The sequence below is a fragment of the Pinus tabuliformis genome, chromosome 9, assembly GCF_031772625.1.
Source record: "Pinus tabuliformis cultivar Carrire ecotype Pingquan chromosome 9, CPIR1, whole genome shotgun sequence".
NCBI lineage: Eukaryota > Viridiplantae > Streptophyta > Pinopsida > Pinales > Pinaceae > Pinus > Pinus tabuliformis.
This window is the reverse complement of record NC_142307.1, coordinates 1,078,478,908-1,078,623,086: the sequence shown is the minus strand read 5'-3', so window position 1 is coordinate 1,078,623,086 and position 144,179 is coordinate 1,078,478,908.

Below are 144,179 nucleotides of genomic sequence, written 5' to 3'. Positions count from 1 at the left end.
TCAATATAAAGAAGAAAAATATATTTGTAAGGCTTAGGGTGCTCGTATAAGTCATGTAATTGTATTGTATCTATATAATATATATCATGAGTTGTTGATGGACCAACAATAATGTTACATATGTTGTTCAACATAAAGATAGTCAAATTGCCCCAAGTTGTAGGTAGTTCTTGAAATCCTACTCTTTACATTTACTACACATTCCTCTAAGACATTACCATGGCTTCATGCCTAAGTCATACATAGTTATGGGGATAACATATTCCCACAAAACAATAGGGGAATTCATTACTAAGGTGATGATGGTGGTGGATCCCATTGTTGTTGGGGATCTAGTGCGGCCTAACACGAGGTCATTAAATTATGTGGTAATAGGACTAACTAAAGATGATTGATGTGACAATATTTTCCCTTCATGCTACATACTATACATGTATCTCTATTCATCTGCATGTGCATTGACCGATAGACTCATTCAAGATGACATGTACAAAATAGTCGATGACATTATTTACTATGTGCTAAAGGAGAATATTTCAAAGGTTATGAATGCCACGCCATCAACTAGACATCAAGGTTTCTTCAAAAACTACCAACAGATTAGGAACTATTTTCATGGAAAGGTCTCAAGGAATATGTGATAAAATACATCAAGGAATGCATGACATGCCAATAGAACAAGGTCGAGCACACACATCTTGTAGGGCTTCTCCAACCTCTACCAATTCTAGAACAAAAATGGGAGAGCATCTCAATGGACTTCATCACAGGGCTACCCAAGATATAAGGCAAATATTGTATCTATACCATGGTGGGAAAATTGACTAAATTTTCATACTTCTTTCCAATCGCAACTGACTATTTTTCCAATGAAGTAACAAAAATCTTCTCAAATAAGTCTTTAGGCTCCATAGACTACCTAAAAATATAGTTAGTGACAGGGAAAACATGTTTATGGGTGCATTCTAGAAGGAGCTCTTCAGGCTAGTGGGAACAAAATTAACCCATAGCACTAGTTATCGCCCACAAACAAATGGGTAGACAGAAAATGTGAATAAGTGGATTAAGGGATACTTACCTAATTATGTGATGGGTCAACAAAAACCATGGATCAAGTGGTTGTACCTTCAGGATAATTTCTACAATAAAACCTACCATTTATCCATTGGGATGACACCCTTCAGAGCAGTATATGGATATGAAGCACCCTCCTTTGTTGATAAGATCCTTCGAGATAGAAAAGCACCCATTGCTAAACATTGGATATAATAGAGTGAGGATATCCTCAGGGTACTTAATGAAAACATGTAGGCTAATCAAAATCGGTAGAACATGTACACATACCAACATCAAACATAACAAAAGTTTGAGGTAGGAGACCTCATTTTCTTAAGATTGTAGCCCTATAGACAATTCACACTCAAGAAAAGTGACGTAGAAAAGTTGAAGCCTCGGTTTTATAGACTTTATAAAGTTCTCCAAATGATTGGTGAAGTGGCATGTGAAATAGAACTGTGGAGAGACAACAAAATCTATAATGTATTTCATGTATCATGCCTTATGAAGGTTGTGGGGCAGCAGGTCACCACCTCTATCAAATTTCCACCATTAGATGAAGAAGGAAAACTAGAACTAATTGTGGAGATGATCATGGTCATGCGAGAAAAGAAGTTAAGAGTGAGAGTCATTCCAGAATACCTTATCAGATAGAAGAATCTACCATAGGAGGATGCGACATGGGAAGGAGAACGAATTTTGTAGCACGTGAATCTACAATTGCTTGAGGCCAAGAAATTTTAGGCATGGGGTCTATAATGTCCTCTACAAATTGAGAATTAATGAAGGACTAAAGAGGAGATCTATCCTTATAGGCTACAATCCTAAATAAAGGAGAAAAACCAAAATTACCCAATTCTCGGCAAGTTTTGGTGCAGTTAGGCAAGGAAACCCAAAAATGGGGTTTGGAGTAAAATTTACTCAATTAACTAAGAAGAAGAGACCCCTATAGGAAATATATAAATATAATAGGGTTGAATTCATTTTGGATCATCAAATGTGGATCATCTCATTTGTTTCTTGAGCATTAGCTCTAAGGGTTTTAAGACCCCTTTTCTCTTGTCAATTTTGGTGGTGAAAGATTCCACTCTAGTTGACATCCTCTTATTACTTCTCTCTTTTTTTGGGCAAAGTTTATATCTGAGGCAGCAAAGTTTTTGTGGATAATGATGTTATGTTCTATCTAAGTGAGCAAGGTTCTGTGGAATTGAGTGTCTGTTCCATTTAATTCCAATGAAAGACTGTGGAGTTGATGTTTTGTCCTATCTAAGAGAAGCGAAGCTCTCTGGAATTTCTTGTCCAAAAAAATATAATTTTTGTTCTAGCTCAAGTAACGAATTCTGGATTCGATGTTGGAGAGCAAGCTCTGTTACCTCTTCTTGCTCACTTTTAACTTTTCACTTTGTTTGTTCTTCTTCTGTCGACTATAGTTTGTGGTCAGAAGTTGGCTTCCTGTATCTCTAATCTATTTGGATATGGACATACTAGTTTTGAATTTGAAATTTTGAGGATTGGACATTTGAGTTTAAATATTTGTACTTTACTCTCTAGAAGTGGGCTTATATGTTTATTTGGCCTTTGCAACCAACCTTGATTCTGATAAAGGTAATTGTTTTTAACTTCTAATTAACATTCAATTCATGCTCTGCCTATTGATTTTGGTTTTTAGTCAGATAATGCATGCTTTCCCAATGTTTATACTCTATTTCTAGGAGTTTGGATTTGTTTATAAGCCCTGGGAAGTGGTACAAAGAGAGTTTTAATCAACCTATTTGCAAGTTGTGGTTTTGAGTCATGCCTAATCACTAATAGAGGAAAATCTATTTGGAGCCTTTTCAATCTCTCTCTATACAATCTTCACCAAGATATGGAGGATTGTCATTTATATCTCAAGCAGGTCAAATTTATTAGAATTAAGGAGGATTTTATGGAAACATGAAGACATGGTATATGGTACCAAATCTTCTGTAAATAATTATGTTTGTAAATATAATAGAGCTTGGAAGAGGTAATTGAGCTTATAGAAATATAACCTCTTCCTACTCTTGGTAACTCTTTGAAAACATTTGGAGTTCTTTGTCTCGTACCTTGTCCCAATCTCCTCTTTGACCACTTTATGTACATTTCCTTTACTTATTATTATATAACCGGGCACCAAAGCCACCATTCTTCAACTACGAATTGTTTGAAGCCTGATTGTAGCTAATCTTAGCATAGAAAAATTAATAAAGCTTGAGATAAATACAATGCCTTAGGTAGACCTGTGTCATTCTAGTATCTGATGATTTGGTGTATTTAACTTGGAAGGATACACCTTCAAAACAAATAGTTACAAATTCCATCATATGTATCTATACCGTTGCCTTCATGTGATAACTTATTGATCTACATTTCCTGTACATGATTCTAAATATCTTCTTTTCCACATCAAAGCCACATGAGACTATGAACTACATTATGGTTACTCTTGATATCGCTTTTCACACCTTTTAACTAGTCATCTAGTAGTGATTCACAACCATTCATTTTAACTATTTTCAGGAGCTTACTTCTCATTGAATTAAAATGTACAGTTTGGGAATAGTCTTGTACTATACGCCTTGATCATTGTAAAAGAGGCATCTTTGTTTAGCTGGGAATTTTTCTATTATAGTCAAAAGAGGAGAGTTATGTTCTCCTTTCCATTTCAACCCCTCAAAGTGCTTACTATCACTAACTTAATTATGTGCATACATCAAATCCAAATGACATAATTCATACCACAACTATAATTAATAGACTATTGTTCTTCAACATCACAAGTTCGTTGGAATTCACATCAAGTACGGGCTTTGAATTGGATATTTCCATATATTATTGACAACTCTTATTTACTTTGACTGCTAATTCTATTTCTCTATTGATTTTTTCAACTTCACTTAAAAGTGTTAGAGATGAACTTGGTTTGTGCTCCTGCTTCAGTGTTAGAACAAAGAATTTAACACTTGATGTAATTAGAAAATATTTTTTTGTTACGCAACTTTGATATTTTCCTTATAAATCAATTTTTTATGAAATCTGTTCTTACTAATTTTCATGCATATAAATTGTTCAACACTGTCATCTCACACCATGTACTTGATCGAACCATGCAACCAACAATGAATCCATCAATAAGAACTTTTCTTGCAAGGTGTGCTTCTAGTTAATATAACTCGAATCCCCTATTGTCAATTAATTTGTTGATTCATTATGGAATCTATCCAACAAATAATTTAAAGGTAAAGGCCTCCAGTAAAATTTCCAAACTTATTGGATTGGTTCAATATCGACTAGTCCTCTGTGCTCCCAAATAAATCTTAAGAAGAATGACTTTACGAAAATATATTCTCAGACATTCCAACATATCAATTGCATGAATTTTGCAATTCTTCATGATGAAACCCTTACCAATGACATTGTGGTAGGTTGGACTTGTAGCAATAAGGGTAATGTTGAATGATATGCATAATTTGAAAAAGGCTTACAAGGGAACATTCTCCCATTTTCTTTTGAAATCATGGTACATATTATGAAATTTGGAGGAGACATTTACCTTAGGCATTGTGACTGTTTGTGTTCTTAGTGTCACTGCTAATCTGGATAGTATCATAAGGAGAATCCTCACAAGTGCATTCAAGAGAGCCATCTTGTTGTCCATCATATAGAATTATGTTGGCTTCTTGGAGGTAGTCTTCAATAATTAACGCGGAGAGCACCATTTGAGGAATTGAAAACATATTTTCAAGCCATCAACATCTTCTAGAGGATCTCTCTATATCCTTTGTGTCATTCAAACTTACAAGCCTCAAGGCCTCATTATTCACATTTCCATTTGTCAATTCTTTTTTTCTTGCTTGTAATAATGAGACCAGCCTTTCCATTTTGATCGTCTCCAGACATATAATTTGTAGATGCATGTATGTACTCTACCTATTTGATTTTTTCCTTGAGGAGGTCTAGGCCATCTTAAGCGAATAATTCAAAAAGAGGCTCCAATTATTCCAAAATGGTCCTGAACATGTAGTTTCAATTGCATTGATAGCAGTATTTGCAGCTGCTAGCAGTTCTTCATGATCATCATTTAACTCCAAAAATTCATGTATGTTTTATAGAACTTATGAAACTTTATCTACTTCCCCCTTCATTTTCAGATATTTTTATTATATCAAAATTAATGTTGACAACTCCACAAAGAATAATTCTAATTCTAGCTTCTAGTACAAGCTTCAAAAAAAAAAATTCCTTCGGATTTAACTTGCCAAATGAAAATATCTCAGTGGTTTTTGCTACTTATTCCCACAATGTGTATAATTTTCTATAGATAATTAGTGATTGATGACAAATGAAATGTAATCAAGTCATTTCTTTAGTGTAGAGATTATTGCTGCTACAATCATTTTTTTTACAAATGTAACACAACAAATCTCTTCACCATTTCTCTACAGTAAAATAAGATGCACCTTTGGAGTTAAAATATCCATTTTATTTTCATCTAAAATGTCCTCATTTGTTCTAAATAAATTTCCCACATATTATAAGCATAAAATAAACCAAGTCCTTAAGACAGTTGAGGGTTGTTAAATTTTCATCTTTACTGATGCAGACATTACTGCCACCTAGAAAATTTTCAAACAAGCCTACGAATCTAAGTGATGTTGTTGATTTTAATGTTACAAGGCCAGTCGTTATATTAGTTTTAAATATAAACATCGGAATGGTGGAAAGAAGTCTACATAAGACATTTCAAATTAGGGACAAATGTCTATCAAATCTCTCAACAATTATTAATTGTTTGATCTTGTAGATCCTACCGACAATCTATACCATATCATGCATGCCTCGAACCATTCGAAATTTCCTTATGAAATCCTTCCAAAGGACCTTTTTCAGTGTTATATTTTCCTTTCTTGGTTATCCTCCCTTCAAATAACAATATAAAGACGTTTGCGATAAAAAAGAGTGCCTATCAATAGTTTTAGATCTCTTCTTCCCAATCGGTTTAGGTTCCTTTTCCCTAGTGGTAAACATGCTCTTGCTTGGTGGAACACCACACAAGATTGGTAGTTCTGGATTGAAAAGAAAATGCTATGGGTGTTCTTTAGTTGATTGATGCGAATATCTGTCTTCTTTGCTTGCCTAGAGGCTATAAAATATGAATGTGCCATTGTTGTAAGATACATTGTGAGTTTCATGTTTCCTTGACATTGATCTTGAAAACTAAGACTAAATTAAAATTATTGTGTTGGAAAGGACCCTTTTTCACTATGGGCTCTAGTTTATTTCAATAATCGAGAGAGAGCTTAGCAGTTCACTCACAAATTCATTGCAAATTGAATGCAGGTATATTCTGATGGAAAGTGTCACTGGGGTGTAGCTCAATTTTTCTATTATGTAAATAAAGAGACTTGAAATTCAAATCCTTGGAGGAGACAAATTTACTAAGACGAGAAGATAGGTCCCATAAGTATAATAAAAGGGACAATTAAAATTAATGAAATAAATAAATATTTAAACAAAAACATTCAATTTATACACCCATTTCTTTATTCTTTAAGATGTTTGCAGCTTGCCAACCAAAATGAAAGAGGAAGAGCACATGCATCCAACTACCTAGAGATGTCAAGCATATAAGTATCAACTATTTCCTTAGGATTCAATTTCACCATCACTTAGTTCTAGTTATGTTAATATGATTTTTCTTGAGTTATGTAGTACAATGAACAAGGTTTTTGCACTGCAACATCCTTGTTGTATGAAGTCCAATGTGTATGTGCATTTGTAAATGGTAACCAAGAGTTATGTTAGAATTTTTTCATATGGCTACTAAAGTAGATATACCCATAAGGAACTTTGTTGATATTCTTGGCAAATTATTTGCTTGCAGTCATCGAAGCCATTTGAGCACTGCACAAGAATAACAATACCCTCCAGCTGGAAATGGTGAAATAGTTGAGTAGGAGGGACTTAGAGATATTTTTATAGGGAATTTCTTTCAACATGAACTTGCAATTGGGCTTATTTTTTTTCTTTCTTGTTTCTATCATCCTTGAACTATGTTGGACGTGGTGTAAATTTCAGACACCTTGACCACATATACCTCTTGTTCCATTTGAAAACTTTTCTAGAAAGTTTAAATTGGGGACCATGCAAAAGCTAGTTGTAGGTGGTTGCATTTTCTTGTCTATATGATACAATGTTCTTGGGATATGGATCCCTATGTATTGGTGGTTGAAGGAGAAACATGGAGGTTTTGCAAATGTGGGCAAGTATATTTTCTAGGCTCTGAATTGGTCTACAATGTCAACTTATGTTTCGTCACTCCATCACAAAAGAAGGTAAAGACAAGTTCCCACTTCTGTTATAGTTGTGGTGGAGCTATCATTCATTCTATGTACTTTCTTCATCTTCCTCAATATTCAACAATTGATAGAACAAAGAATTGTGGATGTTGATATCTTTGTTGAAATTATGGTTCTTCTCAGTTTGGCTTTCTTGTGTTATACTAGTTGTTGTGCTAGAAGTGGTGAAGATTACTTCTCACAGACCATTCAAGAACCTCTCTTGAAAGAAAATACCCCAAAATGTGGAAAAATAAGGCATTCACTACTTATGAAAGAGCTAACCTTCTCAGTTGGCTATCATTTTCTTGGATGAGTGCTTTGCTTATTGTTGGTTATAAGAGCCCTTTTCACATTGATGATGTACCCGAAGTTACAGATGTGGAGCCGGCAGGCCAAATATACCATAAATTAAGAGATTAGCTAGAGGCCAAAGGTCATACTAGGTCATTAGCAAAACGCTTATTCCTATCTCTCCAGAAGGAAGTAATTTTACTGCATCCTTAGTAGCATTGGAAACGTGTGCATCATATGTAGGTCCATATTTTATAGGTGTCTTTGTTCTATTTCTAGATGGAAATAAACAGTTTGAACATCAAGGCTATGTGCTAGTTTATGCATTTCTTGTGGCAAAGGTATTAGGATCCTTGTCACAATGATAATGGAATTTCAAAAAACATCAGTTAGCTTCATGGGATAAAGAAGCATTAACAACTATGATATACAAGAAGGGATTGTTGCTTTTCATATGCATGGTATCTAAATTTTACTTCTTCAAGTTGTTCTAGCCTTTAATATTATATATCGGAACTTGGGCTTGGCAGCCTCATTAGCAGTTATGTTGCCAAATTTCCGAGTTGCAAAATTACAAAAATAATTTCAGAAGAGAATCATGGAATAAAAAGACAAAATGATGAAGGCCTCAGAGACATTAAAAATTATGATAATGTTAAAATTGCAGGATTGGCAGACAAGATTTCTTTGAAAGATAGAAATTTTGAGGTAGGCAGAATGTAGTTGGCTAGAATAATATGTTTACGCATCATCTATCACAACATTTTTTTCTCCGTTTCACCCACATTTATCTCTGTTGCAAATTTTGGTACATGTATTCTTAAAGGAGTTCCTTTGATAGTAGGGAGAATTGTTCCTACACTTTCAACCTTTGAGATAATTCAAGGAGCTATAAAAAATCTTCCTGATTTAATATTTGTGACAACTAAACTAAAGTGTCAATAAATCACATTATGGCCTTTTTGCAGGAGGAAGAGCTGCAACATGATGTGATAGAAAAGGTATCGGAAGTAGTCAACAAACTTAGCTATTCAAATCCACGGAGGGATATTTTCTTGAAACCTGGATTACTCTAGTCCAACTATAAGAGGTTTATATGTTCAAATACAGAGATGCATGAGGGTTTCAGTATGTGGAATTGTTGGTTCAAAGAATCAAGCCTTTTATCCTACATATTAGGTGAAATACCAAAAATATCAGATTATGTTAGACTAAGTGGTACCAAAGCATATGTCCCTCAACTGCCTTAGATACAAAGTGGGAAAATTAAAGACACTATTCTCTTTAGAAAGTTAATAGATAATATTAGATGCAATAGTGTACTTTAGGTTTATACATTAAGGAAATATCTTGAACTTCTTCCCTATGGGGACGAGACAGTCATTGGATAAAGAGGGTTAAATTTGAGTGGGGGGGGGAGGATGGATAGAGAATGCAGATTGCCTATGCTTTCTACCAAGATGTATAGGTTTATATTGTTGATGACACTTTTAGTCTATGGATGAACATACTAAAAAACATATTTTCGAAGTATGCTTCTCTTATTCTTTATATACTGTAGGTTTCCTGAATTAATTAGTTTTAATGTTTTTTTATGGAATATTAAAGCTCTACAATAGCACTCTACAATTAATTGTTCAATATAGATAATATACATTGCTAGTTGTGCTGTAAATTCATGTCCATAAACATATAAGAAATTGGACTTGCTTGTTATAAGAATGCATACTTGGTATTCTGGCTTCAAAGACTGTAGTCTATGTAACTCATCAAGTGGAGATTTTACCCACAACTCGCATCATTCTGGTAGGTTTGAATTTCTTTCATCCTCTTCAAGTGATATTAAAATTTTCAATGTAATTGGTAAAGAGACAGTGGATTTAGTGATCATTTATTGAGTAGAGGAGATAAGGGATCTAGATTTTGTTGATGTACATGATATTCTTCACAGGTAATGTGAGATGGCGAAATTACCCAAGTCGATAGATATGATGGCATCTTACAATCATGCACATATTTTGTTGAATTGGTTGTTGCACATTGGAAGTCTATGAAAGTTATTTCTTCTATGGAGAAATATGAAGATGTTGACAGTGTTGGGCCCACCAACATGTCAAGGGGATCACCCTAGTAAGAAGTCCCAACTAGACCTCAAACTGTTTGGAGAAGGAGTCCCAACAATAGGTAGTAAAGTAGTGCCTTGACCATGGTAACGCACAAAGTTATGTATGATAGCTTTGGTCGGAAGCAAGTGTGTCACCTTGCAGCGAGTCAAGTGAGATGCATGGGGGTTCTAAAACATGGAGGGGAAAACGAAGTGTGTCCCTTAGAAGCATGTAATAGTACGTAGCGTGAAAGGAACACGTGAGTGTAATGACATCACAAGCTGCAAAGAAGATTATTCCACAAATCAAAGTGACAAGTTAATCCAATAACACATTTTCAACAAGATTCATACAATTGCATACAAAATAGTTCATATATAGATGCAGAAGTTAAATAACATACATTTATAAAGAAACCAGAATATTCCAACTACAATAACAACATATGCATTAAAACGTGTTGGCTCAGTTACATTATTAAGTGAAAGTTCCATCCATACATACACCATTGACAACCACTAGCTCCAATAGTGGAACCTTATAGTCAACACCACCTACTCCTCCAAAGAGATTTACTTTCTCTACACTATGGAGAAACCAAGGCTCATAAGAATACTCTCCAAGCCTTCTCTAAGCAATGCCTAGCCAAAATCTTGGCTCCCAAAATCCTCTTCTATGAGTTATAAGGTTCTATTTATAACAGAGGGTGGGTTGACCCTTACCATTTCCCTTTATGAATCTTCGACTACCCTCATGACTCTTCAACTTCTTTAGAAATAATGACTCTTGGAATTTCACTTACAATATATTTAAAAATAATATACATTTTCCACATGTACCCATCTGAGGCAAAATAGGCTAGAGACAGCCTAACAAGACACAACATTATCACTTTGAAGTTTGGGGAAAGACCAACTCGACAACCTTCACTTGATGATTCTTTGTCAAGTACTCATTCCAAGATTGGTACTATGCTATGATGTCCCCAAGCTGCTTGATGGTATATTCCTGATAGCAGACTCTTTCCTCCATAGTCGTTGGGTATATGGTCTTGGAACATTTTTCCATATCATCCTGAAGCATGTGCAACATGGTGGAGACCATGACAAGACCACCAGTGTGCTTCTGCTTTTTTGGTGCACTCATCTCCAAGTCACCCCTCGTGGCATCTCGCCTTCATTGCTCCATGTACCTGTCAACCTCTAACCAGACTTGGTTCTTGTGCTTAGCTTTGGCGAGGGAACCTACATCTTTTCACTCTCTTCCTCAGCTGCTGGATTTTCAACTCATCAACATCTATTGGTGTTGTTTGCTATGTCATTGTGCCTTGCCTTTGTTATTCTTCTTGTTTCTCTTTATTTTCTTGTTCTTTCCTTCTTGACTCCCATTCTGCCTTTGGTTCTTGTTATGCTTGTTGCAATCTCAGTTCTTCTACCTGCAAGATCTACTCTTCTCTCTTCCTCCTCTACTGTCTATGTCCTATGCTTCCTTTTTCTTATGTTTTCAAAGATTCTTACAAGAAGAGAATGTGATTTCACTCTACAGCTTTTTTCGCTTTATTATGTCAGAAATTTCCTCTTTCCCTAATCTTGTACTAGATTGCTACCTTCTACCACTACTATTGGTCTTGCTACCATGTTAATCTTGACTCATTTCCTATAAATAGTTGGGCATATGCGTATATTGACAAGTAAATTGGTGTTTTCTCAATCTCTTCCCAAGTACTACTTTAAGTGGTCTCTCTTGAAACAACTATCTTTGGTGCCATGGCACAATCATTGTTGGAGAGAAGTGCTTCACGAGTTTGGTACTTGTGGGACAAAAAGGACACACATGGCAAGAAAATATTAGCTCTTACAAATCTAACTTCACACCATGATCAAGCAAAAATGAGGGCATATAATGAGAGGAATTGCACAATTTTGACTGTTAGGGGTGACTGACTAACTATGGGAACTGCGCACTATGCAGTCCTAACAATCAATGTGGAAGCTTGATGATTGGAATTGTGCAATGTGAAGTTCAAGCTGGGTCAGGGCCTAGGAGAGACTACGCATTCACAGTATTAGTGACCAAGCTAGGAGAATGGCTCCTAGAACTACTTAGTAGATAGTTGGAGCCCACCAAGGACAAGCTTTGAGAAATTCTTGAAGCTAAGGCATAGTCCTTGAGCTCCTAGATTGCACAGTGCATGCATTGAAGTGTGAGATCTAGGTAGGGGGAACCCATATCCATCCCTGGTGAGTGTGAAAACAAGAGGCTATGAAGGATGATGTAAGGATGAGTGCAGATCTTGCTAAGCGTATATTTATGCATGTAAAACAAGTGCAACAATGGATCAAACTAAAGGAACAAGAGGCATGTGAAGGGGGTCACCGCACGGTGACTGTTGGTGCAAAAATGGGAAAACTCATGCGACACTTGGGGAAGACAATGTATAACTTGAAACAACACTTCTACAAGCTAAAAAAAGTCAAAATACTAGTGGTAATTCAACAAAATGAGTGAAACAACACTCTCACAAGCTAAACAAACAAAAGAGAAAAGAAAGGCAATAAAAAGGCAACAAAAGAAAAAGTCACCCTGAAAAGTGATGACAATACTCTGAAGGCTCCTTGATATCCTAGGGAAGCTAGAGCTTGATGATCGAATATATAAGTGAGCTCTAGAGGCGTTCATTACATATATTTTAGAAAAATGGATTTCATGACGCGTGTGTTTGAGATCAAGGACAACAACAACACTTCGTAGAAACTTCTAAAGATGGCAATGTGTCACCTTCGGGAAACTAATAATAGATCCCTACCTCCTAGGGATGCTTTTCCTATTAGCTTCTTACTTTTCAGGAAAACTGACATGTACTACCTTGAAAGATTGTGTAGTTCTAGGAAGGACCTAACAACTCTTTGGTTCATGCACTAAGCAATTTCCAAGCAGCATAGGTTCTGTGTAATTTCTGGGTTGAGTGGCTCTTGGTTGCCTCTTGGGTTCTACACAATTTCCCAGCTGAAGGAAGTCTATCAGCTAGCTCTACACAGTTTTGGATTTGAAGGATCACTTGCTCGCTTGGACTGTTATGCATAGTTTCCCAGTTGAAGACAGGCTCCTAGCTAGGTCTACACAATTTTGGAGCCGAAGCTCACTATGGGCTTGAACTATGCATTTCCTTAGAGCTAGGGTAGTTGCCCTCTCAGATTGTGCATATCACCAAGGCAAGCTTAGAACCAGATTGAAACCAAGTGAAGAGGTCAACTTGTGGTTAGACGTAAAAGTAAGCAAACACAAGCTACAAAGAAAAAGATAAAACTCAATCAAAGAACAAGTACCTGGGTTAGTGTAAGATGAGTAATTGTGATTTGAGGAGGGAGGCTCCAAAACGAAGCATAGGAAAAAAATTTGAGGGTGGTTGTAGCCGATAAAACATAAGCGTACAAATCAGTGATATTCATTGAAATCTCATGTCCTGGAAATACAACTGCACTGAAAAATGTTATCATGAGTGAGAAATTGAAGCAGTGTGGTGTTCAAAACTCAATAGATGCAGAGGAAAAGGTCGAACCAAAAAACCACAAAGAACTATTAGATAAATAGAATAAATATTCACAGCTTGTACAAGAAGAGGAAAGAGAGAGAATTCGGATAAACATGTCAGTATACTCATCTTACATTACTGCTGCATACAAGGGTACTTTTATACCTATAATACCAATGACCCATATAATATTTCAGCTACTTCAAATAAGTAGTAACAACTAGATGGCATGGGAAACCTCTACAAAAGAAAATGAGAGTTCCCTTGTTACAAACACCCTTCTCATTTTGGTCTGTATTTCTCTGACATTAGCAATTCCTTGTGGATTCTTTTAAGGCACATGATTTTTTCACTAGTTGGACTTAAAACTACCAAGCATCTTTTCAAGAATCTACACAGCTATATGTCATGAAATATTGTTCTTCTTTGATAAAACTCCATCTGGGCGAATATTGAATCGAGTCAATTGAAATTTATTGTTTTAATATGTTGTTGATGGTGCTAGACCTGTCAACATTCAAGGGATCTCCTCAGTATGAAGTCCCAACTAGACCTCACACTATTTGGTGTAGGAGTCCCATCCGGTATGATGGCTTGGTTGTCATTATCTTAAATTTTTTCCTTCACTTTTCATCATGAGAGAGTGGTCTTATCTGTCTTCAAACAATGAGGTTCGCGTGCCTGGTGAGTGCTAGTGTTACTTGTGTCAAGGTTATTTCACAGCAGAGAGAGAGGGTGGGAGTGAGTCTCGAATCAGAAGGAAGGAAGTCTCAACTTTCTCAGAGACACACAATGTAACAAGACATGCACAACTTCCAGAAGATAAATCCACACAGATGTGATAGTCACAATACACAAAGGAAGATAACACGCACAACATCGAGCAAGATAGTGTGCATGAGTGCAATGGACGTTATAATAAGTTTACATGAAAGTTTCGGTCTGATGTCCAAGGAGATAACCAACATGGGTAGGAGAGCGTTAACAACTTATATAACACATTTTCATTAATATATGTATTAAAACAACTAAATGAGTTCAATTGTTTAACACAAGTTAAGGCAACATGATTACAAGTGTTCAAGATTGATTCTTACAAACAGTTACAACACATGTGTGAAAACGTGATGGCCTGTGAGTAGGCTTCTGAATTAATCGAATGTTCCAAGACACATCGATACACCATACATCACTAACCCCATAGGTGGGGCGTTGGATCCACTAACTCCTCAAAGAAGAGATTATAGACTCTCAAGGCTATGTGAGAGGAGCCAAGGTGAAAAGTCCTTTTCATGTACAAATGAGGGGTTATTTATAGCCAAGGGTAAAACTGGCCCCTGTGACTATTCGACTTCCATCACGATTGTTTGACTTATCAACTCTAGATGACTCTTCAGATTAAAAGTGGGTATCTTGGACTTCCATGTTACATTACATTGATTGACATAGTGTGCTCCATAGTAGTGATCTGACCAACATGAATCATGACATCACTCAACATGGAAGTGTTGGTATGTTCATGGTTCTGGTGGTGTGCATTCCGAACTGCAGTGCTGCTGAGTGATGTATGTCCTCTTGGTGTATCACAGCTTTCCCTTTGCATGGCAAGGTGTGTGGAGTCCTTGATGGTCATTGGGTTCGCTTGATGTTGCATGTGCACGTTGCTCCTTTGCTTGTACTTTGGCATACTTGACATGTTCGTCCGTTCATGAAAATATCTCCTTGCATGTTCGCTCATCCATCTGTCTGCGAACACATCCTTTCATGTTCGTTCATTTGTCTATCCACAAAACATCTTCGTATGGTCGTTGGTTCACGAACACATCTCCTCGCATGCATCATTAGTTCGTTTGTTTGAGGACACATCCTTTTGCATATACTCTCCTTGTTCATCCCATCTGTCATCATGTCATGTCTATTCATATACCTGTATCTATAGTTTCTCATGATGAGATGACAACAAATCCATAAACCTCCTAGTCTACCATGATGCATGGTCATTCAATATTGGGTGCAGGTGATTGGGAGAGAGGGTAAGATTGCGAAACTACACGAGGAAAGTTTTGAGATGGGATGCGAGCTCCGGGATCTCCGTGTGAAAATTGCGTAGAGTTCACTGGGAGACTGAGATGGAAAATCCGGATTAGCAGTGACTATCCGTGGGATCTGGCTTGGCTGGAGGGAAGATCTATGCAATTTCTATATGGAAGCAGTTTGGGCAGCAGAGTGCTTTGGCAACAAAAATTGTGCAATTCCTAGAGGGAGCATGCTATGAGCTCCATGAGGCTTGGTATAAAAAACTACATAATTCCCTGATGGGCCTGGCAGTGGGTTGCGGGATGGTTTGGCAACAAAAAATGCGCAATTCCTGGAGGGAGCTAACAACGGGTTGCGGAGTTGCTGGAGACAAAAAATTTGCAATTGCTGGGAGGCTAACCTGTTGAACACCTCTGTTGGCTTAGGGGGTCCTGAACCAGGTTCAAAGTTAGATGTGCCAACCGACAAATCCCTACACTACTAGCCCTTTCAGCAACAACCTGCGTAGCACAGGCTGCCGTCTCACCTGAAGTAGTATGGGTGTTATAGACATTTTTGTGCCTTACAACTATAAGCATGAAATGTCCATAATCTAAGGGATCCAAAGTCCCTAAACATGTTGTTCCTACCCCTAGAGGAACAAGGCTAACAAACCACAGCAATTCACAGAAGTTCTCCACCAGAAACTGCTCAAAAACAAGTCAATTCAGGATCAATTCAGAGGCTCCACTAGCTATCTGTGCTGAAATGCAAAGTCTGCACTGGCTACCTGCACTGCAACACAGGTAGAAGCACTACCAGGGTGCGCTGAGCGGGAATTTACAAATGGCAAGTTCATTCAACAAGGTGTCAAGACCCTGGAAGCTTCCAGAATCTTCCTCAATGACACTTGCCTCAGTGAATTCGACTAGTGATGAGTAAGAGGTTCTCAATCTCCAAGTGGAAGCAAGAAATGACAGAGGGAGAGGACACTAGTCAGATCTCAAGCTGACTCATCCTCTCTCCAGACATCTATATATGGATCTCTCCTCCATGAGATCTAGAGGCTGGAATTTTGTTATTGCAAAGAATTGCTGTTGGTTTGAGGTTGGAATCATTCGGTGCTTAATGCTTTGAAGGGAGGTGAAGATAGGAATTCCATTTGCTGGGAAGGAGATGCTGGATTGGAGCCTTCTTGGTTGTATCTCTTCCTGAACCTTGTTATTCATCAATAAAGATATCTTGGTTTCTCCTATATGCTGATGTATCTTTGATGTATGATTGCATTAGTATGTTTAGTTTATTTCTAATCCTGAACTAGTTATGAATATGAATCTATGTCTTTGTGTAGTGTTCTCTTCTTGTGATCTTGCAGGAACCTGTTGAAGCTGGGCGAGCGAGAAGGCAAGTAGCTGGGAACTCTCAAAGAGAAGAGAAACCGGATCGAGGGACAAACGGAAGACACCGGTTAGTCCATCCATCTCTCTTCATTCTTAATTCATAAAGGAAGAATACTAGAATAGCTGTCTCTGTTTGTTGCTAAGGAACTGTCACACCTTAGGTGGATAGGATCGTCCTGCATAGGCATTTTTCCCCACAACAAATTGGAGACTCCACTGGGGAGATCTGTTTAGTCATTTTGTTTGTGTCTCTATCATTGTTTGTTTCATAGACTCAACAGCAACAATCGAACTGCATCTACTATTCTCAGATGCAAAGTAGACAGCTGTTGCTTTGATCCAATCACTGGATTTGTCTATGATCTGAACAATGGACTCAAAAATGATTTGATGATCCTTTGTGATAGATCTTAGCCCTCCCTCAAAGCATCCCTTTGATTGTACCTTTCTTGTTGCTTTGATTTGGCCTGAAACTCTAGATTAAATAGAAAACTGTGACCTAGAACCCAGTGAGGAACTCTCGTTTCTCCTTTAGCGTAGACCCTGTGAAGAGGTTCTTCATTTCAACGCAGGTCCCGTGAAGGCTACCTGCGCTGAATGTCGAAACCTCTGTGTTGAGGGTGCATTGATCCAGTTAGCCCTTGTGCAGCTAGGGTTCTCTGCTCTGTTTTGCCCTGTTTTGATCTCTGATTTTTGTAGCCTGTAACCAACATAGGTACCTGTCTAATAACTTCTTTTCTCTACTTAGATTCTGCCTCCTTTTGTACAAAACGACTGTGAATGTTTTTATGTGTTTGTGGCATCATTTACAGTTGTCCATTGCAAGAGTGAAATAGTCATCCTGTAGCCCTTGATTCAGATCTGTTGATTGTGATCTTAGGAGAGAGTTCATTGGCTGTTTACAGTTGATTATACATTTACTTTTGCTTTTGGTTTGAGTTTGTCTCTTTTAAGTGTCGAAACAAGTGTTCATTTTGAAAGTCGTAAAGTGTTGTATTCTCTTCTACCCTTTCTGATTTCGAAAAAAGTAAACTTGTTTGTATTTGTCATTTAAAAGCAAATTCAAATTTGTACAAAAAGCTTTCTTTTTAGGCATCAATATTAAGAAAGCGGAAAACAAACACCTGCATTGTGCATTTGCATCTTGATAGTTTGCATGCTTGATTTAGGAAAAGTGCATTAGAGTGTGCTGATTGCTCTTTGAGAAAAGATGGTGTCTTTCTTTTCCCTTTGTAGCTAGGATTTGCATGGTTGAAAAGATATAAAAAGCTTGCTTATCATCTTTAGACTGCATTTAGGAATTGTATCATACATCTCGTGGTGAACCTCAAAAGGCAAACTTCTAAAAATATCAACCTAAAATAAATTGAATGAACTTAACAACGCTTTGTAACTTAACGTACAACATAGAGGTCTAGGCTAGAGACGTGTTCCGGCGTCGTAAAGCCTGGTGACTGTCGATCTCGTTGATGGTGGGTGATTCCTCCTGAGGGACGATAGCGCCAGTACGGATTGTGCTCCCATGTACCGTTGAGTATATATTGGGAGACCCCTATAGGCATAAAACCTTTATCCTTAGGAAGCCGTGTCGGCCGACCTACTAATCGCAATGCACTGAACACAGCATTCAAGAAGATCGACCGCCCGTACCTTAAAAAGTATTCTGCGGTTTTGCGAAAAGTTTGGCACACCCTCTACCTAGAACTCCAGAGCAGTTCCTTTTGGCCTTTTTCAGACTCTATAACGGAAAAAGTCCATCCGAGCATTTGTCACTTCGGGCTCGTTAAAACATCGAAGGAGACTAGAGTCATCTTTAGCTTTTTCTCGACTCTTTAAAATTGAAAAAGCAAGTTGTGTCTAAAGCGTCGTTAAAATTTATTTTAAACGGAACAATCACCCCTATTCCTGCGTTGATCTTTAGGTTCCGAAAATGGAGCACACCAACCAAGGAATTCCCCTTGGTGGAAATCCTAGTCCCTTCTCCTCTTGGGGAGATGTTGGTGCGCCCCATATGGCCACATTGTCGCTTCCAGGAGTGAAAATTGGCCTGCCAGTCTGGCTCTTCTCAACCAATGTCGTTCAGAACACCACTATTTCTGAACAGTCGAATCAACAGTTAGACCAGACCAGAGTTGCCCACCAGCCTTCTACTTCATCTAATTCTTCCTCTCCTCCTTCCTCTTCGCTTGACGGAACTGGTAAAAAAAAAACTAAGTTCCTAAGGAGAAGAAGGAAAAGAAGAAGAAAGAGAAGAAGAAGAAAGAGCCAAAAGCGACTGGGGGCAAACAAGTGTCGTCTGACAGAAATCCACACACAGCACTGACTAGGCCTAAATCGCCATGTGTCATATGCAAGGGAGACCACTTCCACAGAGATTGTCCCTGCATCCCTCAGATACTAAGGGACTGGTCTCCCCGTTTGCACAATTCGGTGGCGTCAACCTCTGATAGCCATGTTGACAGCTCACCGTCAACTAGTGAAAGTGAAGTCACAGGACAGAGAGGGAAAGCTAGATTTCCCTGCAAACTATGTGAAGGTGACCATGCCATCCACCATTGTCCCTTCTTAGATGAGGCTAAAAGAGTTTTGGAAGATCGCCCGGTTTTACCAGTGCAACTTCCTCCTGGATATCAAAAACTCCTGCCAAGTCCTTCACCAGTTGAGAACCTCGCTGGCCCGCTCAGGTGGTCAGCCGAAGCACCTATCATTGAGGATGAACCGTCTGAATCCATACCTGACGAAAGTCAAAAGGTTGAGGCGGCAGTTGACCCGGTTTTGCCTTCGGAGGCTCTATCTTCAAATGATACCATCACAGAGGAGAATAAAGACGACACCGTCCAAATTCTCTTCATCAACACAGACTCTGACGAACAAGGGGGCAATTTTCCCATTCCTTTATCGCAGGAAGGAACTTCGTCAGAGTCATACCCAGCCGTCTATTCGGTCCCACCACCAAGCAACCTAGTTGTCTCGTTCGACTGGAACCAACTAGGCAGACCCCGTTTGCCAGCTAGCATACCATTCAGAATTATCGTCCAAATATATAGAATGGTAATGGCTGGCACCATCATTGATGAGGGGGCATCTGTGAGTATCCTTTCCTCTATTTCTTGGAATGCGCTTGGTTCGCCAGCGCTTTTGCCTAAAATGAGAAATCTGACAGGGTTTGATAAAGGAACCAGTCGACCTTTAGGGATCCTCCCCAATGTGCCTATCACATTGAAAGGGAAGACCGTTCAAATGAACGTGATGGTCGTTCAAGGACCCTTGGATTATAACCTACTCCTTGGACGAGACTATATATATTGCATGGGAGCCATCGTCTCCTCACTCTTTAGAGTAATGTGTTTTCCACACAAAGGAAAAGTGGTCAAGCTCGTGGACCAGCTTTCATTTCCCGGATCACGCATCGCAAATAGTCATATACCATCCCTAAATGGTCTCTTCACGCAAGAAATGTCTCAACCCATGGTCCGTCCTCCTGATGAGCGTGAGTAATCTGGGAGGATATGACTAGACCCCAGGGGGCATGCGTCCTGGTCTGCTTCGGCAAGAAAACCTTGGGTATAGGGTAGGTTTCCACGGGAGAATATGACTAGTCTGTACCCCGCCCATGCTGGAAGAGGGTTATTCTAGAATAAGATTCTTTTGTTAAAGTTATGTGAGTTGACAGACGGAGTCTCTCACCTTTGTCTATTTCGGTAGATATCGCCGAAGAAGTGTTTTGTTTGAAATATTAACGGAACAATCTTTGGGTAGCCTGAAAGAGGTAGGCCTTTCCTGCTTAAACAAATGTTTTGGCGGACAAAGTAAGGGTAACCTTGAAATCATATTTTATACCTGGGGGCATGCAAACCTTTTGGAGTGCAAGCAAGGGGCGGCTATTTATTTTTTAAATTTTTAGGTCCTCCCTTTAAACCTGTAGGTCTAACCCTTTAAACTCGTAGGATTAGTCGTTTCCAAACTTGCATAACAAAAGGATCCGGAGCAAAGCTTTGTAAGATGAAGCTCCATAAAAAATAAAATCTTAATGAGACATTCTTATCATATGACTGGGTAATCGAGCAGTTTTAGCACACAGTTCATGCTCATTAAAAAATAAACGTAAGATTCGAGCAGTTTTAGCACATAGTTCATGCTCGTTAAAAAATAAACACAAGATTCAAGCAGTTTTAGCACACAGTTCATGCTCGTTAAAAAATAAACGCAAGATCTGAGCAGTTTTAGCACATAGTTCATGCTCGTTAAAAAATAAACATAAGGCTGAGCAGTGTTTTTCCGCGTTTAAGCTCATTAAAAAATGAACTACCCTCCGGTAAATAACCACCGTGAATGTAACATTATCAGCCATTAAAGCCTTGGTCGTGTTTGCCCGTCACCTCCACTTTTCCATTGGCCGATCGTTCACATCCATATGATTGTTTACCCATTTTGAGGAACAGCTGCGAAGAGTGATTTCACTAGCCATCCTTGTGATACTGCCGTGATTGGAAAATTCCAACCCGTACCTGGAATCAGCTGCTAACCCGTTTTATCACTCGTTCCTCAAAAGACGAGTCTTCTTTAAGCTCTTTTCATCTGACTCGTAAAATATGAAAAGATTGTCGAGTTTTGGCCTTCCAGCTCGTTAAAGCGACCGGAAGAGCTATCCCTCCTCTAGATTTTAATCTTTTTGGACCTGAGGGATTATTGCACAAAACGATCAAGCGCTTGTTTTGTTCGGCTCGTTAAAACTATCGAAAACTCATCCCTTCTGTATTGTTTTATACTTTTTCGGACTTAAGGGATTAGATGACGAAAAAGGACTTCCGGAGTTGACTTTACGTACCTTTTCAGACTCTCTAAAAATGAAAAGGACCGAGTTATCTTTGTCGCTAGACTCGTTAAAATCATTAAATAGCGACAAACTTGTCTTTAGACGAGAACGAGTTTCACTATCACTAGGCTCGTTAAAACATAGCGATGGACTTGCCCGAAGGGCAAGTTATAGAACAATCATATGTTATCCTCCTCAAGCTTGACAAAAATAAAGAGGTACTGGTCAGCAATGACTGGGGAAAATTGGGAGAAACTCGAGAAAACTTTGATGGTAGCAAGTCGCTCTTGAACATGACATTTTTCCTCCGTACCACAAACGGGTTGGGTTGTTTCATTCACCGGTCACATCACCATGGTCTCGCCATACCATCCATATTTGGGGTAATGCTACCGATCCATCACATAAGTGTCGCCATATGTTCAAGAGAAGTCGTTCAGAGAAGTCAACCATGTCCCATCCACTACCGTACATTATCCTTCATCCTTTCATGACCGCCACCCTGAATCATATGTCATCAGATCGTTTTCACCTCCATCAAAATCATTAGCTCCGTTCCGTGTCATTGATGTGGGATTCATTAAGGCCCTCCTTTGACGGATCGCTTCTTGTCGACATCAGCTCATTATCCAAGAAGTTGATCTAGGAACAACCCCTTCAGTACTTTGAAGCTTGCATGCCTCAATGGCAAGTTTCTCACTTCCGGCGATAGGTATACATCAATGACCTTCGAACGAAAGATTTTGCATGGTGTTCGACGCCAAGTCCTTTATTCACACCATGTGAATTGTACTGCAGTACCTTGAGGGTCATCATCATTATCGGTGATTCCTCTCGCGCTTGTTAACGGTTTACCTCATTGACCGGTAATCAAGCTATGTCTTTCCATGTTCGACTTCAAAACATTTCTCACATGGATCGACTTGTACTTAGAGTGAAGATCGAACGAGTTTGAAGACCCCGGATCTAGTTTCATCCATCCGGGCTGCGATATATATTCAGGAAAGATAAAGACATTGACATGTACATCATTGCAGCAGATAATCATCCTACCCAAGGGATGATAATTTCATCAAAATTATCAGTCTACCATCAGACGATTGTCTGTTCTATGTACAGAAAAATGAATTTATAAAGCTGAGCATGGGAATGCCCACCTTAGCTAGATCATGAAAGCAGTATGAAAAATAATGTATTGTATTGTATCTGTTGGCATTATGGCTAAAGTGTTGTCCTTGATGGCAACCCATTCAGGTGATAGATCACTGTACTTCAAGTCAGCAGCAGAGCTTGATGATCAGCTATCAAATTTTGAAGGAAATAAGGGGTACGCAGGTACACCTTACAGAAAGTGCGTACCTGCAGGTAAGCCATGCAGCAACCGCGTCCAGAGACGCAGTCCAGCCGTTCAGGAGGTGCGTCCACCCAGTGCACACATTTCAAGGCAGAGAAAAGCACACGTGGGGGTTTCTTGTGTTTTACTCCTGGTATCTAGCCGACGGTATTGTGTTATTATGGTGTCGGCTCATGTTATTGTTCCATGATTTGAGGAGGAGCTTGCCTATATAAAGCAAAGGATATCACTTGGCTAAGCATCTTTTGCAATTGAATATCTTTAGATCTGAAATATTGGGTTATGGTCTTAAAAGCTTGATCTATATGAAAAGGAAGTTGAAGGCGAATCTGTGAAGGGTGATCCTTCGAGCGCATGATCAGATCTGAGTATCTGTGCCTCTCTAGTGAACTGTCTATTCAGCCCTAATCAAAAGGTCGTAGGTGTTTATCAGAAAAGCTGCGTGGGGATGCAGCGCAGTAACAGGAGACCTGCGTGGGGACGCAGGGCAGACCAAGTTCAGGTGCGTCCGGGACACAGTGCAGTAACTGGAGATCTGCGTGGGGACGCAGAGCGACTAAGATTCAGGTGCGTCCCTGGAACAAAAGGACGCGGCGCGATAGCATTTCTGGGTGTGTCCCTGAAGCAAAAGGACGCGGCACGATAGCATTTCTGGGTGCGTCCCTGCAGCAACAGGACGCAGTGCAGTTCAAGGAACAGTGCGTGGGCACGCAGTGCATCAGAAGGATACCTGCGGATGAACGCAGGAAAATATAAGGTGAATTGCGTCGCGACGCAGGCCACAGAAGGGAAAACTGCGTCTCTGTCTTAAGATGTTCTGTTGATTGAATTTCTCTATTGATAAGGTGTTCTGGGTTAGTTCTGTGATTGCTGATCTGATAACTGTAGTGGACTGTAACTGTTATATACTTGATGATCATTTGATGCTTTATGAAAAGAAGTAGGGGGTTGTAGCTCCCTTCCAGGAGAAGACTGGAAAACGAGAGAGATTTGTAGCTCTCTGCAGGTTGCAGCCTGCGTACTGGTAAAGGACTGCACCAGTACAAAATCATTGTAAAAGGAGTCTCTAATTTGAAAGAAGATAGAGACATATTGTAGCAGGTGGTTTTCACCCACATTGGTTTTCCACCTTACACCTTGTGTTCTTTGGTGTGACTATCTGTTTTCTTTGTTAATGCTCATTATTTTATGGTACTGACATGCAAAAATAATTCAAAGATCAAATAAGGAAGATTTATTAAATTGCTAGATAATACTGATTCACCCCCCCTCTCAGTATTATTTCCAACAATTGGTATCAGAGCAGGTCCTTCAGAGAAGCTTGATCGCTTGAAGGTAGATCGTACATCATGAGCAACTACGAGAGAGAAGCATCAATCAGGCCACTGGTTTTTGATGGGACAAACTTCAATTATTGGAAGGTAAGAGTTACTGCATATCTTCAATCTCTTGGTACAGAAGTTTGGGACATTGTAGAAACAGGCTACGCTTTTCCTTCAGCTACTCCTACAGATGCAGCTGAGAAGAAGAAGTATGAAACAAATGCGAAAGCAGTCAGTACTCTATTAGGATGTATATCCCAAATGGAATTCATGAAGGTAATGCACTACAAATCCGCAAAAGAGATATGGGACAAAATTGTCACGAGCTATGAAGGAGATGAACAGGTAAAGCGTGCTAAACTTCAAACTCTCAGGATTCAGTATGAGACTCTCAAGATGTATAATGATGAAAGTGTGGCTAATTATTTTCTTCGGGTAGATGAGATTGTTAATTGTATGAAAAATTTGGGTGAAGAAATAAAAGAGGCTATAGTGGTTGAAAAGGTTCTAAGATCATTGTCCCCCAAGTTTGAATCTAAAGTATCTGCAATAGAAGAAAAGGAAAATCTACGAATTCTCACTATGTCTCAGCTACATGGAATTCTAACGGCTTATGAAATGAGAAAGGGAGGTCCATCAGACAGAAGAGAAGCTGCCTTCAAGGCATCAGGTAAAGAAGATTATTATGAAGCAAGCCACGTCCCAGAAGAAGAGGAAGAAGAATCAAATTTTGTCAGAAATCTTCAAAGGGGTTCTGGAAGATTCAGAGGTAAGTTACCTTTTAAATGCTTTGCTTGTGGAAGAGTAGGTCATTATGCTGCAAAATGTCCTTATAAGGATAAAGGAAAGGAACCTGCTAGATGGAACAAGAAACAAAGTGCAAATAAGAAAAGCTACTACACCCATGAAGATAGTGATGGTCTATCGAACAGTGATGAAGATGAACGAGGTAATGAATATAAGTTGTTAATGGCATTTGAAGATGATGATTATATGGATGCTGTAGATGTGGATAACCTTTATGAGGAAATTACTAGACTCAAGAGATGTATAGAAGAAAAGAATGTGATCATTGATACTCTACAATTTCAAATTGATGAAAAAGAAAAACATCTTGAAAAACTAGAAGGTGAAATTGTTGGTCTTAGAAAAGAGATTGAGAAAACAAAAGCTATTAATCTTAAGTTTGTCAAAGGATCTGAAACTTTGGATGAGATTATCAATGTGCAGCGGTCTCCTCTAAACAAGACAGGTCTAGGCTATAATGGAGAAACCTCTCAAGCATCTACCTCAAAGAGTTATCTTGATGCAGCAAGAAGAAATGGGCAAAAGAACAATGAAGATCATCAGGTAAAGCAGGGATGAATTACAAACAGAAACTATCAGGGGCAATCCATCTTAAGGGTGAACAAAAGCTACAACCAGCCACAGGTAAAATCTTCCTCAATTTGGTTCAAGAATAGATGAAAATCGAAACTACAATCAGTTGGCTGGTAGATTCGATAACTGCAGAGGTTTCTTCAATGGACAATGCTTTTCTTGCCATAACTTTGGTCACAAAGCAGCTCAATGTGTTGCATATAAAACGGTCATGACTAGGGAAGCTCAAAAACAAAGAAGTATGACAGGGATTACAAAAAGGACCTATAACAACTTTTCGGTTCTTGAAAATGAAGTTGAATGTTCTATTTGCAATAATTTTGGTCATGAAGACTCTGAATGCAGGAGCAGGTTTCAGCAGAAAAAGGAACAAGCCTCAAGCACCAAAACATGGAGAATAAAGGAACCTCAAATAGAAAGATGCGGGATAGCTTTTTATGCAGAGGGACAGGAAAATCTATGGTACATTGACAGTGGATGTTCGAAGCATATGACAGGTGATAAAGAAAAACTTGAATCTTATTCTGCTCTAGAAAAGGGAAAGAAAGTCTCTTTTGGAAATGATACTCCTGCAACTATAAAAGGAAAAGGCATTGCTCAGTTAAAAGAAAAGGTCAAGGCTGGAAATGTTTTGTATGTTGATGGATTGAAGCATAATCTTCTAAGTGTCAGTCAGATGTGTGATCAAAGAACCGAGGTTATATTCAGATCGAATGGATGTCTTGTTCGTGATCTTGATACAGGTAAAACAGTGCTCAAAGGCAAAAGAACTCCAAATAATATGTACATATTTGAAGAAGGACAACAACAATGCTATCTGAGCAAGGATGAAGAGCACTGGTTATGGCATCGAAGGTTGGGACATCTAAGCTTCTCACAAATAAGGAAAGCATGCAAATATCAGGCAGTTCGCGATCTTCCAGATATCAAAATTCCTGACAACACCATATGCAAATCATGTCAGTTTGGAAAACAAACCAGAACTAACTTTCCAGAGAAAGAAGGATCAGCTAGCATGCCTCTTGAGCTAGTACATACAGATACATGTGGTCCCTTTAGAAAAAGAACACCTCGAGGAGAAGAATACTTGATATTATTCATTGACGATTTCTCCAGGTTTGTCTGGTTAGGACTTATGAAGCACAAAGATGAAGCATTCGAAAAATTCAAATCCTTCAAAGCCTTGGTTGAAAATGAATCAGGTCACAAAATTAAGTGCCTCAGATCCGACAGAGGTGGGGAATTTACTTCAAATGAATTTTTCGATTTCTGTGAAGAACATGGGATAAGAAGAGAATTCTCTATAGCAAGAACTCCCCAGCAAAATGGAGTTGTGGAAAGAATGAACATAACAATCCAACAAATGGCTCGTGCTATGCTTGATATATCAGGAACTCCCGCAACTTTCTGGGGTGAAGCTGCACATGCTGCGGTTGTTATTCTCAACAAAACAAATGTCCGGGTGAACAGCACTCAAACTCCTCATGAGCTTTGGAGTGGTAGGACTCCTTCGGTAAAGCACTTCAAAATCTTTGGGAGCAAATGCTATATCAAGAATACTGATGAGCAGCTTGGAAAACTTGAACCTAGAGCAGATGAAGGCATTCTTCTTGGTTATTCTCCATATAGCAAAGCATACAAATGCTACAATAAAAGACTTGGCAGAATTGTTGACAGCATTGATGTAGTGGTTGATGAGAAGGGATACATTCCTAGGCAAGTATATCGTGAAGACATCGAAGAAGATGAAGGCTACCCTCAAAGACAGAATGATGAAGAAGAAGAATCTCAAGAAGAACCTCAAGAAGAACCAGAGGAGCAAACAAGAATAGAAGAAAAGACTCCATCCAGATATGTTCAGAAGAACCATCCAGAATCTCAGATTATGGGACAGAAAGAAGCAGGTGTACAAACTCGAAGAACAGTTGCAGAAGCTTCAAGCTATTTGGCATTACTCTCCTCAACTGAACCACAAAATGTGAAAGAGGCATGCAAAGATGAATGTTGGGTGAAAGCAATGGATGAAGAACTTGAGAAGATCGAAAAGAACAACACTTGGGAGCTGGTTCCTAGACCAAAAGATAAGAATGTTATCGGGACAAAATGGGTCTTCAAAAACAAATTGAATGAAAATGGAGAAGTAATTAGAAACAAAGCCAGACTTGTTTGTAAAGGGTATGCGCAGCAAGAAGGAATAGACTTTGAAGAAACCTTTGCTCCTGTTGCAAGACTTGAGGCCATCCGAATGTTTCTTGCTCTCTCAAGTTTTCAAAACTTCAAAGTATTTCAAATGGACGTGAAATCAGCCTTTCTGAATGGAGACTTGGAAGAAGAAGTATACATTGAACAGCCAGATGGGTTCATTCTTGGAAATGATCCAAACATTGTATGCAGATTGAAAAAGGCCCTCTATGGTCTCAAACAAGCTCCAAGGGCTTGGTACTACCACTTGGACAAATATCTTCATCAACAAGGTTTTTCAAAAGGTTCAGCAGATAGCAATCTTTATATAAAAGTTGAAAATGACAAATTGCTAATACTTGTTGTGTATGTAGATGACATTATTTTGGCAGCAATGAAGAAGCTATGAGTCAAAGCTTTGCCTTGGTCATGCAGAAAGAATTTGAAATGTCCTTGCTAGGAGAACTGACATATTTCCTTGGTTTGCAAATCCAACAAAAGGAAGGAGGAATCTTTTTATCTCAAACCAAGTATCTCAAACAGATTTTGAAGAAATATGGCATGGAAGATGCAAAACCAGTATGTACAACCATGGTCACAGGATGTAGTCTCAGTGCAAATGATGAATCTGCAGCAGTACATCAACCAACCTACAGATCTATGATTGGAAGTTTACTTTATTTGACAGGTACCCGACCGGACATCATGCATGCAGTTGGAATAGTTGGAAGATTTCAGGCAAATCCGAAGGAGACTCATCTTTAGGCAGTGAAGAGAATTTTCAAATATCTTTAAGGGACTCAAAATTATGGCTTATGGTATCCTAGAGATACAGATCTTACTCTTCATGCTTATACAGATGCAGATTGGGCCGGAAGCGTGGATGACAGGAAAAGCACAAGTGGTGGTGCGTTCTTTATGGGTTCCAGACTGGTATCTTGGTTCAGCAAGAAACAGAGTTCAATTGCCTTGTCTACAGCTGAAGCGGAATATGTTGCTGCTGCATCTTGTTGCACCCAACTCCTTTGGATGATGCAGACTTTGCAGGATTTTCAAATCACTTGTACACCACCAATACCCATCTTATGTGATAACACAAGTGCAATCAGCATCTCCAAGAATCCTGTTATGCATTCAAAAACCAAGCACATACCAATCAAGTACCATTTTCTCCGGGAACAAGTACTTGAACAGAAGGTCAAGTTGGAGTATGTTCCTTCTAAGGAACAAGTTGCGGATATTCTCACCAAACCATTGCCCAGGGACACTTTTGAGTACCTCAGGAAAAAGCTGGGGGTTGTTGATGCATCATCTTATTGTTGAACCTTTTCTGATTGATGGTACAGGTTCATGGGGAGCATATAATGCATTGTTGGCATTATGGAGGATGGTCAGAAGGAGATCTTGGAAATAGCTGCAATATGTCTCTATCTCTTTCTTGGTGGATTATGGTTCTTTGTTGCAGATCTGGGGGAGCATGAGCTTAGGGGGAGCATACCCCTTTGCCCTTGATGTCAAAGGGGGAGAATGAAGCTGAAGAGCTGAAGTTTGTGAGGTTTCCATCAAGTCCAAATGGGGAGATTGTTGGCATTATGGCTAAAGTGTTGTCCTTGATGGCAACCCATTCAGGTGATAGATCACTGTACTTCAAGTCAGGAGCAGAGCTTGATGATCAGCTATCAAATTTTGAAGGAAATAAGGGGTACGCAGGTACACCTTACAGAAAGTGCGTACCCGCAGGTAAGCCATGCAGTAACCGCGTCCAGAGATGCAGTCCAGCCGTTCAGGAGGTGCGTCCACCCAGTGCACACATTTCAAGGCAGAGAAAAGCACACGTGGGGGTTTCTTGTGTTTTACTCCTGGTATCTAGTCGACGGTATTGTGTTATTATGGTGTCGGCTCGTGGTATTGTTCCATGATTTGAGGAGGAGCTTGCCTATATAAAGCAAAGGAGATCACTTGGCTAAGCATCTTTTGCAATTGAATATCTTTAGATCTGAAATATTGGGTTATGGTCTTAAAAGCTTGATCTATATGAAAAGGAAGTTGAAGGCGAATCTGTGAAGGGTGATCCTTCGAGCGCATGATCAGATCTGAGTATCTGTGCCTCTCTAGTGAACTGTCTATTCAGCCCTAATCAGAAGGTCGCAGGTGTTTATCAGAAAAGCTGTGTGGGGATGCAGCGCAGTAACAGGAGACCTGCGTGGGGACGCAGGGCAGACCAAGTTCAGGTGCGTCTGGGATGCAGTGCAGTAACTGGAGATCTGCGTGGGGATGCAGAGCGACTAAGATTCAGGTGCATCCCTGGAGCAAAAGGACGCGGCGCGATAGCATTTCTGGGTGCGTCCCTGAAGCAAAAGGATGCGGCGCGATAGCATTTCTGGGTCCGTCCCTGCAGCAACAGGACGCAGTGCAGTTCAAGGAACAGTGCGTGGGCACGCAGTGCATCAGAAGGATACCTGCGGGTGAACACAGGAAAACAGAAGGTGAATTGCGTCGCGACGCAGGCCACAGAAGGGAAAACTGCGTCTCTGTCTTAAGATGTTCTGTTGATTGAATTTCTCTGTTGATAAGGTGTTCTGGACTAGTTCTGTGATTGCTGATCTGATAACTGTAGTGGACTGTAACTGTTATATACTTGATGATCATTTGATGCTTTATGAAAAGAAGTAGGGGGTTGTAGCTCCCTTCCAGGAGAAGACTGGAAAATGAGAGAGAGTTGTAGCTCTCTACAGGTTGCAGCCTGCGTACTGCTAAAGGACTGCACCAGTACAAAATCATTGTAAAAGGAGTTTCTAATTTGAAAGAAGATAGAGACATATTGCAGCAGGTGGTTTTCACCCACATTGGGTTTCCACCTTACATCTTGTGTTCTTTGGTGTGACTATCTGTTTTCTTTGTTCATGCTCATTATTTTATGGTACTGACATGCAAAAATAATTCAAAGATCAAATAAGGAAGATTTATTAAATTGCTAGATAATACTGATTCACCCCCCCTCTCAGTATTATTTCCAATAGTATCTTATTACAGGTCTCCTCCCAGCATTGGATGAACTTCGGATCCTCCTAATAAAGCATTTCACCCGATAAATGACCTCATACTTTAGGGGGCAACTGTTATAGACATTTTTGTGCCTTACAGCTATAAGCATGAAATGTCCATAATCTAAGGGATCCAAAGTCCCTAAACATGTTGTTCCTACCCCTAGAGGAACAAGGCTAACAAACCACAGCAATTCATAGAAGTTCTCCACCAGAAACTGCTCAAAAACAAGTCAATTCAGGATCAACTCAGAGGCTCCACTAGCTATCTGCGCTGAAATGCAAAGTCTACACTGGCTACCTACACTGCAACACAGGTAGAAGCACTACCAGGGTGCGCTGAGCGGGAATTGATAAATGGCAAGTTCATTCAACAAGGTGTCAAGACCCTGGAAGCTTCCAGAATCTTCCTCAATGACACTTGCCTCAGTGAATTCGACTAGTGATGAGTAAGAGGTTCTCAATCTCCAAGTGGAAGCAAGAACCTCCAAGTGGAAGCAAGAACTGACAGAGGGAGAGGACACTAGTCAGATCTCAAGTTGACTCATCCTCTCTCCAAACATCTATATATGGATCTCTCCTCCACGAGATCTAGAGGCTGGAATTTTGTTATTGCAAAGAATTTCTGTTGGTTTGAGGTTGGAATCATTGGGTGCTTAATGCATTGAAGGGAGGTGAAGATAGGAATTCCATTTGCTGGGAAGGAGATGTTGGATTGGAGCCTTCTTGGTTGTATCTCTTCCTGAACCTTGTTATTCATCAATAAAGCTATCTTGGTTTCTCCTATATGCTGATGTATCTTTGATGTATGATTGCATTAGTATGTTTAGTTTATTTCTAATCCTGAACTAGTTATGAATATGAATATATGTCTTTGTGTAGTGTTCTCTTCTTGTGATCTTGTAGGAACCTGTTGAAGCTGGGCGAGCGAGAAGGAAAGTAGCTGGGAACTCTCAAAGAGAAGAGAAACCAGATCGAGGGACAAACGGAAGACACTGGTTAGTCCATCCATCTCTCTTCATTCTTAATTCATAAAGGAAGAATACTAGAATAGTTGTCTCTATTTGTTGCTAAGGCACTGTCACACCTTAGGTGTATAGGATCGTCCTGCATAGGCATTTTTCCCCACAACAATGGGGGGATGCAAGAACCAAGTTTCTGCATCTAGAGATGAGTGTGATGTCTTTTAGTGCCTGAGATATGCCTTCGCGCAGATCGATAATCCCTTAGGGATCAATTTCGTAACTCTGTTAATACAGCCTCCAGACCTTCATGAAGGTCTACGATTGGTCTTTGCAAACCTGTAGTAGTCAGTTTATCCACTTACGTGCATGAGAGAATACTTCTAAAAAAGGGTTCACACAGATAAGCTTACATTATTAATAAACATTAGATAACTCATCAGAGTCTTCACAAAATTACATAAAAATGATTACATACATCATCTAATAGATATTCAATAGAATCACACATTTTTAGATCAATCTTCCATAAACACATTATTCATCCACAACATATATTGTAAATAAAAGTAAACATAGATAAACAGATATACATAGTAATTCTTCAATAATATTCTTTATTTATCTCCAATTTAGCTTTACAGACTCAAAACTAACCTGCACACTTAGCTACAATGGTCTGCGCACTTAGCTACAGACTCTACCTAGGCATCCGCACACTCAGCTGCAGAGTCTTTCTCTCCTATCTAACCCACTTCTCTGTGCTAACACTTTCCTCTTACTGAACCATTACATCCATGATCTCTTAGATATCTTCCTTAGACTCTCTAAGACACACCTATTTATACAATCCCATGGTTCGCAGACCATGGGTGGATCTCAAAGCTGACTCAAACTTTACATAAACAAGGGGCTAAAACCCCTTTAACTCCTAAACATCTATGCACTCTGCATCCACAAATCACGGAGAATTTACATTAGCTACAAAGCATACATAAAAACTTGGGTTATTTTAACCCAAAAACTGACCCAGGGGACCCCGTCCCAACAGGCCCCCAACACAAATATCATTACTCAGCCTCAAGTCACTTTGCTAGCATTGCGATCTTGCTATGAATATCCCCCAGCTCCACCTGAACTAATGCAACCTCGGCAGCGCTCTGCGTCGCTACCTACCTGACTTCTTCGACTAATTTCTCTATAGTTGGTCCTTCTATCACCATCCTCATTGTCTGTTGCATCTGCTACAAGCCCTTCATCTTATCCTGGAAGGTTGTCGTGCTCTGTTAAGCTTCTTCCAACCATGGTTGTAGCCTAGCCTTTAGCAAGGTCTCCTCCTTCTTTTCCGCCTCTACCTGCGTGAGGAGCTGCTTCCCCTACTATATTCTGGGTAGGTGTTGTGACGGTGTAATGGAGCGAGTTTTTTCCCTAACCTCGTCATATTGCCGCTGCAGCTCCCTGATCACTATATTCAGTGTCTAAGGTTTGGATCTTCCTACAGATTGATGACCAACTCTATGGCTTGCTCGAATAATGCCGACTGTCAATGATTGTGGCATCCAAGGTGGTCATTCCTCCTTCGATTGCGACTCCATGTTGCTCCCAGACCTCAGGTGGAGTCATGGGCTACAACATTAACCGCAGCTCAGTAATTTTCATATTGAGTTCAAATTGAACTCAGCTAACCTCTTCCTTGGCTTCATGCACGTCAGTGGCTAACTTCTTGATCTTCACTTCTAGTTGTGCATCTTCAGGGATGTGAAGCTCAGGCACTGTTCTGCATGCCTCTGCGACTGCATACTCCAATTGGAAACTTTGTGCCTACAGTGTCTCCTTTTCTTTTAAGGACTACATCTTCTCAACGAACATTTGCTCATTGTTCATTCTATATTCACTGATAAGGTTGAGAGCACGTTGCTCTCGAGCTCTCAATTGCTCTATCACCCTTGCATGCAGGGTGTGAAGAATTACATTGAGGAGTGATGCTATTTATGATAGATTTTTCGGTGAAAATCACATGAGAAACCATTTGTCGACGCGTTTCGAACCAACTAGTGTGGTTCATCGTCAGGACAAGTTGAAAAAACAGATCCAGCTTAGCATGTTAAATAGTTAGAGCAGAGCCACCAACGGTTAGCTGGGCCAAAAAATTGATATAGGACCACGGTCAAATTTAGTTATATTAGGTGTAAAATTATATATATATATATATATATATATATATATATATGAGAATATATAAAACAATTATAATTGTTATTTTTATTTAGTAATTAAAACTAAAAGGAAAGTAGTTATCTAATGGACCATCCCTTATATTATAAATATATTAAGGGTTATGAAAGTATATTAAAGGGATATTTAGTTAGAAAAAAAAAAAAAAAATCAAATAGATAAATAATAAAGATAAAAACAAAAAAATAAATAAATAAAAATTAAGATTAAAAACGAATAAAATAATTATAATTGGTATCATTATTTAATACTTAAAACTAAAAGAAGTTATATACCTTACCATCCCTTATAGTGTAAAAATATTAATGGGTTATGTAAAATATTAATGGGTTATTTAGTTAGTATTAATAAATAAATAGTTTAGAACAAGAGAAAACAAATTAAGTTAGTAAATAAATAAATCAAAAAAAAATTAATTAATTAATTAATTAATTAAATCAATAGAAAAATATGTAAAAAATTGCAGTAAATAAAAAGTATAAAAAGAAAAGGATTAAAAATAAAAATAACAATACAAATAATAAAAATAACATCAAACTATAAATATATAAAATAATTAAAACAGGTATTATTAGTTAGATGAAAGGTATTATATAATAATAACGGACCTTACCTTATAATGTAAGAATATATTAACGGGTTATTAAGATGAAAGTAAGTTAGAATTGATAAATAAACTAGAACGGGAAAACAAAAATTAAGTAACATTAAAAAAAAAAAAAATCAATAAAATAAATAAATAAAAAGATAATATATATATATATATATATATATATATATATATATATATATATATATATATATAATAAACATAAAAATAGTAATAAAAATAAGAGACAAGAAAAACCACTAAGAAGAGAGTGTTGGGACCCAGCACCTACTAATTTTCCAGCCATCATCTCTATTGAGATTGCTTGGTCTCTTTTCAATCTCAAGAGCTTCCCTAAATTTCCGATGATAGAAATGCGAAACCTTAGCAATAACACTAGCCTCCTCAATGCAAACATGATGGTTGGTTTTTACTACATGCTCAACTAAAGCGGAAGACTTAGCTCTTCTATGCTTAAGGTCAGCAGCATGCTCACTTATCCTTTGATTAATGGAGCGACCGGTCTCACCAATATAGGGGGTCCCACAGGAGCAAGGGATAATATAAACCCCTTTCATATCTTTGGGGTCAATAGGATCCTTTACTGATTTGAGGGACGAACAAATGGTGTTAAGGGGCCTAAAGGTCACTGGGACACTATGCATCGTGAGAATCCTAGCAACCTTATCAGTGGTCCCCTGAGCATAAGGAAGATGGACACCTGGAATTTGTTCCTTCGGTTCCCTTTTGGTCAGAGAATTCTTGGCGGCTTTACAGAAAGCCTTCTGACCCAAGGATCTACTATAACCATTCTCAACAAAGACATCAAGGAGATGGGATTTTTCCTTCTCAAAACTCTTCTTATCCGAGTAGCAAGGGTATTGAGAACACCCATCTTTTGAGCTGGGAAATGGTGGGAACTGGCATGAAGATGGGTGTTCTCAATACCCTTGCTACTCGGGGCCTAAGGATCTCGGATAAGAAGAGTTTTGAGAAGGAAAAATCCCATCTCCTTGATGTCTTTGTTGAGAATGGTTATAGTAGATTCTTGGGTCAGAAGGCTTTCTGTAAAGCCGCCAAGAATTCTCTGACCAAAAGGGAACCGAAGGAATGGATTCCAGGTGTCCATCTTCCGTATGTTCAGGGGACCACTGATAGGGTTGCTAGGATTCTCAGGATGCATAGTCTCCCAATGACCTTTAGGCCCCTTAACACCATTCGTTCGTCCCTTAGATTAATAAAGGATCCTATTGACTGCAAAGATATGAAAGGGGTTTATATTATCCCTTGCGCTTGTGGGACCCCCTATATTTGTGAGACCGGTCACTCCATTAATCAAAGGATAAGTGAGCATGCTGCTGACCTTAAGCATAGAAGAGCTAAGTCTTCCGCTTTAGCTGAGCATGTAGAAAAAACCAATCATCATGTTTGCATTGAGGAGGCTAGTGTTATTGCTAAGGTTTCGCATTTCCATCATCGGAAATTTAGGGAAGCTCTTGAGATTGAAAAGAGACCAAGCAATCTCAATAGAGATGATGACTGGAAAATTAGTAGGTGCTGGGTCCCAGCACTCTCTTCTTAGTGGTTTTTCTTGTCTCTTATTTTTATTACTATTTTTATGTTTATTATATATATATATATATATATATATATATATATATATAAAGCTACAACACCAATCTCGCCAAGAAAGACGAGGAGCCAGACAATTAAAAACTAAAAATATTATAGGTCCGATAGACCAATTTGGTCTCAGTGGACGGTAACCACTATCAAAAAATCATATATATATATATAATTTATTTCTTTTTATTTATTTATTTTATTGATTTTTATTTTTTTTATCAATTAAATTTTTTTTTTAATGTTACTTAATTTTTATTTTCCCGTTCTAGTTTATTTATCAATTCTAACTTACTTTCATCTTAATAACCCATTAATATTTTACATAACCCATTAATATTTTTACAATATAAGGGATGGTAAGGTATATAACTTCTTTTAGTTTTAAGTATTAAATAATGATACCAATTATAATTATTTTATTCGTTTTTAATTTTAATTTTAATTTATTTATTTTTTTGTTTTTATCTTTATTATTTATCTATTTGATTTTTTTTTTAATTTTTTTTTCTAACTAAATATCCCTTTAATATACTTTCATAACCCTTAATATATTTATAATATAAGGGATGGTCCGTTAGATAACTACTTTCCTTTTAGTTTTAATTATTAAATAAAAATAACAATTATAATTATTTTATATATTCTCATATATATATATATATATATATATATATATATATATATATATATATATATATATATATATATATAGATATAATTTTACACCCAATATAACTAAATTTGACCGTGGTCCTATATCAATTTTTTGGCCCAGCTAACCGTTGGTGGCTCTGCTCTAACTATTTAACATGCTAAGCTGGATCTGTTTTTTCAACTTGTCCTGACGATGAACCACACTGGTTGGTTCGAAACGCGTCGACAAATGGTTTCTCATGTGATTTTCGCCGAAAAATCTATCATAAACTTGTTATGGATCACAGAAGCCTCAACTCTACGAGTGATGCTATGTTAAGCCCGATGTTCATGATTGTGCTCAAGATGATGCGATCATCGGTTGTCTCCACGCAAAGGGACCCTTCTGGTAATTCAATAGTTCTAAGGTGGAGGGTCCTTACCAACTCAACTTCTTGACTCATGCTAGGTGTGAGGCTCGCTTGTTCTGCGCTCACTTGACTAGTGCCCACCTGTATCCTATTTTCCTGGATCTGCAGCGTGCACATATCCTTTTGGAATCTCCCCTGCGTCTGCATATATTTATGCTCGAACTGCTATAGCACTTCAGTCTTAGTGTCACTTATTTTATCCCTAATCTCATCGAGATTGCCCTTCGTCAAGAACATGGGATCACCTTACGACTTATCCGATTTTTTCTTTTTCTAGGGACCTTCCTGCTGCCCCTTTCTACACTTCTTCAGAATGAAGGGGACACTCTGTCCCTCATCTCCTCTGTCACCTTATTTGGACAGTCCTTCCTCCTCAGTCTCTAGCGAAGGTGATTTTACACTTCATTCTAACTCGTGCTACTCTTCTTCTGCCTGCTCCTTAGCAGCACACTCTTTCTCCATTTGAGCCTTCGTTGCAGCTTCCTTATTTCTCTATGCGGCTAGGTTTTGCAAAACCTTCTTAGTTGCTTCCTTTCTCATTTGCGCTACTGAACTTCCCATGCCCTTACTTGTTCCATCATCTAAGTCTGAGGGGGTGTGCTACTTTGCTGACCATCGCGCGATCACCTCCTGCACATCTATCTTCATTACCAAATATGGAAAGTCATGCCACTTATGTTGTGGATCATTCCACGCTTGAATGTAAACTCGGTGGAAGTCAGCCTTGAATGATGCATAGGGTGACAACCACTTGTACAAGGTTGGGGATAACTTTGGGTGCTAGTTAATGGCTATGCAAAGGCTTGATTCCATCAGGACCCAAAATATCTTTGTCTTTGTGATCCACGTGGGATCCTTTGTAGCCCATAAGGAGGTGAACTGCACTACCTCTAGTAATACTTTTTCCAGTGGAGGAAATTGGCTATCCTCTGGCAGTTCCCACGCAACTAACGCAATAGACAGGTGAAACCAAGTGTAATGAAATGACTTGGTTTCATCCTGGGCCTCATGGCAGTTTGCCAGGAACTCTTGACACAGATACCTGGACTAGTTGAACTAGACGCCTTTCATGCTTTTGTGCAGCAAGGGACACTATAGGTGCCAGAACTTCATCCATCCGACACTTTCTCATCACCTTCCCTGCTAAAATTTGGGTGGAAATTTGAACTGCGAAATCATTTATTGAGGTGATGGAATATCCTCGCGCCTTCCTCAAAAGGTCGAATCTTTTCATCATCCTTTCTGCCAAGTCCTTTTCCCCCATCTTTTAGACAAAATCCTTGGTCGGATTCAAACCTTCATATGGCAGATGTGTAATCCTGTGAATGTGAATGTCAGTGATGGGGATGGACCCTCCTAGACATAAGCACCCATCATGCACCAAAGTGAGCAGTTGGTGCATTCAAATTGTGTTGATAGGGGTGCGGTGATAATGGGGAACCCACAACAGATTATGTAACCCCGAGTTCTCCACACCACGGATCCATTCCACCGTCTCTAGCATGGTAACACCTAACTCCGTGTAGTAGACGTGATTTATGTACTTATCAGTTGCTAAGTGTGGAAACCTAGCATGATCGGTGAGGTCCTATTGTAGCATTTTTTTGTTTTGGTAAGTTAGCATCAATTAGTCAAAAAAATGAAAATCATTCCAAAAAATGTTAAGTTAGGATATGGACAAAAAGAATATTGAATCAAAAAATGTTAGGGATATTTTGATGAATGATTCCATATCAAGTAAAATGTTAGAATATATGCCCTGAAAAAGGAAGGAAAAAATAAAAGATGTTAGATCAGAGAAACTAAAAGAACAATAAATTTTGAAAGTGTTGCAAATCCAAATGCCAATACTCTTAGTGAAAGTTTATTTTTGCAAATAAAATTTTGTGTGCAGATTGTTTAATTTCCACACTAGTCCATAGAATCGAATTTTATAGTTTAATCATGATTGGATTTGATTTAAATTGTTTGTCAACAGGTAATAAATAAAATTGGCTCAACAGTTTAATATGAGCCAATGGAAGCAATAAGGGATAGAAGTATATTAGTCATTAAAAGAAAAATCTTGAGTTGCTAGTCTAAGTGCACTCGGGTAAGTAAGATTGAAAAAATGTTAGGAGCTAAGAGTAGGTAGACAAATGAAATACAGCTAGGACATGAAAGGATTTTTATCCTAAGATATAACATTGGAAATATGTGCATATGGTGATGGGTTTTATTAACCATCAATTCTAAGTATCAATGTTATTTTTATCCAAACTTCATCCATTTATTCCCTAATACCCCATGCATGTCACATCCAACAGAACTCTTGGCCCCACCACCACTTCCACCTCACATTAAAATTATTTCATTTTATTCTTCATCTCGCACACTCTCCCGAGATTTGATAGCTTACATTCTTCTTCGGCCCTCATTCGCCATCTGAATTTTATCGACGGGGTGGGGGTGGGGGGGGGGGTTCCAAAATGGACAGTTTTTGAAACCACCCTCTAAAACTACTTGTCCTCCATCCTAGTTTTTCGAGACTTAAAATGCCTAAAATAATTACCACCCTAACTTGCTCCCAGACGTGGTTTTTCATTCGACCATTCACCATCACTTCTACGTCATCATCCACGTCCGCTCCTAGTCACTTCGTCTATCCAATAAGCTTTCGACTACCCGTTATTAATTTAGTTCGCCACTCCCATGAATTTATCCTCCATAGATCCATTTTGACAGTCTTGTTGGATAGTTAATGAGGATTTAGCCATTCATCAAACAACCCCACTCCATTTTATTCAATATAAGCTTTGTTCCTTCATAAAAACTATTACACAGTACATTTATGAAACTCAATTCGCCATTGGAGATTTCATGCTTGCAGCCTAAATGAAAGATTCATCATCCAATAAAAGTTTCAATTATGTCCAGAACCAAGCCAAAATCTAGGTCCACCAAATCCATTTTCAGTTATATTGTTTTTCTATTATTATTGTGTTTTAGACTAATTCTCCCTATTTTCGTCTAGTTCAGCGTGTAGTTCACGTAAAAGAACGCCTCCTAAAGGAAAGGAAATTGTATAAATCCCAATCCCCTCATTCATCGACAATTTGACTTCCATAATACTCCCCTGGTTGACAGAGACTGTAAAATCATTGAGTCTTCCTCTCAATTTGATTTATATGAAATCTACTGCTGGATGGAAGACTAGCTGGTCGATCAGACAGATGAAATAGGACTTTGGGAATCCCACATTCCTCACTACATTTTCCCACAGATACACAAAGCACTTGAATTCTTTAGTTAATGCCATGAACCCTATGACCCCAGTCAAAGAGCTATCATTTCACCTATAGGAGAAATCCTATGTTTTATCAATGCTTAGTCTATTGAACAGATGTTGCAGGCCCCAAATATTGCACCAACCCATTCTTTTTCTCATGAAAGCCTGATAGAAGCCTATGAAAAGCTAGATTTTACTAAAAGATCTAAAAATCTTGAACTTTTCCTTGCTGTAGATAGCCCTCGGCCTATAAGAAACCCTCCCTGTGATTCATCCATTTTCCTAGACAAAACCAAGCAAACTACCACCATTCTTTCTTATTTGTTTTGTTTCAACTCTGACCAATATGTTAATGAAGCCATCCTAGGTTTCTTGTCTATATTTTCTAATGATTCCAAACCTACTATTCTTTATAACTTTAACCAATTTCTAGCTGAAGCCATCCATGAATAATTTTTCCAATTTAATACTGAAGAAGTATTCAAGTATGCTTCAATACTTGTATATCTTTTTATGTATTTTTACAGAGACAAGTTTCCGTTCACCTTACAAAAGCTAGATGAAGAAGGCAACCAAAAATCAATGATATTTTAGACTTCTATGGGAATGAAGGAGAAGTAAGAATTTACATATAAATAGTTCATATAATTGTTTGTTCATCCAACTATTAATCTTATGAGTAGCACTCAAGTACCAATGATCAGTGAGGAAATTGTGAAAGTATTGCAACTGGTTGATCAAGCCACCAAAGGAGATTGTTATCTTTACCAAAACTATATAGAAATCAGAGTCTATGGCTATGAGATTCCACCCTACAAGATTCCTAAGTTCCTCCCTATCAGGATCTTTGCATTGGAATATATTAGGCATAGGTTAAATGCATATTAAGTACATTTTGTAGCTGCAAAGAAGAAATCACGATTCAAGTTAAAGGCTCAGGTTGGTCCTTTCATCTGCAACACTAGAGCAGCAGAAGAAGAAGCAAATTTTATTGAAGGAAATGATGTTTGGTATCAGCTTCACTTGGTCTTATGACCCAATGGGAGTAAATTCAAAACCCAGGGTTGAAAATAAATTTACTGCATACCACCATACAGCTAGGCCTGAAATAGAGCAGTACAAAAATAAGTTAGAATGGAAGGAGAACACCCTTCAAGAAGCAAAAGAACATGCAGTCTCTACTTCAAATGTACAAACTCCACTTGCATAGGAATAAACAACCAAGCAAAGAAGGGGAGAAAAATCATCCCCTACAACTGAAGCATCAAGTCAGGGCTTTAGAATTGTGCATAGAAAGAAGAGACCTAGGATCTCTGTGAAGGTTAGTGCAACAAATGAGCCACATAAAAAAACGTTTGATGGACTTGGGGAGATGTTTCTTTTTACACAGTCTAGTGGACAGCCTACACAGTCCCCTACTCATTCCACTACTTTTCAGGAACAACAGGTGATTCAGACCAGTGGAATGAGTCAGAAGGACAAAGAAGATCATATTTTCCATGTTTTCAGTGAAATTAAGAAGAAGATTGAGGAATTGAATCTAAACACTTATACTCAATTCTGGAAACACTCTTCGAGTTCTCAAGCTAGACTTCTTTCAATATTTTACTCTAGGAAGGCTAAGATGTAAATGGCTTTCTTAAAAGCTCAAATTCCATAGCCTAGGACTCCTGCACATTATCAGAAGCAATCCTCATTTGAGTTTAATGAAAAAGATGTACATCCAATTGACCAAATTGAGATGCACAAACAGACTGGCCAAATGACTTCTTCCACTTTAACTCATACTGCCATGATTTATCAAAGTTTCATGTCACCTTGGCCAATACACAGTCACAACTCAAGTTGGAAAAATTTTCCTCACTGGCGAAGGACACCAAGATCAAATCTTTGGAAGATTTGGTGCTGAAGATGGGATATGATCCCTCAAATATAAATGTTGCAAAAGAACTTGTCAAGAAGAAAAATGTTGATTTCTCAAGATCAGGGAAGCATCTCAAATTGGGAGCTTCTGAGGACCTAATGACCAAGGATATTGAAGAAACTCAGACTTAGAAATCTGACATGATGAAGCTCATCATGGAACAAAATCTGCAAATAAAACAGATGGAGGAGAAAATGGAAAAATTGGTCAAATAGAAAGAGGAAGCTATGAAAAGGACACAAATTCCAATGGATGTAGTTCCTCTTTCAACAGTCTCTATAACCAAAGTTTCTACTTTAGGCACAACACCAACTACTGTTACAACCGAAGGAGTTGAACAACTTGTAGAAGTTTTTCAGAACCCGTCCATTCAGACAGTTGAAATTAAGAAGTGCAGGATGAACTGAAGGAATTAAAACATATGAAGGCAATTGCAGACAGTTCACATGCAGCTGAGTTGCAGAGGGAAAAAATTCAAATTGAAGTTTTTCAGAAGGAAATCAAAGAATCTTACCTTGGAAACAAAATATGTTTGGAAAACGAGATTATATGGGAAGAAATTACTAAATCATACAAGGATATTTGGCCCTATATCAAGATAATGTTTCATCAAAAAGACTTGTTGGAGAAAGCTCAGGAAGCTATTGAAACTATCTCCAAGGAAATTGAGGACATGCCAGAAGTTTCCATTGAGGTAATCAAGTTTTTGAATTCTAAAGACAACTATGAGCTTGAAGAATTAGGTATAAATGACAGGACAACAACCATACTTGAAGTGAAGAAAATCATCACAAACAAAAAACTCATTCTTCAGTTGGAAGAAAAATGCAACAATGTTAATGTCATAGTTCAAAGATTTTTCAATAGGTTAGAACCCTTGACCAGCAAGGGTTTTCCCTCTATGCTTGTGATAAACCATAAATTAATGCCCATTGAAGATTACGTTCGAAAGCTTACAGAGGTAGGTACCAATGCAACCTCAGTTTCAAACATAATAGGTGTAGCAACATCAAGGGTTTTGTTGAATTCACTAAGAGATTCCTTTTTCATTCTAAATGAAATCAAACATATATTTCCAGTAAAACCTACTTTTACTAAGTATAGAGAAATGGATGAAGTTTACCGAAGAGTAAATAAGTTGTCTATCCCAGACAAGAAACGCTGGGAATAGTTAACTGATTTACTTGACTAAAAAAGGGATCAAACAGCCTTGAGTGTTTCTAGGAATAGGTCATCAACAGTTCAACAGTTTTTATCTTTTCAAGGAACAGTCACCAACAGCTCAACACCAAAATAGTGACAGAACGACTATTAATCTATATTCTTGATTTTTTGTTGATCTATTTTTGTAAATTTATTTAAGCTGTTTTCTCAGCTCTAACATTGTATAAATAACTCCCTTCCATGAGTTATTAAGGGTTGCACCCTTGAAAGAAACATTTGTAAGCATTAAATGCACTTGGCTTTTTCTCAATCATTAATACAAAGGCAAAGGATTCTGAGTTTCGATTCATACAATTTTGTGTTCCCTGGCGACTCCACTATACCAAACTAGCACCATTTAAGCATAGTAGATCCCATTCTAAATCTGACACAATTAGTCCTCTATCAGATCTAGAAAGACGTATGAGAACGACTAGTTCTAGAAGAAGACATCAACCATCTTCTTCTACTTCAGCCTTGCAGTCTGAAGATATATTACAATTTGATCCCTATAGTAGCATTCCATCCAATCTAGAGTACACTCACTTATCACCAAGGGTTGCTGAACTCTTTGATAGGGGAGTTGATTTCAAATAAGCTTTCCTTATTCATTCACTTGAATCTCATCTATAACCCCCACTTCCACCGGGATCACCTAAATCTGAGTCTGACCCGGGTGTTCATTTACCTGAATACAAACCTACAGACTTTATATCCTCCACAACCTATTCATTTCATTCCACTTATAAACAACCAAAATCTTCTACTTCTTAACAACCTAAAGGGACCTTTGCCATATATTCAAATCCACTCTTTGAAACTGAAGAGGATATTCATTTTGAGGTCCACAAGTTGGTTATTAAAACTCCTTTATAATCAATCAAGTCTCCACCTTCTTTATCTCCTCCTTCTTCACCCCCACATAGTAATTCACCCCGTATATCACCATCTTCCTCTTCCATATCATCATCTTCACAAACATCTCATACATAATCTTCTACTATGGCATTCCAACCCATTGTACATGCAAGATATGCAGCTTTAGTTTTACCTCTAGTCCTTGATGCTTTCCCTAATGGATATTTAAAGCACCTTCCTAGATATAATGGAGAAAATGGTCACTCAGCTAAGGATCATCTTCAAGAATTTCTATACTTTGCAGATAACATGGACAAAAAATAATAAAATGTTTACATGAGGTTGTTTTTTCAGTCTCCTGAGGGAAACGTGAGGACTTGGTTTAGGCAGTTACCTGCAAATTCCATTAGAAACTAGGAAGAATTAACAAATATATTCAAAAATCAATGGGGGGTGAAACAATATGCTCCTTAATTTTTGACTGAGTTTGAAGAACTTAGAAGGAACTTTGGTGAACCTGTCTCTAATTTTATCAAAAGGTTCAACAAACTTTATCATAAGGTGCCCCCGATTGCAAACCACCTGTAGCAACAGCTAAATATAGGTTTTCAAAAGCTTTTGAAGATGATTTTGTTGTGATGTTAAGAGAAATAATTTTGAGGAATCTTAATGATATGCAAACTAATGCTATAGAGGTGCAAGAAAATAGGTCTGCCTCAGCCACTTTAAAAGCTAAAGAGGAAAACACCCAAAGAAAACTTAAATCAAGTCAAGAGGCCTCTACTTCCTCTAAGACTAAAACTAAAGATTCTAAAATAGATGAGATAACTTCACTTATTAAAAATCTATCTAATAGAATTTCCAAGATTGAGACTCAACCTAGATCAGTTCAACAAAGGTTCACTCGACCCCAAAATCAAAATCAAGGTCAATACAAAAGAAATCCACCATTACAAATTATTCAAAGGCCTAGTAATGATCAGCAAGTTCCAACTCCTTTACTGATAGATGATCAACAACTTGATCACAATATTATCACTATCACTAAAGATATTAACAATATGGATACCTCCTTTGGTCAGCCTGCTATTATTCCTCTCTCACAACAAAAGCAGGTTCAACAAGATCAAGACTCCTCACAGGCTTCCTAATACCATGCCTTCTCTGAATTCCTAATTGAAGAACTAAATAAAAGATATGATATTAGGCCTAGACCTAGTCCTAAAAGACCTCCTAAGGAACCTCCAACAATTGAACCTCGTACCAAAGCTGTTGAAACTCAAAAAACTATTATTCGACCATTAAATTAGTCAACTGATACTACTCAAATTAAAAAAAAACTGTTTTAACTTCATTTAATGTTGAAAAGGAGTTAGAAAGAGTTAAAATCCCTATACCACTTTCAGAACTTTCCAAAAACCTTGGATATAAAAATCAAGTCTCCAAATGGATACAAAACACCTTGGTTGATGCTGAAAGCGATATCATTAGTCTTTAAGATGAAAAACCAGTAGTTGTCTTTGGTCCTATCCCAGATATGGTAGATGAAGTAATACCCCCTTTCTATGTGACTCTTAAAACAAATGATTCTACGCTATACAATTGTATGCTTGATTATGGAGCATCACATAATCTCATGCCAAAAACTATCATGGATCATTTAAATCTTGAATTAATTAGATCCTAACATGATTTGTACACCTTTGATTCCAAAAGGGTGTCTTGTCTAGGATTGATTAAGGATTAGTAGTCACTCTTGCCCAAATCCCAGTAGAAAATGTAGTTTTAGATATAGTTGTCACAGATATCCCTCCCAAATTTGGAATGCTCCTTTCAAGGTCTTGCTCTGCCAAATTAGGGGAAACTCTTCAAATGGACATGTCTTATGCCACTATTCTAGTTTATGGGGGAGAGAAACTAAGGTTGTATAGAGAGGTAAAATTTGTGCACATTGTTTGCAAAACAGATAAACCAAGGAACCATCCCATTTATGCAATTGACCAAGATTTTGGTTGTTTCCAACTTTCTTCAAACCAAACACATGAAACTCAAGTAAAAATTGTAGATGTAATTGAAAGACCCATACTAAATCAGACTGATGTATGGAAGCTATTCTTTGATGGTTCTTGTACAAAGGATGGAGCAGGAGCTGGGGTAGTATTAATCTCACCAAAAAAAGAAAACATTACACGATCATGCAAACTTGATTTTGAAACTACAAATAACGTAGCTGAATATGTGGCTTTCCTTTTAGGAATGAAGTTAGCCAAGAGCTTAAAAGTACAAAACCTGAGTGTTTTTACTGACTCAGAGCTCACTATTAAACAAGTTAGAAATTTTTGCCAAACAAAACATCCTACGCTTAGATCTTATCGAAATGAGGTTTTGGATTCAGTTGAAAATTTCTTCAATGCTTTTAATTTGACTTATATTCCAAGGGATCAGAATATTCATGCAGATTCCCTCGTTGTTTCTGCTAGTTCATTTAAAATCCTTGATCAAACTAATGTACTATATCAAATACAAGTCAAATACAAGTCATCCATCCCAGATAACCTAAAATACTAGTAGATATTCGAGGTTGATGAACAATTAAATTCTTTTATGCAGGTTATAGGTGAATTTTCAGTTCTACAAATTCATGAAAATATAATAGAAATAATTAAAAATTCAAATGAAAATGATAATTCAGATTTCAACTCAAAAATTTCTAATCATGATATCATTTAGTTGTCGAGCAATGTTTTCCAAAAGGTCTCATTCCTTTAGAGAAATTGTTTGATCAAAATGATGTCCTCAGAAACCCACAATCAATATCTCCACAAGATGACATCGAGGAAGTAAACATTGGAACAAATGATGACATTAGGAGCCTCAAAATCTATGCATCCTTAGATCCCAGAATTAAAGCTCAATACCTTAAGTTATTTGAAAAATACAAGGATGTTTTTGCATGGACCTATGCTGATCTAAAAACTTATGATACATTACTGATACATCATAAGATTCCTTTAAAACATAAGAAAAACCTTGTCAACAGAAACTTAGGAGGATTAATCGAGCACTTCTACCAACTGTAGAAAAGGAAATGAAGAAAATGTTAGATGCCCAAATTATTCTCCCTCTTAAATACTCTAATTGGGTTGCTAATTTAGTTCCTGTTAGAAAGAAGAATGGGGAAATCAGACTTTGCATGGACTTTAGGAATTTGAATAAAGCATCATTAAAAGATAATTACCCTTTACCCAAAATGGATCAGTTACTTCAGATGGCTTCATTAGCACAAATACTTTCCTTGCTTGATGGTTTTTCAGGTTACAATCAAATAAATGTTGCCCCAACAGATAGAGAGAAGACAACTTTTACTACACCCTGGGCTACATTATGTATTCTAGAATGCCCTTTGGCTTGTCCAATGCTAGAGCAACTTTTCAAAGAGCTATGGAAATAGCTTTTGTGGGACATGTAAACAAATTTGTAGTCATTTATCTTGATGACATAACTGTTTTTTTCTAATTTTCATCGAAAACGTCTAAAGCACTTGATGAAGGTTTTTGACAGGTGTAGGAAATTCAGAATATGCTTCAATCCTAAAAAGCCTTTGTTTTCTATCAAAGAAGGAAAGATTCTAGGCCACATAATCTGAAAATAAGGAGTGGTGATTGATCCCAAACGTGTTTCTGCAACAAAAACATTATCATTACCTTGAAATAAGAAGGAGATCCAAGTCTTTCTAGGGAAGATTATTTGTTTAAGGAGGTTCATCTCGAGTTATGCTAAAATTGTGAAATACATAACTAATACGCTCTGAAAGGATCATGAATTTAAATGGACTATCTCTTCTAGGTATGCATTTGACCAAATCAAGAAGGTTATCTTTGAAGCCCCAACCTCGGCTAGTCTTGATTATACCAAGCCATTCAGTATATTTTCCTTTGCCTCTGAAACAACCTTTGCTATTATTTTATTACAAAAGAATGAAGATTTCCATCACCAACCTATAGCATTTTTTAGTAAGGTTATGAGATATTCTGAGCTTAAGTATGACATAATTGAGAAGCAAGCCTATGCCTTTATACAAGATTTGAAATCATTCAGGATGTATGTCCTACATTCACCTATTACTACTTATGTTCCCAATAGTGTTGTAAAAATTGTTTTAACACAACCAGACACAGATGGGAAGAGAGGTAGATGGATCACTCAAATATTGGAATTTGATCTAATTATCAAAACCACAAATCTAGTTAAGGGTCAAGGATTAGCTAAGCTTCTAGTTGAATCCAACTGTAAAGTGTTGGGCATCAACTCTGTCTTGGAAATATAGTGGGAGAACCCACAAGAACCTGCTCAAAGTTCAAATAAGGAGAATCCAAAAGAACCTTTTGTTCATGTAGAGGGTAGAGTCCACAAGAATATTCCCAAAATTTGAATGAAGAGAATCCACAAGAACCTCCTCACCATCCTGAAGAAAACAATCCACAAGAACCTTTACCTTCGTATCAAACCATTTCTCTACACATTGATGAGAAATTTCTTTTTTGAAACTGGTATCAAGATATTGTAAATTTATTGATCCATTTCGAATGTCCAACATCATTTTCCAAAATTCAATATAAAGATCTCAAATTGAAAGAAGTCAAATATTATATCATATATGCAAATCTCTACTGGAAGGACCCACTAAATATCTTGTTATTATGTTTAACATAATGAGAAACTGAAGGAATCATTGATCAGTTTCATATAGGATTTTGTGGAGAACATTATGCTTGGAGAGCAACAGCATATAAGATATTAATGGTAGGACTTTATTGGCCCACATTGTTCTTACAAGTAGGAGAAAAGGTCAGAAGTTATGTCCCTTGTCAAATGTTTGCTGGTAAGCAAAAACTAACATCTCTTCCACTGATCCCAACAATATTCTCAACACCTTTTCTCCAATGGGGACTATATTTTATTGGATAAATTCATCCCACTTCAACCAATCACCATAGATGGATCCTCACTGCAACAAACTACTTTACCAAATGGGTGGAAGCAATTCCAGTAAGAAATGCTACTGATTCAGTAGTAATCAAATTCATTGAAGAAAATATTTTGTCTATATTTGGTTTCCAAACCTAGATTATTACTGACAATGCCACAACATTTTATAGTCTTAAAATTATTGAGTTTTTCCAGAAATATCAGATTTTGTTACATCATTCATCTCCATATTATCCTCAAGGTAATGGTCTTGCAGAATCACCAAATAAAAGTCCGAATCAAAAAAACTTTAGCATATCATAAAAAGAGATGGGACTCTCATCTAATTTATGCAGTCTGTGTTACAGGGAAAAGTCTCTACTCAGAACTGCTTATCCCACTAAGGTGTGACAACTGCCTTAGAAACAAACAAAGTAAAGCTACTTTCGTTTTTCCTTTATGAAGTATATATAGAGAGGAACAAAGAAGACCAACCTCTGTCTTGCGCTAATCTCCTGGTTTGACTTCTCTCTTCTTCGATAGTCTTCTGCTACTTGTTCCCTTGCATGCCCAGCTTCACAGAGTACCTGTAAGATCACAGTAGCATAAAACTATACAAATACATGGATCTATAATCATAAACAATCTAGGATCAGATGTAAATTGACCATACAAATGCAGCAAACATGAATGACACAAAAGTATGGAGGAAAACTTGAATAGCTTTTATTGATAAACAAGAAAAGCCGAGAGGAGTTACAACCAGTTGTTCTAGCCTAGCATCAACCTCTCAGCAAGGAAGCCCCTCTTCACCTCATACAAAGCTTAGATCACCCAACAATCTGATTTTTTTCTCAAGAAACCAACAACAATTCCTTACAATATGCAAAATTCCAGCCTTTGGATCTCTGGGATGAGGGATCCATATATAGATATCTGTAATGGAGATGAGTCAGCTTATGATTTGACTAGTGTCTTCCCTCTGATAGTTCTTGCTTCCACTTGGATATTGATGATCGTTTACTCATCCTTGGTTGAATTCAGAGAGGCAAGTGTCACAGGAGAAGTTTCTGGAAGCTTCCATTGCCTCTCCACCTCGCAGAATGACACTGCCATTTGTCATTTCTCGCCCATCACACCCCATAGGAGGGATTTTTGAAATGAAATGCACCCATATAGTGTATTTAGGTGAGATTCAATGCACCTGCCCTGTGGAGCAGCTGAAATGATCCTGTTTTGACCAATTCTGAGCAGTTTTTCATGGAGAACTTTTGGGAGAAGCTGTAATCTGTTGACCTTGTTCCTTTAGGGGTTAGAACAACACTTTTAGGGACTTAGGAGGCCTTGGTTTATGGAAATTTCATGCTTGGGGTTGTAGTGCCCAAAAATATCTATAACAGTTGCCCCTTAAAGCATGAGGTTGTTAATATTTTGATGTCGGGTGAAATGCTTTATTATGAGGATCCGAAGTTATTTCAAGCTGGGAGGAGCCCTGTAATAAGATACAATACAATACATTATCTTCATAATATTTTCATGATCTAGCTGAGGTGGGCATTCCCATGCTTAGCTTTATAAATTCATTTTCATGTACATAGGACAGACAATCGTCTGAGTGTAGACTAATGATTCTGATAGAGCCATCATCCCTTTGATTGGATGATTACCTGTGCAGCAATGATGTACATTTGATATCTTTAATTTCCTGAATATATATCGCAGCCCGGATGGATGAAACTAGATCCAGGGTCTTCAACTCATTCAATCTTCACTCGAAGTACAAGTATATCCATGTGAGAAATGTTCTGAAGTCGAACATGGAAAGACATTGCTTGATTACCAGCCAATGATATAAACTATTAACAAGCGTGAGAGGAATCACCGATAACGATAATGACCCTCAAGGTACTGCAGTACAATTCACGTGGTGTGAATAAAGGACTTGGCGTTGAACACCACGCAAAATCTTTCGGTCGAAGGTCATTGATGTAAACCCATCACCGGAAGTGAGAAACTTGCCATTGAGGCATGCAAGCTTCAAAGTACTGAATGGGGTGTTCCTAGATCAACTTCTTGGATAATGAGCTGATGTCAACAAGAAGTGATCCATCACAGGAGAGCCTTAATGAATCCCACATCAATGACATGGAATGGAGCAAATGATTTTAATGGAGGTGAAAACGATCTGGTGATATAAGGTTCAGGGTGGCGGTCATGAAAGAATGGAGTATAAATGTATTGTAGTGGGTGAGACAGAGGTGAATTCTTTGAATGACTTCTCTTGAACATATCGGTGACACTGACGTGATGGATTGGTAGAATTAACCCCAAATGTAGATGGTATGATGGGACCATGGTGATGTGACCAGTGAATGAAACAACCCAACCCGACTTGGATGCAGAGTGAAAGTGTCATGTTCAAGAGCGACTTGCTACCAACAAAGTTTCTTCAAGTTTTCTTCCCAATTTTTCCCCAGTCATTGCTGACCAATACCTCTTTATTTTTATCAAGCTTGAGGAGGATAACATATGCTTGTTCTATAATTTTCCCTTCGGGCAAACCCATCGCTATGTTTTAACGAGCCTAGCGATAGTGAAACTCATTCTCGTCTATAGACAAGTTTGTCGCTATTAAAATTTTAATGATTTTAACGACAAAGATAACTCGGTCCTTTTCATTTTTAGAGAGTCTAAAAAGGAACATAAAGGAAACTCCAAAATTCCTTTTTCGTCATCTAATCCCTTAAGTCCGAAAAAGTATAAAACAATACAGAAGGGATGAATTTTCGATACTTTTAACGAGCCGAACAAAACAAGCGCTCGATCTTTTTGTGTAATAATCCCTCAGGTCCAAAAAGATTAAAATTTAGTGGAGGGATAGCACTTCCGGTCCCTTTAACGAGCTGGAGAGGCTAATGGCTCGTCAATCTTTTCATATTTTACGAGTCAGTTGAAAAGAGCTTAAAGGAGATTCGTCTTTTGAGGAACGAGTGATAAAATGGGTAGCAACTGATTCCAGGTAAGGTTTGGAATTTTTCAATCACGGCAGTGTTACAAGGATGGCTACTGAGATCACTCTTCGCAGCTGTTCCTCAAAATGGGTAAACAATCAAATGGAGGTGAATGATCGGCCAATGCAAAAGTGGAGGTGATGGTGAGAACACGACCAAGGCTTTTAAAGGCTGAAGTACTACATTCACGATGGTTATTTACCGAGAAATAGTTCATTTTTTAATGAGATTAAACACGGGGGGAAATGTTTGCTCATGGCTTATGTTTATTTTTTAACGAGCTTGAACTATGCGCTAAAATTTCTCGATGCGGGTTTATTTTTTAACGAGCTTGAACCCTGTGGTAACATTGCTCGTGGAGGGTTTATTTTTTAACAAGCTTGAACCCTGCGATGACACTGCTCATGATAATTTTTCATGCCCCCAGCATAATAATGCAAATCGAGGTGCATGCCCCCAAGCTTCATTGCATTCAACTCGGTGGTTGGAATGAAGGTTTACCTTTGAGATTTGGAAAGGGGATTTGTTTCATTTTTTAATGAGGTTGACACAGCAAAATAACTATCCTCATTACTCCTTGTTTCATTTTTTAACGAGGTCGACACGAGATAAGAACCATCCTCGAAATCCACCGTATTTACAGTATTTGATAGAAAATCAAAAACTGATGGATGATTAAGGTTGTTGGAATAATCTTCGTGGTAATCTGGAAGATGGGAGCGACGGTGGTAATCTTCCCATGGTGCCTCTACTATCATCATTGATTGAATGATTCCTTCGTTTGTAGAATGTACATGCGACCAAGGATCTGAAGAGGTGCCATATTCCTTAGACCTATCTATCCAAACACTCGATGAGCATTGATTTGGGTTTGCCCTCCAGGCTAGGAAGATTGATTGCTACAATATTTCCGTTGGACTCGGAGGCAAAACCATCGAATGATCCATGTGGATATCGTTTTCTGAGATATTTTTAGAAGATATCATATTGCAGGTTCCTACCAATGCTACTTCCGCCAAATTGATTGGAGGTGGAAAGGAAAAAGTTCCCATTAATACAGGGTCTTTTAGTAGGCCTACTCCGATATTTTGAAGCGAATGGGGGCTTCCATGGATCATAGGAATGCTTCCCGTAACTTGAGAACCATTGGGGAGGAAGTTTTGTTGATCGCCGATTGTAATCCCTCCTTGAAAGGGAAATGCAATCTTCCTAAAATAGGTTGACACAACGGCAGCCATAGCATATATCCATGGTCTTCCTAGTAGGATGTTGTAATCGAGATTTCCATCGATTACTTCAACATCTATTTCTATTGTTTTTCCTCCTAGTTCAACCTTCAAGTTAATTAGAATACCATATGGGGTATATGTTCGTCCGTAAAATGCTTTTAATGTTGTCGAAGATCGTGAAAATGTTGGAGATCCTAAAGTTTTCCAGCAACTCATCAACATAATACATGTAGATGCCCCCTCATCAATAATTGTTCGATGAACAGTTTTGCTGAGGGCTTTCACTTGAACAAGGAAAGCTATTTGAGTTGGTAATTGAGGATCATATCCTTTATGATAGAAGGATACAAGATTGGAATCCTTTGGGTCTATCCCACCAATGGCCGATAATAAATCTTGCTTTTGGGATGGGCAATTTTGTAGTACTTCAAGAGTCGACATAGCGGATGGCGATTGGGCCAAATCTTCCACTATATTATAATGTTGTGCTGCTCTAGCACGGGGATTAAACGTCAAATTTTGTACTACTCCCTTTGGCGATTTTATTATCAGTTCAGGAATGATGGGCGGCACAACTTCTGTCGAAGTTGTTGTCGAACTACTAGGTTGATCTTTATCCTTGTTATTCGACAGCTGCGGATTCCCATAATCTTTGTTCCTTGTCGATATCAAAGCATCATTTTGTTGTTTTGAAACCAACAACATTAGCCCTTGACACCGGGAAGCATCTTCACTGTCAACCAGATTTGTTCCTGGATTTGGAAACGGATCAGTTAACACTGCGGAGTTTTTTGAATTCTTGAAGAATTTTCTAAGCTCAGCTCTATGTGGACAATCTGCGGTCCAATGATCCTCATCGCATATAAAGCATGGATTTTTTGGTTTCCTATTTCCAGGAGGGTTTGCAGAAGATTTTTTAGGTGATGATTCTTCCTGTTTCTTCTTCTTCCCCCCTGGTTGCTTGGTTTCTTTGCCTTTATCTGTCGATACGACATTTACTTCCGAGGCAAGAAGTTCATCTTTTGCATTTTGACCTGAAATCTTGCGGGCCTTTTAGGATGTAGCCTTTGTCGATTTCGTGTCTGTTGCACCAATCACGCCATCTCCGGCATCAGAGTCATTGTTTGATTTAGGAGGAGGAGGAACTGAGAATTCCGGTCTAGGGGTGTCAGGTATTTTATCATATAGCATGCCGAACTAAGTGTAAATCAAGTCCAAATATTACGCACGAGTGATAACTTGCTCTTCTATTACGACTCCCCCCTTTGCCACATCTTCCGTGATGGAAGGTAGTAATGACTTGATAAACCATTTAGCTAAGAGCTGATCGGGAACATACGTTTTTACCATTCTACGACGACATCGCCACTTATGTATATGATCAGATATGTGAGTGGCCGTCGTCTGTTTGAAGTTGGTAAGGAGTTCCGTTCCCATTTTGTACCTTATTGGTAACTGAAAATGGGTTAAAAAGGTTGTGGCTAGGGTACTGAAGTTGTTGAATGAAGCTCTAGGCAATTCGATGTACCATTTTGCCGCCGGACCAGTTAACGTCCTCTGAAAAAGGCGAAGTCTTATCGAATTGTCATTTAGCGTGTTTGATGAACACCACAGATGAAAGATCATCACATGATTCGACGGATCTTCGCCCGAATTTCCATTAAATTTAGGAATATCTGATGGAAGTTTATGCGGAATCGCTGGCCACCAAGAGGCGTAAGCGATTGGATCGTTTGTTAACCGATTTAAATCAGGTAACTCTAAAGTTTCCACAAAGGGTAATTGCTGATTCAGGTTAGGTGAAGCATACCCAGGATAAGATGGGATTGCCTGAGCAGTTGGTCTTTGCATACCGGCATAATGAATTTGATGCTGGTAACTTTGGTAAGGTTGGTGGACATGACCATTGTAAAATGGTTGATTTTGACCGTTTTGAATATACGGTTGCCCACTATTTGCAAAGATTTGTTGCTCAAAACCTTGGTATACTTGTTGGAATTGCGGTTGTTGATATTGTACTAGCCATGGTTGTGAAGCCATGTGCTGTTGCCTGATACTAACAGTTTGACCAAGATGAGGGGTAATTTTACCCGTCTGAACCTGTGTAATTCCACCAATCGGTGATTGTGGTTGAGTCGCTGGGTCAAGGGGTTGTTGCATTACAACTTGAGAAACCTGAGGTTGGCATACAACAGGTAGCACTTGAACTTGTGACACCATCACAATAGCTGGCGTAGTTGGTATATTTGACATAGGTAAGCATTTTTGCTTCGAATATACAAATCTTGGTTGTTGAGGTAGTATCGGTACCCAACCGCTTGAAGTGATTCCAGCATAACCCGAATTTTGTTGTGAACTCCCGTATGGTTGTCCCCCCGGAGGGGATAATGAAAGGGCATACTGCCCCCCATACTGTGGTAATCCAGAACTCAAGGGAACAGTTTTCCCTTGAGGGACAGACTGCCCAAATTGACCTCCAAATGGATCAATTTGTTGAGACTCAACATAAGAGTTTCCGGATATTAATCTGGATGAACAAACAGGAACAAAATATACCGTCGAAATGGCCCCTGAGTGGGCTCTTTCTAGCGATTTAGAGCTAGTTGGGACAGATGGTATACCGGCGAACATTGTTGGAGTGATAGCAGGGGGTTCTGTCGTCGCTGTGTCAGACGACACAGTCCTAGATGTTGACGATTGTTCAGACATTTCTAGTCTATCCAAAAGATTACCTAGCAATTCTACAGGAGCTCCCACTGGCGGTAGACTAACTTCTGACGAAGAAGGATACAGGGTGATCCCGACTCCAAATTGAGATGGAGTACTAGTTGGAGGATCTTCCACAATCTCTTCTATGGCAATCAAACCAGGTGGAAGGGGTAGACCGTCAGGTCCGTAGAATATCTCTGGTGCTGAAGAAGGTATGGAATCGGCAGCGACAGATGTTTGAGGAGCAAGACTCTTCGAATTGGTTGTAAATGGAACTGGTTCGGTAACACAAGTGTTTACCCTCAGACTAGGATCAGTACTACTGTCCTTCTGTGGCTACTGAACTTCTTCTGTAGGGGCAGGGATTCCAGAAATGTTTGGAGTAACCGGAGTCTCTGATGTTGTTGGAACACTTGTTCTAACTTTAACAGGAGATTTGGAACCGGTTAAACGAGTTCGCTTTGTCCGTACTAGCTTCGATTCCGGAGACAAAGACGGTTGAGTCGTAAGCCTCCATGAACGACGGGGTTTCAATTGACTTTCTTCCACGATTGCGGATTACTCGATCAACTAAAAATAAAGGGGAAGTATGTTTCCGAATTAAATGAATTTTAGACGCTTTGACACAACTTGTTTTTTCAATTTTTAAGAGTCGATAAAAAACAAAAGATGACTCTAGTCTCCTTCGATTTTTAATGAGCCTGAAGTGACAAGTGCTCAGATGGACCTTTTCTATTAAAGAGTCTGAAAAGGAACGAAAGGGACTGCTCTGGAAATCTAGGTAGAGGGATTACCAAACCAATCACAAAACTGCAGAAAACTTTTTACGGTACGACAGTCAATCTTCCCGAATGTTGTGTTCAGTGCATTGCAATCGATAGGGTGGCAGACACGGCTTCCTATGGATAAAGGATTAAGCCTATTGGGGTCTCCCAAAATATACTCGACGGTACGTGGGAGCACAGGTCCGTACTGGCACTTATCGTCTCAAAGTGGAGGAATCAGCCAACCATCAGTGAGAACAACAGTTACCAGGCTTTATGACGCCGGAATACGTCTCTAGCCTAGACTTCTAAATGTTGTGCGTTAGGTTCCAAAGCGTCGTTAGGTTCATTGAATTTATTTTATGGCTGATCTTGTTTATGAAGTTTTCCTTTCAGGTTCACCGCGAGATGTAGATGTAATTCCTAAAATGCAATCTAAGATGATAAACAATCTTTTTATCTTCTTTGTGCAATGAAAATCCTAGCTACTAAGGAAAGAAAGACAGAATCCTTTCACAAAGAGCAAAGAGCACACTCTAAATGCACTTTCCTGAATCAAACCAATAAGACTGTCTAAATGTAAATGCACATGCATGTATTTGTTTTCGACTTTCTTAGTATATGAATGATAAAAAGAAAGTTGATGCACAAATCTGAATTTCTTTTCAAGCAACAAATATTAACAAGTTTCTTTTCGAAATAAAAAATGGAGACAATCACAACACCTTGCGATTTTGAAATGAATACTTGTTTTCGACACTAGAAAAATTACAAATTCAGACCAAAAACAATAGTAACAGGATAATCGACCATCAACAGTAATCAAACTCTTTCCTATGATCGAAATCGACACTTGCGACAGTTTCAAATCAAAGGACGACAGTACGATTATGCTACTTTTGCAAAGGAGATCTGAAAATGACCTAACAAACACACAAAAACATTTACAGTTCTTTTGTACAAAGGAGGCATAATAACAACAAGGAAAAGGGGTTTCAAACAGACATATATTGATCACAGGTAGCAAAATTCAAGAATAGAACTTGAAAGAATGAATCACAGAAACCAAAACTGCACAAAGCCTAGCCTGATCAGCGCACCTGTAACACAGGGAATTTGAAATGCAGCGCACCTTCTACACTCAGGAAGTGCGCTGAATTTTAGATTCTTAGAACAGTACCTATGCTGGGCCAGAAACGAGACTCTGTTTGGGTTCCAGGTCACAATTTGCAGTTCAGTTCATGGGTTTTGGCCGAGCAAAAGGTAATCAGTAACTGAACAATCAGGGGTAGATCTAAGGAGGATCTAAGAGCTATCACAAGGGCAATCAGAGAGTTTGTGAATCATTCGTTTAAATCATAAACAGATCTCGTAGATGGAATGAAGTTGAATTTATCTACTTTGCATTTTCTATGGCAAATGCAGTTCGAATGGTACTTGGAAGTTTATGAAATAGACAACAAGGAAGATAAACAAACAAACTAATTCATCCCCAGTGGAGTCACCATTTTGTTACAGGGAAAAGTGTCTACTCAGAACTGCTTATCCCACTAAGGTGTGACAGCTGCCTTAGAAACAAACAAAGTAAAGCTACTTTCTTTTTTCCTTTATGAAGTATAGATAGAGAGGAACAAAGAAGACCAACCTCTGTCTTGCGCTAATCTCCTCGTTTGATTCCTCTCTTCTTCGATAGTCTTCCGCTACTTGTTCCCTTGCACGCCCAGCTTAACAGAGTACCTGTAAGATCATAGTAGCATAACACTATACAAAGACATCGATCTATAATCATAAACAATCTAGGATCAGATGTAAATTGACCATACAAATGCAAAAAACATGAATGACACAAAAGTATGGAGGAAAACTTGAATAGCTTTTATTGATAAACAAGAAAAATCCAAGAGGAGTTACAACCAGTTGTTCTAACCCAGCATCAACCTCTCAGCAAGGAAGCCCCTCTTCACCTCATACAAAGCTTAGATCACCCAACAATCTGATGTTTGTCTCAAGAAACCAACAACAATTCCTTACAATATGCAAAATTCCAGCCTCTGTATCTCTGGGATGAGGGATCCATATATAGATATCTGTAATGGAGATGAGTTAGCTTATGATTTGATTATTTTCTTCCCTCTGATATTTCTTGCTTCCACTTGGAGATTGATGATCTCTTACTCATCCTTGGTTGAATTCAGAGAGGCAAGTGTCACAGGAGAAGTTTTTGGAAGCTTCCATTGCCTCTCCACCTCGCGGAATGACACTGCCATTTGTCATTTCTCGCCCATCGCACCGCATAGGAGGGATTTTTGAAATGCAACGCACCCATACAGTGTATTTAGGTGAGATGCAACGAACCTGGCCTGTGGAGCAACTGAAATGATCTTGTTTTGACCAATTCTGAGCAGTTGTTCATGGAGAACTTTCGGGAGAAGTTGTAATCTGTTGACCTTGTTCCTTTAGGGGTTAGAACAACACTTTTAGGGACTTAGGAGCCCTTTGTTTATGGACATTTCATGCTTGGGGTTGTAGTGCCCAAAAACGTCTATAACAGTCTGGGCAAACAAGATTCCTCCAAAGGGGTCTAATGGAAAATCTCCTTTTTAGTTAGTCTATGGGAAAGATGCAATTTTCCCTACCAACTTGGCCTTCCTTGTTTTTAGTTTCTGCAGGATTCAACTGATGAACTTGATGACTTTTCAAGGAGAATAAACCAAATTATTGAACTAAATGAAAACAGAGATGAAGTTCAATGCAAATTTAAAAATTATCATAATAAGATGAAGATCCTGTTCGACAAAAGAGCCAGGGAAAGGGACTTCAAGGAGGATGATCTAGTTCTAAGATGGGATTCCAGAAGAGAAGACAAGGGAAAACATGGAAAGTTTGATAACCTATGGTTTGGACCTTTAGCTATTGCTGAAGTAAAGGGAAAAAATACTTTTGTGCTACAATATCTTGAGGGACTATATTCCACTTATCATGTTAATGGAAGGTTTCTCAAACATTATATTCAGTACTGAGAAGTTGAAGCGGATTTCAGTACTACCATTGTAAGTAGTCAAATTTATTTTATTTTTCAAACCAAGACTCCATAACATGAGGATAAGGCACATGGATCTGCGGGTTCTCTACATTCTACAAGAGAAAGTAGTCCCCAGTTGGAGCTGATGCTGTAGATTTTTTTTGGTTTTGGTAAGTTAGCATAAATTAGTCAAAAAAATGAAAATCATTCCAAAAAATGTTAAGTTAGGATATGGACAAAAAGAATATTGAATAAAAAAATGTTAGGGATATTTTGACGAATGAGTCCATGTCAAATAAAATGTTAGCATAGATGCCCTAAAAAAGGAAGGAAAAATAAGAAATGTTAGATCAGGGAGAAAAGAAAAAAACAATAAATTTTGAAAGCGCTGCAAATCCAAATGCCACTACTCTTAGTCAAAGTTTATTTTTGCAAATAAAATGTTGTGTGTAGATTGTTTAATTGCCACAAAAGTCCATAGAATCCAATTGTACAATTTAATCATGTTTGGATTTGATTTAAATTGTTTTTCAATAGGTAATAAATAAAATTGGCTCAACAATTTAATCTGAACCAATGGAGGCAATAAGGGACAGAAGTAGATTAGTCATTAAAAGAAAAATGTTGAGTTTCTAGTCTAAGTTTACTCGGGTAACTAAGATTGAAATTTTTTTAAGAGTTAAGAGTAGGTGGACAAATGAAATACAACCAGGGCATGAAAGGATTTTTATCCTAAGATACAAAATTGGAAATATGTGCATATGGTGATGGGTTTTATTAACCATAAATTCTAAGTGTCAATGTTATTTTTATCCAAACTTCGTCCATTTATTCCCTAATACCTCGTAAATTTCACATCCGACAGAACTCTCGGCCCCACCACCACTTTTGACTCGCGTTGTTAAAATTCTTTCATTTTATTCTTCATCCCGGACACTCTCCCGAGATCTGATAGATTACATCATTATTCGGCCCTCATTTTCCATCCGAACATTATTGGGGGGGTCTGAAATGGTAGTTTTGGAAACCACCCCATAAAACTACTTTTCCTCCATACTAGTCTTTCGGGACATAAAATGCCTAAACAACTTACTGCCCTAACTTTCTCCCGAACGCGATTCTCATTCGACCATTCACCATCGCCCCTACGTCATCATCCATGTCTGCTCCTAGTCACTTCCTCTATCCAATCAGCTACCAACTATCCATTATTCATTTAATTCATCACTCCTGTGAATTTATCCTCCATAGATCCATTTTAATAGTCCCGTTGGATAATTAATGAGGATTTAGCCATTCATCAAACAACCCTACTCCATTTTATTCAATATAAGCCCTATTCCTTCACAAAAATTGTTACACAATACATTTCTAAAACTCAATTCATCACTGAAGATTTCATGCTTGCAGCCTAAATGATAGATTCATCATCCAATCAAATTTTCAGTTATGTCCACAACCATACCAAGATCTAGGTCCACCTAATCCATTTTCATTTATACTATTTTTTTGTTATTATTGTGTTTCAGACCAATCCTTCCTATTTTCATCCAGTTCAGCCTGCAATTTAGCTAACAAAATGCCTGCTAAGGGAAAGGAAATTGAAGAAATCCCAAATCCCCTCATTCATCCATAAGTTGACTTCCATCATATTCCTCTGGTCGACAGAGACTGTAAAATCATTGAGTCTTCCTCTCAAATTGATTTATATGAAATATATTATTGGATGGATGACCCGTTGGTTGATCAGACAGATGAAATAGGACTTTGGGAATCCCACCTTCCTCACTACATTTTCCCACAGATACAAAGAGCTCATGAATTTGTTGGGAAATGCCATGAATTCTATGACCCCAGAGAAATCCTCTGTTTTATCAATGCTCAGTCAATTGAACAGATGTTGCAGGCCCCAACTATTGCACCAACCCATTCTTTTTCTCATGAAAGCCTGATAGAAGCCTATGAAAAGCTAGATTTTACTAAAAGATCTCAAACTCTTGAAATTTTCATTGCTGTAGATAGCCCTTTACCTATAAGAAACCCTCCCCGTGATTCATCCATTTTCCCAGACAGAACCAAGAAAACTACCACCATTCTTTCTTATTTGTTTTGTTTCAACTCTCATCAATATGTTAATGAAGCCATCCTAGGTTTCTTGTCTATATTTTCTAATGATTCCAAACCTACTATTCTTTATAAGTTTAGCCAATTTCTAGCTGAAGCCATCCATGAACAATTTTTCCAGTTTAATACTGAAGAAGTATTCAAGTATGCTTCAATACTTGTATATCTTTTTACATATTTTCTGGGAGACAAGTTTTCGTTCACCTTACAAAAGCTAGATCAAGAAGGCAACCAACAATCAATGATATTTTAGACTTCTATGGGAATGAAGGAGAAGTAAGAATTTACATATAAATAGTTCATATAATTGTTTGTTCATCCAACTATTAATCTTATGAGTAGCACTCCAGTACCAAGGATCAGTGAGGAAATTGTGAAAGTATTGCAACTGGTTGATCAAGCCACCACAAGAGATTGGTATCTTTACCAAAACTATATAGAAATTAGAGTCTATGGCTGTGAGCTTCCACCCTACAAGCTTCCTAAGTTCCTCCCTATCAGGATCTTTGCATTGGAATATATTAGGCATAGGTTAAATGCAGATGAAGTACATTTTGTAGCTGCAAATAAGAAATCACGATTCAAGTTAAAGGCTCAAGTTGATCCTTTCATCTGCAACACTAGAGCAGCAGGAGAAGAAGCAAAGTTTGTTGAAGGAAATGAAGTTTGGTATCAGCTTCACTTGGTCTGATGACCCAATGGGAGTAAATTCAAAACTCAGGGTTGAAAATAAATTTACTGCATACCACCATACAGCTAGGCTTGAAATAGAGCATACAAAAATCAGTTAGAATGGAAGGAGAACACCCTTCAAGAAGAAGAAGAACGTGCAGTATCTACTTCAAATGTACAAACTCCACTTGCGTAGGAATAGACAACCAAGCAAAGAAGGGAAGAAAATTCATCCCCTACAACTGAAGCATCAAGTCAGGGCTTTAGAATTGTGCATAGAAAGAAGAGACCTAGGATCTCTGTGAAGGTTAGTGCAACAAATGAGCCACATAAAAAAAAAATTGATGGACTTGGGGAGATTTTTATTTTTACACAGTCTGGTGGACAGTCTACACAGTCCCCCACTCATTCCACTACCTCTCAGGAACAACAGGTGATTCAGACTAGTGGAATGAGTCAGAAGGACAAAGAAGATCATATCTTCCATGTTTTCAGTGAAATTAAGAAGAAGAATGAGGAATTGAATCTAAACACTTATACTCAATTCTGGAAACACTCTTCCAGTTCTCAAGCTAGACTTCTTTCAATATTTTACTCTAAGAAGGGTAAGATGCAAATGGATTTCTTAAAAGCTCAAATTCCATAGCCTAGGACTCCTGCACATTATTGGAAGCAATCCTCATTTGAGTTTAATGTAAAAGATGTACATCCAATTGACCAAATTGAGATGCACAAACAGACTGGCCAGATGACTTCTTCCAATTTAACTCATAGTGCCATGATTTTATCAAAGTTTCATGTCACCTTGGCCAATACACAGTCACAACTCAAGTTGGAAAAATTTTCCTCACTGGCGAAGGACACCAAGATCAAATCTTTGGAAGATTTGGTGTTGAAGATGGGATATGATCCCTCAAATATAAATGTTGCAGAAGAACTTGTCAAGAAGAAAAATGTTGATTTCTCAAGATCAGGGAAGCATCTCAAACTGCGAGCTTCTGAGGACCCAATGATCAAGGATATTGAAGAAAATGAGACTTAGAAATCTGACATGATGAAGCTCATCATGGAACAAAATCTGCAAATAAAACAGACGGAGGAGAAAATGGAAAAATTCGTCAAAGAGAAAGAGGAAGCTATGAAAAGGACACAAATTCCAATGGATGTAGTTCCTCTTTCAACAGCCTCTATAACCAGAGTTTCTACTTTAGGCACAACACCAACTACAGTTACAGCTGAAGGAGTTGAACAACTTGTAGAAGTTGTTCAGAACCCGTCCATTCATACTGTTGAAATTAAGAAGTGCAGGATGAACTGAAGGATGGTTTGATAAATAAATTATCAAACCAACCATTAAAATTATTAATCCTAACTTTTACCTTAATAACCTAATATATATATATATATATATATATATATATATATAATTTTAATTTAAATAAATAAATAAATTCCCTTTTTAAAACCAACCATTTTACCTAATTTAACTTATTTCCATAAGAAAAATAATAATAATAATAATAACATTAAATTAATAAATAAGAATTTGACCCGGGTCCTAAGGTCAAAATTAGTCGTTAGTCAATTTAGCCATTGGAGACTCTGCTCAGACTATTTATCATGCTAAGCTGGATCTGTTTCTTCAACTTGTCCTGACGATGTACCACACTAGTTGGTTCCAAACGCGTCGACAAATGTATGTCTACATGTGATTTACGCCGAAGTTATTCTTTCAAATATTATGGATCACAGAAGCCTTAATTCAACTATGAACTGAAGGAATTAAAACATATGAAGGCAGTTGCAGACAGTTCACATGCAGCCGAGTTGCAGAGGGAAAAAATTCAAATTGAAGTTTTTCCCTCTATGCTTGTGATAAACCATAAATTAATGCCCATTGAAGATTACGTTCGAAAGCTTACAGAGGTAGGGACCAATGCAACTTCAGTTTCAAACATAAGAGGTGTAGCAACATCAAGGGTTTTTTTGAATGCACTAAGAGATTCCTTTTTCATTCTAAATGAAATCAAACATATATTTCCAGTAAAACCTACTTTTACTAAGTATAGAGAAATGGATGAAGTTTACCGAAGAGTAAATAAGTTGTCTATCCCAGACAAGAAATGCTGGGAATAGTTAACTGATTTACTTGACTAAAAAAGGGATCAAACAGCCTTGAGTGTTTCTAGGAATAGGTCATCAACAGTTCAACAGTTTTTAGCTTTTCAAGGAACAGTCACCAACAGCTCAACACCAAAATAGTGACAGATCGACTATCAATCTATATTCTTGAATTTTTGTTGATCTACTTTTGTAAATTTATTTAAGATGTTTTCTCAGCTCTAACATTGTATAAATAACTCCTTTCCATGAGTTATTAAGGGTTGCACCCTTGAAAGAAACATTTGTAAGCATTAAATGCACTTGGCTTTTTCTCAATCATTAATACAAAGGCAAAGGATTCTGAGTTTCGATTCATACAATTTTGTGTTCCCTGGCGACTCCACTATACCAAACTGGCACCATTTAAGCACAATAGATGCCATTCTAAATATGACACAATTAGTCCTCTATCAGATCTAGAAAGATGTGTGAGAACGACCAGTTCTAGAAGAAGACATCAACCATCTTCTTCTACTTCAGCCTTGCAGTCTGAAGATATATTACAATTTGATCCCTATAGTAACATTCCATCCAATCTAGGGTACACTGACTTATCACCAAGGGTCGCTGAAATCTTTGATAGGGGAGTTGATTTCAAATAAGATTTCCTTATTCATTCACTTGAATCTCATCTAGAACCCCCACTTCCACCAGGATCACCTAAATCTGAGTCTGACCCGGGTGTTCATTTACCTGAATACAAACCTACAGACTTTATATCCCCCACAACTTATTCATTTCATTCCACCTCTAAACAACCAGAATCTTCTACTTCTTAACAACCTAAAGGGAACTTTGCCATATATTCAAATCCACTCTTTGAAACTGAAGAGGATATTCATTTTGAGGTCCACAAGTTGGTTATTAAAACTCCTTTAAAATCAATCAAGTCTCCACCTTCTTTATCTCCTCCTTCACCCCCACATAGTAATTCACCCCTTATATCACCATCTTCCTCTTCCATATCATCATCTTCACAAACATCTCATACATAATCTTCTACTATGGCATTCCAACCCATTGTACATGCAAGATATGCAGTTTTAGTTTTACCTCCAGTCCTTGATGCTTTCCCTAATGGATATTTAAAGCACCTTCCTAGATATAATGGAGAAAATGGTCCCTCGGCTAAGGATCATCTTCAAGCATTTCTAGACTTTACAGATAACATGAACATAGAATAAGAAAATGTTTACATGAGGTTGTTTTTTCAGTCTGTTGAGGGAAACGTGAGGACTTGGTTTAGGCAGTTACCTGCAAATTCCATTAGAAACCAGGAAGAATTAGCAAATATATTCAAAAATAAATGGGGGGTGAAAAAATATGCTCTTTAATTTTTGACTGAGTTTGAAGAACTTAGAAGGAACTTTGGTGAACCTGTCTCTAATTTTATCAAAAGGTTCAACAAACTTTATCATAAGGCGCCCTCTGATTGCAAACCACCTGTAGTATTAACTAAATCTAGGTTTTCGAAGCTTTTGAAGATGATTTTTTTGTGATGTTAAGAGAAATAATTTAGAGGACTCTTAATGATATGCAAAATAATGCTATAGAGGTGCAAGAAAATAGGTCTGCCTCAGCCACTTTAAAAGCTAAAGAGGAAAACACCCAAAGAAAACTTAAATCAAGTCAAGAGGCCTCTACTTCCTCTAAGACTAAAACTAAAGATTCTAAAATAGATGAGATAACTTCACTTATTAGAAATCTATCTAATAGAATTTCCAATATTGAGACTCAACCTAGATCAGTTCAACAAATGGTCACTCGACCCCAAAATCAAAATCAACGTCAATACAAAAGAAATCCACCATTACAAATTATTCAAAGGCCTAGTAATGATCAGCAGGTTCCAACTCCTTTACTGATAGATGATCAACAACTTGATGACAATATCATGACTATCACTGTAGATATTAACAATGTGGATACCCCCTTTGGTCAGCCTGCTATTATTCCTCTCTCACAGCAAAAGCAGGTTCAACAAGATCAAGACTCCTCACAGGCTTCCTAATACCATGCCTTCTCTGAATTCCTAATTGAAGAACTAAATAAAATATATGATATTAGGCCTAGACCTGATCGTAGAAGACCTCCGAAGGAACCTCCAACAATTGAACCTCGTACCAAAGCTGTTGAAACTCAAACAACTATTATTCGACCATTAAATTAGTCAAATGATACTATGCAAATTAAAAAAAAAAAATTAACTGCATTTATTGTTGAAAAGGAGTTAGAGAGTGTTAAAATCCCTATACCACTTTCAGAACTTTCCAAAAACCTTGGATATAAAAATCAAGTCCCCAAATGGATACAAAACACCTCGGTTGATGCTGAAAGCGATATCATTAGTCTTTAAGATGAAAAACCAGTAGTTGTCTTTGGTCCTATCTCAGATATGGTAGATGAAATAATACCCCCTTTCTATGTGACTCTTAAAACGAATGATACTATGCTATACAATTGTATGCTTGATTATGGAGCATCACATAATCTCATGCCAAAAACTATCATGGATCATTTAAATCTTGACTTAACTAGATCCTAACATGATTTGTACACCTTTGATTCCAAAAGGGTGTCTTGTCTAGGATTGATTAAGGTTTAGTAGTCACTCTTGCCCAAATCCCAGTAAAAAATGTAGTTTTAGATATAGTTGTCACAGATATGCCTCCCAAATTTGGAATGCTCCTTTCAAGGTCTTGCTCTGCCAAATTAGGGAAAACTCTTCAGATGGACATGTCTTATGCCACTATTCCAGTTTATGGGGGAGAGAAACTAAGTTTGTATAGAGAGGTAAGATTTGTTCACACTGTTTGAAAAATAGATAAACCAAGGAACCAACCCATTTATGCAATTGACGAAGATTTTGGTTGTTTCCAACTTTCTTCAAACCAAACACATGAAACTAAAGTAAAAATTGTAGATGTAATTGAAAGACCTGTACTAAATCAGACTGATGTATGGAAGCTATTCTTTGATGGTTCTTGTACAAAGGATGGAGCAGGAGCTGGGGTAGTATTAATCTCACCAGAAAAAGAAAACATTACACGATCATGCAAACTTGATTTTGAAACTACAAATAACGTAGCTGAATATGTGGCTTTCCTTTTAGGAATGAAGTTAGCCAACAGCTTAAAAGTACAAAACCTGAGTGTTTTTACTGACTCAGAGCTCACTATTAAACAAGTTAGAAATTTTTGCCAAACAAAACATCCTAGGCTTAGATCTTATCGAAATGAGGTTTTGGATTCAGTTGAAAATTTCTTCAATGCTTTTAATTTGACTTATATCCCAAGGTATCATAATATTCATGTAGATTCCCTCGTTGTTTCTGCTAGTTCATTTAAAATCCTTGATCAAACTAATGTGCTATATCAAATACAAGTCAAATACAGGCCATCCATCCCAGATAACCTAAAATACTGGCAGATATTCGAGGATGATGAACAATTAAATTCTTTTATGCATGTTATAGATGAATTTTCAGTTCTACAAATTCATGAAAATATAATAGAAATAATTAAAAATTCAAATGAAAATGATAATTCAGATTTCAAATAAAAAATTTCTAATCATGATATCATTCAGTTGTCGAACAATTTTTTCCAAAAGGTCTCATTCCTATAGAGAAATTGTTTGATCAAAATGATGTCCTCAGAAACCCACAATAAATATTTCCACAAGATGACATAGAGGAAGTAAACATTGGAACAAATGATGACATTAGGAGCCTCAAAATCTGTGCATCCTCAAAATCCTAGAATTAAAGCTCAATACCTTTAGTTATTTGAAAAATACAAGGATGTTTTTGCATGGACCTATGCTGATCTTAAAACTTAGGATATAGCACTGGTACATCATAAGATTCCTTTAAAACATAAGAAAAACATTGTCAACAGAAGCTTAGGAGGATTAATCGAGAACTTCTACCAACTGTAGAAAAGGAAATTAAGAAAATGTTAGATGCCCAAATTATTCTCCCTCTTAGATACTCTAATTGGGTTGCTAATTTAGTTCTTGTTAGAAAGAAGAATGGGGAAATCAGACTTTGCATGGACTTTAGGAATTTGAATAAAGCATCATTAAAAGATAATTACCCTTTACCAAAAATGGATCAGTTACTTCAGATGGCTTCAGTAGCACAAATACTTTCCATGCTTGATGGTTTTTCAGGTTACAATCAAATAAAGGTTGCCTCAACAGATAGAGAGAAGACAACTTTTACTACACCCTGGGCTACATTTATGTATTCTAGAATGCTCTTTGGCTTGTCCAATGCTAGAGCAACTTTTCAAAGAGCTATGGAAATAGCTTTTGTGGGACATGTAAAAAAATTTGTAGTCATTATCTTGATGACATAACTGTTTTTTTCTAATTTTCATCAAAAACGTCTAAATCACTTGATGAAGGTTTTTGACAGGTGTAGGAAATTCAGAATATGCCTCAATCCTAAAAAGCCTTTGTTTGCTATCAAAGAAGCAAAGATTCTAGGGCACATAATCTGAAAATAAGGAGTGGTGATTGATCCCAAACGTGTTTCTGCAACAAAAACATTATCATTACCTTGAAATAAGAAGGAGATCCAAGTTTTTCTAGGGAAGATTAATTTTTTAAGGAGGTTCATCTCGAGTTATGCTAAAATTGTGAAATACATAACTAATACGCTCTGAAAGGATCATGAATTTAAATGGACTATCTCTTCCAGGTATGCATTTGACCAAATCAAGAAGGTTATCTTTGAAGCCCCAACCTTGGCTAGTCTTGATTATACCAAGCCATTCAGTATATTTTCCTTTGCCTCTGAAACAACCTTTGCTATTATTTTATTACAAAAGAATGAAGATTCCCATGACCAACCTATAGCATTTTTTAGTAAGGTTATGAGAGATTCTGAGCTTAAGTATGACATAATTGAGAAGCAAGCCTATGCCTTTATACAAGCTTTGAAATCATTCAAGATGTATTGTTATAGACATTTTTGGGCACTACAACCCCACGCATGAAATGTCCATAAACCAAGGGCTCCTAAATCCCTAAAAGTGTTGTTCTAACCCCTAAAGGAACAAGTTCAACGGATTACAGCTTCTCCCAGAAGTTCTCCATGAAAAACTACTCAGAATTGGTCAAAACAAGATCATTTCAGCTGCTCCATTGGCCAAGTGTGTTGCATCTCACCTAAGTACATTGTGTGGGTGCGTTGAATTTCAAAAAGCCCTTCTATGGGGTGCGATGGGTAAGAAATGACAAATCGCAGTGTCATTCCGCGAGGTGGAGAGGCAATGGAAGCTTCCAGAAACTTCTCCTGTGACACTTGCCTCTCTGAATTTGACCAAGGATGAGTAAGAGATCATCACTCTCCAAGTGGAAGCAAGAACTATTAGAGGGAACCCCTTACAGATATCTATATATGGATCCCTCATCCCAGAGATCCAGAAGCTGGAATTTTGCATATTGTAAGGAATTGCTGTTGGTTTCTTGAGACAAACATCAGATTGTTGGGTTATCTAAGCTTTGTATGAGGTGAAGAGGGGCTTCCTTGCTGAGAGGTTGATGCTGGGTCAGAACAACTGGTTGTAACTCCTCTTGGCTCTTTCTTGTTTATCAATAAAAGCTATTCAAGTTTTCCTCCATACTTTTGTGTTATTCATGTTTGCTGCATTTGTATGGTCAATTTACATCTAATCCTAGATTGTTTATGATTATAGATCCATGTCTTTGTATAGTGCTATGCTACTATGATCTTACAGGTACTTTGTGAAGTTGGGCATGCAAGGGAACAAGTAGTGAAAGACTATCAAGGAAGAGAGGAATCAAATTAGGAGATTAGCGCAAGACAGAGGTTGGTCTTTTTGTTCCTCTCCGTCTATAATTCATAAAGGAAAAATGAAAGTAGCTTTACTTTGTTTGTTTCTAAGGCAGATGTCACACCTTAGTGGGATAAGCAGTTATGAGTAGACACTTTTCCCTGTAACAAAATGGTGACTCCACTGGGGACGAATTAGTTTGTTTGTTTATCTTCCTTGTTGTCTATTTCATAAACATACAAGTAGCATTCTAACTGCATTTTCCATAACAAATGCAATGTAGATAAATGCCACTTCAGTCCATCTACGGGATCTGTTTATGATTTAAACGACTGATTCACAAACTCTCTGATTGCCCTTGTGATAGCTCTTAGATCCTCCTTAGATCTACCCCTGATTGTTGCATTACTGATTACCTTTTGCTCGGCCAAAACCCATGAACTGAATTGCAAACTATGACCCGAAACCCAACCAAAGTCTCATTTCTGGCCCAGCGCAGGTACTGTTCAGAGAATCTGAAATTCAGCGCACTTCCTGAGTGTAGAAGGTGCGCTGCATTTCAAATTCCCTGTGTTACAAGTGCACTGATCAGGCTAAGCTTTGTATGGTTTTGGTTTCTATGATTCATTCTTTCCAGTTCTATTCCTGAATTTTGCTGCCAGTGATCAGTATATGTCTGTTTGAAACCCCTTTTCCTTGCTGTTATTCCACCTCCTTTGTACAAAAGAACTGTAAATGTTTTTGTGTGTTTGTTGAGTCATTTTCAGTTCTCCTCTGCAAAAGTAGCATAATCGTACTGTCGTCCTTTGATTTGAAACTGTCGCAAGTGTCGATTTCAATCATAGGAAAGAGTTTGATTGCTGTTGATGGTCGATTATCCTATTACTATTGTTTTTGGTCTGAATTTGTAATTTCTCTAGTGTCAAAACAAGTATTCATTTCAAAATCGTAAGGTGTTGTGATCATCTCCATTTTTTATTTCGAAAAGAAACTTGTTGATATTTGTCGCTTGAAAAGAAATTCAGATTTGTGCATCAACTTTATTTTTATCATTCATATAATAAGAAAGTCGAAAACAAATACATGCATGTGCATTTGCATTTAGACAGTCTGATTGGGTTGATTTAGGAAAGTGCATTTAGAGTGTGCTCTTTGCTCTTTGTGAAAGGATTCTATCTTTCTTTCCTTAGTAGCTAGGATTTTCATTGCACAAAGAAGATAAAAAGATTGTTTATCATCTTAGATTGCATTTTAGGAATTACATCTACATCTCGCAGTGAACCTGAAAGGCAAACTTCATAAACAAGATCAACCATAAAATAAATTCAATGAATCTAACAACGCTTTGGAACCTAACGCACAACATTTAGAAGTCTAGGCTAGAGACGTATTCCAGCGTCGTAAAGCCTGGTAACCGTTTTTCTCACGGATGGTTGGGTGATTCCTCCACTTTGACACGATAAGTGCCAGTACGGACCTGTGCTCCCACGTACCGTCGAGTATATTTTGGGAGACCACAATAGGCTTAATCCTTTATCCATAGGAAGCCGTGTCTGCCGCCCTATCGATCGTAATGCACTGAATACAGCATTTGGGAAGATTGATTGCCGTACCGTAAAAAGTATTCTGCAATTTTGCGATTGGTTTGGTAATCCCTCTACCTAGATTTCCAGAGCAGTCCCTTTCGTTCCTTTTCAGACTCTTTAACGAAAAAGGTCCATCTGAGCACTTGTCACTTCAGGCTCATTAAAAATTGAAGGATACTAGAGTCATCTTTTGTTTTTTCTCGACTCTTAAAAATTGAAAAAACAAGTTGTGTCAAAGCGTCTAAAATTTGTTTTAAATGGAATATTCATTACTCTTTCCTACGTTGATCTTGGGTTGAGAAAATGGAATCCACCAACCAAGGAATTCCCCTTGGAGGAAATCCTAGTCCCTTCTCTTCTTGGGGAGATGTTGGTGCACCCCATATGGCCACATTGTCGCCTCTAGGACTGACGATCGGCTTGCCTGTATGGCTCTTCTCAACCTCTGTCGTTCAGAACACCGCAATTCCTGAACAATCGAGTCAGCAACTAGACGAGTCCAGAGTTACCCACCAACCTTCTACTTCCTCTAGTTCTTCTTCTCCTCCTTCCTCTTCGCTTGATGGGTCTGGTAAAGCCAAAAGTCAAGTACCTAAGAAGAAGAAGGAAAAGAAGAAGAAAGAGAAGAAGAAGAAGGAGCCAAAAGCGAATGGGGGTAAACGAGCGTCGTCTAGCGAAAATCCACACACTGCACCGACCAGACCTAAATCTCCATGTGTCATTTGCAAAGGAGACCACTATCATAGAGATTGTCCTTGCATCCCTTGGAACTTAAGGGACTGGTCTCCTCGTTTGCACAACCCGGTGTCGTCAACCTCTGATGATCATGTTGAAAACACACCGTCGACTAGTGAAAGTGAAGCCCTAGGACAAAAAAGAAAATATAGATTTCCTTGTAAACTGTGCGAAGGCGATCATGCCGTCCACCATTGTCCCTTCTTAGACGAGGCCAAAAGATTTTTGGACAATCGTCCGGTTTCACCGTTACGACTTCCTCCTGGATATAAAAAACTCTTGCCGAGTCCGTCACTAGTTGAAAATTTGGCTGGCCCACTCAGGTGGTCAGCTGAAGCATCTATCATTGAAGACAAACCATCTGAACCCATACCAGACGAAAGTCAAAAGGTCGAGGTGACAGTTGACCCAGTCTTGCCTTCAGAGGTTCCATCTTCAAATGATACAGTCATAGAAGAGAACAAGGATGACACCGTCCAAATTCTTTTCGTAAGCACAGACTCCAATGAACATGGGGGAAATTTACCTGTTCCTTTACCGCAGGAAGGAAGTTCGTCAGAGTCATACCCGGCCGTCTATTCGGTCCCACCTCCAAGCAACCTAGTTGTCTCCTTTGATTGGAATCAACTAGGCAGACCCCGTTTACCAGCTAGTGTACCATTCTGAATTATTGTTCAAATATATAGAATGGTTATGGCTGGTACCATCATAGATGAAGGGGCTTCTGTGAGTATCCTTTCCTCGACTGCTTGGAAAGCGCTTGGTTTGCCATCGCTTTTACCTGAGATGAGAAATCTAACAGGCTTTGATAAAGGAACCAGTCGACCATTAGGGATCCTTCCCAATGTGCCAATAACATTGAGAAGGAAAACCGTTCAAATGAACGTAATGGTAGTTCAAGGACCCCTGGATTACAATCTACTCCTTGGACGAGACTATATTTATTGCATGGGAGCGATTGTCTCCTCACTCTTTAGAGTAATGTGTTTTCCGCACGAAGGAAGAGTGGTCAAGCTCGTAGACCAGCTTTCATTCCCCGGTTCACGCATAGCAAATAGTCATATACCATCCTTGAATGGTCTTTTCATGCAAGAAATGTCTCAATCCCAGTCCGTCCACCAAATGAGCGCGAGTAATTCGGGGGACATGACTGAAACCTAGGGGGCATGCACCCTGGTCTGCTTCGGTAGGAAAACTTCAGGTATAGGGTAGTATTCTGCGAGAGAATATGACTAGTCTGTACTCCCGTCCGTGATTGGAAGAGGGGGTTATTCTAGAACAAGATTCTCTTGTCAAAGTTATGTGAGTTGGCAGGCATTGCCACTCACCTTTGTTTATTTCAATAAACATCGCCAAAGAAGTGTTTTGTTTACGCTGTGAATAGAACAATCTTTGGTAACCTGTAAGAGGTAGACCTCTCTCGGTAAAACAAATGTTTTAGTGGATAGAAGAAGGAGTAACCTTGAAATTATGTTTTATACCTGGGGGCATGCAAACCTTTTGGCGTGCAAGTGAAGAGAAACTATTTATTTTTTTTAAATTTGTAGGTCCTCTAACCCTTCAAACTCGTAGGATTGGTTGTTTCCTAACTCGCATAAAGAAAGGATGTGGGGAAAAACTCTAAAAGTTGTCGTTTTATATACGAGGCATTCTTATCACATGATGTTGTGGGGAAAAATGCCTATGCAGGACGATCCTATCCACCTAAGGTGTGACAACGCCTTAGCAACAAACGAATACAGCTATCATGCTTTCTTCCTTTATGAAATGTGAAAGAGGGGAGATCGGCAGACTTACCGTTGTCTTCCGGTTGTCCCTCGAACTAGATCCTCTTCTCTTTATGTGTCCACAGCTACTTTCCTCCTCGCTTGATCAAGAGAACAACTACTTGAATCCCACGAGATCACAAGAGAACAACTACCTGTGACAAGAGAACAGCTACTTGCGACAAGAGAAGAACACAATACAAAGGCAAATATACATATTCATAAATGATTCAGGATTAGAAGCAAATCAAATACACTAATGCAATCATAAAAAATACACCAGCATATAGGAAAGAATCAAGATAGCTTTATTAATAAGTAACAGGGTTCAAGAAGAGATACAACCCATAGGGCTCCAATCCAGCATCTCCTTCCCAGCAGAATGGAATTCCTTCTTCAGCTCCCTTCAAAGCATTACACACCCAATGTTTCCAGCCAAAAACCAATAGCAATTCTTTGCAATTACCAAATTCCAGCCTTTAGATCCCATGGAGGAGAGATCCATATATAGATGTTTGGAGAGAGGATGAGTCAGCTTGATATCTGACTAGTGTCCTCTCCCTCTCTCAGTTCTTGAGTCCACTTGGAGGTTCTTACTTCCACTTGGAGATTTGGAACCTCTTACTCATCACCAGTCGAATTCCTTGATGCAAGTGTCATTTTGGAAGCTTCCTGGGCATTGACACCTTGAGGAATGACTCTGCCACATGTCCAAACTCGCTCAGCGCAGGTAGCTAGTGTTGGAGTTGACATTCAACGCAGGTAGCCAGTGTAGCAGTTGACATTCAGCGCAGATGCTCAGTGGAGCAGTTGACATGATCCAGAATTGGCTTGTTTTTGAGTGTTTTCAGGTGGAGAACTTCTGTGAATTGCTGTGGTTAGTTTGCCTTGTTCCTCTAGGGGTAGGAACAACATGTTTAGGGACTTTGGATCCCTTAGATTATGGACATTTCATGCTCGAGGCTGTAAGGCACAAAAATGTCTATAAAAGTTGCCCCCTAAAGTATGAGGCTGTTTATCGGGTGAAATGCTTTATCCAGGAGGGTCCGAAGTTCATCCATCTGCTGGGAGGAGACCTGTAATAAAATACAATACAATACATTATGATTCATACTGCTTTCATGATCTAGCTGAGGCGGGCATTCCCATGTTCATCTTTATAAATTCATTTTTTGTACATAGAACAGACGATCGTCTGATGGTAGACTGATAATTTTGGTGAAATTATCATCCTTTGAGTAGGATGATCATCTGCTGCAATGATGTACATGTCAAATGTCTTTATTTTTCCTGAATATATATCGCAGCCCGGATGGATGAAACTAGATCCGGGGTCTTCAAACTCGTTTGATCTTCACTCTAAGTACAAGTCGATCCATGTGAGAATTGCGCTGATGTCGAACATGGAAAGACATCGCTTGATTACCGGTCAATGATGTAAACCGTTAACAAGCGCGAGAGGAATCACCGATAATGATAATGACCCTCAAGGTACTGCAGTACAATTCACGTGGTGTGAATAAAGGACTTGGCGTCGAACACCATGCAAAATCTTCTGGTCGAAGGTCATTGATGTATACATGTCGCCGGAAGTGAGAAACTTGCCATTGAGGCATGCAAGCTTCAAAGTACTAAAGGGGTTGTTCCTAGATCAACTTCTTGGATAATGAGCTGATGTCGACAAGAAGCGATCCGTCACAGGAGGGTCTTAATGAATCCCACATCAGTGATACGGAACGGAGCTAATGATATTAATGGAGGTGAAAACGATATGTGACATATGATTCAGGGTGGCGGTCATGAATGGATGAAGGATAATGTATGGCAGTGGATGGGACCTGGTTGACTCTTTCTGAACGACTTCTCTTGAACATATGGCGACACTGATGCGATGGATTGGTAGCATTACCCCAAATATGGATGGTATGGTGAGACCATGGTGATGTGATCGGTGAATGAAACAACCCAACCCGAGTGTGGTATGGAGGAAAAGTGTCATGTTCAAGAGCGACCTGCTACCATGAAAGTTTTCTTGATTTTTCCCAATTTTTCCCCAGTCATTGCTGACCAGTACCTCTTTATTTTTGTCAAGCTTGAGGAGGATAACATATGCTTGTTCTATAACCTGCCCTTCGGGCAAGCCCATCGCTATGTTTTAACGAGCCTAGTGATAGTGAAACTCGTTGTCGTCTAAAGACAAGTTTGTCGCTATTCAATAATTTTAATGAGTCTAACGACAATGATAACTCGGTCCTTTTCATTTTTAGAGAGTCTGAAAAGGTACATAAAGTTAACTCCAAAATTCCTTTTTCGTCATCTAATCCCTTAAGTCCGAAAAAGTATAAAACAATACCGAAGGGATGAGTTTTCGATAATTTTAACGAGCCGAATAAAACAAGCGCTCGACCTTTTTGTGCAATAATCCCTCAGGTCCAAAAAGATTAAAATCTAGAAGATGGATAGCTCTTCCTGTCCTTTAACGCGCTGGATGGCCAAAACTCGACAATCTTTTCATATTTTACGAGTCAATTGAAAAGAGCTTAAAGAAGACTCGTCTTTTGAGGAACGAGTGATAAAAAGGGATAGCGACTGATTCCAGGTACAGGTTGGAATTTTCCAATCGCGGCAGTGTCACAAGGATGGCTAGGTGAAATCACTCTTCGCAGCTGTTCCTCAAAATGGGTAAACAATCATATGGAGGTGAACGATCGGCCAAATGAAAAGTGGAGGTGGCAGGTGCAAACACGACCAAGGCTTTAACGGCTGATAAAATTAAATTCACAGTGGTTATTTACCGGGATAGGTTCATTTTTTAGTTAAAAATGAGCTTAAACACTGGAGGAAACTCTGCTCACTGCTTATATTTATTTTTTAACGAGCATGAAGACCGCGTTAAAACTGCTCGGATCTTGCGTTTATTTTTTAACGAGCATGAACTTTATGCTAAAACTGGTCGATTACCCAATCATTTGATAAGAGCGTCTCATGAAAGATCCCATTTTTTATCGAGCTTGCGCCTTACCAAAGCTATGCTCCCTCTCCTTTCTTTATGCAAGTTCGGAAACGGCTAATCCTACGAGTTTAAAGGGTTAGAGGTCCTAAAAATTTAAAAAATAAATAGCCGCCCCTTGCTTGCACTCCAAAAGGTTTGCATGCCCCCAGGTATAAAACAGAGTTTCAAGGTTACCTCTACTTACCCTCCGCCAAAACATGTGTTTTAATCGAGAGAGGCTTACCTCTTTTAGGTTACCCAAAGATTGTCTCGTTAATCTTTCAAACAAAACACTTCCTCGGCAATGTCTACCGAAATAGACAAGGGTGAATGACTGGTGTCAAACACGTAACTTTGAGAAAAGAATCCTATTCTAGAACAACCCCTCTTCCAACCACGGACGGGGTACGGACTAGTCATATTCTCTCACGGAAACCTACCCTATACCCAAAGTTTTCCTGCCGAAGCAGACCAGGACGCATGCCCCCTGGGTTCCAGTCATGTCCTCCCGGATTACTCGCGCTCATCAGGAGGACGGACCGTGGGTTGAGACACTTCTTGCATGATTAGACCATTTAGGGATGGCACATGACTATTTGCGATGTATGATCCGGGGAATGAAAGTTGGTCCACGAGCTTGACCATTCTTCCTTCATGCGGAAAACACATTACTCTAAAGAGTGAGGAGACTACAACTCCCATGCAATATATATAGTCTCGTCCAAGGAGTAGGTTATAATCCAAGGGTCCTTGAACGACCATCACGTTCATTTGAACGGTCTTCCCTTTCAATGTTATAGGCACATTGGGGAGGATCCCTAAAGGTCGACTGGTTCCTTTATCAAAGCCTGATAGACTTCTCATCTCAGGCAAAAGCGCTGGCGAAACAAGCGCTTTCCAAGCAATAGAGGAAAGGATACTCACAGATGCCCCCTCATCAATGATAGTGCCAGCCATTACCATTCTGTATATTTGACAAATAATTCTGAATGGTACACTGGCTAGCAACCGGGGTCTGCCTAGTTGGTTGCAATCAAAGGACACAACCAGGTTGCTTGGTGGTGGGACTGAATATACGGCCGGATATCGCTCCGATGAACTTCCTTCCTGCGATAAAGGAATGGTGGCATTGCCCCCTTGATCATCAGAGTCAGTGCTAATGAAGAGAATCTGGACAGTGTCGTCTTTATTCTCCTCTGTGATGGTGTCATTCGAAGATGGAGCCTCTGAAGGCAAAATCGGGTCAACTGCCGTATCAACCTTTTGACTTTCGTCAGGCATGGATCCAGACGGTTCTTCTTCAATGACAGATGCTTCGGCTGACCACCTAAGTGGTTCAGCCGGATTCTCAACTAGTGAGGGACTTAGCAAGAGTATTTGATATCCAAGAGGGAGATGCGCTCGTAAAATTGGGCGATCTTCCAGAACTCTTTTTGCCTCGTCTAAGAAGGGACAACGATGGATGGCGTGATCGCCTTCACACAGTCTGCAAGGAAACTTAACTCTCCCGTTCTGTCCTGGAGCTTCACTCCCACTAGTTGACGGTGAGCAGTCGACATGGCTATCAGAGGTCGATGCTACCGAATTGTGCAAATGGGGGGACCAGTCTCTTAGTATTCGTGGGATACAGGGACAATCTCTAAGGAAGTGGTCTCCCCTACATATGACGCATGGCGATTTAGGCCTTACGAGTACGGTGTGTGGATTTTTGTTAGATGACATTTGTTTGCCCCCAGTCGCCTTAGGCTCCTTCTTCTTCTTCTCTTTCTTCTTCTTCTCCTTCTTCTCCTTAGGAACCTAGTTTTTAATTTGACCAGTCCCTTCAAGCGAAGAGGAAGGAGGGGAGGAAGATGAAGTTGAAGGTTGGGAGGCAACTCTTGTCTGATCTAACTGTTGACTCGACTGTTCAGGAATGGTGGTATTATGAACGACATTGGTTGAAAAGAGCCAAACTGGTAGGCCAATTGTCAGTCCTGGAAGTGACAATGTGGCCATGTGGGGCACACCAACATCTCCCCAAGAGGAGAAGGGACTAGGATTTCCACCCAAGGGAACTCCTTGGTTGGTGTGCTCCATCTTTTCAACCTAAAGATCTACGCAGGATTAAAGGGTGATTGTTCCGTTTAAAATAAATTGTTAACGACGCTTTAGACACAACTTGCTTTTTCAGTTTTAAAGAGTCGAGAAAACGCTAAAGATGACTTTAGTCTCCTTCGATGTTTTAACGAGCCCGAAGTGACAAATGCTCGGATGGACTTTTTCTGTTATAGAGTCTGAAAAAGGCCAAAAGAAACTGCTCTGGAGATCTAGGCAGAGGGTGTGCCAAACGTTTCGCAAAACCACAGAATACTTTTTACGGTACGGGTGGTCGATCTTCGTGAATGCTGTGTTCACTGCATTGCGATCAGTAGGGCGGCCGACACGGCTTCCTAAGGATAAAAGATATATGCCTATATGGGTCTCCCAATATATACGCAACGGTACGTGGGAGCACAATCCGTACTAGCGCTACCGTCTCTCAGGAGGAATCACCCACCTTCTTCGAGATCGACAGTCACTAGGCTTAACGACGCCGGAACACGTCTCTAGCCTAGACCTCTATGTTGTGCGTTATGTTACAAAGAGTTGTTAGGTTCATTCAGTTTATTTTAGGTTGATCTTTTTAAAGTTTGCCTTTCAAGGTTCACCACGAGATGTATGATACAAATTCCTAAATGCAGCCTAAGATGATAAGCAAGCTTTACAATCTTTCAACTTTGAAAATCCTAGCTACTAAGGGAAAAGAATAACACTATCTTTTCTCAAAGAGCAATCAGCACACTCTAATGCACTTTCCCTAAATCCAACATGCAAACTATCAAATGCAAAATGCACAATGCAGGTGTTTGTTTTCCACTTTCTTAGTAAAAATTCCTACAAAGAAAGCTTTTTGCACAATTTTGAATTTGCTTTTAAGATGATCAATACAAACAAGGTCACTTTCTTCGAAATCAACAAGGGTAGAAGAGATTACAATCACTTTGCGATTTTCGAAATAAAGACTTGTTTTGACACTTTGAAAGAGACAAATTCAAACCAATAAGGAAAAGTAAAACTATAATCAATCTGAAAAACAGCCAATAAACTCTCTTCTAAGATCACTATCAATCAGATCTGAATCAGAGGCTACAGGATGACTACTTTACTCATGCAAAGGAAGACTGTAAATGATGCCACAAACACATAAAAACATTCACAATCTTTTTGTACAAAAATGAGGCGGAATTCAAGCAAAGAAAAGGGTTTATCAGACTGGTACCTATGCTGGTTAAAGGCTGCAAAAACAGAGATCAAAACAGGGCAACAGAGAACAAAGAACCCCAGCTGCACAAGGCCAAACTGGTCCAGCGCAAGTCTAACACAGACAGTTTGACATTCAGCGCAGGTAGCCCCTTTAGGACCTGCGTTGAAATGCAGACTGCCTTCACAGTGCCTGCGCTGAAAGAGAAACTCTCGTTTCCCTTGGTTTCTGGGTCACAAAATGCTCAAAAATCAACTGTTTCAGGCCAAATCAGAAACACAAGCAAAGGTATAAACATAGGGATGCTTTGATAGGGTACTAAAGACTATCACAAGGATCATCAAATCATTTTTGGATCTAGTTTAGATCATAGACAAGTCCAACAAACTGGATCAAAGTAGCAACTTTTACTTTGCATCCGGGAAAGATGCAGTTCAATAGTTGTTGTCAAGTCTATGAAGTAAACAAATGACAGAAACACAAATGAAATGAATAAACAAGTTCTTCCCCAGCGGAGTCGCCAATTTGTTGTGGGGAAAAATGCCTATGCAGGACGATCCTATCCACCTAAGGTGTGACAGCACCTTAGCAACAAACGAATACAACTATCATGATTTCTTCCTTTATGAAATGTGAAAGAGGGGAGATCGGCAGACTTACCGTTGTCTTCCGGTTGTCCCTCGAACTAGATCCTCTTCACTTTGTGTTTCCACAGCTACTTGCCTCCTCGCTTGATCAAGAGAACAGCTACTTGAATCCCACGAGATCACAAGAGAACAACTACCTGTGACAAGAGAACAGCTACTTGCGACAAGAGAAGAACACAATACAAAGGCAAATATACATATTCATAAATGATTCAGGATTAGAAGAAAATCAAATACACTAATGCAATCATACAAAATATACCAGCATATAGGAAAGAATCAAGATAGCTTTATTAATAAGTAACAGGGTTCAGGAAGAGATACAACCCATAGGGCTCCAATCCAGCATCTCCTTCCCAGCAGAATGGAATTCCTTCTTCAGCTCCCTTCAAAGCATTACACACCCAATGTTTCCAGCCACAAACCAACAACAATTCTTTGCAATTACCAAATTCCAGCCTTTAGATCCCATGGAGGAGAGATCCATATATAGATGTTTGGAGAGAGGATGAGTCAGCTTGATATCTGACTAGTGTCCTCTCCCTCTCTCAGTTCTTGAGTCCACTTGGAGGTTCTTGCTTCCACTTGGAGATTTGGAACCTCTTACTCATCACCAGTCGAATTCCTTGATGCAAGTGTCATTTTGGAAGCTTCCTGGGCATTGACACCTTGAGGAATGACTCTGCCACATGTCCAAACTCGCTCAGCGCAGGTAGCTAGTGTTGGAGTTGACATTCAACGCAGGTAGCCAGTGTAGCAGTTGACATTCAGCGCAGATGCTCAGTGGAGCAGTTGACATGATCCAGAATTGGCTTGTTTTTGAGTGTTTTCAGGTGGAGAACTTCTGTGAATTGCTGTGGTTAGTTTGCCTTGTTCCTCTAGGGGTAGGAACAACATGTTTAGGGACTTTGGATCCCTTAGATTATGAACATTTCATGCTCGAGGCTGTAAGGCACAAAAATGTCTATAACACATGACTGGATTAATTGAGCAGTTTTAGCGCATAGTTCAAGCTCGTTAAAAAATAAACATAATCCATGAGAAAATGTTTCCCCCCATGTTTAAGCTCATTAAAAAATGAACTATTCCCCGGTAAATAACCATCGTGAATGTAGTACTTCAGCCTTTAAAAGCCTTGGTCGTGTTTGCACCATCACCTCCACTTTTGCATTGGCCGATCATTTACCTCCATTTGATTGTTTACCCATTTTGAGGAACAACTGTGAAGAGTGATCTCACTAGCCATCCTTGTAACACTGTCGTGATTGGAAAATTCCAAACCTTACCTGGAATCAGTTGCTACCCATTTTATCACTCGTTCCTCAAAAGACGAGTCTCCTTTAAGCTCTTTTCAACTAACTCGTAAAATATGAAAAGATTGCCGAGCCATTGGCCTCTCTAGTTCGTTAAAGGGACCGGAAGTGTTATCCCTCCTCTAAATTTTAACCTTTTTGGACCTGAGGGATCATTACACAAAAATATCGAGTGCTTGTTTTGTTCAGCTCGTTAAAAGTATCGAAAATTCATCCCTTCTGTATTGTTTTATACTTTTTTGGACTTAAGGGATTAGATGACGAAAAAGGAATTTTGGAGTTTCCTTTACGTTCCTTTTCAGACTCTCTAAAATTGAAACGGACCGAGTTATCTTTGTCGTTAAACTCGTTAAAATTTTAATAGCGACAAACTTGTTATTAACGAGAACGAGTTTCACTATCGTTAGGCTCGTTAGAACATAGCGATGGGTTTGCCCCAAAGGGAAAATTATAGAACAAGCATATGTTATCCTCCTCAAGATTGATAAAAATAAAGAGGTACTGGTCAGCAATGACTGGGGAAAAATTGGGAAGAAAACTTGAAGAAACTTTGTTGGTAGAAAGTCGCTCTTGAAAATGACACTTTCACTCCGCATCCAAGTCGGGTTGGGTTGTTTCATTCACCGGTCACATCACCATGGTCCCATCATACCATCCACATTTGGGGTTAATGCTACCAATCCATCACATCAGTGTCGCCAATATGTTCAAGAGAAGTCATTCAGAGAATTCACCTGTGTCTCACCCACTACAATGCATTTATACTCCATTCTTTCATGACGCCACCCTGAACCTTATATCACCAGATTGTTTTCACCTCCATTAAAATCATTTGCTCCATTCCGTGTCATTGATGTGGGATTCATTAAGGCCCTCCTATGACAGATCACTTCTTTTCGACATCAGCTCATTATCCAAGAAGTTGATCTAGGAACACCCCATTCAGTACTTTGAAGCTTGCATGCCTCAATGGCAAGTTTCTCACTTCCCGCGACAGGTTTACATCAATGACCTTCGACCTAAAGATTTTGCGTGGTGTTCGACGCCAAGTACTTTATTCGCACCACGTGAATTGTACTACAGTACCTTGAGGGTCATTATCATTATCGGTGATTCCTCTCGCGCTTGTTAATAGCTTATATCATTGGCTGGAAATCAAGCGATGTCTTTCCATGTTCGAGTTCAGAACATTTCTCACATGGATAGACTTGTATTTCGAGTGAAGATCGAATGAGATTGAAGACCCCGGATCTAGTTTCATCCATCTGGGCTGCGATATACATTTAGGAAAATAAAAACATCAAATGTACATCATTGTTGCACAGATAATCATCCAATCAAAGCGATGATGGCTCTATCAGAATCATTAGTCTACACTCAAACGATTGTCTGTCCTATGTACGTAAAAATGAATTTATAAAGCTGAGCATGGGAATGCCCACCTCAGCTAGATCATGAAAATATTATGAAGATAATGTATTGTATTGTATCTTATTACACGTCTCCTCCCAGCTTGAAAGAACTTCGGATCCTCATAATAAAGCATTTCACCCGACATCAAAAGATTAACGACCTCATGCTTTAGGGGCCAACTGTTATAGACATTTTTGGGCACTACAACCCCAAGCATGAAATGTCCATAAACCAAGGGCTCCTAAGTCCCTAAAAGTGTTGTTCTAACCCCTAAAGGAACAAGGTCAACAGATTACAGCTTCTCCCAGAAGTTCTCCATGAAAAACTACTCAGAATTGGTCAAAACAAGATCATTTCAGCTGCTCCACTGGCCAAGTGCGTTGCATCTCACCTAAGTACACTGTGTGGGTGCGTTGCATTTCAAAAATCCCTTCTATGGGGTGCGATGGGCGAGAAATGACAAATGGCAGTGTCATTCTGCGAGGTGGAGAGGCAATGGAAGCTTCCAGAAACTTCTCATGTGACACTTGCCTCTCTAAATTCGACCAAGGATGAGTAAGAGATCATCAATCTCCAAGTGGAAGCAAGAACTATTAGAGGGAACCCCTTACAGATATCTATATATGGATCCCTCATCCCAGAGATCCAGAGGCTGGAATTTTGCATATTGTAAGGAATTGTTGTTGGTTTCTTGAGACAAACATCAGATTGTTGGGTGATCTAAGCTTTGTATGAGGTGAAGAGGGGCTTCCTTGCTGAGAGGTTGATACTGGGTCAGAACAACTGGTTTTAACTCCTCTTGGCTCTTTATTCTTTATCAATAAAAGTTATTCAAGGTTTCCTCCATACTTTTGTGTCATTCATGTTTGCTGAATTTGTATGGTCAATTTACATCTGATCCTAGATTGTTTATGATTATAGATCCATGTCTTTGTATAGTGCTATGCTACTGTGATCTTACAGGTACTTTGTGAAGCTGGGCGTGCAAGGGAACAAGTAGCGAAAGACTATCAAGGAAGAGAGGAATCAAATCAGGAGATTAGTGCAAGACAGAGGTTGGTCTTTTTGTTCCTCTCCATCTATAATTCATAAAGGAAAAACGAAAGTAGCTTTACTCTATTTGTTTCTAAGGCAGCTGTCACACCTTAGTGGGATAAGCAATTCTGAGTAGACACTTTTCCCTGTAACATGTATGTCCTACATTCACCTATTACTGCTTATGTTCCCAATAGTGTTGTAAAAATTGTTTTAACACAACCGGACACAGATGGGAAGAGAGGTAGATGGATCACTCAAATATTGGAGTTTGATCTAATTATCAAAACCAAAAATCTAGTTAAGGGTCAAGGATTAGCTAAGCTTCTAGTTGAATCCAACTGTAAAGTGTTGGGCATCAACTCTGTCTTGGAAATACAATGGGAGAACCCACAAGAACCTGCTCAAAGTTCAAATAAGGAGAATCCAAAAGAACCTTTTGTTCATGTAGAAGGGGAGAGTCCACAAGAATATTCCCAAAATTTGAATGAAGAGAATCCACAAGAACCTCCTCACCATCCTAAAGAAAACAATCCACAACAATCTTTACCTTCGTATCAGACCATTTCTCTACACATTGATGAGAAATTTCTTCTTTGAAATTGGTATCAAGATATTGTAAATTTATTGATCCATTTCGAATGTCTAGCATCATTTTCCAAAATTCAATGTAAAGATCTCAAATTGAAAGAAGTCAAATATTATATCATATATGCAAATCTCTACTAGAAGGACCCACTAAATATCTTGTTATTATGTTTAACATAATGAGAAACTGAAGGAATCATTGATCAGCTTCATACAGGATTTTGTGGAGAACATTATGCTTGGAGAGCAACAGCATATAAGATATTAATGGTAGGATTTTATTGGCCCACATTGTTCTTACAAGTAGGAGAAAAGGTCAGAAGTTATGTCCCTTGTCAAATGTTTGCTGGTAAGCAAAAACTAACATCTCTTCCACTGATCCCAACAATATTCTCAACACCTTTTCTCCAATGGGGACTATATTTTATTGGATAAATTAATCCCACTTCAACCAATCACCATAGATGGATCCTCACTACAACAAACCACTTTACCAAATTGGTGGAAGCAATTCCAGTAAGAAATTCTACTAATACAGTAGTAATCAAATTCATTGAAGAAAATATTTTGTCTATATTTGGTTTCCAAACCTAGATTATTACTGACAATGCCACAACATTTTATAGTCTTAAAATTATTGAGATTTGCCAAAAATATTAGATTTTGTTACATCATTCATCTCCATATTATCCTCAAGGTAATGGTCTTGCAAAATCACCAAATAAAATTCCGAATCAAAAAAACTTTAGCATATCATAAAAAGAGATGGGACTCTCATCTAATTTATGCAGTCTCGGCAAACAAGATTCCTCCAAAGAGGTCTAATGGAAAATCTCCTTTTTAGTTAGTCTATGGGAAAGATGCAATTTTCCCTACCAACTTGGCCTTCCCTGTTTTTAGTTTATGCAGGATTCAACTGATGAATCTGATGATTTTTCAAGGAGAATAAACCAAATTGTTGAACTAAATGAAAACATAGATGAATTTCAATAAAAATTGAAAAAGTATCATAATAATATGAATATCTTGTTCGACAGAAGAGCAAGGGAAAGGGACTTCAAGGGGGATGATCTAGTTCTAAGATGGGATTCCAGAAGAGAAGACAAGGGAAAACATGGAAAGTTTGATAACCTATGGTTTGGACCTTTAGCTATTGCTGAAGTAAAGGGAAAAAAAATACTTTTGTGCTACAATATCTTGACAGACTATATTCCACTTATCATGTTAATGGAAGGTTTCTCAAACATTATATTCAGTACTGAGAAGTTGAAGTAGATTTCAATACTACCATTGTAAGTAGTCCAATTTATTTTATTTTTCAAACCAAGACTCCATAACATGAGGATAAGGCACATGGATCTGCAGGTTCTCTACATTCTACAGGAGAAAGTAGTCCCCAGTTGGAGCCGATGCTGTAGATTTTTTTTGGTTTTGGTAAGTTAGCATAAATTAGTCAAAAAAATGAAAATCATTCCAAAAAATGTTAAGTTATGATATGGACAAAAATAATATTGAATAAAAAAATGTTAGGGATATTTTGATGAATGAGTCCATGTCAAATAAAATGTTAGCATAGATGCCCTAAAAAAGGACGGGAAAAATAAGAAATGTTAGATCAGAGAGAAAAGAAAAAAACAATAAATGTTGAAAGCGCTACAAGTCCAAATGCCACTACTCTCAGTCAAAGTTTATTTTTGCAAATAAAATGTTGTGTGCAGATTGTTTAATTTCCACAAAAGTCCATAGAATCCAATTGTACAATTTAATCATGATTGGATTTGATTTAGATTTTTTTCAATAGGTAATAAATAAAATTGGCTCAACAATTTAATCTGAGCCAATGGAGGCAATAAGGGACAGAAGTAGATTAGTCATTAAAAGAAAAATGTTGAGTTGCTAGTCTAAGTTTACTCGGGTAACTAAGATTGAAAATTTTTTAAGAGTTAAGAGTAGGTAGACAAATGAAATACAACTAGGGCATGAAAGGATTTTTATCCTAAGATACAAAATTGGAAATATGTGCATATGGTGATGGGTTTTATTAACCATAAATTCTAAGTGTCAATGTTATTTTTATCCAAATTTCGTCCATTTATTCCATAATACCTCGTGAATGTCACATCCGACAGAACTCTTGGCCCCACCACCACTTTTGACTCGCGTTGTTAAAATTCTTTCATTTTATTCTTCATCCCCCACACTCTCCCGAGATCTGATAGATTACATCATTATTCGGCCCTCATTTTCCATCCAAACATATTGGGGGGGTGTGAAATGGTAGTTTTGGAAACCACCCCATAAAACTACTTTTACTCCATCCTAGTCTTTCGGGACATAAAATTCCTAAACAACTTACTGCCCTAACTTGCTCCCGAACGCGATTCTCATTCGACCATTTACCATCGCCCCTACGTCATCATCCATGTCTACTCCTAGTCACTTCCTTTATCCAATCAGCTACCGACTATCCATTATTCATTTAATTCACCACTCCTGTGAATTTATCCTCCATAGATCTGTTTTAATAGTCCGGTTGGATAATTAATGAGGATTTAGCCATTCATCAAACAACCCTACTCCATTTTATTCAATATAAGCCATATTCCTTCACAAAAATTGTTACACATTACATTTCTAAAACTCAATTCATCACTGGAGATTTCATGCTTGCAGCCTAAATGATAGATTCATCATCCAATCAAATTTTCAGTTATGTCCACAACCATGCCAACATCTAGGTCCACCTAATCCATTTTCATTTATACTATTTTTTGGTTATTATTGTGTTTCAGACCAATTATTCCTATTTTCATCCAGTTTAGCCTGCAATTTAGCTAACAAAATGCCTGCTAAGGGAAAGGAAATTGAAGAAACCCCAAATCCCCTCATTCATCCATAATTTGACTTACATCATATTCCTTTGGTCGAAAAGACTGTAAAATCATTGAGTCTTCCTCTCAAATTGATTTATATGAAATATATTATTGGATGGATGACTAGTTGGTTGATCAGACAGATGAAATAGGACTTTGGGAATCCCACCTTCCTCACTACATTTTCCCACAGATACAAAGAGCTCATGAATTTGTTGGGAAATGCCATGAATTCTACGACCCTAGAGAAATCCTCTATTTTATCAATGCTCAGTCTATTGAACAGATGTTGCAAGCCCCAACTATTGCACCAACCCATCCTTTTTCTCATGAAAGCCTGATAAAAGCTTATCAAAAGCTATATTTTACTAAAATATCTCAAACTCTTGAACTTTTCCTTGCAAGTAGATAGCCCTCTGCCTAAAAGAAACCCTCCCTATGATTCATCCATGTTCCCAAATAGAACCAAGCAAATTACCACTATTCTTTCTTATCTTCTTGGTTACAATTATGATCAATATGTTAATGAAGCCATCCTAGGTTTCTTGTCCATCTTTTCTGCTAATTCCAAACCTACTATTCTATATAACTTTAGCCAATTTCTAGCTGAAGCCATCCATGAACAGTTTGTCTAGTTTAATACTAAAGAAGTAATAAAGTATGCTTCAATACTTGTATATCTTTCTATATATTTTTAGGGAGACAAGTTTCAATTCACCTTACAGAAGCTAGATGAAGAAGGCAATCAACAATTAGTGATATTTTGGACTTCTATGGGAATGAAGGAGAAGGAAGAATTTACATATAAATAGTTCATAGAATTGTTTGTTCATCCAACTATTAATCTTATGAGTAGCACTCCTATACCAAGTATCAATGAGGAAATTGTGAAAGTATTGCAGCTAGTTGTTCAAGCCACCATAAGAGATTGGTATATTTAACAAAACTATAAAAAAAATCAGAGTCTATGGATGTGATCTTCCACCATAAAAACTTCCTAAGTTCCTCCCTATCAGAATCTTTGCATTGGAATATCTTAGGCAAAGGTTAAATGCAAATGAAGTACATTTTGTAGATGCAAAGAAGAAATCACAATTCAAGCTAAAGGCTCGGGTTGGTCCTTTCATCTCTGACACTAGGGCAGCAGGAGAAGAAGAAAACAAGTTATTGAAGGAAATGAAGTTTTGTCTCAGCTTCACTTGGTCTTATGACCCAATGGGAGTATTTTCAACACTCAAGGTTGAAAATAAATTTATTGCATACCACTATACAGCTAGGCCTGAAATAGAGCAATACAGAAATCAGCTAGAATGGAAGGAGAACACCCTTGAAGAAGCAAAAGAACAGGCAGTCTCTAATTCAAATGTACGAACTCCACTTACACATGAAAAGACAGCCAAGCGAGGAATGGAAGAACAATCATCCCCTACAGCTAAAGCATCAAGCTAGGGCTTTAAAATTGTGCATAGAAAGAAGAGACCTAGGATCTCTCTGAAGGTTATTGCAACAAATGAGCCACATAAAACAACATTTGATGGACTTGGGGTGATTTTTCTTTTTACACAGTCTGGTGGGAAGTATACACATTCCCCCATTCATTCCACTACTTCTCAGGAAAAACATGTGATTCAGACCAATGGAACCAGTCATAAGGACAAAGAAGATGATATCTTCCATGATTTCAGTAAAATTAAGAATAACAATGAGGAATTGAAGTTAAACACTTATACTCAATTTTGGAAACACTCTTCCAGTTCTCAAGCTAGACTTCTTTCAGTCTTTCACTCTGAGAAGGGTAAGATGCAAATGGATTTTTTACAAGCTCAAATTCCACAGCCTAAGACTCCTGCACATTATCAAAATCAATCCTCATTTGAGTTTAATGTAAAATATGTACGTCCAATTGACCAAATTGAGATGCACAAACAAACTGGCCATATGATTTCTTCCACTTCAACTCATACTGCCATGAGTTTTTCAAAGTTGCAGGTCACCTTGGCCAATACAAAATCACAACTCAAGTTTGAAAAAGTTTCCTCACTGGCAAAGGATACCAAGATCAAATCCTTGGAAGATCTGGTGTTGAAGATGGGATATGATCCCTCAAATATAAATGTTGCAGAAGAACTTTTCAAGAAGAAAAATGTTGATCTCTCAGCATTAAGGAAGCAGCTCAAACTGCTAGCTTTTGAGGACCCAATGATCAAGGAGATTGAAGAAACTGAGACTTAGAAATATGACAGGATGAAGCTCATCATGGAACAAAATTTGCAAATAAAACAGATGGAGGAGCAAATGAAAAAATTGGTCAAAGAGAAAGAGAAAGTTGTGAAAAGGACTCAAATTCCAATGGATGTAGTTCCTCTTTCAACAATCTCTATAAATAGGGTTTCTACTTCAGGCACAACACCAACTATAGGTACAACAGAGGGATCTGAACAACTTGCAGAAGCTTTTCAGAACACATCCATTCAGATAGTTGAAATTAAGAAGTTGCAGGTTGAACTGAAGGAATTAAAACATATGAAGGTAGTTGTAGACAATCCACATGCAACCGAGTTGCAGAGGAAAAAAAGTCAAATTGAAGTTTTGTAGAAGGAAATCAAATAATCTTACCTTGGAAACAAACTAGGTTTGGAAAAGGAGATTCTATGGGAAGAAATTACTGAACCAATCAAGGATATTTGGCACTATATCAATATAATCTTTGATAAAAAAAGACTTGTTGGAGAAATCTCAGGAAGCTATTGAAACTATCTCCAAGGAAATTGAGGACATGACAGAAGTTTCCACTGAGGTAACCAAGTTTTTGAATTCTAAAGATAGCTATGAGCTTGAAGAATTAGGTATAAATGATAGGACAACAACCATACTTGAAGTGAATAAAATCATCACAAAGAAAAACCTCATTCTTTAGTTGGAGGAAAAATGCAACAATGGTAATGTCATAGTTCAAATATTTTTCAGTAGCTTAGAACCCTTGACCAGCAAGGGTTTTCCCTCTATGCTTGTGATAAACATAAAATTAATTCCCATTGAGGATTATGTTTGAAAGCTTACAGAGGTAGGTACCAATGCAGCTTCAGTTTCAAACATAAGAGGTGCAGCAACACCAAGGGTTGTGATGAATGCACTTAGAGATTCCTTTCTCATTCTAAATGAAATCAAACATATATTTCCAATAAAAACTAGTTTTACTAAGTATACATAAATGGATGAAGTTTACCAAAGAGTAACTAAGTTGTCTATTCCAGATAAGAAACGTTGGGAAAAGTTAATTGATTTAATTGACTAAAAAGGGGATCAAACAACCTTCAGTGTTTCCAGGAACAAGTCAGCAATAGTTCAGTAGTTTTAAGCTTTTTTAGGAACAGTCACCAAAAGCTCAACACCAAAACAGTGATAGATTGACTATCAGTTTATATTCCTGATTTTGTGTTGATCTTGTTATCACTCAGGTTGTTCCCAAAAGTTGTAAGAAAGGGAATACAGCTGAGGTAACCACAGACCAATCTTTTAGAAGCAAATTCTAGCCAATCCGCATCCAGAGAGGGCTCTCTCTTTATAATTTAACTTTGTTTTGAGGTGTATTAGGCTAGTTATGGAGTGCAAAGGTTTGTTTTGAGTTTTGGTTGGAAGGATGGGGAGTCAATAGAACAGTGAGGTAAAACTAAAAAAGTTCAGCCCATTGGGCATGATGGAGTCAACGAGGATGGCTTCCTGGGTTAAGTTTCTTATCAGAGAATTTATTACAGAGCAAGGTTCTCAAATATGGGACAACTTTTAGGTTGATATATGATGGAATGGAGTCAATGGGTGAAGGGCAGTTAAGAATCCTTCATCATGTTGACAGAGGGAAAGTGGATGATTATTGCCAAGGAGCAATTATGAATTCCTTAGCTAATATTCAAGATGAAAGAATCAGGGGAAACAGGAGCAATTAAGAATTCATTGTTTATGCTAATCCTTGAAGAAAACATCAATAATAACAGAGATTGAACACAGAGTGCAAACAAGAAAATTCTGGGTTATTCTTTTCTCTATTACTTAGATCATGGAACATAGATGATATAGTAAACACAGAAACTGTAAAACACAAGTTAGAAGAGACTTATTGATCCATGAAATGATTTAGGAATTTTGTAACATGGTCCTTAGCATCAAATCTTCATCCAGTGAGCAAATTGAATGGTTCCAACAATCTTTTATTCCAAAAATTGTTCAGTATTACAGTCACAGTTATGAATTTTCTCCACCAAGCAACAACCACAAATACCTTGTCTGGGGGGGTATTTATACAAAAATGCTAATACATTGTGCAAAATATCTGATAGAAACAAATATTTGTTGACAATTATTGTTTCATTTACATCGATAGAGACAGGTAGTCTCGAAAACAGGGAGCCGATAAATGATGCAATAAATTCATGCTGCGCTGGTTGATCCGGATTAAAGAGAAGTACTGAAGGTAGATGCTGTAAGTCAGTATCCCAGCTGCTTTCTGCGGATGCTTTGCGCTGATCTTTCTGTTCTAGCTGGACTTCCTTTAATGCTAATGTGATACACTTTAACTTTCAAGACCATGGTTCTTTTCTGTTCTGCGCATTTACAACAGATGGTGCAGAATTTTGATTTGACCAATGATAATTCTAGAGGATCTCCAGCATGCTCTGCAACCATTTTGGCCCGAGTAATTGATGTCTCTGTAGCTTCCTTAAAGTCTCATCGGTCTCTGTGTACCTGAAAAAATTAGCTGGGTGATGAATAAATGCTTCACCTCATGTTCTATGTAAAAAATATTTTCCAGGCTGTCATAAAGAGACTGGCCAGATGGAAGAGCTTTTTCTGTTGAAGTACTCAAGGATGCACTAGCTTGACTGACAGAAAATGTATTTAATTTGTGTATATAGTCCTTGTGCTTCGCCAAACGATCATTATCTCCCACAGGACTTGGCAAACCCTTTTGATTCAAGACTGTAAACTTGTTTGTAAAAGAGTCAATTTCTAGCTGCATGTCCTGGCATCTTCTGTCCAAGTTTTGCATTAGAGTTATCATGGTTAGAACTCTTTTGAAATCCAAAATGATACCTGTTCTATCTCTGATATCTAGTGATGCCAGTTCTTCATTGGTTTTGATGTTCAAAAAATTGATTATCCTATTAGCTTGCTCAGGCATTTGCCCCAATACAGCTCTAGTTTTTTGAACTTCCACTTGGGCTACCTTTATCAAATCAATCTATTCATAAATGGTCTGAATAGACCTCCATATACCACTAAGTGATTGAATGATGTTGTTACAAAGGATTCCTCTGATTTTTGCCAGAGGATTATGCAGAGAGAGATCTTTTTCTAATGATTTTACCTTATTTTCCAATGCTTTGACTTCCCTTGTCTTTTCTGCCACAATTATTTTATCATAGTTCTGCTCAATCTTAGCCAGTTTTTCTTTGATTTGCTTTGATTTAGATACTTGGAGTTTTAAGTCCTCCATGGCTTTAATCAATTGCTTTGTGGTCATGGTTGTACTACTGCCTGATGCTGTTGCTGTTGATGATGTTATTGTTGCTCTTGTTGTTGATGCTAGGACAGTGGAAGGCACTCCTGTTGTAACTGTGGGAGGGGCAGTTGCAATCGCTGGAGTTACTTGAGGTGGCTGGGAGGTCGACACTCCCTGCTTTTCTTGTAATGCTTTCTCCAATTCCTTCTCTGTCTCAGTTAATCTTTCATTTAACCTCATGAGTCATTCCATCATGTCCTCCTCAGACTTCTTCTGCACAACATCTATTGTCTGTGGGTGCATAGAAGGAGGCATTTTGAGTTGTTTCCTGAGGGCAGCAATGTCCTCTTCCTTCTTCCTCATTAATGCCTTTATGCCTTTGGCATCTTTGGGATCATTTCCTAGTTCAATGATAATATCCTCCAAAGATTTTATTCTATTGTCCTTTGCCAGAGAGGAAGCTTTCTCTAATTCTAGCTGAGCAGAGGTGTTCTCTAATGAATTTTATAATTTATGAGCCAACATTTCCTTATCAGCTAGTTTAGAATACACCATTTCTCCTGTCTGTTTGTGCAGCTCAATCTGATCTATTGGATGAATGTCCTTGGCCAGGACCTCCAGATTTGTCCTTATATAATTAGCTGCTGACTGTGGTTGCTGCACCTTGGGCTTGAAGTAGCTCATGATCATTTTTCCCTCTTTTATGTCATATGCAGACATCAATATTTGTTGTTTTGTTGGGGCCATATTGAGATATTGGTCATAAATTTGCAACCTCAATGGATCATTTCTAGCCTTAATTCTGTGAATTTTCTTTTGACATCAGAGATCTGCTTGCTTGGTGGCCTTGATGATGACACTTCCACACTATGTTGCCTTTCCAACTCTTGCCTGTGTGAGCTGACTGATGTATCAATTACTAGGAGGTCTGTGGGCTAGTTGCCCTCTCACTTCTTAGGCTTTCTAATGTTTCTTCAATGATTTCCTCTTCAGATAGAGGATTGAGTCTTTGCCTCTTAGTACCTGGCTGTTTTGCAGGTCTGCTTATGGGTGTGGCCTATTCTCTATCCCTTTTCTTACCTTTTTCCTCATTAAGAGGAGTCTGCAATGCTGGTATCTCTGGTGCTTTGGTTTGTACTAGAGGAATTTCCTCGTGCTGCTTTGTCATTTCTTGTTGTTCTGTGCCTACCACCTCCTTGCCCTTTGAAGAACTTGAAATTGGTATGGTGGCCCCTTGTATGGGTTGCTGTGAAGTCCCAGCAGAAGATGCACCTACTCCAGCTTGCTGAGGCAGCTTGAAAGATACCTGTACAAAAGAGTCCATGTAAAGGGTCTTTTCTAAATCTTTCATAGCTTGTTCCATTTTTTGTTGTTGAGTAAGTTCTTCTACTAATGTACCCTCTATCCATTCATCTTGATTGGCATATTGTTCTACCTCAGGGATCCTATGATGATTGTAAGCGAACAGCCGATTTTTTACTTTTCTTTCACTTATAAAGCCATTTGGGTCATATGGTACCCACCAGAAGCTTTTCTTCAATTTAAGCTCTTCCCCTAATATTTTATCAGCATCTTCCCATGCTTCTATTTTGTTAATAATAAAGGGGCCTAATTGGTTTCTTATCCTCAGCTGAGCTTTCTTTTTGACATTACAAAAAAGAGTCAAATCTGCATTAACAAGTTGTCTGAAATATTCCAGGGCAAACAATCTCATAGGCACATATTTTGGCAGTTTATAAGGGCACAACTCACAGCCATATATCCTGATCTCAGTGTGATTCTGGTAGAAGTACTAGTCACCAATCTTGTAGTTCTTGGAGAGCTATAACATTTTCCTTATGTTGCCAGATAGCCTAAGAGGAGAAGCTCCTATTAATAGAGTGGAGGCTGGATGTATGAATAGGTCAATGAATTCACAGTAAGTATAAGGGGTATTGGAAATTCTGTGGAAGACAGAGGTCCAAAAGATTATAGACCTCCTCTCTCCTTTGGCATCCAATTTTCTGATAGGAAGTATAAAAATGTCTGGGTGGTAGTACAACAGCAGATGATATATGAAACTTGTGTATTTAAACACTCCTTCTCTTTCCAAATTCATAAATTGACCATGGATTTTGTCAGCAATGAAAGAGGCATAGTCATACTTAATAGCAGGGGGTTGTTCAGGAGTGAAGGTAGATAGCAGAACGAGGATTGTTTCATCCACAAATTCACTGGACCTAAAGCCGAAGATTACTGCTATCATGTCAAGAATAATTCTTCTAATTTCATTGAACCAGACATGTAAATAAGGAGGAGGAACTTGGGGCTGGCAATCTGGCTTCATGAAAATCTTAGCAATCCGACCTATTTCTACAGTGCATAGTTGAGAGCCTTGCTCAAGAAAAAATCCCATGGACAGAGGAGCAAGAGGCTGAACTGGATGGAATTACAACATTTCATTGATGGACTCAGCAGTTATGTAGAAAAGGACAGTCTGTGATGGAGAGGTAATTGCTTTACTGACAAGGTCATAATTTGCACAGTAGTGACGAACAATATCTGAGAATATATTGGCTGAGCGAAGGTAATACCTGGGGAGATTGGATTCCCATACTCCATAGATATTAGAATTGTCCAAATGATTGTTTCTGATTAGGCAAAAGGTTTGCAAATGATTTTGTATACCAATTGGGTCTTGTATCTGGAAATATCTGTCAGACAAGGGTAAATGATGTTGGTCTGTATGAGGAGCATTGAGAGGTGCAACATTGAGGGCCGCTGGGGTTTCCATTGTTCAATTTTTTGTGTTTTTGGACCGGAGGTTGGAAATCTATAGATAAAAGGGCAACAAAGTAGTTTTGGTGTACTTCTATGAGAACTATAGACGAAATTTAACCTGAAATTTAGCTCTATGGGTATAATTTGCAGAGGAAAACCAAAAATACAGGTTTGGGAGGTAAGGTAGGGTAAATGCCTGTTTTCTGGAGGTGACCGAGTGTATTTTAAAGATTGGATGATGAATTGTAGAGTGGGATGCTGGATTATGCTGGTTGGGGCGGCAGACTACAGCTCTGGTAGCAGTTTGAACGTAATTTGCATGCAACCAGACGTATTTTACATGAAAACAGTGCACAACGGAATGGACGAAAATGACACTTTTTCGTGTTTTTAATAAAATTTTGGCTTTGGATGGATTTTGGTGCTTTTTGGTCAAATGACGTCATCATGACAAGATAGTTTTGTCGCGACGTGGGGTACGGAATGCTGACATGGCGATGATGCGGAGATGACGTAAGCGGAGGGGTCAACGAGGGCAGTAAGCAGTATTGGCCCGCACTGCTTATGGGCCAAGGTGGTATTGGGAGGAGGGGCCGCGAGCATGCTGGGAGGGCGCCGCGTGTCCTCTGTACGGTGGTAATACCACCTGCTCCCCGGGTGGTAAAGATCGGGCGTAGAGGGTGCAGCGATATAATCGTGGTCCGTCCGATCAACGGGCCCGGATCCAACGGTCAGCGGAGATCTGAGGTGGCGGAGGGCTACAACGCGGGACCCATGTGATATAAGTTATGGTTTGAGACTTCTCGGGGCAATTGCGATTGGCTGTCAGGGGTTAAAACTATTAATTAACCAAACATTAATCAACCTTTGAATATTTGTGTGTGGGGAGGGTTTTTGTAAGGTTCCAGATGAACCTATAATCCCGTTAAAACAATGACATATCGCTATAGCTAGCAGGGGTGGGATATTGAATTTTTTCGGGGATTTTTCATATATTTATATAATACGGGGGGGAACAATTCATATAGGAATTATATAATAAGGTTAATGTGTTAATATGAAAGATATGTTTGAACAAAAAGCACTAGGTCGTAAAGTCAAAGACTTAGGCTTAGGGAAATGAAAGGGCGCCAAGCTATGAAGTTGGATAACTTAGGATGATGGAACAAGAGGATTTTTACACAAGAAATGTGGTTTCTTTGCATTAAGCAGGAATGCTATTTTTCTCAGGCCTTTCATGGAATGGAGTGACTTAGGAGTATTGAGTAGATCTCCATATCCTTGGGGGAATTAGTAAGTGATTTTGGGAGAAATATGAGGGGAAGTTAGACATACACCACTTGATTTGTAACCAAACAATTTCCCTTGTACTTATGATATCAAATGAGATGAACCTATTGAGAAACAAAAGTTTAATCATAAGCATGCTTCTGCAGCCTCAAAATTGTCTACCCAGCCTACTATACCTATCATTTTTTCTTCCTTTTACATGGGTGCACTTGGATTAGCAAACCCTTTCTCTCTTCTTTTCTTTTGACTACAATCCTATCTAAGTTTGCCCTTATTTCTTCCAAGGGCTCAGATTTAACAGTTGAGCTCCTTCGCTTCTCTACCTAGCTACTTATCTGCCAAGATTAAGCTATTTTGGACAGATTTTATTCTCTATCTCTAAAACAGGAAATTTAAACATGAACTGGCCAAGATTAAGTTGTTTGGCCATCCATCAACTGTGGCAAGAGTCAACTAATTGCACACAAAGAAATTCTTTTGCAAAAAACAGAATAGTAGTGGCATTTTGGACCAACACACTGTCCTGGTCTTTTTCCTTTGGGGTTCATTTCTTTTCTTTTTTCTCTTGACCATTTCATTCTTTTCTCCCTTTGATTTTTCTTTTAGGGCATACCCTCTTTACATTTTTTAATTTTTTAATTTTTTCAAAATATGGAACCTTTGCAGCATGGAAATGATGAACATATTTGGGATTTTACTATTCAATCATGAAATATGACACCTATTGGTATAGGAGCATAATACTGGCTCCACTTGGGGATGGATTTTCCTGGTGAAAAGCCAAGAAAAGCAGGTCAGATGGCCTTATGTACAATTCTTGTTGTATTTTGAAATTTTCCCTTTGCTGTAAGTAAACCAAATGTACAAAGGAGAATGTAAAATATATACATCTCTCTTATGAGCTGATCCAAATATTTGCATTTCTGTTTTGGATACTTTGTTTGAATGTTTGTTCTCATATTTTTCAGCTCCTAGGTCTTTTACTTCAACTTTTTTTGAATCAAAAAAGGTAACACAAAAAGGTGGGATAATTCCTTGACTGTTCCTCAAAATTTCCTACATATTCCTTCTCATTTTATTGCTGTAATATACTACAGAAACTAAACATTCTTTTGTACAAGTTAGAGTCCTGACATATCAACAAACTGGATCAAAATAATGCTTCAACATCCGACCATTGACTGGTCCATCTTCTGCTTCTGTGCTATCTAGGCTTTTCAAAAAGTAGGTGTTGTTTCCTTCTGAGGCCTGAATAACATAAGGTCCCTTCCACAGGAAGTCAAACTTCCCATGTTTTCCTTTATCTTCCCTTCTGGAATCCCATTTTAGTACTTTGTCTCCTATGAAAAAATCTTCTGCCTTAGTCCTCTTATCAAATATTTTCTTAAGCTTTTCTTGTAACACCTAAGATCTGTGAAATACCTCTTCTCTAGTTTGCTACAAATGTATAGTCTGATTTATCCTTCTTTGGATGTCATTGGGCAATGCTTGGACTTCTTGCAATAATTTCATTACAGTTATCCCCAAGGAGGAAGGAAATACATCCTCCATACCATATACAAGCTCATATGGACTAATTCCAATGGATCTCTTGGTAGTTAACCTGTCTGCCCATAATGCATTTATGAGCTTCTTATGCCAATTTTTCTTGTTTTCTTCCAACACTTTCTTAATTATATTCATGAGGCTTTTATTGGATGACTCAACTAAACCATTACCTTGGGGGTAATAGGCTGTGGAGTGGCCTAAGGTGATGTGGTATTTGTGACAGAAATTGATCATTCTCTTGGATTTAAAAGCAGCAGCATTGTCTGTTATAATTTTTTCAGGACAACCAAATCTAGACAGGATGTTGGTTTCTAGGAATTGCATGATCACTGAATCATTGGCCTGTCTACAAGGGATGGCTTCTATCCACTTGGTAAAATAATTTGTAGCAGTCAAAATCCATTTATGCTGGCCAGAAGAGGGAGGGTGAATTTCCCCAATGAAATCTAAACCCCATTGCTGAAATGGTCTTTCAGTGGAAACTGGTCTAAGGGGTAGAGGCAAACGTTTTCTCTTTCCTTTGAAGATTTGACATTTGTGGCAAGCAGTAACAAACTTTTTGACATCAGAAAACAAAGTGGGCCAATAAAATCCAGCCCTCAGGATTTTATTAGCAGTTGATTTCCAATATAAATTTCCAGCATAGTCCCCTGTATGAAATTCTTTCAACACTTTGTCATTTTCATCTTTAATTAGACAATTTAATAGAATACCTTCATGGTTTTTCCAAAAGAGAGAACCATCTAAAATACAAAACTTTAAAGCTTTCATTTTTATAAACCTTTTCTTTGTTCTGGATAACCCTGAAGGAGCCTGTAGGTTTAATAATACATAACAGATATCAGCATACCAAGGTGATTCTAGGAAGGCCTAGCTGACTTGTGGAGTCGCCATCTTCTGTTTGTTATCCAGTTCATTAATATCTAGGGCTTGGAAATTGGTTTCAGTCAAGAGTTTAGCCAATCCCTATCCTTTTATGAGCTTTGTAGGTTTTATATCAATATCATACTCTAATATAGTAGCAATCCATTTACCTCTTTTGCCTTAAATCCCTTCTTGGGTTAGGATATCTTTGAAAACAGTGCTTGGCACATAAGCTATTATATGAGAGTACACTACATAGACTCTGAAATCTTTGATGGCTTTTACAAGTGCATAAGCCTATTTTTCCAAGATTAGGTATTTTAAGGGTGCATCCCTTAGTGCTTTGCTAAAGAAGGCTATGGGTTTTTCACATCCTTGATCATCTTTCTTCAAATGCCTGCTTGGATTCTAATGTACATTTGACCTTGGAATCCTTTTTCAGCATATTATTCAACAATCTTATTAATTCAGCCAAGTTGGGTATAAATCTTCTTAGAAAATTAATTTTCCCTAGGAAAGCTTGGAGTTCTTTGACATTTCTGGGATGAGGGATTTGTATTATGGCTTGTATTCGGTCAGGATCAATTTTGATGCCATCTCTTGAAATTATGTTACCTAATAATTTGCATTCTTCTAGGCCAAACAATGACTTTTTTGGATTCAGTGATATCCCATATTTTCTGCAGGTTAAAAACACTTATTTGAGATGATCTAGGTGCTGCTGATCTGATTTGGAAAACACAGTGAGATCATCTAAGTATATGACTAGAAATTCATGAATTTCCTTAGCAAAATCTATGTCAATCGCACGTTGGAAGGTTGCCCCTGCATTCTTGAGTCCAAATGGCATTTTCACATATTTGAAAGTTCCCCATGGAGTTGTAAAAGCAGTTTTTTCTTGATCATCAAGGTGAACTAAAATTTGGTTGAAGCCTGAAAATCCATCTAGTAGTGAAATTCTAGAGGCACCTACTACCTTTTTTAAAATGTGGTCCATCTTAGGTAAGGGGTAGTGGTCTTTTAAAGAGACTTTGTTTAGATTCCTCAAATCAACACACAGTCTAATCTCTCCTATTTTCTTTCTAGTGGGCACTAAATTGGAGACCCATTCTGAAAATCTGATGGGTGCAATTATTCCAGCTTCATACATTCTCTTGACTTCTTTTTCAATGAGAGGGAGGAGTACAGGGTTGACCCTTCTAAGTTTTTGCTTGAAAGGTTTTTGATTTTCTTTGAGGGGTATTGTATGTTGAATTACAGAAGTATCATAGGATTTGAGATCTTCATAGCCCCATGCAAAAACATCCTGAAATTCTTTGAACAGTTCAATATATTTCAGCTTTTGGTCAGGAGGCAATGCTTTGGACAATTTTATCATTTTAGGATTTTGTTCAATCCCTATATTACAGTCCTCAATTTCTGCGTTTAATGGCTACATTTTGGGCTTTCTTGGGATATCATTAGAATCAAAAATGTTTTCTAGAGGAGTTAAGCCTGTGGGTAAAAAATTGTCCTTTAAATCAATTACTTCAGACTCTCCTCCTATAGTTTCATCAAGGTCTGTTTCTTTCAGCTCTTGCAATTCTTTGCTGGTAAATTTTGTTGGATGTAATATTTGATTTGTTGTTTCAGCTGAAACGTGTGTTTCAACTTTGTCTACTTGGTCAACTTCACAAACAGTGCCTGTGTCTATATTGGTGCTGGAAAATTCCTCTTTTGAGGTCAAGAAATTATTAATCTAAGTGTCATTGTCAAACACTTGGCAATTTTTTACATTGTCAGGTACAGTTGGCCTATGTTTAATTTCAGCTGTAAAATGATGATTGGGCTCAAATGGAAGTTTACAAGTGCTGGAAAATTTTGCCAAGCTGTGAGCATGCAAATTGTGTTTCCTTGGAATTTTAGCAAGCTAAGTTTCAAGGAAGGTATTGAGTATTTCAATCGTTGCTCCTCTATAAGACCTTAATCTAAGATCATTTGTGAGGAAGTTTCCTTTAATTTGTTGAATAACTAAATTAGAGTCTCCTCAAATTGATACCCTAACTGCCCCTAAGCTTTTGATCACTTTGAGTCCTAATAGGAGGGCTTCATATTCAGCCATGTTGTTAGTGCATCTGAAATTCAACCTATATGCATATCCTTCAACATGATCATTTTCCATGTTATGTATCCAAATTCTGGCTCCTGCTCCTAGTTTATTGATAGATCCATCAAATTCTAAATACCAAAGGATTTCTTGGTTACAGCTAGTATCAGGGATCTTAGAGATTTGTTTACTAGGCAGATTTGGATCTTCAGTTTCATGTGGTTTCCCTTGAATGCCTGATATAACAATTTTTTGAGAAATTTCTGGGGTTTGGGCAATAGGTTTTTTATTTATGATCTCTTCTTGTTCAAGTGGTAAGACCTTGCCATGAGTTGGAGGGTCAATTTTAGCAATGTATAGGATAAAGGAGTCCATATCAGAATGCCTGGAATAGATGGGAAAATTCTGGGGTTTCTACTGGCTGCTGACCACGTATTTCATCAAAGTTTCACGGTACAATCTCTTTGGCTAGCCAAAGACTGAGATGGTGGCATAGGGCATGTCCAATTGTAAAGATCCTTGGAGCTCTGCACCCCAAGATCTGGACAACAACATGTCATACTTTGGTGGAATATCACCTACCACTACATCCATTAAAATTGTCTTGGCAGGGTATTGAACCAGTGATACACATAAATCTTTGATCAATCCTAGACATCTGACTTGGCTTGAATCAAAAGAGAACACGTCTTTGTATGGCCTGGTGATATCTAGGTCCAACTTTTACATTACATATTTGGGCATTAAATTATGGGAAGCTCCATAATCAAACATTGCATTGTGCAGTACTTTGTCATGAATATTCAAACTAACATAGAAAGGAGGGACCCCTCCCTCTGCTGATTTACCGTTTACTTCAGGGCCAAAAATTAATTCTGGTTGATCATCAAGGACATTTACTGCATCTCTGTTTTCAGAAATTTGAAGTGATCTGCTAATTTGTTCTCTATAGACATCATGCCTAGCCAATTCTGACAATGGGATTGCTATTTTTAACTTGCCTATTTCAGTCTCAAGGTTAAAAGGTTTTTCTGTTTGAGTTTTCTCATTTCGGGCAGCGAATTTTTTTTTCATCTATTTTTTCAGTGTTTTTTCCTTTATTAGGAGCAGAGTTATGAGTTGAAGATGTTTGTATATCAATTTCAGGAGGTTCTTTCACAATTTCTTCGGAAGAAATGAAAGCTGAAGACTATTTATTAGGTTGTTGATTATCTGAAATATCTACAATAGTTTGATTGTTTGGGTTAGCAACTGTTTTAGGAGGGGTTTGCATACGAAGGTTCTTGACTTTAGCCCTGCTATTTTGTTTAGTTTCTTTCTCTTTATTGTTATCAAGGACATCTATTCTCCTACTTCTGAGATTATATTGCTTGTGAACTTCATAGATGGTAGTGTCATATCCTTCTCTAAAATCAATGACTCACCTGATTGGATTTGAAACTGATTAAGAGTGTGAGCCTCTTGGTCTTCTTGGGTTAGGAAAATATGTTGTTCACTACTAAGCCCCATTAAGTTAATCTAGGTGTCTTCTGTTGGTTCACTAGAATTTGAACCTTCAACATAGTTTTCTTGGAATGGAGGTCTAATGTTTTGGTCAGGGCTAGCCTTTCCAGTATTAGGATTCTGATTTTTTCTGAAATTTGGGTTTCTTGGAATGTTGCTTGGTTGACTATCCCAAGGGGACTTTCTTTCAATTGTTTCCACTCTATCACCAAGTCTGTCCATGCCTTTAATGATAGCATCTAATTTTTGTTCAAAGGCAGAAGGTTCTTCTTTGATGGGTATTCTTCTTTCAGCCCTAGCCCGAGCTCGTTTGGAAATCAGGTTGGCCTCAACACTGACCGCTATACTCTGCATGTCTTCTAGGCTGCGAGGAGCTCTTTCCCTAAGCTGATATGCCATGTCAGAATCAAATCCATCAGGGAATTTGATCAAGGCCAAGTCTGGTGGAGGTCTAAGATTCTGAGGAATAGAATTGTATATATTGTTAAATCTGGTGCAGTAATATTGAACAGTCTCCTGTGGACCTCTCTTTAAGTTTTCATATTCTGATAAGATATGGAGAGGATCCTTTTTTCTTTTCCCATATGTTTAGGAAAGTCTAAAAAGAGCTTCAGGATCAGCAATAGTGTTTGTAGGGAGTGCTCTAAACCAAGTTCTAACATCTCCGGTCATGCTTTGGACAAAAAAATTCATTCTTACATCATCATCATCAATCTCATAGTTTTCAAAATAATCCATCATTTTCTTGGTGTGTCGTTGAGCTGTGTAAGTGCCAATACCATCAAAATAGGTGATTTTTCTTTGATAATCTTGAGGTATAGCCCCTGGGTTCGCAGGTAATTGCAAGGGAGCATATCAGTTTGCCATATTTATAGAGACAAGTGTAACAATTGGAAGAGCATGGATAACAGTTGAAATATGTACTGAGGATGGGGGAGTGGAGAAGATGGTTTGAAGTTCCGATGGTGAACTAGGAGAAGCAACAATAATGGCAGAAAGGATTGATGCTTTGGTAGGAGTAAGCTTAGATTGGGTAAGGTTCTGATAGCTTTTAAGGTGTTTAGGAATAAGATTAGGATTTTGGAACACTGGTGGGGGATTCGGATCTGGATTTGATCTAGTGTAATGGATTATCTTCTTTGTAGCCAGCTTACAACTTTAACAGTATCTTGTAGGAATTTTTTTAAATATGGGAGTTTGCATTTTCCTGCAGATCTATTGAAATAAGGAACTGATCAAGTATTTGAAATAGCTGTTCAAAGCCTAAAACTAGACTGGAGATAGACTGCAGCAGCTTTTATTTACTCCTGCAATTGCATAGAAAAAGTAGTTTCAAAGGCTACCTGGCTAACTTCAGGCTCCATCTGTAGCTTTAACAAATAAACAGCAATAAAAAACAATTATTCAGGTCCCCAGTGGAGTCACCAATGATGTTATCACTCAGGTTGTTCCCAAAGTTGTAAGAAAGGGAATACGACCTAACCACAGACCAATCTTTTAGAAGCATATTCTAGCCAATCTGCATCCAGAGAGGGCTCTCTCTTTATAATTTAACTTTGTTTTGAGGTGTATTAGGCTAGTTATGAAGTGTAAAGGTTTGTTTTGAGTTTTGGTTGTTGGCTGGTGGTGGATATTCGAAGCTGTGACTATAATACTGAAACATTTTGGAATAAAAGGCTGTTGGAACCATTTGTTTTGCTCACTGGATTAAGATTTGATGCTAAGGATCATGTTACAGAATTCCTGAGTCATTTCATGGATCAATAAGTCTCTTCTGACTTGTGTTTTACAGTTTCTATGTTTACTATATCATCTACGTTTCATGATCTAAGTAATAGAGAAAACGAATAACCCAGAATTTGCTTGTTTGCACTCTATGTTCAATATTTGTTATTATTGATGTTTTCTTCAAGGATTAGCATAAACAGTGAATTCTTAATTGCTCCTTGGTAATAATCATCCATCTTACCTCTATCAAACATGATGAAGGATTCTTAATTGCCCTTCACCCATTGACTCCATTCCATCATATTTCAACCTAAAAGTTGTCCCATATTTGAGTACATTGCTCTGTAATAAATTCTTTGATAAGAAACTTAACCCAAGAATCCATCCTCCTTGACTCCATCATGCCCAATGGACTGAAATGTTTCAGTTTTACCTCATTGTTCTATTGACTCCCCATCCTTCCAACCAAAACTCAAAACAAACCTTTGCACTTCATAAATAGCCTAATACACCTCAAAAAAAAGTTAAATTATAAAGAGAGAGCCCTCTCTGGATGCAGATTGGCTAGAATCTTCTTCTAAAAGATTGGTCTGTGGTTACCTCGGCCGTATTCCCTTTCTTACAACTTTGGGAACAACCTGAGTGATAACGGATCTATTTTTGTAATTTTCTTTAAGATGTTTTCTCGGCTCTAAGATTGTATAAATAACTCCCATCCATGAGTTATTAAGGGTTGCACCCTTGAAAGAAACATTTGTAAGCATTAAATGTACTTTGTTTTTCTGAATCATTAATACAAACGCAAAGGATTCTGAGTTTCGATTCATACAATTTTGTGTTCCCTATAATTTTTCCAGTTTTCATTCATTGTGTCCTTTCTTCATATTCTTAAGATTTACAGAGATAAACATGTAGGAATAATTGTGTTTCAATTTACTCCTATAAGCTTATGAAGTGATCACCTTTAGAGAGAATGAATTATATAAATTGTTTGTTTAATTAATTCCCTCTAAATCATAAAATCATCAGCGTATTTTGTAATCTTAGGCATATTCTGTTAAACTTTTTGACCATTGTTTGAAGGTTTTCTTACTTATGATTATTTAATTTCCTATTTGAAACTTGTAATAGTCATATCATCCTTCAGTTTCTGCTCATCACTAAACAAACTCTATCACTGTGTGGATTTTAATAGAAGCCCTCTGTTTAAATATTAATACTATTCAAAAGGTTAGGTATGACTATTTTATATCTGTTTCATACATTGGTCCTCCAAAATTAAAAACAAACCCCCCAAAAAAAATATCTTAGATGCCCTGGCACGATAGCTGACCATTATCATATCAGATATACAATAGGTCGTAATTCTCCATATTTAGCAGTGGGATTCACGCAAGCCACAGACCTTCAAAGGGAACCTGCTCAAGTAGCAGGGGCATAGAAATGGAAACTTGTCTAAATCTGGGTCCTTTGTAACCTTCGCCTTCCCCTTGCATGGAGGGATATAGTTGGGTAGCTTTGTGATGGGATCTACTCCCTCAATGTGTATGTCTTCTATACCTTAACCTTCTTCTACCTCCAGGTCAACTGCCTTCTCAGAATATTTTCCTTTCTTCTATTTGGCTTGTGATATGGAATGATTTCTCGGTGATTTGTGCACCGGTAGTGGCTTTTTTTTGTTATCCTTCATCAAATTTTGTGTTTCTCTGATCGGGGTGGGCTTTGAACTAGGTGACCTCAGCGCCGTAGGCACAGCAGCCGAGGTTTCCATACTCACAAATTCAATGACAGATCCCTCAGAGGCAACATCACCACCCGTACTCACAATTTTTGTAGGGATTGGTCCAAGCATCTTTTCGAGAATGAAATTATAATTCAACTTAGAAAACATAGCAAATGTAGGGCTCGCGACTAAATCCTCTCAATATGATCAGTTCATAGGCAATAGGCATCATAGTTCAACAAAAACTCTAAGGGTGCAAAGTGTTCTCCGTTGGACTGACATGCAAAATTTATTGGGGTTTTTGAATTCAAATCTAATCATTCCCCTTAAATTATGACAATTAATGTTGTTTTGGCAGCAGATGTTCAAATCTTTTTTCCTTAAATGCTTCCAACCCACTCTTCTTAACCGTCTTCTAAATGTCAAATCATGAATAGTGACTTCAACGGTCACTTGCACGACAACTTCCTCCATAGCACAACTTCTTGGGCAGAGCTTCATATGTTGCAGCTTCACCATTTTCCACACAACCCACCAGCTATGTAGTCCTCCGACCTTGGTAGTCTAGTTTATAGTCCCGCACACCCTTGCAACTTGCTTGGAGCACTAAGAATGTCCTGCTGCCATATAGTCATTGGACATTATCCCCTGTATACAGCTTCAATCGACTCCCATTCACTCTCCTTGGAAAAGGTTATCCATTCAGCTTCGTGAGTTGAACTGTGCCTCCATCTGTAATTTCTTTGATAATATATGGCCCCAGCTAATGCATCTGAAAATTTCCAAAAAACTTAGTGAATTTACTATCATATAACAAGACAAGATCATTTTCCTTGAATGTGCAAAGCTTGATGTGGCGATCATGTTAGCATTTTTCACATTCCTTCTGTACTTGCTGATGGAATCCAACCAAGAATCAGTCCTCTTCAAGCTCCATCAACCACATGAGCCATTCCTCCAAAGCTTTGCAATCTGCCATAACTATGAGAGTTGCGATGCACAAACTAGGCATAGTATACTCCATTGGCATTACACCTTTTATCCCATATACCAACCTGAATGATGTTTGTCTTGTCAGCTTCTTACAAGTAGTCCTATATGGCCATAGTACTATAGATACATGCACATCCCAATAATTTCACAGCGCATTGCAGATATTTGTCATCACATTCTCCAAAACCTTGTTGAAGGCTTCAACAGTTCCATTGGCTTGTGGGTGATATGGTGTACTCTTTTGATGGTAGACTTGGAATTCTTCTGTCAATGCACTCATAGTTTCATTTAGAAAGTGCATACCTCTGTCACTCGTCAACACTTTCAGGCATCCAAATCTGGTTAAGACACACCCAAACAAAATTTTTATTGTTGTAGCCCCTGTACAGTCCTTAACTGGCTGTGCCTCTGCCCATTTGGTTAGATATTCCATTTTGGTGATGATATAGCTCGCACTAGTTTTCTTTCCTGGGGGCTGAATTAGCCCAACAAAATCAATCACCCATGTTTTAAATGGCTCTAAGAATACTTGAGGTTGTAATGGTAATTCATATATTTGTGATGGTTTGCCCATTCTCTGAAACACATCGCATGCTTTACAATATGCTTTGGAATCCTTGTTCAGTGTTGGACACCATAGACCTACGCGCAAAATCTTCTGCGTAGTCGCCTTTCCTGCATAATGTCCTCGAACAACCCCTCCATGAGCTTCAGCGAGAATGCTATTTCTCTCAAAATCTAGCACATATGTTCAAAATATTTCATCAGCACCCATCTTATACAAATGTACCACAATCACTAAAAAGTTCGTCACATGCACTACGGGTTCCTTCTTCCGCTGACTTGTATACCCTTCTGATGCCATCCCCATAGTCAAAAAGTGAATAATATATGAAAAATGATTGTCTGCTATGCACACTACATGTTAGACAATTATATCTTATAGAGAAATGAAACACATAAAATATATTGCAGAAATATAAACATAGAGAACACATAAAACAAGAGAGACACAAATATGCATGGTTGAACCAATTTGGGCTACGTTTACGAAGAAACAGCCAGTCCTTCCTTTTATATTATCCAGCAAAATGAAGAGATACAACCTACATGAGATCCGTTGTAATTCCCTCTTTGCTCTCACAGAATCTCCTTTCTCTTTCTCACTCAGAATACAGATCCACATAGACACAATATAATTCCCTCATATACATCGAGGGGTTGCCTTCTAGGGAAAAAATCCCTAAATTAAACATAACTTCTATTGTTAGATCTTTGCCTAACGAATGACCAATATTGACTACGAAATTACAAGATTTTACAAGGCAATTTTACATTTATTGTTAGCTTCGGGGGCGAGGTCCCTGATCCCCTGCCAGCGAGGGCTCGCAAAGATCGCAACCCCCCCACGTGAACCCCCCTTGAAGCATATATTTTATGTGTGACATTTCCATCACATTATGAACTAGGGTCCAACGTGGAGATACTTCTAAATAAATAAGATAATCAGGCTCCACATCCAACAATCTCCCACATGGAGACTGATTATAGCAACTCTGCTGCTGCTTTATTTTCTGGACAATGACTTCACTATGGACTTGGTTGATTCTCATCTTCTTCATCACAATTGAAGAACAATTGCAAATGAGAAGAATATCAATTTCTCCCTGGTTACAACTTTTGTTAACATATCTGTAGGATTCTGGCTAGTGTGTATCATTTCCAGTTTCAATTGTCCATCTTCCAATGCTGACCATATGAAATGGTACTTGAGCTATATATGTTTAGTCTTGGAATGAAATGCGGAGTTCTTTGAAAGATGTATGGCACCCTGGCTGTCACTATATAACTTGCCAAACTCTTGCTTCTTACCCAATTCATCCAAAAACCTTTGTAACCAAATCATTTCTTTACTAGCCTCTGTAGCAGCAACATACTCTGCTTCCATTGTTGAAAGTGCAACAACACTTTGTAGTTTTGAGACCCAACTGATAGATATTCCACCTACATTAAACACATACCCTGTGATTCTCCTCCTATTATCTCTATCACCCACCATATATGCATCAACATATCCCTGCAAAGCAATGTTTGAACCACCAAAGCATAATGCTTGATTTGTGGTACCTCTCAAATACCTGAGAATCCACTTCACTGCCATCCAATCTTCTTTTTCTGGATTTTTCATCTACCTTCTCACAACTCCCATTGCATGTGCAATATCAGGCCTTGTGTAGACCATTACACTCATTGAGCTTCCAACTGATGATGCATATCGAACTTTAGACATATAATCCACTTCTTCGTGAGTTTTTGGACACATTTACTTACTTAGTTTGAAATGGCTAGCCAAAGGTATACTAACTGGTTTTGCATTCTTCATATTAAACTTTTTGAAGACCTTTTGTATGTACTCACTCTGAGACAATGTTAATTTGCGATTCTTCATGTCTCTAGTTATTCTCATGACAAGGATTTGTTTTGCAGCACCCAAATCCTTCATTGCAAATGAGTTTGCCAATTTTCTTTTGAGAAAATTTATTTCATGCATGTTAGAACCTGCAATAGGCATGTCACCTACATTCAATAACAATATAATATAGTTGCCATCATTTTTCCTTTTCAGATAAACACAATGATCAGAGTGACATCTAGTATAACCTTGTTCAGACATAAACCTATCAAATTTTGGATGCCACTGCCTTGGAGCCTATTTTAAGTCGTGCAAGCTCTTCTTCAACTTGCACACTAATTTCTCATTCCCTTTTACCTCATATCCTTGTGGCTGTTGCATATACATCTCTTCCTCCAAATTCCCATGGGGAAAGGTTGTCTTTACATCTAATTTCTCAAGATACAAATACTCAGCTGCTACTAGACTTAAAATAGTTCGGATTGAAGTCATTTTAACAATAAGAGAAAATATCTCATCAACGTTTGTACCCTTTTTTTGTGCAAACCCCTTCATGACAAGTTTAGCTTTATATCTTTTTATACCTCCATCTTCTTCCTTCAACCTATAAACCCATTTATTCTGCAATGTTGTTTTACCTACACGCAACCTGACTAAGTCTAAGTCCCATGTCTGGTTATGTGTTAAGGATTCCATCTCTTCTTTCATGGCTTGCTCCTACTTCTTCTTGGTTTCTACCTACACTGCTTCTTCATAACATTCTGGTTCACCAGAATCAATCAACAATACATCATATAATGAAGGAGAGTATCGTTCAGGGGGTCTACTTATCCTGGTAGATATTCTAACACCACTTTCAGGCATTTGAGGTGCTTGTTGTTGTTGTGGTTGTTGTTGTTGTTCTAGTTGTTGATCGTTATGATTTTCAGGAACCATCAATTTTTCTGTGATCTCATCAAGCATTGTTTCTCTATTTTATTTTTCCTATTTCTTTTCCTGTAGCTGATCTTTATACAAAACCTTTTCATTGAATATGACATCTCTTCTTCTAATGATTTTGTATTTTTCATAATCAGAAAAGTGATAACCAAAATCATTAACATCATATCTAATAAAGGTACATTTCCTTGATTTTGCCTCAAGCTTTGTTCTATTTTCTTTATTAATGTGGACAAAGTCTTCACAACCAAAAGTCTTTAAAAATGAGTAGTTTACCTTTTTACATGTCCATGCCTCCTCTGGAATACCACCATCAAAGGAACTTGAAGGCCCTCTGTTTATTAGATAAGCAGCAGTATCTATAACATCTACCCAAAATTGTAAAGGAAATCCTACATGCAATCTCATGCACCTTGCACACTCCATGATTGTCTTGTTCATCCTTTCTGAGACACCATTTTCTTGTGGTGTTCCTGGAACTTTCTTCTCTCTATGAATTCCATTCTCTGAACAATACCTATCTAAGACACTTCATCCCTTTTCCTATCTCATTTTCAACCAAAGCTTTCTATTTATTGAAAGTATCAAATACATCAGATTTATTTCAAATATAATAAATCCAGGTTTTTCTTGTTGCATCATCAATAAAAGTAACATAATAATGAGAGCCACCGAGAGATGATACCTAAGTAGGTCCCCATACATTTGTATGCACAAGCTCTAATTTTTTGGTATTATTTTCTTTCCCAAATCCGAGGAATCTGACTCTCTTCTATTTTCCATAAACACAATTCTAACATAATTTTAAATCAACATGCTTCAAACCTGGCAACAAATTTCTTGAGTGAAGAATCTACATCCCCTTCTCACTCATGTGCCCAAGCCTATGATGCCACAATGTCATATCTTCTCCTGTAGAGGTTAAAGAGTTAACAAAATTAGAAATACCATTGCATAAATACAATGTACCAACCTTTTCTCCTTTTTCTATTACCAGGGATCCTTTAGTGACCTTCCAGGTTTTATCTATAAAAGTAGTCACACAGCTTTCACCTCCCATCTTCCCTATTGAAATTAGATTTTTCTTCAGATCTAGAACATTCCTTACCTCCTTCAATAGCAATTTATTTCCATTCCGTTGTTTTATGAAAACTGTACCCATTCCAATGATTTTGCAGGGTTTATCATCACCTAATCGAACTTGCCGAAAATCTCTTTGAACATAATCATGAAAATGTTTCCTATCAGGTGTGGCATGGAATGAGGCCCTTGAATCTACCACCCAGGCATCAATAATAATTTCTAATGAAAGAATCAAAGCATCTTGCAACACATCACCTGTCACATTCGCTTCATGATTTTTTTCTTGCTGCATGTCTCCTTCTTTTCCCTTCTGAGACTTGTATTCTTTCTTCAGGGTTCCTTTCTTCCTACATTTCCAACACACTTCCCTGATCTAGACTTGGATATAAATTTCCTTGACTTACTGTGATATCCTGGGCTGTTTCCTCTTTCTGTTTTTCTTCCCCTAGTCTCTGCAGTCAAAGCATTACCTGATGTCTCACCAGAGCTTTTCCATTGCATTTCCTCGCTAAGGATTGCACCAACAGCATCATCAAACTTTAAAGTACTAGATCCAGAGACAGAGTCACCAATGGCCATAACTAAAGCATTCCAACCTTCTAGAAATGAGCACAGAAATAACAGAGCCCTAACTTCATCATCAAAACTTACCCCTACAGAACTTAACTGATTGGTAACTATATTAAATTCATTTAAATGATTAGAAACATATCCACCTTTTGACATATTCATATTAAATAAAATCTTGATAAGAAATACCTTATTTGAGGCCGAGGGTTTTTCATATAGTTTGGCCAATGCCGACATTAAACCCTCTGTTGTCTTTCCTTTGAAATATTAAAGGCTATTGGCACTGCTAGGTATAGTAGTATTGTTCCAAGTGCCTTTCTGTCGAGAATATCCCATTCTGTGTCTGTCATACTTGTTAGCTTCTTTGTCTTTCTTCTCAATGGTAGGTACATATATTTCTAATACAGATAATCTTCCATCTGCATCTTCCACAGCTAGTAGTTTTGGCCATTAAATTTTTCAACCCTAAACATACCATCTTCTGCCATTGCTCCCACTCGAACTAGGAACCCTTCTCTCCTACGAGTTTATCAGCCAAATAGACCTTTGGCTCTAATACCAATTGTTAGAAAATTACTTATTACAGAGCAATAGAACACATAAAATATATTGCAAAAATATAAATAGAGAGAACACATAAAACAAGAGAGACACAGATATATGTGGTTGACCCAATTTGGGCTATGTCCACAGAGAAATAGCCAATCCTTCCTTTTATATTATCCAACAAAATGAAGAGATAAAACCTACAAAAGATCTGTTGCAATGCCCTCTTTGATCTCACACAGTCTCCTATCTCTTTCTCACTCAGAATACAGATCTACATAGATGTAATACAATTCCCTCATATGTAGCGAGGGGTTTCCTTCTAGGGAAAAAACCATAGATTAAACATAACTTCTACCGTCAGATCTTTTCCTAATGAACGGTCCAGATTGAATACAAAATTATAACATTTTACAAGGTAATTTTAAATCTATTTTTAGCTTCGAGGGTGCTGCCCCTGATCCCTCACTAGTGGGGGTTCCCAAAGATCACAACCCCCCCGAACCCCGAACCCCCCTTGTGGCGTATATTTTGAGGGAAGTGTTACCGCAACATTACAAACTGGGGTCCAATGTGGTGATACCTCTAAATAAAGAAGATAATCAGGCTCCACACCCAACACTGTGAATACTTGCACGTCTGGAAATCCTTCCTCCAAATTATTAGGTTCCTCTCCTATTTCAATCCATGACAGATGGTCAGGCCCTGCATTCAACCTCCCTGGATTCACAATTACCTCAAAGTCACACTCCTGGAATAGTAGCAACCATCTGCAGATATTCCCCCCCAATAAAGGCTTATTGACTAGGTATTTCAGGGCAGAATGATTCGTGTACATCTTGAAATTCCCTCCTAACAGATAGTGCCTGAATTTCTACAGCACGTACACCATGTCCAGTCCCTCATGCTCAGTCATTGATTAATTCTTCTTGGTCTTTGATAATTTCCTACTTGTGAAGGTTATAGGGTGGTCCATTTCGCCTTCACCGGTTTGCGCTAACACTGCACTCAACGCAGTGCAAGAGGCATCAACATGTACATGAAATTTCTTCTTCCAATCCGGGAATACCAAGATCAGCTTGGTGACCATTTTTTCTTTCAAAACATCAAAATGAACTGACATTTTTCGTCCCAACATAATGTTGCATCCTTCTTCAGTAGTTTATCCATAGGTGCGTAATTTGAGTATATGCTTTGATAAATTTTTTGTAATATCCCGTATGACCCATCATTGCACGCAGCTACTTAATGTTCCTTAGGGCCTCCAAATTCAATATCACCGCAATCTTTACAGGGTCCACCATTAGCCCTTTCTTGCACACCACATGACCCAACAAGATTCCAAAGGGAACACAGAAGATGCATTTCTTCAAATTCAGTGCGATTTGGTATCTGTGACATGTATCCAACATAAGCGTAGACTTGCTACATGGTGCTTTACTAGTCTAAACATTTTCCAGTCATCAAAGTACACTTCCAAGAATTTATGAATGAAATCCTTGAATGCTCCGTTGACTACACAAGAAAATATCACATGCGTTCTTGAGTCTGAACGACATCACAGTGTATTAAAAACATCCCCATTCCATCACGAAGGTCATTTTTCTCCTATCCTCTGGCACGATCTTAATCTGATGATATCCAGATAACCCATCCATGAATGAGTAGGCATCATGCCCTCCAACATTGTCTAGTACTTCATCGATAAATGGAGTTGGGAAGGGATCATGGACACATGCATTGTTAAGCTTCCGCAGATCTATGAAAATCCTTATCTCGCCCTTCTGATTCTTCCCTTGAACCACCATTGGGCTTACACAATCAAATTCCTCAACTGTCTCTATGATGCTTGTGTCCAACATCTTATCAAACTCTAGGAAAACCTTTTCCTTGTATTTAGGATTAAGGCGATATGACCTTTGTTTAACAGGCTTTGCATCCGGCTTTAGAGTGATTTTCATAACGCCCAAGTCTCCTACTAGGCCCTTTAAATCTGCAAATTTGGTAGGGAATAGATACTGATATTATCGGATTAAATTAAAAACCTTATCCATAGTAGCATCATCCCAATAATCTCCAATTTTTGAAAACTTTGGTTCTGCTTCAGTTCCAATGTTTACTTGCTTTCTTTTCAATGGTGCGGCGATGTTCGGGTTTTCTATTTGCGAGCCCTCGACTTTGTGATTCCCTTCTACCTCTGGAATGTTAACATTTCTTGGATATTCATCCTCCTCTTCCGTTGTCAGACCATAACATTCTAGTGCATGGCACAACTGGGTGCTCCAATCTGGCTAGACCCATTCCAGAGGTTCTTGCGGCATTCTGAATATAACTCCCTCAATATCTTATAGGGCTTTGTCAATACTCAGGAAGCCATCTTCAAAACTAAAGGTCAATAAGAACCCTTCTCTTAATATATCCCACTCCGCGGTGCCATGGCGAAGCTCCATTTCCAAATACCAGTTCATGGGAATTGTATGCAAGGTATGGAAAAATAAGTGTACCCACTCCGTCTGCAGCTCCATTCCATAAGCAGTAGTCCAATTCCCTAGGTGATCACACGGATCATCCCTCTAATCATATTTCTCTTTCAATCAAATGTTAGGATGACCAAATCATAATCTCATCATCCTTTTATAATCCCACCATTCCTCAAAGCTATCCTTGTGTGTACCACACCATCGTGCAGGCATAACGCACAGTGTCAAATCCAATGCTTGGAAGTAGTGATCCTTAGGGACTTCACGCTCAAATGCATCCAAAACCTTATCCACATTAGTTAAACCATCATAATAAAGTAAGTTCCTTACCTCCGACGAGACACAATGCATTTTTCATCATGTTGCAGCGCAGTGTAGATAGTTCATGTAGCCAATTCTACCAATGTTCCAATTCTTTATCTGAATCAGAGGTGCAGGAACTATCCCAGTCCCATGCAATCCTACCATCTTCCATCGGATTGATCTAGTATTGGTCGTGCGCTATTATTTTGTAGATCTGATCCAGTTCATCTTCAGATTCTTCATAATCGCAGACTGGTTTAGTGTAGCGTGCCCCTTCTACAGGGTCCAATAGCACTACAACTCGAAGAGATTTCCTTTCAAACGACACTATCCTATTTTTCAAGTTGATGACCCCATTCATGTTAATGGCCTAGTCAAATCCTAGGAGTGCAGGGTATGGATTACTGCCATCAATGATATCTATCACTTAAATCTTTTACCTTTTCTTTCCCTACCACCTTCAGGCTTCCCAATTCTTTGAGTAACATGGCTGGGGTCTTGTCATCAGCAAAATTTTCCAAAAACATATGTTTGAACATACCCCTTTTTTGTATGGATTTGACAGGAAGGATGTGATACAATGTAGTTGTGCGATCATCCAAGGTACATAGGAACAACCTACATGCAATGTCATCGTAGTGTACCTCAAGTGTCTGCAACTGTAGGTATAAGTTCTCTAAGTGATCTTCTGCCTTCATTATGTTGTCAAGGTCAAAATTTGTGATCATTCTCTCTGAACGCTTTGACATCTTGTGCAAGGCACCTAGGAGAGCCAATGGTCCCTGAGTCATCCATTCCAGATTTTTGTCAGCCATTTCTTCTTGCTCTTCATCCTCCTTCTCTTCTTTGTAATTTGATGGTTCTGGCTCTGAGTCTGTTGGTTCATCTCCACCTCCACCCCCTTCACTGCCCTCCCCTCCGCCTCCTATACCAGAGTCTGAGCCCAATATCACAAGGGTGTCTTGTTCGACCTTAGGGAAAATTTTAAGAACCACCCTAAATTTATATGTATAATAAATGGGCGAATCCCCATGATACATAGGAAAAATGAGAGGTGATTTTATTAATAATATAATATGTATATATAATTTTTTTGGCAAATATCTCACCAGATTATATTATCTTGTAAATTCATGGTGAATCTTTCACTGAATTATAAAATCTTGTAAGATCTTGGCAAATATTTCACTAAATAATAAAACATTGTGAAGTCTTAGCGAATGTTTTGTTAAAGTATGAAACCATATATGATAATAGGAAACCATATTCATTAAACTGTAATATACTAACATACATGTTTGGAAAAAAGAAACATAATTTTATCTTCCTACAAACAATGTTGCAAGTTTTAATGACTGTGTTTGTCAGGGTTACTGTACACTCTTTCATATCTTTCCATTAGTTTTGATAATATTCCACAACAAAGTTCTTGTAGATGTTGATCTTGACCACCAGTTCTATCAAGGTAGGAGAGATTAATATTTTCTCTACCACTTTTGTCAAGCTATCAAATTTCTTTCTTATTCCATAGACTCCAACTACGAGATAAAAAAAAAACACATCAACTTTGTTTACCCCAACACGCCAACGAGTAGCAAGCCCCAACTATATAATATAAGAAAGTAGTAGGTATCCCAAAGGCCTGAAGGGGATCTAATGGAAATAAGTGACCATTGTCAGAAGCCTTCCAATCAATATATAAATATACAAATGTATATTTATTATTATTTTAATTGGAAATCTTCAATTAAATAATAAAATACATCTTGCATTTTTTAAGAGCGTTGTAACATCTAGATTAATTTCCTTTTTGATGCACAATCTCTTCCTTTTAGGACAATATGGTGCAGTGGCGCAACCCATACAGATCATTACGACAAACTAAGAATAACGGAGAAGATGAAAGGTTTTACAAACTAGCATATTTTTCAAACAAAACAACTAATTGAACATCAGTACCTTAACTTTTTCATGAAGATATCATATTGAGAACGTTTGAAAAATGGTGGGAAATCTGGGCAGGGACTATCTCTCTTCTGCGAGGGTGATGTGAAAAGAGTGATAAGGTTTCATTGTTTTGATTTTTTTTTTGTTAAATCAGAAAAACAAATATTAATGGAGATATTGGTATTTTTTACAAAATTTTGTGAAGTGACTAAATGTAGTTTTAACCATTCACCTTAAGATGTTTTTTACAATATAATTTCCTAAGTCTATTTAATATCTTCATTATCATAAAAGCCAACCTATATCCATCTTAACTCCACATTTACCACTCTTAGAGGGATGAAATCTATTTATCCCTCTCAACATTTCGTAGACTCGGAATTAAGATGGATCTAAGATGATAGAATTTCCCCTTTAAATAGTCTATGCTTACATGAATACCTTGGTATTACTATGGGTCAATACCATGGGTTATCATAAACCTGGAGCTTAAAAACTACTATTAGTAATTTATAAAAATTAATAAAATTAATAATTCGTTTTTATTTTATTTTTTATTTTAACAAAGTTAAAATGTTTAAGTGACATTAAATTAGATCCATTTTTACTCTTGAACTACCAAGCCTCGAGAGGGATCAAATATTTTTTCACTCTATGCTAGTTTTCATATCACGATATTTGATCCCTATAAGGGCTTAGTAGATCCAGAGTAAAGATGGATCTATGCTGGTTTAATTCCCCCCTTTAAATAGGCTACATTCCACGTGAATACCATGGGTCAACACCATGTGCCATCTTTATGTTTATTGATACTAATATTAGGGTTAATAATTTTTTTTGCATGACATTAATAATAATTTGAACAAGAGGCTTCACCTAAATATAACAAATTTTTTGAGTGTTGGTAAATATAAGGTGACTTATGGAGTAAATATAAAAATAATGTTTTATTTATTTACCATACCTCTAGTTTATCTATATTTTTATTAATTTACCATACCTCTTTTATAAATATGGTATTTGGCCCATAGGATTCACTTAAATAAAACCTCTTTTTTGAGTCCTCTTAAATAGAAAGAGAGTTATGGACTAAATATAAAAGGATGTTTTATTTATTTACTATACCTCTAGTTTATTTATATTTTTATTTATTTACCATACCTCTAGTTTATTTGTATTTTTATTTATTTTCCATAACTCCACTTTATGTTTACTTTTATTTATTTACACCTTTGGGTGTTGTGACTTATGGAGTAAATATAAAAAATGTTTTATTTGTTTACCATACCTCTTTTATAAATATGGTATTTGGCCCATAGTTTTCACTTAAATAAAACCTCTTTTTTGAGCCTTCGAGTTATGGAGTAAATATAAAAAGAGGTTTTATTTATTTACCATACCTCCACTTTATTTTTATTTTTATTTATTAAGACCAAATACAGCCTCCCAAACCACCTCCCAAACCAGAAAATGGGCGATTGTAAATGAATTTAACAGTAGAATATTAGGTGATTGTAATGGAATATAACCTCCCAAACCAAGCGAATTAGGTCAAATGAGTCTTTTCATAGTTTATCCACCCTTTTTTTTTAATATAAAATGAAAAAAATAATTATTTTTTAAATAAAAATTGGGCTAAATATATGAAATGGGTGTTTTGTAAAAATTCTGCCCCTCTAAAATGAAAAACCCCTTAAATTTCGCCCTTGGGCTAAAATTCGCCCCTAAAATTTACCATGTTCTCCCTGTTGGAAGGCTAGAGGTTCCTCTCCATTCTCAATAGCTTTTGCCAGAACTTCAAGTGTGGCAAGAAATGCTTCTTCCATTGATGATATAACAACCCCTGTAGGAGTGTCTTTTTGCTTTCTTAATGCGTATGGAAGATGTTGGATTCCTAGGATTAGTATGATTCCTTTCGTGAATTGGTGGGTGATGGGATAGATAGAGTGAAGGTGCTGATATGAAATTTTGTGTTCAGCCTTAGGAGGTGAGGAGTAAGCAACTGAAGAGTTGCACGTAGGTGAGAGGGAGTGTGATTTATTGCCTTGACCAGATGATTGATGAGTTGGTGTGAGAGGACATTCAACCAAGGAAAATTTTAAGGATGGAAATTTATCTTAAAGTTTAGAAACCTTAGTGAATCCCACTAGTCCATAATATGAAATCTATAAAATATTTGGAGATATTTTTGTAAAAATATTCAAATTTATAATATTTTTATATAGTCTATATATAATATTTTGGCGATTTTTAGGGTAAAATAATTTCATTTTATAAAATTTGGGTGAATCATTTTTACAAAAAATGGAAATTAGCGAATCTTTATTTTGGAAAAAGTATAGAAAATTAGCCCATGGGAAAATATTAGCCCCTAAAATTTTCCCTGCATTCAACCATAAAAAAATGGTGGCCCTCCTTCTAGCACCAGAAATGTTGATGGTGTTGGACCTGCCAACTTTCAAGGGATCTCCCCAGTATGAAGGTCCAACTAGACCTCACATTTTTTGGTGTAGGAGTCCCATCCGATATGATGGCCCAGTTTCCATTATCTTAAATGTTTTCCTTAGCTCTGGCTTGCCAGCATAAGGGAGTGGTATACTTTATCTTCGAACAGCGAGGTTTGTGTGCCTAGTTAGTGTTAGTGTTACTTGTGTCAAGGTTCTTTCACAACAAAGAGAGAGGATGGGAGTGATTCTTTAGTCAGAAGGAAGGAAGTCCCAACTCTATTGGAGACACACAAAACAACAGGACATGCACAGATTTCGGAAGAGAAATCCACATGGATGCAGTAGTAACAACACACAAAGGATGATAGCACGTAAAACACCCAGAAGGGAAGTCCGCACGAGTGCGATGGTCGTTATAACAAGTTTACATGAAAGGTTCCGTCTAATGTCCGAGGAGGTAACCAACGTGGGAAGGAAAACGTTAACAACTTATACAACACATTTTCATTAATATATGTATTAGAATAGCTGAATGAGTTCAATTGTTTAACACAGGTTAAAGCAACATGTATTACAAGTGTTCAAGATTAATTCTTACAAACAGTTACAACACGTGTTAAAATGTGTTGTCCTGTGAGCAGGCTTCTGAATTAAGCGAAATTCACAAGACACATCGATACACCATACACCACTAACCCTATAGGTGGGGCATTGAAGCCACTACTCCAAAGAAAAAATTACAGGCTCTCAAGGCTATGTGGGAGGAGCCAAGGTGAAAAGTCATTTTCATATACAAATGAAGGGGTATTTATAGCCAAGGGTAAAACTAGACCTTGTGACTATTTGACTTCCCTCATGACTATTTGACTTATCAACTCTACATGACTCTTCAGATTACAAGTGGGTCACTTGGACTTCCATGTTACATTACATTGATTGAAAAAGTATGGCCCACAGTAGTGATGTGGCCAACATGACTCATGACACGACTCGACATGGTAGTATTGGTATGTTCATCCTGCTAGTGGTGTGCATGTCGAGCTGTAGTGCTGCTGAGTGATGGATGTCCTCTTGGTGTATCATAGCTTCACCTCCACATGGCAAGGTGTGCAGAGTCCTCGATGGTCACTGGTTTTGCTTGATGTTGCATGTGCACGTTTCTCCTTTGCTTGTACTTTGGCATGCTTGACATGTTCATCCATTCGTGAAAATATCTCCTTGCATGTTCGCTCATCTATCCATCCATGAACACATCCTTGCATGTTCATTCGTTCGTCAATCCACGAACACATCTTCGCGTCATCCATCCATTCATGAACACATCTCCTCGCATGCATGATTCATTCGCCTGTTCGTGAACACATCCATTTGCATGTACTCTCCTTGTTCATCCCATCTGTCATCACATCATGTTTGTTCATGTACCTGTATCTGCAGTCACTCATGATGAGATGACTTCAAATCCATAAACCTCCTAGTCTACCATGATGCATGTTCGTTCGCTTTTGGGTGTAGGTGATCGGCAGAGAGGACAAGACTGCAAAACTGCACGGGGCAAGTTTTAAGCTTGGATGCCATTTCCAAGCACTACTAGTGAAAATTACGCAAAGGTCACTGGGAGACTGATATGGACAATCTAGATCAGCAGTGACTACCTACAGGATCTGGCTCGGTTGGAGGGAAAATCTATGTAATTTGCAGATGGAAGAAGTTTGGGCAGTAGAGGGCCTTGGCAGCAAAAACTATACAATTCCTGGAGGGAGCTGGCTGCGGGTTCTAGGATGCTTGGCATAAAAAACTACGCAATTCCTGGAAGGGGCTAACAATGGGCTGAGGGATGGCTTGCTAGCAAAAAATACACAATTCATGGAGGGAGCTAGCAGCGGGCTGCGGGGTTGTTGGAGATAGAAACTGTGCAATTGCTAGGAGGTTGACTTGCTGAACACCTCTGCATAGTTTCTGAGCTGAGTGAGATGTTGGGCTACTAAGGGGATTTCTTAGAGATCTACATAGTTTTCTAGGTGAGTAGCCGATTGGCTGACTGGTGACTAGCTGAAAAGACTACGCATTTTTTGAGGGGAGGCAGGGGTGGAAACTTGGTGTCTGTCTAACTTGTCTAGGTAGTTTACTCAGTCAGTGGAGTTGGAAAGGTCTACAGCTTCTGTGGAATTTTTTATGGGAGTGAGTCCCAGGGTCACTGCCCAGTCAAACTCTCTGGTTGAATAGCAGGAGGGCTGGTTGATTAGATTGCAAACAATGCATGTTGAAATGGCTTGTTGGACACTTCTATTGTGTTTTGGGTGACAGTCGGTCGAGTCGATTGCAAGGTGGAGGTTTGGCTGTTAGAGGGTGATTTGGTCATCAGAAATTCAACAAAAATACTAAGTGTTTGAGTGAGTGAATTTGTGCATACGCGACCTTGCGAATACACACTCAACATGACTTGACGACAAGACACCTTAAACCATCAAGGCAACATATGATCAACATGACTGACCAACGGTGAGAGCGACAAGTGCGTTGCTTGTGATATCTCATTGAATCACTGTGATGACGCTTGCGCGAAAATGCATACAACTTCATGTGTGAGTGTATCAGATGTTTACATAGTGAATACAAAATGTACACATGAAGTGAAGACCTTGTTCACGACCAGAACATGGTTGCAAGCGTGACATTGTGACCAACATGCGACAAGTTGTCTGTTAAATGCTCAAGAAACGAGGGTGTGAAGACTCAACACAAGCCCACGAGGTGAGCCTGAGTGATTGCAAACATCAAGTAAAAAATCAAGGGAGGCTTCGAAATTGGATGTGGGCCAACATTTTGGAGGCTGTTGCAGCTGTTACAACACAGGCTAATACCTTTTTAACAGAGAAATGAAATCATCTGATTCTAGCTAGTTAATAAAAGTTATTTGTTTCTTGATAGACATCAACTGCTCAGAGTGATGTGGACACATTGATTCCTACTCAACTAGGAGCTTTGGCTTTTACATTTATACAAATTTTAGGGATCATTACTGTCATGTCTCAGATTTCTTGGTAGGTATTCATGGTGTTTATACTAGTGGGTTCAACTTGTATATGGTATGAGGTATTCTTTATATTTATTGTTGATAATAAATACAAACTTCACAAATTTTATTTTTCATAGAGGAAGATAAATTGGAGATGAGAGAGTTTGATCTCTTCTTTAGGGTTTGGTGTAAGAAAAGATGATAATCTAATTTAAATGGATGCTATAAAATAGATACAGTTACATCATGATTCTACCATGAAAACATTTTATCTGTATTTCTTTGTTTCCATGCTTAAGGGTTTTTATGGTAATGAATAAGAGAATTCTTGTAACTCCTTTGACCTTCTTTGCATGCAACAATGTTACATACCATCAACTAGGGAACTGACTTAGTTTTCATTATTTTATAGAGATCCAATCATACAAAATTTGGGAGAATCAATATATGGAGCAACAACCATTAGAAGTTTTGACCGCAAGTCTTGATTCATGGAGAGAAATCTTGAGTTGAATGATATGTATGCTAGACATAATATCCACAATGTTGGGGCCAATGAGTGGCTTCGTATTCAGATGGATTTTCTATTAAATCTTGTGATTTCATTATTTTTGGTGGTCCTCATTCGCTTACCTAAAGACGTAAGATGTAATTAGACCAAGTAGGTTCAGAAGGACTATCTTAGCAGACAATTATTTTTTCCTAAATTAATCTGGGCAGTCTAGGCACATTCTTTATAATGAAATACGAAAGTATATCAAATGGCACCTTAACAGACATTACAGGGTTTCACAATAACATATGGTCTAAATATGGACATGATACAAGCTTGTGTAATATGGTCCCTTTGTTTTTTGGAGACCAAGATGATCTCAATAGAGAGAATAATGCAGTATTTTGTTAGGTCCCTATACTACTAGTGTAACCCGTTATTGTTATTAGTACAACACCCTTATTATATTGTTGTGCCCACGTAGTCCCATATTATTATTATTGTGCCCCATAGAAGCCCACTATTGTTATTAGTGTGCCCTTACATTATTATTGTTATGTCGAATCTAAATATATTATGACCCCTTAGACTCCCATATATAGAAAGGAGGTCTTGTAATTTGTATCTTCCAAGAATGGTTCATGTATGTAATGTAAAGGAGGTTTCTCCCTTCAAGAGGTTGATTCTTAAGGTGTTGATCTATCTTTTCTATCTTTTTGTGAGCTAGTTTCATAACATTTGGTATCAGAGCTTTGGATTCTAGGGTTTCGCTGCTCCAAACAAGTAATCGTGGAATTTTCGCTATAACTCTTTGCCTGTGATGTTTTAGAAGCTAAAAGAAAAAGCCATTTGAGACTAGATCTCTCTGAACCTCGGTTTCGAATTTAAAATCTTGTATCGCTACACTTTCAGAGATATGATCTGAGGAACTTAGGGTTTGTGCAAGCTCCAGAATTTCATCTAAAACAGGTCATCATGTAATTTTCACTATAAATTTTTTGCTACAAAGTTACAAAAGCTAAACAAAAAACCCATTTGAGAAGAAATCGATCTAAACCTCGGGTCTGAATTTTAGATCTTGTCTCGCTACATTTTCATATATATGATCTAAGGAAGTTAGGGTTTTTGCAAACTCCCGAATTACATACTAAACAGGTGACCTTAGGAAAATCATCATAACTTTCTCTTTGAGCATCAGATTGAAATTTCGTAAGAATTTACAGAAAGAGAACAGACTTTAGTTTTTTTTGTACAGTTTTCAGATCTGAAGGTCGAAATAGTGACATGTGGAATGTCGTACAAGTTCGCTCTATGGAAAAATTATATAATTAGGTCATCTTGGGAGATTGGGCATAGCTCTTTCTTGGAGAATCAAATTCTGATCTGACTTGTGGGGTTAGAAAGAGGACCCAAAGGCTACTGTAGGGCAGAATTTTAGCACTTGGGGATATAAAATTACCGAGTTAGAGTCGTTTCAAGATCAAGCTCCTAAAATCAAGAAAAGGCGATATGAGGAAGTTTGATGGCAAGGATCTGCTAAATTGGATACTACAGATGGAGAATTATTTTGATCTACATGAGGTTCAAATGTTACAAATGGTACATATTGCATCTTTATATTTAGAACCAAATCAATTTTTATGGTATAAAGGGCTTTGTTCTCTTAAAGGACTTGTCACTTGGTCAATTTTAACGGAAGAAATGATAGCACATTATGTGGATACAAAGAGTAACACCTTCTTTAACCAATTGATAAATCTCAAAAAAAAGGGTTCAATGGCAGAGCAAATTGAGGACTTTCAAAAATTGAATATAAGGGTAAATGATATTCCAGAGAAGAAAAGGAATGATGTCTTCATAGGAACTTTAAAGGATAACATTCAACATGAGGTTCGTATTTCGGAACCTGATTCATTAGAGAAGGCGTTTAGGTTGGCAAGAAAAATTGAAAGTGAAATTATGGACACAACGAATCCCACCACTCACGACTATAATTATGTAAGTGTTTTTTCTTCTAGCCTTCCACAACCTACAAGGTTTACATGACAACAATTGGAAGAAAAAAGAGAAAAAGGGCTTTGTTACAACTGTGATAGCAAATACACTAAAGGCCATAAGTGTGCTGAGAAGAAACTCTTTTACATAGATTATAGAGATGGGGAAGAAAAAGACCAGGAAACATCAAAAGAAGAGGATATACACTAGGAACTAACCCTAGAGGAAGAAGAAATGAATCTGACCATATCTTGTAAAGCATTGGTAAAAATTACTACTCCTCAAACTCGCAAGATAGAAGGACATATCAAGAAGAAAAAGGTTTAAGAAGTGAAATATCACATCAAGAAAGAAGAAATGAATCTGACCATATCTTGTAATGCATTGGTCGGAATTACCACTCCTCAAACTACCAAGAGAGAAGGAAATATCAAGAAGAAAAATGTTCAAGAAGTGAAAAATCACATCGAGCATCAAGAAATGAATCCAACCATATCTTGTAATGCATTGGAAGAAATTACGACTCCTCAAAATCTCAAGATAGAAGGACATATAAAGAAGAAAAAGATTCAAGAAGTGAAATATCACATCTAGCATCAACAACAAGTTCTCCAACTTTTAAAGGATAATGCCGCTTAGGTGCTGAATCGAATGAAACAACAGGCAGATCAACATCGCAGTGAAAGAAGTTATGATGTAGGTGATTGGGTACTTTTACGGCTACATCTCAAGCAAGCTATTTATGAGAAGGAAATGTTGGCAATACTACATGCACTTAAGAAATGATGACCTTACCTAATGGGAAGACACTTCAAGGTAAAAATGGATCATGATAGTCTTAAATACTTTTTAGAACAAAGATTATCTTTAGAAGAATAGAAAAAATGGATCACAATTATGTTCGGTTATGAATTTGAAATCATCTACAAAAGAGGGAAGAAAAATGTTGTTTCACATGCACTCTCAAGAAAGGATGAGGATGTGGAAGCATTGTTTTGTGCTATTTCTTTTATCCAACCAGATTGTATAAACGAATCAATGGATGAATGGAAGAAGGACGAAGAATTGTGGCCACTCATTAAAAAGTTGCAGAAGATCCCAGTTCAAACAATATTGCCAGAACTTGATGAGGAAGGAAAAACCATATTGGAGCCTGGAGCTGTCACAAGAACAAGAACCTGACAACTATGAAATCGATCAATTTTAGAGTATCTCATCAAGTGGAAGAACTTACCTGCTGAAGATTCCACATGGGAGGACAAGAATTTTATACAAAAGCATCAAGAACTACTCAAGCAATGAGGACAACACTTTTTGAAGGAGAGGGGCATGTTATGTCCCTATACTACTAGTGTAACCCCTTATTGTTATTATTACAACACCCTTATTATATTGTTGTGCCCATGTAGCCCCCATATTGTTATTATTGTGCCCCATAGAAGCCCACTATTGTTATTATTGTGCACTTACAGTATTATTGTTATGTTAGTTCTGATTATATTATGACCCCTTAGACTCCTATATATAGAAAGGAGGTCTTGTCATTTGTATCATCCAATAATTGTTCATTTGCGTAATGTAAAGGAGGTTGCCCCCTCGAAGAGGCTGATTTCTAAGGCGTTGATATATCTTTTCTATCTTTTTTTGAGTTGTTCTCATAACATATTCACATATTCCTAATGAGCCACTAGTGATCATAGAGAATTGTAGACCAAACTCTAACTGGCCATCTAGAGGAACAATAGATCAAACTGATTTGTAAGTCATAACTCAATACCAATAGAATTTTTTTTACGCATTAAAAGCTAGTAATTTTCATGTCAGTTCATCTATAAATTTGATCCATACAATCAGGTGCATTATGGACCCCATCTTCCTCTTGCCTTGAAATTCCTTACATGCAGTTTCGATGGAGGCACGAAGGTGGGAGTTGTAGGTTGGATAGGAAGTGGCACATCTACTCTTATTCACTAGATTTTTCACATTATGGAAATAAAAAAGTGAAGAATTTTTATTAATGGAGATGACATATCAACCATAGGCCTCCATGAACTAAGATACAAATTAAGCATTATTCCCCAAGAACCAATAATGTTTATGGGAACTATAGGAAATAATTTGGATCCTCTAGAATATTAGTCGGATGATAAGATTTGGGAGGTCACTTCTACTTCATATTCTATAAGAGGTTGTATCAATTTTAGTGCTAATTAGTCTTTCCTTGAAGATTATAGATATTTCCCCTCAGGATCTTGTTGTAAGTTTATTGTTAATGAATCTACTTCGATTTTTCCTGTTCTTTTAGGCTTTGTAAAAGTGACAACTTGGTGAGATTGTACGAGAAAAGGAAAAGAAATTGGATTCCTTAGCTCTATATGTCTTCCTCGCATTCAATGGAAGTCCTAAAGGAGAAAAGGAAAACCTTTTACAATGGCTAATTCTACTATTTACTTTCCATCGTAGTGTTGAGGTTTATGTTATCTTTTAAGGTCCTTTAATTCGTACCTATTCTCTACAACACATTTCTTGGAATGAAAATTGAGAATCTAAAGCTTCTACTTTTATAGTGCCTAATATTTTATTTGTTTTCCATCTTAGTGCTAATGATTATGTTTATCTTTTGGTGTCCTTGAGATCTACCTGGTCTGTAGGATCCCCTTATCTTAGAATCAAAATTGAGGATCGAATCTAATGGAATGATCTCTTGTACAATGGATGAGAATGGAGTAAATTTGAGTGTAGGTCAATGCCAAATTTTCTGTTTGGGACAAGAAATGCTAAAACAAAGTTGTATACTAGTCCTTGATGAAGAAACTGCCTCAATAGACAATGCCACTAATGGCTTTATTAAGAAAATAATTCGCCACCAATTTTCTACCTGCACAGTCATTACTATAGCACATCAAATTGCATATATTATTGATAGTGATATGGTTCTCCTATTAAAGGATGGTATAACATTTATAAGCTAGTTATTTCCTAGTGTTTTATTATATTTACTATTTTTTGGACACATTTCATTTTACTTATACTATGTATTTGTCTTGAATTAGTACAAATTGATGAGTATGACACTCCATCCAAACTACTCAGTAATAAATCATCTGTTATACTATGGAGTACAACTAGTTAACAATGGACTTAGTTTTATTTTTTGGAGTAAAAAATGAGAGGTAAGGCCAATATGCAACCAATAAATAATTATGTTAGTAGGAGGTTGTAATTCCTTTGGACCCTAAGGATCATGGCATATTGGAGCATGTTTCCCAGGTCTTGGTTAGTGTATTCCCTCCACATAATTCCAATATCTCTATGGTTCAGGAATCTAAAGGGAACATTATAGTAATACAAGATTGGAATGTAAGTCCAATTTCTCCATACTATCTCAATTTATTTGAGTAAACCATCAAACATACTCATTTGGACAAGAATTTTACAACCCTTTTGTCCACTTTCGTGTTAAAGTATTCCTATATGTATATAAACTTCCTAGAGCCTCCTCCTACAATCTTCAAGATATCAATATTCTATAATTCCATCAGTAGCCCTGGCATCTTCACTTTGACTACCTCCTTTTATGGGACAAAACCAAGTTCCCATCTTTAATATCCATATAATATGGCTTCCAACTCCATCTTTTAAGCCAATATCTTCCTATGTCTTCCTTAGGCCAAAATTTGAATGCCAACCATCTTTGAACAAAAATGTGGAATTCTGACAAGTAACCAAGGTTTTTGGACCACACGTGCTCAATCCTCTTATGAAATGATGCTTCTGTCACATGCTTTCTTATAAATTTTCCTATCACGGCTCTATGAATTAATGTTACAATAGCTTTGATTCCAACATCCTCACTAATGTCTAACCTTAATTTGTCTCTTTTGACTTTAGTCTTCTTGTGGTTTTTCTTCCTCACATTTCTTCACCAGATTGACCTTCCTTTAGAATGCTTCTCCTCATCCAATTCATTCATCCAAGGTTATCCCACTAAAGCCCTTAGATTGATCACTATGAAACATCAACCCTGGAAATTGTGGAAACATCCACCTACCTTTGCAAGCCATAAAGTGCCATATCACACTTGGTTATTTAACATGTTCTTCACCTTTTCAACGAAGAATTCCAAGATAGGATTCCTCAATAAGTTATACCCATTTATCTCATGCAAGATATGGAATGTAGTCCTTTCCTTTCTGTCACATTAAGATCTTTTCCTTTTATTTTGGGTTTGTGACCTCATGGTAATTTTTTTCTACGAACAGAGAGAGGTCTAAGGACCACTGTTGTATAAAGTTTAAAAAACCCTTCTTCATACTCTATATAATCCACTAGCTTGTCCTCCATGATTTTCCTGTAACATTTTAGCCCAAGATTGCTACATATGATTCCCAAAACCATTTAATTTACAAATCAAAGAATCTATTGTGGATTAGGAATAGTTACATTATGAAAAATAAACTAGGTAAACAAGAGTGACAATAAATATAGAGATAAAATAATTTTTAGTGTTACAAGGGCACACACTCCCCATGCCATCGAGATGGGGGTTGCTTGGAGAAATGTTTCACTACGCTTCCCTTTTTGTGAACTTTGTGAAACACACTATGAAATATTTTGCCAATGTGAGGGTGCATTTTGCAGAAAATGTTTTTGTGGGTTCCCCTCTTGCAAAGTGGGATGTTTGGATGCCCTTGCCCCCTTGCTAATTATTTTAAGAAGAAATATAAAGCTACAAAAGTTGTAGTCATTTAGCAATGATTTATTCTATCTAGAAACATGGAGGTAAAGTCAAATAATTATTTCCTTTTAAATTCTCAACACACACACACACACACACACACACACATATTGTTTTTTCTAATTTTGTTTTGTTTTATCATTTATAACTTTAAAACTTAGATGTGAGGCTTGTTACTACAAAATATAGCACCCTAGTGCTAGGTCACATTAGATCCCCAACAATAATAGGATCTAACCACTATCACCTTAGTATCAAAATCCCTTCATCTTTTGTGGGAGGATGTTATCCCGATCAAGGAGGCTTCTCCAACAAGAATAGAGGTTCGATGACTAAGGGGATCCTAGCCAAATGGCTCTCCAAGGAGCTTGTAAAATGTACTAGAATAGTCTTCAATAAACCTCTAGGTGAAATGAAGTAGCTAGGTCAAGAACTCATGGCTCAAGGTAGGTTTTGGGGATGTTCAAAATGATTTCCTAACACATCACACTTTGAATTTAACAATTTTAAATGTTTTGTCTCAATTTATACTATTGAGTTTTCTTTATGCAATAATGTTGACCTGCATCTAAAAGGATGATATTAATGCATTTTTTTGGCCTTTAAAACAAAAATATGAGAACATATTTTTAGAAACTCGAAATATGGGGTGTTGGTGAGTGAATTTTGATTTTTTTGGTAGCCTCTTTCAAAGGTCATATACATATAGAAATTTAGATTGTTAGCCGATTGCTGGATATTTGATACACTATTATACTATAAAATAAGAATACATTTATAATTTTGAAATAAAGAAGGAGAAGTTCAACCATTCCTTGTATCTTGTAATGACATTATAAAACTAAAACAGGAGGACTTTTGTGACAACCAAAATCTGCTGCTAGAGAAGAAAACAAAAAATACCACTGGTCTGCGTTGTCCTATTGGTTGTGCATAGGTTAGGAGTGCTTAGTTGAAATAGATGACATTATCTATTTGATCTACATTAATTAAATATTTCTAAGAAGATGGGAGTCTATGAAAAGAAAGGAAAGGGTATCATAATTAAGCAACTTTGGACGCACTAGTAGAAAATGATAAATTAGTGACTAGGTGACTAAAAACATTAGTCACCACAACTTTTCCAAGTGAAATACTACAAAAAATAAGAAATCTTAGGTGACCCAACTAAAAACGACTAACATAAATAACTAATTTAGTCTAGGAACAAAAATATGACTACCTAACAACTACTACAATAATATGAATAAGTTGTTTATGTTAGCCATTTTAATTGTGCCAAGCAATTTAAACTTACAAGTGATAGAGGATTGAAAGGTTGTTAAACATTGGCTTAAAGGTTATCATTCCTTAAACACTTCTTCATCCTCATATGTTGTATTGCTAAGCCAACTTTGCAATATTTATCTCTAATAATTTTTAATTTAAAAATATATATTTTTTAATAAAAAACAATTGTTTTATGTATTTCTTAAAAATATATTCATTGAATCTAATTGGATATACTTCCAATTTGAAATTAATTTGAAGATACTTTTTAACTTTTAAGACTATAATATCAACTAAAAACTACTTTAATTTCATATTTTTCAACCTATATACATCTTAACCCCAGATCTATCAAGCACCGAGAGGGATCCAATCTCTCGAGGTGCAAACTTATTTTTTTAGTGCAAAACTTGAGGAAATTTTTTCACCTCAAGATATTGGATCCCTTTCGACACTTGATAGATCCAAGGTTAATATTGATCTAGACTGGTTATATAATACTATATAATATATATAATTGTATTTGTATCTCTTTTTTATTCCTTATCTCTATCTCACCCCACAAACATACACACTCTCCCTCTCCCTCTCTTACCCTTCTCTCTCTCTCCCTTCTCATTCTCTTCATCTCTATCTCTCTCCTTCTCTCTATTGCCTCCCACTCTCCTCTATCCCTCTCTCTCTCTCTCCATGGCTCCCCTATCACCCCCTCTCTCTCTCCACCTTTCTCCCTGTATGTTTTTCTTCTTCCCTCCCTCTCCACCCCCCTTAAATTCCATATCTCTCTTCCTTCCTCTCTCTCCCTTCTCTTCAACCTATCTCTATCTCTCCCACCCTAATCAATCTACCTCTCTCTCTCTTTTGTCCAACTCTATCAATATCTCCCTCCCCATCTCCTTCTCTCTCTCCCCTCCATATCTATGCCTCCATATCTCTCCCTTCCCCTTATCTCCCTATCTCTCTCCTTTCCTCTTCTTTCTCTTCCCTCCTCTCCTCTCTCCCTCGGTTTCTCTCTATATCACCATTCTCACTCCCTAATTATCTATATCCACCTCTATCTCTCTTGTATTTTTTCTTTCCTCCCTCTCTCTCGCCCTCCAACTCCATATCGCTCTCTGTGTCTCGCCCTCTATCCTTCTCTCTCTTCCTTCCTCTCACCGTCTCTCTCCCACCTAACTCTCTCTCTCCCCCATCTCTCTCTCTCTCTCTCTCTCTCTCTGCCCTCCAAATTTTTCACTATCTCCCTCTCTCTCCCCTCCATCTCTCTCTCTCTCTCTCTCTCTCTCTCTCTCTCTCTCTCTGCCCTCCAAATTTTTCACTATCTCCCTCTCTCTCCCCTCCATCTCTCTCTCTCTCTCTCTCTCTCTCTCTCTCTCTCTCTGCCCTCCAAATTTTTCACTATCTCCCTCTCTCTCCCCTCCATCTCTCTCTCTCTCTCTCTCTCTCTCTCTCTCTCTCTCTCTCTCTCTCTATGCCCTCCAACTTTTTCACTATCACCCTCCCTCTCTGGCCCACCCCCCAACCCCCAAGTCTCTCTTAAATTTCATCACATTGTATTGTGTTTAAGAAATTATCTAAATTAAAAAAAATTAATTGGTTGTAAAATATTAAACCCATATTTTGGATCAATCATGTCAAATAAAATAAAATAATGAAAAACTTAAAAAAATCATGAACTCTATTTAATCTATTATTTCTAGTCAATTTTCTTGCTCTCATCCTTGGATCCTTAACTAAGATGGATATATGCTGGCTCTTTATATATATTAGCTAATATAGATCTATATGGTTCTTTAACCAGCATAGATCCATCTTAGCTTAATTTGATTAAAACCTTAATTTAATTTCTATGGGAATATTTTTAGTAGTAGTGAGGATAGAGGATCTATATATATTTGAAATTGTAACATTTTTCCTTTTAGATTCAATTAAAAAAATGTCATAAAATAAAATTAAAATAAAATATTTTTACTATGAAATAATTTATGTTTTTTTGGCATGTGGTATTGATAAGCCATGGTATTGGTCCATGGTATTGTAAGAAAGCCTACTTACAAGTTAATATCCATGGTAAACTGAGGGTGAATATACATGGTTAACAATCTTGTCATATTTTTGTAAAATATTTTGATTGTAAAAAAAGTTAAGCTATGGCATTGTTAAGCTATGACATTGTAACAAAGCTTATTCACAAGCTCATAATATCAATGGAAAAGTGGGGGTGAATATCCATGGTTAACAATCTTGTCATATTGTTATAAACTATTTGGATTGTGAATTAATTTATGTTTTTTGGGCATGTGGTATTGATAATCCATGGTATTGACCCATGGTATTGTAACAAAGCCTATTCACAAGTTTAAAAAAAAAATCAAAATATAAGAAATTGAATTTTATTATTTTTATTAATTAACTTTTTGTTTTTAATTGAGCCAATATTTAAATGTTTAAACCCATCCCCATTATCACTTTTAACTTCTTCTTCTTCCTTTTAATTTAGCCTCTAACACAATTTTCTTTTTTCTTTTTTATTAAAAATAAATCATTACAATGCGTCATTGATAGGAGATCTATGTTATGGAAGGCCCGAGAGAACCCTCGCGCGCGCTGGAGATGGACCTCTCCCGCCCCTGGACGCCCTGACCGCCCTCGATCGAGCTTGGCAGCCCTGCTGCCGGGCTTGCAGGCCTTCTACGGGCTCCCCTCGCTGCGCCCTTCCTTCTGCTTGCTTCCTGGGCCTTCTGCCCGTCTCTGGCTTTTCGTGCTGCCTTTGAGGGCAGCCTTCTGCTGCTTCTCTGCTTTCCTGGGCCTCCTGCCCCCCCTTTCCCCCCTTGCCCTTCGTCGAGCGCCCCAGGCTCGATGGATCCTCCTTCTTCAGATCAGTCCGACCTCGAGAAAGCCTTTGCTTCACTTATTCCTGAGAATAACTCTGAAAGGATTCGACCTACTGCCTCCAAATTTATCAAAAAACTTGATGAAATTCCGGAAATCCCTCTCCCTCCTTCTCTTCCAAGGAGATCTGCTGTTGCATTAGCTGAACGAGGATTGGTTGGCCAGTTCACGGGGCTATGGCCCTCCCCTCGCTCTGTTCAGCGTTGGGTGGAAAGAAATTGGAATGCCATGGTCCAGGGGAAAATTGCGATAAGGTTTTGTGGAAGAGGCTTCTTTACCTTCCTTTTCGAAACAGTCGAGGATCGCAACCTTATTTTCAGGAATGGGCCATACTTCATGGACACTAGAGGTCTTTATCTCAACCGTTGGACCCCGGACTTCGACCCTGAAATGGATGTCCCCAACGCAGTCCCTGTTTGGGTTCGCCTTCCGCATCTACCGCTCCACTGTTGGGCTGATGAATCTGTTCGAGCAATTGGAAATGCAATAGGCAAATATGTGGATAGATCTGAACCAAAAGAAAATATGCATGCATGCGCGAGGATCTGTGTGGAGGTAGATTTGGGCAAAGGTCTTCCAGAGGCAGTTAAGCTCAGAGTGGATCAGTGGACGCATATTCAACAGGTCGACTACGAGCAACTCCCCTTCAAGTGTAAGGTATGTCATGAGTATGGTCATTTTGCCAATAGGTGCTCTAAATCTAAAACAGAAATCAATAATAATGCTGAAACCCCTGAGGAATCATGGGAAATAGTAAGGAAAAAGAAGAAATCACATCCTCCCCCTGAGTCTGAGAAGCCTCACTCCGGAACCCCTCCCTTCCCCTCTGTCTTCCCCTCGTCCTCCAACCCCTTTGGATCCCTGGCTTCAGAGGATCTCCCATCTCCCCCTCCTTCCCCCAAAGGCCCCGGAACCTCCCCCTCTTCCCCCCTCCAAGCCTCCCCTCCTCCCTCAGTGGAAAGGACCTTATCAAAAAACAAATCGAAGGTAACCTATGATGATCCTCAACCTGATCAATCATTACTGACTCGAACTGAGCCCCCCTTGATCTCTTCGACCCCATCTCAGCCTGTCCTTGGCCCTCCCCTCATCAGAACTACCAGAAGTTCCTCCAAGGACCTTGGTGCATCCGGGGATATCCACAAGAAACCTGGACCAGGCAGAAAATCAGCCAAGCAGCATCGGGAAGAAAGCACGCAAAAAGACATAGCTCTAGGGATCCAAACTCCTATGGACTCTTTTATTACAGGTTCACAAGAGAAAGATACAACAGCTAAAGAACTTGAGAGGCGAGCACCTCCTCGCTCGAATGTCTCATGATGAAGCTTTTATCTTGGAACAGCAGGGGTATGGGGCACCCCTCTAAATCAGCGGCCCTTCGAGATCTCCTTCAATCAGAAAGACCCGAAATTGTTCTAATTCAGGAAACCAAACAAAATCAGAGTGAAATGCAGTTAATCATAGAAGCCCAAAAGTCTTTCACAGGGGCCAGTAGTAATTCCAGAGGAGCCTCTGGAGGAATCACAACTATGTGGAATAAGCAGCAGTGGAATTGTAAATCCTCTGTCCTCAAGCAAAACTGGATCAGGACCAACCTTGTCAACAAGGAAGAGAGCTGTGACTTAATTATTTACAATGTCTATATCCCCAACCATTTCCGGGATAAGGAACAATGCTGGAAGGAATTGAAGGAGGAAATCGACAAGGAGCAGAATTCAAATGTTATCCTTGCTGGAGACCTCAATTTAATTCTCCATGCGAATGAGAAAAGGGGGGGCGTCTTCACCCCCGATCCCTTCAGAAGGCAGCTGGAAATTATAATGGCTGAGCACGAATTGATGGACATCATTCCAAAAAATAGAAAATTCACTTGGAACAATAGACGATTGGGGCCAGGTAACATTATGGAAAGGTTGGACAGAATTCTGATCAATGTTTCCCTTCTTTCCTCCTTTGCAGCAGGCCACACCAAAATTCTTAGCGCCACAGCCTCAGATCACTTCCCCATTCTATTAACGTTGGACTCCCACGCCAACTTGGGACCAATCCCATTCAGGTATAATCCCTTGTGGAGAGACAGCGTTGAGGCCGAGTCAATCATAGAAGATACATGGAAGAATCACGTGGAAGGTTCCCCAACTTTCATTTGGGAAACAAAACTTCGAAACACAAGGAAAGCGCTCAAGGATTGGGCAAAAGTCAGCTACCAAGAGCCAGAAAAAATAAAGAAAAAAATGCAGCAGAGTTTGGAAGAGATTCATAAACAAATAGAAGATCATGGATTCACTAATCAGCTGAAAAGTAAGGAATGGGAGGTACAGGGACAGCTAACTCAAATTAAGAGAGCGGAAGAGATCAAATGGAGGCTCAAGTCGCGAGAAATATGGCTAAAGGAAGGTGATAAAAATACGGCATATTTCCATAAGCAGGCCGCTGTAAAAAAATCAAGGAACATTGTTACCACTATTACAGATAGTCAAGGCAGCCAGCATGATGACCAGGAATCTATTAAAAGAGCAGCCTTCCATCATTACAATTGCCTCCTCACTGAAAATCAAGAAGCCACGGACTATACGGCTTTCCTTAAGTACCTACCAGAAAAAATCTCTGCTCAGGAGAATGAGAGAATAAACAGTGAAATAACAGAGGAAGAGATAAGAAAAGCTATCTGGACTCTTCAACCAGACAAGTCCCCAGGTCCAGACGGTTTCTCCATAAATTTTTACAGGGACCATTGGCATTTGATAAAAAAAGATCTTGTAAAAATGATGAAAGGAATACAAAGAAAAAAGAAAATGGGGGGTTTCACAAACTCAACTTTTCTCGCCCTCATTCCCAAGGAAACCAGGCCCACTTCCTTCTCCAGATTTAGACCTATCTCCTTGTGCAATACTTCTTATAAGATTTTTGCAAAAATTATAGCAGCCAGGCTCCAGCCTTTGCTTCCTTCCCTTATATCTGAAAACCAGGGGGGCTTCATGACCAACAGGCAAATACATGATTCCATCACCTTGGTTCAAGAAGCTATCCATTCTAGCACCTCTAGGCAAGAGAAAGGCTTCGTTCTCAAGCTTGACTTAGCCAACGCCTTCGATCGAGTCAGACATTCATTCTTGTACGCTATCATGAGAAAAATGGGCTTCAATTCTGACTTCATTAGCACCATTGCCGCATGCATCTCTGGACCCTGGATCTCGCCCCTCATTAATGGCCGCCCTTGTGAAGCTTTTCAATCTTCAAGAGGACTAAGGCAAGGATGTCCTCTTTCTCCCTACCTATTCATCTTGATGGCTGAATCCTTCAGCAGCAACCTCGATCACAACCGAAGAGTTGACCTCATCTCTGGTATAAAGTTTGGGAATGGAGTAAAAAATATCAATCATTCACAATTTGCTGATGACACCCTGCTTATTGGTGGGGCTTCCACCACAATAGCAAGGCGCTTCAAAAATCTTCTCGATCAATTTATGGAGTGCTCTGGAGGAGAAGTCAACTTTCAGAAAAGCTGCATCTATGGATGGAACATCTCCAACCAAACAGCCCACAATATTGCCAATATCTTTGGAGTAGCCTACAAAGAAACCTGGGACCACTTCACCTATCTTGGGATGCCGGTCACCTTGGGCTCTCTTAAAGCCTCCACCTGGAATGAAATAATCGACAAAGTCAAAAGAAAGGTACAGCAATGGGGGACTCAATGGCTTAACCCAGCGGGCAGACTAATCCTGCTCAAATCAGGCATTTCCTCCTTACCTTTATATCGTTTCACTCTTTACCAAGCTCCTGCTTCGTTCCACAATAAGCTTGAAATAGCTCTCCGCAATTTTTTATGGCAAGGAGGGAAAAAAGAAAAAAATAGATACAATTTGGTCAATTGGAAAAGTGTAATTCAATCTCCAGATAGAGGTGGATTGGGAATCAGATCCCCCAAAATTCTAAACCTCGCCTTTGGGATTAAAATGGCTTGGAGACTAATTAGTGAACCAAAAGCCTGGTGGAAACAGGTCATTGAATGCAAATATCTTTCGGACAACAAACAAAGACTTCTTGAATCTGATATTCCTATAAGAGACTCCACCAAAATCTGGCATCTTTGCAAGAAAGCAATCCCCACTCTTATTCAAAACACCTCAAAGATTCCGGGGGATGGGAGCAGTATTAATTATGCCACTGACAAAATCATGGGCTTTCAACCCTTAAACACTGTTGAAGAAGCCATTCCCTTCATCCTTTATCTTCACAGCAAAGGCATACAGAGGCTGGACCAAATTTCAAAATGGGATGCTGAGAGCGGTGCTTGGATTAGCTGGGAATTCCCAGTTATTCCCCCATACTTGGATTCTAGCTACCAAGCCCTCCTTAAAAATCTTCAAAACAGAGCCCCTATTAAAAAAGGAGCTTTAGATGGGTTTAGATGGGACCCCACGGGCTCATGTTACACCATTAAATCTGGCTACCAATTCATTTGCAACAATACTTATCAGGCTCCGGTCTGAGGCCATCCCCAAGGTCAAATTCTTCATTTGGCTGCTGCTTAAGGGCAGAATCCTCACTTCGGAAAATCTGAGAAAGAGAGGGATATATGGACCTTCAATCTGTCCTAACTGCTGCTCCGAGGAGGAAACCATCCACCATCTATTTCTTGATTGCGCCTTTGCGAAGAAATGCTGGACCATCATGGCCAATCTGGGCAACATAACATGGCAGCCTCAGCAAAACATTGTTGAGACAATCCAAGATTGGAGAAGGAATTGCCCCTGGAAAGATAAACGGAGCAAGATAGTTACAAGAACCTGGGACATCATTCCCCACAACCTCCTTTGGAAAATCTGGCTCACTAGAAACAAGAAAATATTTCAAAACAAAGAAGGCAATGTCTGGAAAACGTGTAGCAGTGCTCATCTATTGGCGCAGGAGACAATGGCTGTCAAATGTTCAAGAACAATTAAAGCAACTGATTATACAATTGAAGAGAGGCTCATGATCAGGCATATCCTAGGTAGCTCAGGCCAACACCAGAGCATTCAGAGAAATGTCATGCAGCTTCAACATAAGACCAAAGACTAGGAAATAAGGCTACCATCTCAGGAATTCAAAAGATGGATACTGAACAACAACTGCCCAATCCTATTCTTTGACGGAGCCTCCAAGTCCAATCCAGGACCAGCAGGCACAGGAGGCATTATCATAGACGAATCAGGAGAAGAAATAGGCAACTACGAATGGAGTCTAGGGGAAAAAACAAACAATAACGCCGAGGCTCTTGCTCTGTATCAAGGATTGTTGCAATTAAAAAGCAGGGGAATCAGAAATGCACTTGTTCTAGGAGACTCCTCTATAATCATTGGCTGCATGAACCATTACAGGAAATCCCCAAACAGTAGTCTTCAACAACATATCCAACGCATCAACCTCCTCATCGAACATTTTGAAAAAATCCGATTCTGTCACATCCTTCGCACATACAATAGGGAAGCAGATAAACATGCAAATAAAGCAGTCGGACAAGCGGAAGGTGCATTGAGGCACAATCAAAGAGAATTTTTCCAGCCTCTGCCATGAAGCAGGTTGATACTGACAACGCTCAGGCGCGCAATCCCAGCAAGCGTGTGATGGGTATGGCAAAAACAGCCTCAGGGCATAGCTCGAAGTGCTCAAGCAGTCACACTCAGGATTCGATCCTCAGATCAATTGATATCCCGAGGAAAAATCATCACCACAGAGAAGGACGGAAGAATGATCCTGCTGCCACAGTGAATCGTCCTAGAGATATAGAAAAATATCTAATTATTTTAGAGGATCCGATCTTTGATATGCATTCAGGCCGTTGCAGTTGGTCCCGATCCATAAATACGGGCTCAGGAAGGCATATTATTGTCATTCATCACTATGATCAAGAGCAGCCCTGCGGGAACGAAGAAGGCGCCCTGGATCAGTCACGACGGAGATCCCCTGCTCTGGTATCGGCTTTTTATGCTCTGTCTATCTTTTCTCTAATCAATCTCGTGGTTTTTTACAGGAATAGCTTCGGAGGGAAGCTAAGAGCTTTAGTGCCCCTCCTTCACCATTTTCTGCTTCTCTCTCTGCGCCCTTGCTGGCCGTCCCCCTTCCTTCCATCCTGCCTCCTCAGTTCGCCTCTAACCGGCTCATCCCCTCTATTTTCAAGTTTATACCTCTTTGTTCTGTGCGCTATCAATCAGAACCTTCTTTATTACCTCTCCTTTTCCTTGGAAGTGAGATCGGTGGGTTCGAAGTTCTTCTGTTTATCTTCAATCTCTTACAGCTCTGTCGATAACCCGTGCATCATAACCCGGCCCCTCCCCTTCTTCTCCTGCAGCCAGAAGGAGTCAACTGACCATCACAGTGAAACTGTCCCTCTTAGAATCCAATCTCAATTTGTGATGGCTCGTTCTGAGCAATGCTTCCATTGCCGCGACCTCCAAGCCGAATTTGATGAGGTCAGAGCTCAACAACGAATTCTGGAAGATCAAGTGCGAAATATGGAAGCTAGGCACGCTGAGCAGATACGAAGCCTGGAAGCAAAATTCGATGAACAGTTCAGAAATATCCACTCCAAATACCGCACAGAAATGAATTTGTTTCTCCACAGGGTTCATTCACTTCAGGAGCAGTTCAACGGGCTCAACAATAGATGCATTCATGCTGAGGAATCGCTGGCAATTCTAAGGGAAATCATGGAAACAAAGCAGAAAGAAAAATCAACATCTTCAAGCGCAAAGCCAATGGAAGCAGAACAGCACCCAGAGGACTCCACAGCGAGAAATATCAGTCATATTTCCATTGATTAACTATGTATTGTAAATGCAAACTTTTGTGTCACCAATACGTCCGGATTTATAGTAGTACTAGTTGTTTATTAGTCAGAAGTTACAGAAACCAATTCAAGGATAGGAACCTCATGCTCTATCCTTGGATTTGTAGTGCTATCGAAGTAATCTATGTACGGCTTCATGCCTTATCACTTTTTTCAATCAATATATAGCAACCGATATTGTCAAAAAAAAAAAAAAAAAAATCATTTAACCCAATTACAATTTATACCTTTTCATTTCTATTATAAATATTCATTTTATTTTTTCCATTATAAATATTTATTTTCTTTTTCATTTCAAGTTTAGTGATCTGGTTAGGAAGAATCTTAGTAGGGTTCAAATCTTCACAAATTTTTGGGGCTACGAACAACTTTCTAGTAATGGGGTAATTGGTGAAAGGACACTAAAGTCCAAGCTATGTGGATATCTGGAGAAATTTTGGGAGCTATGAACAACTTTCCAGTAATGGGGCAATTGGTGAAAGGCCACTAAAGTCCAAGCTATGTGGATATCTAGAGATAGATATGTAGGGGTGGGATAAAGGTAGTCTAGATTGGACTTCGTGAAGTCCTTTCTTGGAGGTTTCCTCCCTACACTAAATCTCTTACATAAAACCCCATATCCATAACCCTTCTACACTTTTCTTGTTTTATTGGGCTTGAAAAATTTATGTGTGGAGAGATGGGTCTCTGTTAGCATGAATATTCCCATTTTGATATATCACAATTTTGTAGTTGTAGATCTACGGTTAACTCTATGTCCTTATAAACATTGGTCGGATCTGTTAGTGTCAGTATCTGCATACTTCCATCAGGGATCAAAAATTCACTCTTTGTATTTTCATTTTAGGAGTCCCATACTAAAAATTTTTGCAACATCCCATTAGGTCATGATAGCCTGATCCACTGATGGTTGTTCTCTATTCAACTCTTCCCTCA